The sequence below is a fragment of the Lepisma saccharinum genome, chromosome 29 (genome assembly GCF_977018435.1).
Source record: "Lepisma saccharinum chromosome 29, izLepSacc3.1, whole genome shotgun sequence".
Lineage (NCBI taxonomy): Eukaryota > Metazoa > Arthropoda > Insecta > Zygentoma > Lepismatidae > Lepisma > Lepisma saccharinum.
The window spans coordinates 49,097,948-49,242,126 of record NC_139257.1 but is presented as its reverse complement, the minus strand read 5'-3'; the positions used below and the strand labels follow the sequence as shown (position 1 = coordinate 49,242,126).

General features: G+C 38.7%; 3 protein-coding genes across 6 annotated transcripts in view; 1 reads left to right on the top strand and 2 right to left on the bottom strand.

Annotated features, from left to right (window-relative positions):
* The window catches only part of LOC145981374 (uncharacterized), a 54,492-nt gene extending 2,706 nt beyond the window's left edge, over nt 1-51,786 (bottom strand). Inside the window, exons 1-12 of one of the 2 annotated variants that reach the window (XM_083114612.1) lie at nt 51,579-51,786; nt 46,576-46,626; nt 46,402-46,490; nt 43,827-43,988; nt 39,203-39,334; nt 36,813-36,926; nt 29,827-30,086; nt 26,576-26,773; nt 13,894-14,112; nt 10,266-10,528; nt 6,264-6,625; nt 1-3,316 (exon numbers count right to left, since the gene is read on the bottom strand). The exon at nt 1-3,316 is cut by the window's left edge and continues 2,706 nt beyond it. In XM_083114612.1, the coding sequence (XP_082970738.1) occupies nt 23-3,316; nt 6,264-6,625; nt 10,266-10,528; nt 13,894-14,112; nt 26,576-26,773; nt 29,827-30,086; nt 36,813-36,926; nt 39,203-39,334; nt 43,827-43,988; nt 46,402-46,490; nt 46,576-46,626; nt 51,579-51,585 (5,151 nt within the window). In that variant the 5' untranslated portion in view covers nt 51,586-51,786 and the 3' untranslated portion in view covers nt 1-22. The remainder of the gene's footprint in view (nt 3,317-6,263; nt 6,626-10,265; nt 10,529-13,893; nt 14,113-26,575; nt 26,774-29,826; nt 30,087-36,812; nt 36,927-39,202; nt 39,335-43,826; nt 43,989-46,401; nt 46,491-46,575; nt 46,627-51,578) is intronic. The other variant, XM_083114613.1, reaches the window with a different exon arrangement.
* A 10,725-nt stretch (nt 51,787-62,511) lies between these two features.
* Cndp2 (Cytosolic non-specific dipeptidase 2) lies at nt 62,512-122,480 on the top strand. 3 transcript variants are annotated; one of them, XM_083115013.1, is made up of 11 exons: nt 62,512-62,663; nt 75,149-75,210; nt 77,562-77,736; nt 91,588-91,707; nt 94,880-95,035; nt 106,951-107,180; nt 110,837-111,035; nt 114,717-114,938; nt 118,491-118,640; nt 120,419-120,520; nt 122,219-122,480. In XM_083115013.1, exons 2-11 carry the CDS (start codon nt 75,176-75,178, stop codon nt 122,264-122,266), a joined length of 1,437 nt encoding a protein of 478 aa, XP_082971139.1. In that variant the 5' UTR covers nt 62,512-62,663; nt 75,149-75,175; the 3' UTR covers nt 122,267-122,480. The 3 variants fall into 3 exon arrangements, with proteins under 3 accessions (XP_082971139.1, XP_082971140.1, XP_082971141.1); XM_083115014.1 differs by having other exon boundaries at nt 62,524-62,663; nt 75,154-75,210; XM_083115015.1 differs by lacking the exon at nt 62,512-62,663 and adding an exon at nt 73,767-73,839.
* Nucleotides 122,481-126,664: 4,184 nt separating this feature from the next.
* Nucleotides 126,665-144,179, bottom strand: part of LOC145981540 (alpha-L-fucosidase-like) — a 24,656-nt gene continuing 7,141 nt past the window's right edge. Inside the window, exons 4-9 of the mRNA XM_083114850.1 lie at nt 143,286-143,446; nt 139,808-140,006; nt 136,151-136,291; nt 134,324-134,486; nt 128,181-128,313; nt 126,665-126,877 (exon numbers count right to left, since the gene is read on the bottom strand). Coding sequence (XP_082970976.1) covers nt 126,764-126,877; nt 128,181-128,313; nt 134,324-134,486; nt 136,151-136,291; nt 139,808-140,006; nt 143,286-143,446 — 911 coding nt within the window. The 3' untranslated portion in view covers nt 126,665-126,763. The remainder of the gene's footprint in view (nt 126,878-128,180; nt 128,314-134,323; nt 134,487-136,150; nt 136,292-139,807; nt 140,007-143,285; nt 143,447-144,179) is intronic.

Genomic DNA, 144,179 nt, shown 5'->3' with positions numbered 1-144,179 from the left:
CCATGTGTGACATTCTAGCTTATCACAGCCATGATGGTCTGTTAATACCCTCAAACGGTTGCCGAATTCCAAGGGCAGGGTGATAGCCTTGCGGATACCCTGGGGTACCCAGCAGGCTCTGGTGCAAAACTACAGGAGCTGCAGGATGTCTTGCTACAGGAGCTGAACGGAGTAGCATTTCCTCTTGGTGCCTCTGGAGGTACTGTTGGTACAACGGTGAACCAGGTTCAATGAGAGTCTGGTTAATAAATGCATGCGAACGAAGAGGATTCGGTGAGTTTCCACCACTTGAACCCTGCACCGGATGGGATCCAAACGGTGGAACAAAAGCTTGCCTGGTCATACCCTGGGCATGAGAGGTAGGTAGTGAAAGACCCGACAGTGAATGACACGACAAATTGTGAAACGTTGATGAACCGTGAGCCAGATTATCTAGTGCAGTTTTTCCATCCAGGCGCGATCCAGGATGAGCTAGATTTTGCGCGGAAGTCTGCACGAAAGATGTGTGAGCAGGCGCAGGGGTACGGGACTGACTTAAAAAATACGGAGAAGATGCAGTCGGGGGATGATTGTGTGGACTTACGGTACCACTTAGTGCATGCGCGATGGGGGGATTCAGGCACTGTTGCAACTGCGGAGATCCTTTCACTGCACTAAGTTCACGCACAACACTGGGAGATAATGTATCAGACACTGGGATGGAAACAGTGGATGTTGTTGCGCCGTAATATCCTGAGAGACCTCGCGGAATAGGACCTGCACTTGAAACAGACCGATACGGATGAGTTCCGGCCACATGCTCGTCAAGGAATCCACCTCCATATCCAGATTCCTTATCACCGTATAATGGACTTGGTAACCTTCTCTCGCCTACTAACGAGCCTACGAGGCTACCTGATCCGAAGTTAAAGGCACTGCCAGGCACACCACTGGGTTTTAACGAATCTGCATTTTTCAAACCAATATATTGTTGGAATGCAGTTGAACCTCCAGAGCTTAGCGAGTGTTCTTCGGAGCTCCTGGGGCACTTTGAAACTAACGAACCTCCGTCACTAATAGGTGGGGTAAAGCCTGTCCTTCTACTTGGATCCTCAATACGGGTACTTTTCAAAACAGATTTCCGTTTTGCTGTTCTTACTATTTTACCACTAACATCTTGCACTTTCTCTGGTAACGCATTTTGCGATAAGTCACTTGGTTCCATGTAACTCTGCACCACATTTAGTTTATTACCACCACAAACAGACCCTGAAACTTTTGTTGGTAAGCTTTCCACCCTTTGTGATGTGTGTTGCTGTTGCATACTCCTGGGAACAGAAAGATTGGACAAGTTTTCACTTTTTGCAATGGCAAATTCACCAGAGATCTCGGGATGAAACTTTCCATCGTCCTCTTGGGGATACGGGGCCGATCCCAAAGACTGCGAAACCTGAAATGGTGCAATTTTACCAACTGGCGCAACTCGTTGAGGCATATCTTCCGGGATACGATCTACAATATGCGAAAGGCTTCCAAGATTACCTCGTAAGCCTAGAGGTGGTACCGCTACCTGCATGGATGGCACTTTAGAAGCAGTTGGCATTTCAATGGGGGATTGTGAAGGACGTTTCGGGTGATTTTCTTCCTGTTCACTATAGAGTCTCTTCTTCACGGGGAAAGTAGACAACTTTTCCATATTAACACCTTCTCGCACGCCAATGTTCGTTTCCATTTGCTCAGTTCGATGACTAGAAAATACACTCGTTTTTGTAGAGCTGAGAAATGTGGAAGATGCTGTGGACACAGATGTGTATTCTTCTGAACCTTGCTGCGATGCCTGAGTTCTGGAGGCTGTTGCTTCCCTGTACTGATCAGTCAGGGGTTTGCTGGTGTCGTAATAACGAGCATCGGAGAACACCAAGGAAGAACTTGTACTTGTAGACATACTGTACGAGGGAGAATTCTGGTACGTGTAAGATGGGGACAAAGTTGAAACATGTGGTGAGGTAGTTGTCAGCGGCAAAGGCTCTACAGGAGGATATACTCGTAGGGGGTAGGGAGAAAAATGCGACAAGCGTCCAATTTCTTGTTCACGAGGGCTACTCTTCTCCGGGCTGCTTTTCTGTGATGTGTCCTGATAAAATCCAACACGGATTGTTCCATTAATAGGAAATGGAGATTTATGAGGTTCATCCAATTTGGAATCAACTTCACCTCGCGGAGAAGCAGTAGGGGACTGCAAAGGCCGATGCAATGGAGATGGATATGTTAACCTTTCCTCCAAGCCCACTCTCGGAGAGATGTCTACCTCCAAGTCTTGACTGAAAGATGATCGTTCCGATACGCTGCTGCCCGTGCTCATGTTCCTCTGCCGTGTGTAGCCCAGTTGATTGTCCTCCGAACCTTGAAAGCCACCCAATACTGAACCTCTGAAATCAGGAGATTGGTCCGCAGACGACATTGATCCGGGAGTATCTGCTTTCGCATCTGCCACTTTTGTTTCGACATCTTCCACACTCGCGCTAACGGTAGTTCCAGCTGGTTCTCTTTCGGAAATCGTCATATCGATAACAGACGAGCCTTCACTTTTAACTTCCATTTTCACCGAATCAGCCTCACTCTCCTGTCCCGGAACACTGAATTCTGGCCTCTTTTTCTGGGGCGTTGGCTTCGGAGTACCAAAGGCTTTGAACCACGCACTTAAGTTCGGGGTAGCCTTTTCCTGTTTCACTTCATTACATATACTTTCAACTTTCTCCTTAATCTTCTCCTTGATTGGCGAAGTTGGATGCTCAACTTTGATTTCAGTAGTCATACTATTGTCTGTCGCTTCACCACTGAAACTGTGTTTCTTGCCAAAACTAATGTCACTTTTCAACACTGTTCCCAGGCTTAGTTTTGGAGCTGCTTCGTCAGTTTTCACAACCAGAGCATTTCTGTTCTCCTTTACTTTTGCACCTAATTTCACTTCCTCGGATTTGTTAACTTTTAGAGAATTAGAAAGAAGATTCCCTTTGCTTTTGCCCGGATGCAATCTCTCAATTGTTCGTTGAACTTCTTTCTTTCGTTTAATGTCCTTGAACATGCCATCAAGTCCACTTTTAAGCTTCCGTTTATCATTTCTATGCTTAAGCTTCTTCTCTCGGTCCTTTTCATCTGATGACAATGACTTTCCTTCCTTCTCGTCAACATCCATTTTCAAACTACGACGGTACTCACTTTCAATGCGAGTACCAACTGCATCATACTCTTCTGCACTAATAAAATGTGATGGTGAATTACTCGCTGATGAGAATTCGGAAAAGCGTGGTGTGTCATCCAACCATTTATTTATGTCCTGAAAAGAAAAAAAGTCATAAGCCAAAAGTCACAATATTTTGCCACTGAAATACCAAGTGTTTCACTTGCTCTCGGCCCCTGATTTTCCCTTATACCTGTCCAACTAATGGACGCAATTCAGTGAAATTTGACATGGACGTACATGAGACGTATATGAGAAGCATGGTTACGTAAGGATACAGGTGTGGCAGCACTACTCCATATTGCAACTTGTGTGACGTCCGTGCCTGTGCAAACTGAAGGCCGATTACGAATACCTTTTGTAACATGAAAAGGCATGTTCAGGAATGCCTCGATGCTGATGGCACTCTGTATGAGGTCAGCATGCTTCTTGTACAGCAAGTCATATCAATATCAAATTTCACCGAATTACAGTAAACCCTCGTTAACACAAACTCGCTTAAGATGAACACTCGGTTAACATGAACAAAATGTTGGTCCCAGCAGAAATGTATTATATCTTATAGAAAGTTTTATCGGTTAACGCGAATTTCGCTTATCACGAATTACAAACTGTTTTTTAGTCCGTTGCGTCAATAGATCTCATTTAACACGAACTTTCAAGGTTTTCACAATTTTTTCCTGTTGTTTCTCTGTCGTTCCTCTGCTAGGTATGTAAGAAATCGCTCAACAATCTCTATCATAAATACGGAGAAAACTAGTACTCACTTTTATCTGCGAAGCTGTTTTTTCTTCTTTTTCGATTAATTTCAGTGGCCACTGCCACCATCCTCGTTGGAACTTGCTGCGCTGTTGCTTGGCGTGCGTCTTTTGTTCGTAGTTCTCTGGCTGCTGTTAGGTGCGCTGCTAGGTGCGCTGTGCATCTTGGTGCGTCGTCTGCTATTTCCGGGCGATAACTGCTGCAGTAGTGGAATCCAAGTATGGTGCGCTTGCCCGCTATCGATGTTTAGTTCGTGCGGGAAGTGCATTATGGCGTGCGTTTCCTTGATTTTGGTGTCTATGAGCGTGTGAGACACCAAAATCAAGGAAACGCACGCCATAATGCACTTCCCGCACGAACTAAACATCGATAGCGGGCAAGCGCACCATACTTGGATTCCACTACTGCAGCAGTTATCGCCCGGAAATAGCAGACGACGCACCAAGATGCACAGCGCACCTAGCAGCGCACCTAACAGCAGCCAGAGAACTACGAACAAAAGACGCACGCCAAGCAACAGCGCAGCAAGTTCCAACGAGGATGGTGGCAGTGGCCACTGAAATTAATCGAAAAAGAAGAAAAAACAGCTTCGCGGATAAAAGTGAGTACTAGTTTTCTCCGTATTTATATACTACCGCGTCTCTCTTTTCCCAATCATGAATCTCTATCATCTTGTCAACAATCAACTTATACAGTATTGTAACCAACAGATTCAGATCAACAATGTGTTCAAATGTGTCTTTCTATTCTTTAAAACATAGCCAGTACGAGTAACATCAAAATTCAAACTTGGGTGCAATTGCTCGACAATCGCGATCATAGCGTCAACAAATTCAGTTGTGTTTTTCTATGATTTAAATCATAGAAGACGGAAATCCCAAGTTGGAGTGTGCTTGAAGCACGCCACATCCTGGGAATCTGTGTCATCACAACACATACAGAACTGTTTTGCACCAGAAAATGATCTGTGAGTACTTTTTTTAAAAGTTAATTACTGTAGTAGTGTTTTCTATGATGACATACATAATACGTATTGTAGAAAGAACTGTATTGCAACAATAAAATTTGAGTCCCCAGTTAGCACAAATTTTTTTAACACGAACTCTTGATTTTTCGGTCCCTTGGGATTCGTGTTAACCCATCCGCTTACCTAGTCGTCGAATCGACGGCCTGACTGGACGTTTCCTTCCCGTACTTAGTCGTCGAATCGACGGGTTCCCGATTTTCATCACGTAGTTCCTTTTTCATTCAATAGATGGCAGAGGTTGTATGATCTTTCAAATCTATGACGTGTATGTTTGTGCTGCTAAGTTTTTCATACCATTTCAAGCGTGTTTTGTTCAGTAATTTCTCATGTAAACAAACCTTCAATTGTTACGTCTTGCAAACATGTTGCTGAAGAATGTTGTAGATGATTCTGCGATTGAAAAGTTGCTTTTCGATAGCGATGAAGAGGAAAATGTGGATTTTGGAAGTGGAGATGAACATGGGGGTTCATTTTATGTTATTGAAATTGAAGAATGTAGTGAAAGTGAGGTAGAGGTGGCTGTGGCAGGAAAAATATAAAAGGTTGAGGAATGGAAATGGAATGCAAAGATGTGTGTGATCAAATTTATTAGGTGAGTTTCTAATTATCTTTCAAGTAAACTGCATATGTGCATACTTATTACTATACTTCCACTTCAATATATAAAATTTTCACGTAAATTGCTTGGATAGTTTAAACAATATTTGACATCTTGTCTTGCTGTGCAACCTTCACGGGAGATAGCCAAATTTAAATGGTATTTCATGGCAAAAAAAATGGCATTTAAATGGTAAGCGGATGGGTTAACGAGGGTTTACAGTATGTTAATTTGAAAGTTATGAGGAAAATTGGGGGCAAGAGCGAGTGAAACACCCTGTATCATATAGTTCAAAGATTAGAAAAATCCCTATTTATTGGCCACATTCTGTACCACCAATATCAAAAGTAATAATGAAGGAAACCTGATCGCAGTGATATGATGCTGATGAAACACACGTGATATATTGTGTGTATCACCTTCGGACCCAAGTGGAGGCACACTGCAGGTGGTTCAGATCTCACTTTAAACAGTTAAGTCCTGTCTATCTGTGCACAAAGTGGTCTTAAACTCCGACAATATTTTACTGAAAAAGAAACAAGCTCTCTACTTGGGATTTGTTACTTGCTCAAATAGGACAGAAATATTCAGTTATAGATTTTGATTACATTACTAGCATCTCCCTCAAATTACTTTCACCAGGGTACCAAAAGACTTGCCTTGAGAGTCTGTTCAGTTGCCAAGGCCAAAGCTTCTATGGCGGCAGCATTCTTGATCACACCTGTTTTCTTCTTTTTCTTATTATTCCTCTTCCCTTCCTTCTTTGCATCTTTCTTGCCTCCCGGCTCAGGCTCTTTCTCTTTAAGTGAATCTTCCTCCTCTTGTTTCTCCGTATCGGACTCACTCTCGGTTGCCTGGCTCTGAGTAGCAATTGAACTTCCCCTACGGCCACGAGTGTGAACGTTCTCAGCTGTGGGAAATTCTATGGCGATCTCTTCGTCAGACGATGGGTCAGACTCCAAATAGCGATCTGCTGCACGTTGGAATGCTATCTGCAGGGTTTCAACCATCTCGGTGTATTCTGAAAGAAATGACACAAGAAAAATACTGAATACAATATCTGGTGCAAAATGCAACATGCTTAAAAATATTCTTCCCTATTTCTAGGGATGGGCTGATATGATATTTTGGCAGATACCAGTAAAGTACCAATACAAAGTTTACCGAAACCGATATTCTACCAATCTGACATAAAGTTTCAAATCGTCCTTGAAGAACCTGAATGGTTCAGAAAGCAGTGCAAAAGAACTTCCATATTTTAGGCATTTACTCGATACTCTATCGGTATCAGCTGATATAGGCATATCGGTGTATCAGTAAAATTACCGATTATTTTACCGATCCGATATATCGATTATTAACTGATAATTTAGTGCAAAATTCTGCCATTTTGTTGTAATTTTTATGGATAATATTTAACGGTCCGCTCTAAAGGGGTTGCCCAAGCCTGACTATTCTGTGAGGTTACTTATCTCTCCTAAATTGTCACTCCCATTTACCACATCCTAGATTCCAACAACCTAACTTTCTCGCGATCAGTTCCCTCTCATTTCATAGAATAACCGTATGGTCGCGCCGGCGACGATTGATTGGTCTCAATCCCTGCTAGTAAGAAATAGTACAACTGTGTCTCTAGTTTACATTGATTTAAGATGAAATAAGAGAAATTCAAAAATTAGTCAATCTGTTGAAAACCGCCCTGTATTAAGCAGATGCACAAAGCAGTTACTGAAAATCCCTTAATTAGTGTTCTCGCTCTTTGCCTGCATCATGCCTGATAAGTCTGAAAGATCAATTCGTGGTAAGACGTGAATATGTCAATTCACTATCACTCTTTAATAATTAGATTAAAAGTATTCACGTAATTTTGAAAATAAATATTTGATGGCTGTTAAGTTCTCAATGAATAAACTGAAAGTTCTACAAAAAATTTAATAATATTTACTACTAATTCAACTAGTACTTCCTCACTTTTTTAGATTAATACAAAGAGCGACCTCTAGTGGTTAAACGTGAAACCCTAGTTTCCAGATTAAGTTATCCCCGTAAGCAGCTGCCCTCTCACGTGAATTTCTCCGAGTTTCGTGTGCGTTCACACCATGGACGAGCAATCTCTATAGGTTAGGTCAGTTCTCCAACCATCAGAATATTACTGTAGCTGGCTCACGTTTCATCAACAAGAGAATTATGACTCCAAACCGTCATAAATATCCAGGCCCTACTTTCTAAAAAAGTAAATGTCTAAATATGCAATTCATCTTGCACTGCAGTCACCTTGAAACACACATTTATTAAGGAGGTCAGTGAACCTTTCAGGTTCTTCAAGGACCATTTGGAATTTTATATCGGGTCGGTATCGGTAAATTTTATATAGGTACTTTATCGATATAGGCCAAAATTTCATATCAACCCATCCCTAATATATTTATAGTTATATTAAATCGGTAAAATAATGGGTAATTTTATCGATATGTCTACATCGGCCGATACCAAAAAATCTGTCCATCCCTAATTATTTCTGTGTTTCTTTTCTACTTCTTGGGTGAATTGTAATGATGAATGATGGAATGGATAATGGAACAAAAGCAATGCTTGACCAGGTTTCGAACCTGGGACTTCTGGCTTTGTAGTAGGTTACTCTGATCACAATGCGATTGAGGCTTGGTGTTTTCATCTGCCGTATGCCGAAGTGAATTTCTGCTTTTCATCAACTGGCTTCCACAGCCTCAGCTTTTATAAGCATTCACACTTCTTGCGTATATAAAATACCCCTCACCAAAGTTACAGCATGCATAGAGAAGATATACAACTATAAAATATTTCAATCTGAGGAAAACTGAAAGAATAGCACAACTTTGTCAAAAACATATTTCAGATATTCAAAATTTTAAACTATATAAAAATTGTATTTTTTTTTATGGTATATTGATTTTGTGTGTTCTTTTATTCCCTTCCAAACAAGCTCTTGCCAACTTCTCCATCTTCAATGGGAAGATACTAACGAAAAACTAAATGTGGATGGAATAAAAAACGGAAAATTTTGTATTGATTGATTTGGTTTATTTTGCCACTTGTTGCTAACCGAGAAGACGAGGATGAATGGTAATAATATGGAATTGATGATGGGACTCGGGAAGAACGCCCAGGCCAGGATTCAAACCTGAGACTTCGCACCACTCCGCCATGGATATTGGCACCATGAGTTTTGAGGATTTGCGTGTATTTCTATTGTAGACTAGGACATCACAACCAGTATTATCCAGCAAAAGTGGTGTGGAGAGGTCAATGGCAATTTTTGAAGCTGATCTGTCACAGATCGATTCACATGCTATTCGAACAGGCATTCTCGGGTTACCAGCCAGGTTGAATCGGCATTAGCTTCCAATGTTTCGAGCGCAGGGATATCACACTTGATTCCCCACCCCCACCCTCTGGGGGGTGTGGTAGGGGGCACCTGTGAAATTTTAAATGGAAACCCCCATTTTGAATTCTAGAATCGGAACGAGGACTTCATTCTGAGCCCAACGAGCTACCAACCATCCTCCTAACTCAATTAGGAACAGATATATGGTGATTTTAAATTTTAAAATCAATTAAAAAAAAATCAACATGAAAATTTCATAAAACCCAAAAAAAGGGTCTACCACATACTCTATTGAAAGGTCTTGACGTGCAGATTCCAAATCTGCAATCACTTTCACTCTAGCTCAATTAGGGGCAGAGTGTCTCTTTGAATTTTTTTGGGTTTTATGAAATTTTCACGTTGATTTTTTTAAAATGATTTTAAAATTTAAAATCGCCATATCTCCGTTCCTAATTGAGCTAGGAGGATGGTCGACAGCTCGTTGGACTCTGAATGAAGTCCTCTTTCCGATTCTACAATTCCAAATGGAATGGGGGTTTCCATTTAAAATTTCACAGTTGCCGGCTGCCCCACCCCCAGGGGGCAGGGGTGGGGAATCAAGTGTGATATCATTGAATAGCTTTCTTTCACTTATTAAACACGTATTTTTTTTTGTTTTCCGATTCGATGTGTATTTCTTACGATATGTGACTGCTCCGGGAATTTTGGACCACCCAGTATATATATATGACAATGATGTGGCGGAACTTGGATGCTGTCTTCCTATTGGCTCGCTCTGGATCCTGGTGCTCTCACCTGTTCGAATCACGTTGTCAGGAAAGCTACAATTCTTATTTTCACATGCTATTGTCTTGCCTCCTTCCCCTCCCCAAATGTTTTTACCATTCTCCACATTTCGATAATGACAATAATGAGAAAGAAGCATATTTCTCTTTAATTGTTTGGACATACTCTTGTCTTTGATAATGTGTGATTTTAGAATCAGATCTTGAACTCCGCTCCAGATGCCGTACCCTTAGTGAATGAAGACAGAGGATCTTCGAAATAAATAGGATTTAACCATTACATTGTGCACCACGGAAAGAAGAAATTTCTTAATTTCACGTAATTTTAAACCGCGTTTACAGCACCCATCACGAATTCTAACATGGGATATGATGAATCAAGATCAATACAATTAGAGAAAAACAGAAATACAGTAGAACCCTGCTTTTACATTTTAACCCACACTATACATTCAATCTTAAAACAATCCAATAACGAAAAATGCCAAGCAACATCTAAGTAAAACACTTACCATTTTCTGAGCCATTGTATTTCTTGCAATTATCTACAATCAACTGGAAATCATTTTTGAAATCATTAAATGTAAGGTACTCTCCAACATCGAGTTTCTCCTCCATTTTCTGCAGATCCATTGGCTGTTTAATTATTTCGTAGTACCGTGGGGCATACTCCTCTTCCACCGGATCCATGAACGGCCAAGCATCTTCGTGGTTCTTTATGTACTCCAAGATCTTATACATCCCAGTCTGCAAATCTTCATCAGTCTGTCTAAATCTGGAGAGGAAAATCATGCCAAATTAAATATGCAGAAAGCCGTCAATTCTAAGCACATGCAGTTGCTTATACTGGACGTAACAAGGACGTATTTAGGGGATGGGGTCCAGACCCCCCCTCCCCCCCTGAAAGAATTTCCAAGTACTAAAATAAAATAATAAGGATGGGCCGATATGAAATTTTGGCCGATACAGATAAAGTACCGATACCGATAACCAATATTCTACCGATCCGATATAAAATTAGAAATGGTCCTTGAAGAACCTTAAAGGTTCACTGACCTCCTTATAAAAATGTGTTTCAAGGTGACTGCAGTGCAAAAGAAATTGCACATTTACTTTTTTAGAAAGTAAGACATGGAGATTATCCATAAATATTACAACAAAATGGCAGAATTTTGCACTAAATTATCAGATATTTATCAATATATCAGATTGGTAAAATAATCGGTAATTTTGCCGATATCGGCCGATACCGACAGAACAGCGATTAATCGGTCCCATCCCTATAAAGTAATGAAAATGTACTGTTTAGCATTTGTTGTATAGCAAAGAAACCTGCGCAAACATGTGACTCCTGTGCATCATACTTCTGCGTGAGGGGGAGAGTGGACCATGCTCCCTTGTGGCTCGAGCTGAACGGAAGAAGGGAAAGCTGCACGGGGACTTTTCGTCCAAGGTTTTTATCCTTGTGGTCGCTCTATACTATAATCGATGGCTATTTATTTCCTATGAACTTGGAAGACAAGGATTATTATAATGGGATCATACTGCTTTGAAGGACAGAACCAAAGACTATTTATGCACTCCACTACTTACGACAATATGCATAAAATATTAATCAGCAACTTTACTTTTCGTCAACTGGATCTCTTTTTTGTCATTCAATAAATATTCAATTCTTTATCTATATGACATTAATTTCCTTGCTTTTATAAAAAATTTTGCAATCTTAAGTGCATGCAAGCAAAATAATAAATATATATGTTATATTTATATTATCATACCATCTTTTTATGTATTCATATAACAATAAAAATGCAATATTAATAAATTTACATATTTTAATTTAAACATAATAATAATTATTATTATTGAGACACTGGGTTCGGACCCCCACCCCAAATGTATTTCTAGATATGTGCCTCATTGGTAACTAGATGTTTATAGAATGTTACCCCTTTTCTGTGTATTATTAAGATTTAATATTTAAGATTCAATTGGAACTACACTAGAACCGATAAATAGCAATGCAAACACTGTGCTCTTAGTGTTTAACACCTTCTATTATTTTCTTAACGTTTCAATACATTTCACATGCAACACTTGTACTAATGTAATAAATGCAAGTCACTTGAGCTTACTTTTTGTGTGCCCATGAGTGTCCTTTGAAGAGTTAGAAAACTAGTAACGCTCAGAGAGATTGTTATATATAGCAAAGTACAAGGACTGAGAGAAATCTGTTTTGTTTTCCATTGCAGCTTTCCTTTACTTCCTCAATAAATACAACTGTGAAAAAAATACCCCCAGAGCATTTAGAAATATGCATAGATTCGATGGCATTTGGATTAATAAAAGGTGTAACTTTTCACGTCTATGCAGTGAAATTCCTGGAGCCAATAATTCCAGGAATTCCCGGTGAGTAGCACCCTGTGATACTTGAAAATTGTAACTATTCAGTGTAGTTTAGAAAAATTTATAAACTTTAAAGTGTAAGTGTTCCATTGGAATTATATCATAGCAATCTACCGGAGCTTTGTTATAAAATATTCACAATTTCACATGAAATAAAAATTTAATTACAAAATCCAATTCCTTAGTAGTTTGTGGCCAGTAACCTTCTTAACCCGTTAAGGATGCACATGTGGGTAAAATTGCTCAGCCGATTTTGAAATATATTTTTTGATCACTCGCAATGAGTGTCTGAGGCCAACCCCCTCATCACCTTTCCACTGAACCCTTACGAGTCTCGGGATGTTGAATCAGCTGTTAGTTTGTTAGTTCCCATTGCAGGGGAATAGAAACACTGTCTGTGTAAACTGAACCCAATGCACTCTCATACGTTTCACTTTGGTATTTCTACATGTTTTTTTTTTTTTTGTACTTTTGATCAATTGTGATTCAATGCAACCGTTCAAAAATAATAAAATTAGATTAATCAATTTACTATTTACATGCTTTACAACAATTAAAATTCATACTTAATACTTCTGGGTATTTTTTACCCAGTGTGTTATGGCCGAGAGCACTTCACTTACAGTAATTTTTTTCCTCATCTTTTCTCAACTTTATCTTTGAGTAATGAAATAAAAATGTTGAAACTTAATCAATTTATTCTTAGTTTTATACTTTTAACCACTGTGTTCATCTTAAAAATACCAACGTTTCCGAGGCTGATTCTGCCTCTGTATTCAGGGAGTGTATAATTTACTAAATCAAAGTTCAGTCCCTGGACACATGATGTGTTTGGGAATGGTGGCTATATGGAGAGTGAGGAAAAATGGTTGCTTTGGAGGATTATTCTCAGTGACCAAGACTCCACCTCATCTGCTGGTCACAAAGACCTCTTGTACAGTCACGGACACTGCCGGCTTGTAACGATTCCATTGAAAGTCAATGTATTCATTACAAGCCAGCAGTGTCCCTGACTGTACATGAAGGTGCCAGAGAGAAGATTATCAGTGGCCCCACCTCGTCTGATGGTCACGTCAAGACCTGTTTTTATATGTAAGCTGCCAGGAGGGGGGATTATATTGCGGCGGCCCAGGCTCCACCTTGTCAAAGGATTGATACCGTTGGGAATCAATCCCCCAAAATGTAATGCTCCTTCAGTACCTCTTACGAGCAACTGTCAAGACCCTGAATGGTTATGGGCATACAGTTCTCCCCGTGCGTGTGCTACACTGATCCTCGTTTGTATGCCGCTGGCCAAAGCAGGGTTGGAGATGTATCTGTACATATGTATAATGCGAATATGAATGTCGTAATCTACAAATATTCAAACCTTTTTCTGTCATGGGTAGAGTAACTTCATCAGAAATTAAATACTTATGGAAACAGTAGGACAGACAATAATGATGCATTGAATGAACTATAAAGTGAAAGATCTGAAATAGTATCATCATTAAATAAGAACAGGCAAAATAAGGTATTTAAAGCAAGGCTTGAGGAAGGAGGAGAATGCAACAGTAAAGGCTGGAAAGAAGAGAAAACTAATCACATGCATGTATTTCAAGTTAATTATAAATGACAATGACGTGCAGTGGTGCAGACTAAAAATAAATGCGACTACGATACATCAGTTTGTAACTTAATTTGTAAGGAACCTGTATATTGGTCACAGGAAAAACTCAGCAATGTACTTACACCTGAGAACTCCGAACTTTTCTTCGTGATGGTTGAATGATAATGGGTCCTGTCGCAGAAGCAAGGGAATTATTCGTTTGCCTTCCCACAAATACATTCTGATTATTGTCAAAAGAATCAGCACTTGCTGTGCTTCCAGTCTCTGAGTTGTTGCGTGAGAAGTCACGCAGTAAGGCTCTGGTGGCACGTTCTTCTTTTGCTGCCTGACGGCTCAGAATCCTACAAAGAAGATCAAACAAGAACTTGAGATGTTCAAGGAGTCAAATAAAGAAAATGGAAGAATTTGTGCGGCAGGCCAAGAAAGTCGAGAATGGTTCGAAGTCATTAAAGTAAACATAATTTTCAAAAAAAAGTATTACCTAAAATCTTGCCACTAACAGAACAATATCCAAGTCTTCTGTGAACAAATGTTGATCGTGTAATGACCTGTGGTATTTACAATATGCATTGCAGAAATAGAAATATGGAAATCACCGAAAGCAATCAGGAGATCAGTTGCAACAGCTCCTTGGAGACCAAGGTTGGGAGGAGTATACTCAATTTTTTGTAAAATTTCCCATGGACCCCTTTACAAAAAAATACAATCACTGGGTTCCGCCACAAGTCAAATCTACTCAGCTCGCACTAAATTGCTAAATATGAGACATCTACAAGAAAGAGGGGAAGCATAACTTAAGCAACGTGTCACTACAGGAAATGACAAAGCAGACTACAGGGTAGTGAAGTAACAATTACATAAAACATATCATTTACACAATTCATACAAACAATGAAAAACGAATACGTAAAGCAATCTGTACTTGAATTTTATCAGAAAATATGTGTAGATTGAATGCTGCATTGCCCGTGAACTTGTAGTACAAAATTCGCATGATAAAAAAACTACTACAAAAGTCTTGACATACAGGATCCAATTCACAAGGAGATATTCTGGAATTCTCAACTGACCCATCAGGATTATATTTTTCAAGCTCTGGTGTATTGTAAAATTAATATCAAGTTAGACATACAAAAGGCTCATACATCCCTATTTTACAGAGTGGCAGAATCTTGCACTAAATTACGAACTACAGTGAAACCTCGATTTTACATTTTTCAGGGGATCAAACTGAAAAACTAAAAATGAAGGAAAATGTACAATTGTATAACATTTTGCTATGTTGGAACCATCAAGATTGAATGTATAATGCAGGAAAACATAAAATCTGGGAATGTAAAATTGGTGATCCACTGTATATACAGAAATATTGGGTTGTTAAAATTACTCATATTAGCAATAAAACAATACACTGATATGGCTACACAGGCTAATGTCTATGGGTGCCATGCAAACAACAAGAAGAGACTAAATGTTACTACCGTATTTACGCGTGTATAATGTGAATCCTGGTTTTTGATAGGGAAAAAGTGACAAACAATTATATCTCGTATATAATGCGCAGTACATTCCAGTTTCAAGAAATGGCTTTCTTAGTTGTAGGTCGCAAAGCTGTTGCTATGCCGATCAACAGTGAATGACATCATTCATATTCAATGAGTCACCCGTTGCTATGTGGACCAAGAGGAGAACATTACATTACAAAGTGAAAAATTGTGGCACATGGTCTTTAAACTTTTATAAGTGGTTTTGCTCATTTCCTCTTTAATTTTCTAAAAAAATGTCAAAATATATACTTTTTTCTACGACTAATGAAACATTTATCGGAAGTACATTCAGGACCCTCAACCTAGCAGCTAGCAGCACAAGATTTCTTTCATTAAGGCATTTACACACTCCATATGTGTCATGTTATTTGGCCAGTAATACATTTTAATTATTTTACTTTTCCTTATCTTTTTTCATACAATGTACCATAAAAATCAGAACATTCCTTCATTTTGTAATGAGATTATTTCAACTGCATTGCAAATAAGTGTCACCATCTTGAATCGAATACTGTTGCCATATACAGAAACTGCAGAATTCATGCTTTACAACAATATATAACATGATAGGGTTCCCTAAACATTAAAAAATTATTCCGTGCATAATGGGAGGAAAATTTTTGGAAAAAAGTGTACATTATACATGAGTAAATATGGTATATCCCATTAAAGTATGAGTAGGGAGACAAATTTATGATAAATAAAAACTGAGGAGAGCGGTAAATAAAATGTTAGATCAGCAGTATATACCAGCGGTGGAATGGAATGCAGCTTGACAGGGAGCGAAGTTTTCGAACTGAGATTATGTGCATGGAAAATCCCAATTTGCAGCGTCTTCCTGATGTGATCGTGTGATCGAAGATGAAACGTTCTTCAGCTGCAAGTGGTAGGAAACTTTAGGCAAACGTTTCATTACAAATCGACAGTTTGCGCGCACAACCTCGATTGCCGGTTTTTGCATGTTTTCTACTTAATTTGATGATATTTCATGGTTATTTCACGAAAAAGTGTTCATTTCGTGGAAAAGCACACATTTCGCATTACTTCGCGAATAAAACTCATGCACATTTCATCATTGGGGGTGTAGTTACGTGCAGAATGTTCAAAATTGCATCTTTTTTTCACATTTCGCGCATCGCGAAAATTCAATGTTCCTAAGTAGAGGTTGTATTAAAATTATATTATTGCAAGTTTGAAAAATAAGTCAAAACTTGAAAACCTAACTTCCGATCTTATCTCAGGGTCATCATCACTCAATAGTTATTCTATACAATTTGTCCATCATGATGTGATATGCAATGCACTTAGTGGTGACTAAAAGTAAGCTTAGCTTGGAAATCGGAAATGGGTAAAATCCGGAAATACATGTTATGTATTTTGATGGTCAGGAAAGGAAAAAAAAAAATAGGTTCTGAAAATGTTTTCAAAAAGGTGTAGATAAAATGCCTTTATTCATTGCTCTCTTTTTCTGCACCTTCTGAATATAATGCACGTGGCCCTCATAGAGAACTGTTCTTCTGCCGAATAGGTTTTTTTTGAAGTTTGCGTTTCCTCTCGAGGGTTTTGCTACATTATCTTGGGAACTATTGGAGCTGCAATGATTATAAAGTCTGTAAGAAAATAACTGCACCATAGCTAAAATGAGGGGAATATTGAAATATGTTAAAATTGCCAATGTAATAAGGTGCAGAGCAATGGTAATTGCACCTGGGATTGTTCCTTGGTGCATCTTCATTCTTTTTTGTTACGTTTGCACTGCTGTCTTTCACTCCACTCTCTGCCAACAGGACATGGAGAACCATGTTAATCAGCTTTCCTGGACCAACTCAACCACTTCCGTTCCATAATGTTCACCTGGACCCACTCCCCCAACCAGATCAACTTCCTGGATGAGGACGTGCACATCGAGGGAGGACATCTGAAAACCTCCATCCACATAAAACCCACCAATCACATGCAGTACTTACACTTCTCCAGCTCCCACCCGTTCCACACCAAAAAAGCCATTCCGTTCTCTCTCTGGCCCTCAGGGGACAGCACCCGAACACTTCACCCACCTCCCGCCAGAATTATAACCTCCGCCTACACGAGGCCCTGGTCAACCGTGGTCACACAAGAAATATCCTGAGCTGTCTCACACACCACTACCACCAAGAAACCTGCTGCCATCAACCAACCTGCACTCATCACCCAATATCATCCCCCACCTCAACAAAATCACACACACAATACACACTCTTCTTTCCATTCTGCACAGTGATCCTGAAACCAAAAACATCTTTCCCGACAAACCCAGAGTGGTTTTCAAACGCCCCATCCCCCCGCCTAACCTCCAAAACATCCTGGTCCGCAACACTCCCTCTCCACAAAACCAACATCCCCCTGCCCACAAATACAACCACCCTAGGTGCAAAACCTGACCCATTCTTATCACCTCTCACACTCTCCAGGTGCACACGGCCACTGGCAAATTTACCCTCCACCCCCAAAGGGATCTGCCACACCTCAAACTTCTACATCCTCACCTGCAACATCTGTGGTGATTTTCACCTGGGGGGAAACATTTACCGCCCTCAACCTCCGCATCAATAACAACCGTGCCTCCACCCACAACCTGGACTTCACTGTTGCCATCCATACAAACAACCACAATACCCCTTTCAACGAATGCTTCCGGGTAGCGATCATCCATCTCTTACCCCAACCAGCCAACACCTCTGTTCGCAAAAGATGGGAGAGGGCCTATATATCGGCCATGAGTGCAACCACTCCACCTGGCCTGAACAAGGCCACATGGTAACACTCCCCTCACCCACCCTCCCTCCCAACCCATCCCACACACTCAGTTTTTGACGAGCCTGGTGACGAAACAGTGTTTTTTTTTAGTTCTACGCACCGCTTCTTCTTCGATGGGGACCTGGCAACTCTGCAGGGCCCCAACTTCCGTTTCTGTCTCTTTCGTCTCGCACCGATGATGCTCCTAAGTTAGCGAAAATTTTGAATTTTTCCACTGTCCGGTGAGTGTTTCGTTTTCCTTCCTTGATTTACATATATAATTGTAAATTAAGCTTAATACATATCTTCTGTGTACAGAAGGAGAGTATTTAAAAGTTTTCTATGGATCAAGCCTAAACAGATGTAACTCAAAAACTTACCAGATGACGTACAAAAAGAAGTTTCATTAAATTTGATTGAGTGAAGTGACGTACATCTTCATAGGTGGATGCAACAAACAAAGAAGTCATCTGAAGTAAGTCCTGAAGCTTTCCTGGTGACGAATGATGAAATGATTCTCTCGGGTTATCGAGCAGGTGAGTTGGTGATAAGACGAGAGAATCTTTTCATCAAAGAAGTCATCTGAGAGTTTTTTTTGAGTTCTATCTGTTTTGCATATGAACAGGAAGTTTTAAACAGTTCACTGGAAATCATCTATCACGTAAACACGCAACAAATCCTCTCCTGTTCCTGTAAGAAGCACACATACATACACACACATAACAAAAGTATTATCTTGATGCAAGCATGGCATGGTATACATTAAAAGTATAAGAACCAAAACAAATTAAAATTGTTCTATTTCATGCCCAGCATTTGCATATTAACAAGAAAATGTAAATGATTAATGGATAAATATTCATCAATTGTTACTTCATCATAAGCAGGCTATTGCGAGGGTGGGGAGGTGCAGGGAACAAAATTACTGCAAAGTAAGTTACATTGTGACATCACAAGATGATATAATATGTTGGAAATTAAATCTGGATTACATCCAAGGGAAAAAATACAATACTTTTATAAGGGACAACTATCATTACTAAAAATGCATTTTTGAAACAATTTCACCTATTTGCACACACAGACAGTACAAATGAACAAGTTGGGTACAATACAGAAACCAGGGTGGCTACAAACAAGGAGAAATGAAATTCCCTGACTTTTCCAGGTTTTCCAGGACAAAATTTACATTTTTCCCTGACAATTACAAACTAAACTAAATCGATGTTTTTGCAAATGGAAATAATAAACTCATACAGATCCACGTATGGTTTTGCTAAGTACCAATATTATCTTCTATTAAATTGTCTTAATTTCTCTATTCTCTATGATTTGAATTCAACATGGAAAATAATGAATTTGGAAAATTATTACTATTCACAAGCTAAGGAAGGATTATGGAATTTTGTCATAAGCAGTAAGTTTAAAATAAAATACTTGATTATTTTTAAAGTTACGACTAAATGAGATAAGAGTGATTGATTAAGAAATACATTTTGTAATTTATCAGTCTCCTTATACATTCTCGGTATTATATGTTGATATTTCCACTGAGGCTTGGAACCCTCTGCTTGCAAAAACTATGAGTGCGGACTAGGGATGGCCAAACGGATCCGGATCCGAAAAATCCGGATCAAAAAGTTCCGGATCTGGATCCGGATCCGGGTCCGAAAGATTCGGATCTGGATCCGGATCCGAGAGTTTCGTATCTCAATCCCATTATAATATTACCACACCTTAAAAGGTATTATGATCTTCGATTACAAAGAAATTTTTCGTTAGTCCTACAAGAATTGTTTTCAAGTGTTGTTCCTAAAATACTTTTCTACGCATCGGCTAACACACTTGTGCACAAAAATAATCTTACTTGTTTAACATAAAATGTTAGAGGTGATTTTGTAAATGCCACTGAAACAAATATGTATTCATTCGAATGTATTGGAAATGAAAACACACATAAATGTGAGACATTCCATTCCAGGATGAAACATTTAACACATATAACAAGATAGAAATGTTATACAAAAATTATACAATTGTTCTACAGTTACAGTCCTACAAATTAAAATAAAACATTATAATATATGCAGTGTTAAATAATTACAAAGTGTAAGACTAACAAGGGAGGTTATCTAAGTATCCCCCTCCGATTTCCATGAAACTTGGCAGTATAGTGGGGCCCAAAGAAAGAATTACGTGTTTTTTTTTTGTTTCAACTAAAAAACAGTTTTAGGGGGCAAAACCCACTCAATTGTCGAGATGAGGACAAATTGAAGTGGGGATCTGGCCCCTGTGTTCCCCTCCGATTTCCATGAAACGTGGCAGGTGTATAGAGGGGCCCAAAGAAAGAATTACGTGTTTTTTTTGTTTCAGCTAAAAACTGTTTTAGGGGGCAAAATCCCCTCAAATGTCAAGATGAGGACAAATTGAAGTGAGGATCTGACCCCTGTGACCCCCTCCGATTTTTATGAAACTTGGCAGGTGTATAGAGGGGCCCAAAGGAAGAAATACGTGTTTTATTTGTTCGGCTAAAAAACGGTTTTAGGGGGCAAAACCCGCCTCAAATGTCACGATGAGGACAAATTCATGTGAGGATCATCTGACCCCTGTGTCCCCCTCCGATTCTCATGAAATTTGACAGGTGTATAGAGAGGCCGTATGCCCCCTGTTTCTTTCTATGCCATATTTACGTGGTTTCGGGGTCATATCCCCACTTCAATTTCTCCTCATCTTGACATTTGAGGGGGGCGGAATGAAAACACACATAAATGTGAGACATTCCATTCCAGGATGAAACCTTTAACACATATAACAAGATAGAAATGTTATACAAAAATTATACAATTGTTCTACAGTTACAGTTCTACAAATTATAATAAGAAAGTTCTGGATCTGGATTTCGGATCCGCTAGGATCCGGATCTGGCCATCCCTACTATACACCTGCCACGTTTCATGGAAATCGGAGGGGAAGACAGGGGTCAGATCTCCACTTCAATTTGTCCTCATCTTTGACATTTGAGAGGTGGTTGCCCCCTAGAACAATTTTTTTGCCGAAACAAAAAAACACGTATTTCTTCATTTGGGCCCTGCAAGTTTCATGGAAATCGGAGGGGGAGACTTAGACCTCCCTTGTAAGTGTATGTATGTATATTATATATACATATGTATATTAGCAGGTAACCATATGTTATAAGCACATTCTTACTTTCCAAAGAAGCGCATGTGGGATGGCAAAACGGATCCGGATCTGAAAATTCCGGATCCGAAAAAAAATTAGGATCCGGAACCAACCGGATCTGCCAGGATCCGGATCTGGCCATCCCTAGTGCGGACTCATTTTTCAATGCATAAAGCTACTTCTCTCTTGTCTGTAAAGCAAACAACTCTTGAATATAAGTGAAACAATTGAATTGTACAAAAGAGTCACATTTCCTTACATTATCAACGGGATTTCTGCTTCAGTATATCCAAGTGAAGTACTGTGAAACTGACAACATGCAGTTATACCATTAATCCTGATGAAAAGGGTATGTAAGTATTATAAATTTAACGCAAGGAATTTATAGAATTGCATTGTATAGGAACCTGATTTAGCAAACCAACACATTAAAACAGGAACACACTAATAATAAAAGCTTCTGAAAGTTCATATACGAGGGGCATCCTGAAAAAGCTAAAATGGTGCCTATACGCAGCACTAGTGGTCGGAGAGCGACACACACACATGCAGGCAGGAAGAACTGGCATGTAGCTGTAATCTGGTACAGTTGCAATGCAGCCGTTTTAGGACAGTTCTAGGTTAAAGATTGCAGCTCTCATAAAGTCTCCCCCCGACTGCGAGGTAGCCTACATTGCACGCTCAGAATTTGGCACAGAGCCACCAGCAATCGTGAGAGTTGTGCAGACCGGACGTCGTGAGTGATAGTATGGTCAGACGATGGTGAAGACAATTCACGGAAGGCCAATCGAATGTGCACAACCCCATACAGCTGAGTACACACAGGCCCTTTGCATCACTTCAGGTGAGAGATCTTAGACCACTCCCTGTACAGCCCTGGCCTTGAATGTACCGACTTTCATCTCTTTGTTTAACTGAAGAAGTTTCTGGCAGGGCATGGATTTGACAGCTACATTGTGGCAGAGATAGTTCCAGTCTTTGCTGTCAAGACACACATACATACCATAGGCATACAAAATTTAGGACCATGCTACGACACATGCCAGAACAACGGTGTTGATTATGCCGAGGACTCACTGTTACTAATGCAATAAATTACAACTGATATTCTTGTTTTATTTATGCCTAATCGGTAGGGACTTTGATGTTTTGATTTTTTTTTCTTCAAATTGGTGTATTTTTTATTTTTTACTAAACGGTGTTATTTTTCCCAAAATTCACATTTTCATTTTAGCGCATTTTCTGGAAAATATTTGAAATTATACCTTCATGGTGTTTTTAAACTACTGTTTCAAATTGTAAGTCACATGGCTTACGCCTTATCTTGAAAGTTATTTTGGGAAAGTTATTTCCATACCCCTTTATTAATTTTAAGGTAAGGATTTTAGATAATGGAATTTTGGTGTGGAGTTAGGGCCCCACACTTTCTTGATCACGGCTAAAGGTGGGGGTGATGTGATCAGCACCACACTCCTGGCTACCTTTATCCCTCAAAGTTTCCTCAAGGTACCAGCTTCCTATGATGCTGGGTGGGCGCAGGAGCAGTTTCAATAGGTGGAAAACATCCCGGTTCTCCCCCACAGGGGATCGACCCCGGGTCTTTCACATAGTAGTCAGATGCCCTAATTCAAAACATATCTCGTGCGACAAATACGAAGATTTGGCTCCCGTGTGACGGTAGATACGCACTCGATCTCCTGTTAGAACCCTGCCACTTTGCTCTGTGATGCAAATGGTTTTGATAGAAGTTGAAAAAATCGTGGGAAATAAATGATTTAATGTGGCTGTCGGAATTATTCCATGTACGTATAACTCTATAGTTTACTCTTGAGTAAAATGTTGGAAAACTTGCAGGTTCTACGTACACAAACATGGCCTACAAAAGACAAGGATGTTGGATTTCATGGAATTTTTCGTTGTTTTTGGACATTTCTTTAAAAAAAATCGCTAAAAATGCCAACAATTCGCATTATTTCGATATTTCGAACAGGCGAAAAATGTGTCCAGACATCACTGCACATTCCTAAACATAATTTCGCAGCAATTACCATTTTTCACGTTTTAGCGTTTGCGAAAAATCAGTAGGTGGAAAGTGAAAATTTAGCAGGGCTGGCAGAGAAAAGTCAATTCTTGAAGGAAGTGATTTGCTGTTATGATTGAATGATTCGAGTAAATATGATATTAAAATATTTACGTATTTATTATTAGTATTTCATTTCATAATAATGGACATTAACTTCACTCAGTGAGAGCAAATTATCTATTTTTCGTAAAAAAAAACAACAAAAAAAAACACATTTTGGCATATTATTCAACTTGTATGGCACCAAAGAACATGAAACATATTTCATTCTCTTGAGAAATGTCCATTCTTAGAAAAGAATACTAAAGTTCGCACCTTCTTCCCAAATAGCTGGAGGAGAGGGGGTAAACTCCAGTTTTTAGTTTTTTTATTGAAATTAGGTAGTCGCTCCCCCCCCCCCCCCAAACCCCATTTCCTCGGTTTGGCGTTCTGAATTGTACACGGTTACATGCTCTGATGTTTTAGCTGCAAACAAAACTTATCCGAAGTAGATTGCTCCCATAGTGCCCAAGTTATAACAATTTTCCTCCAAAAATGCAAATTACCTATTTTTCGTAAAAAAAACAGTTTCACATTTTGGCTTATTATTCAACTTGTATGGCACCCAAGAACATAGAACATGTTTCATTCTCTTGAGAAATGTCCATTCTTTGAAAAGAATGTAGCAAACTCCAGATTTTTGTTTTTTCCATTGAAATTCGGGGGTCGTACCCTCCCCCCCCCAAAACCCCCCTTCCTCGGTTCGGCGTTCTGAATTGTACACGGTTGCATGATATGATGTTTTATCTGCAAAACAAAACATATCCGAAGTAGATTGCTCCATTAGTGCCCGAGTTATAACAATTTTCCTCCAAAAATGCAAATTACCTATTTTTCGTAAAAAAAAAAAAAAAAAGAATATATCACATTTTGGCTTATTATTCAACTTGTATGGCATCCACGAACATAAAACATGTTTCATCCTCTTGAGAAATGTCCATTCTTTGAAAAGAATACTAAAGTTCGCACATTCTCCCCAAAATAGTGGGAGAAGAGGGAGCAAACTCTAGATTTTTGTTTTTTCCATTGAAATTCGGGGGACGTGCCCCCAAGCCCCCCTTCCTTGGTCCGATGTTCTAAATTGTACACCGTTGCATGCGCTGATGTTTTAGCTGCAAAACAAAAGTTATCCGAAGTAGATTGCTCCCATAGTTATAACAATTTTCCTCCAAACATGCAAATTACCTATTTTTCGAAAAAAAAATCACATTTTGGCTTATTATTCAACTTGTATGGCACCCACGAACATAAAACATGTTTCATTCTCTTGAGAATTTTCCATTCTTTGAAAAGAATACTAAAGTTCGCACATTCTCCCCAAAATAGTGGGAGAAGAGGGAGCAAACTCTAGATTTTTGTTTTTCCATTGAAATTCGGGGGACGTGCCCCCAAGCCCCCCTTCCTCGGTCCGGTGTTCTAAATTGTACACCGTTGCATGCGCTGAAGTGTTAGCTGCAAAACAAAAGTTATCCGAAGTAGATTGCTCCCATAGTGCCCGAGTTATAACAATTTTCGTCAAAAGAGTGTTCAAAGTCAATGAAGACGAAATTCCCTGAAATTTCCCTGACTTTTTTTGACACCTCAAATTCCCTCACTTTTCCCGGTTTTCCAGGTTTTCCAGGTCTGTCGCCACCCTGAGAAACATCACTTCAAATACAATATTAAAAATAATAAATAAATAAATAAAATGAATGTTACTTAACCTACAGAATTGTAGTACATAAAACAAAAAGTATTATGTTAGAAACTGGGTTTTTCAACATGCAAAAAAAAAAAAATGTTTAATGATGACTGCACACCCACTCCATGCTACACAGGTTTTGATTTATACCATGGCAACTAAAGAAAAAAAAACTTGTATAATAAATTCAATATTCCATTTCTAATTTAGTTATTTTACATACTATCCTACCCGTTAGCTTTATTGCAACAATGAAGATGAATGACGAAAGGGTGATGGATGGGGACCTCAACTCTTTTGCATTCACAAAAAAAAAAAAAAAAAATGTTCGATTTTTACAGGTGAGCATGGACGTAATTAGGGGGGATGGGACAGGAATTAACTTGATTTACATGAAGTATTGTACATTATTGTGATTGTAAATACGAGGGAGAGTCCGAAAATAAGTTTTCCCTGGCGACTGTGGACAGAGATGGGAAGGAAAAGCAAAAAAACGTAAATGAGAAAAGGAATAGCATACTTACTTCATTTTTCCACATAGGAACCCCGGACATTCAGACATTTGTCATACCGCTTGATAAGCTTCATGAAACCCTCTTGGAAAAAATGAGTGTCCTGTATACGGAGAAAGTGTTGCACGAAATGTGTCACCTCAGCATTGCTTCCAAAGTGCCTTCCTCCGAGAGCGTTCTTCAAATCCAGAAACAGATGGAAGTAACACGGCACGAGATCGGGACTGTACGGCAGATGGGTAAGGCACTCCCAACCAAGGGTTGCAAGATGGCATTGCGTAGCCCTCGCCGAGTGCGGTTTCGCATTGTCATGCAACAACAGCACGCTAGATGTGAGAAGGCCAGGGTGCCTACGCCGAATAGCCTGCTCCCGATACTCCATGTGCCCATTCATACCAGACAACCGCTCTCACTTCCTCCTTTGACCAAGAATTCAACATGCACCTTCTCTCCATATCTGATGGCCACGACTGAGAGGCACCTCCCCTCGTTTGCACACACTACGCTCACGCCATCTGTTGGATCGCGGTCGTACTTCACCTACTGATGTATTGGTGTCTGTTCTGTTCCAACACGGCCTGGTTTCGCCCACTGCTGTACAATTTCCCTGGCAAAACTGGGGGGGAAACTTATTTTCGGACTTTCCCTCGTATTTGACAAATCTTTTTGAGAACAATATCTCTTTTAATCCCTAAGTAAATATGTATTAATTAATTTTGGAATTCTGTCATTCAAGTTCTACAGCTAGAATAACAGGCTAAAAATACACATGGATTAAGAAAACAATTCTGCACCATGCAAATAAGAAAAAGTTTACTCCATCCAAGTGAAGAATCCACAAAATAAACTTTGCATTCATACATATCCGTGAATATGTAAAAATTTTCCTGCTTCAAATATCCCTTTCAGCTTTCACATAATACTGTTGATAAACAACACACAGAGATAGAGGGAAAAAAATAAACGAAACAAAACAAAATATCTTACCTTTCCTTTCTCTCTTGCTCCCTTCGTTTTCTTTCCTCTTCGTCTCTCTTTTGCGTTTGCTTATCTTGTTCGTCCTGCTTCTTATTTTCTTCCTCTAATTTTGCAACAATGGCTAATCTCTCTTCCTCTTCCTTTTGCTGTTTCAATTTTTCTATCCTACTGGATGTCCTTCTAGGTTGATATTCCATTAATCTTTTCCTGGAAGAAAATATACTGGTAAGTTCATAAATAAATCCTACCGCTGAATAAATAACTTCAACTAAGTATTAAGAAGTAGACTGAAATCAGAATTACTAATTCTTCTTACTTCTTCTTGCATTACTAAAAAAAAAAAAAAAAAAAAAAAAAAAAAAAAAAAAAAAAACACCTGATATTCCGAGTACAAAATATTTCCTTCTTGCAGGAAGCCTTTCAAAGGCATTCCACGAAAAGTTGTCGTACTCCATGTAAACAACAAAATGATGATTATGGAAATTATTAGTTATTATTATTTAGTTAAACTAAAATTAAATGTCTGATGAAAGGAGCGTGTATTCTCCTGAAACGTCACAACGAAAAACTGTGTTTTTATGCTTGTAATAACCGTACACTACAAGAGAAATAATGGAAATTATTGTTGTTTTTAATTGCATTAACGTTTAGATGTTTATGAATGCGTATTGGTGATGGGGCGTTACCGATATTCTACTGATCCGATATAAAATTCCAAATGGTCCTTGAAGAACCTGAATGGTTCACTGACCTCCTTAATAAATGTGTGTTTCAAGGTGACTGCAGTGCAAAATAAGTTGCATATTTAGACATTTACTTTTTAAGAAAGTAGGGCACAGAGATTATCCATAAAAATTATGACAAAATATCCAAATTTTGCACTAAATTATAAGATATTTATAGATATGTTGGATCGGTAAAATAATCGGTAATTTTACAATAAAGCGATCCACCGATATGCCCATATCGGCCGACTTCGTTTTTACGTGTTTCAGGGTACCAAGTTGAAAAAACTTAAAATGCGGAAAATGTAATATTGAGGAAAATTCTATGACATTCTGCCACGTTGGGACCATGAAGATTGAATGTATAATGTAGGAAAATGTAAAATCGAGGTTCCACTGTAATTTGCACATTTTACCAATAAACGTTACTAGCATCTGTAGCCTATATGTTTCACAAAGTAGTAAAAATTTAGTTCATTAAAAACGTCATGCATGTAACACACTTTTGTTAATGCTTTTCATGCATTCAGGCTATGCCATCATATTATTCAAGTTTTTCACATTTGTTAGCAGGCACCAGAATGTACTTCATGACACTATAGAATCACTTCATTATGAATATTTTAACACTATCTCATGTCTAGAAACTTAAATTTTGTGTGTAAAATGTCACACGCGTAACACTGGAATGCCCCTTCAGCTCTTCCTACGGGTTACGATCAAGCAAATATAATCAGTGATCGCTAAAATACCTTCCAACCACAAAAGCAAAATAGTCGCATAAAAACTATTATTCCAGCAATGAATATTATGTCACCAGGAATTTCAGCACACCTCCCCACTGCGTGAATGATAAAATATAAAAGAGGGGTGGAGGTAAGGATCCTGGTGACTGCGAAAATAGTTTCTCTGGTGTTTTATTGATTTCATTGGCCACTGGCCACTCTCGGGAACTTGTAATATTGCTTGGCAACACATCGTTCATCCACCAACACATGTTAAAAAAGGATTACAAGAAGAGGGTTAAATAATAAGGCAGGATCTTACTAAATACAGAAGTAAGGTTGACAATGAGATGAGGTCCTGCCTGTCAATCTGTCTTCGAACATGTTGTAATAAAATTATCTCCAGTGGTTATGTAAACACTCAAGAAAGTAAAATGTTGTTATGCTTTAAATGAACATTCTTTATTTCTGGGGTATAAAATAAAATATATTTTGGGATAAAGGGCCAGAGGCTCAGCATCTTAGAGGTGTGGGAGCATATATGCATCCTTTCTTGTCATACAGAAAACCAGTGGAAACTCGATTTTGTGAGAGCTGCAGTGGTCTAGTGACTAGGGCATCTGACTGCCACACAGGGGAGACCCACTTTTGATTCCCAGGGTGGATGATCTAAGGTTGGAATTTTTCCAGCTGTGTCCCCGCATAAAGCAGCTCTGGGGTTCACCCAGCCTTACCTTAGCTGGGGGCAACCCTAAGCAGTAAAGGAGGCTGGAGTGTGGTGCTGATTACATCACCTCCAAATTGGCTGCGACCGATAATGTGTGGGGGCTCTACCCCCCCATCTCCTAAAATGTGGCTTCCATGGGAAATTTAACCTTACTTTATTCGATTTTATGTTTTTCAGGGAACTAACCTGAAAAAAAATTACATTGTGGGAAAATTTTGTAGCCTTTCTCTCATTTGGCCGCGGTGGCTCAGTCGGTAACGCGTCTGACTACCATGCTGAAGGTCCCGGGTTCGATCCCTGGCCGGTTCAAATCCGGAAACTTTTCTAACGATGGAAGCGGCTCCGGCGCACACCCAGCGTCGAATGACATGGGTACCTGGGGGAAACCCTGGGGGGTAAAGGCAGTCAGGGGTGTGATGCTGATCACATCACCCCCACTCACGACCGGATGAAGAAAGTGTGGGGCGTTACCCTTCATGGCGTGGTGCTAAGCACAAGGGACCACTTTACCTTTTTTTTTCTCTCATTTGGAACCATGAAGCTTCAATGTATAATGTACAATGAGAAACATAAATTGAGGTTCCACTTTATTTATGCAGAAAAATTGGGATGAATTAGAATGTTGTGTCTACTTTCCTTTGAGAACATGAAATAATAAATGCATTTCTCTTCTTTTATGAATTTCTTGAGGTAAAGTGCACAAGATATACAATTTTATCACTATATAAAGGTGCACATGTACAACTCTGAATTGATGTTACCAAACAAATAGATATCTCAACATAATTTTCAAACTTAAAATTCATTTATAATTGGGAAAAGAGAGACGCGGTAGTATATAAATACGGAGAAACTAGTACTCACTTTTATCCACGAAGCTGTTTTTTCATCTTTTTCGATTAATTTCAGTGGCCACTGCCACCATCCTTGTTGGTGGTGGCAGTGGCCACTGAAATTAATCAAAAAAGAAGAAAAAACAGCTTCGTGGATAAAAGTGAGTACTAGTTTCTCCGTATTTAAAATTCCTGCTCATTTGAGAATGAGTTAAATGAAACGGTATTTGGGAAAGAAAACAGGCAATACCTTTGCAGCCTTTCCTTTTCAGCAAACAGCCGAGGAATCTCTGGAAGGAAGTCTTCTGATAACGTGTGGTACAAAGCTCTATCACCTTTAGATTTCGAATCTCTAAATCTTTTGGTCAAATTCTCCCAATCCTCTTCAGTAAAACACACAACTTGCCACTGGGGATCACCTTCAACTTCTTCCTCTTCAACATCTTTCGATTTGCTCTTCTTCTTCTTGTCCTTGGATTTCTTCTTCTTCTCCTTTTCTTTCTTCTTTTTCTGAAAATTAATAAGTAGATACACATGTTTATGGTGAATGCAAGATCAAGACTTTGGTACAAAATCTGGACACATTTCGGGATCACAAGTATTATACAGAGTTATCAAAAAGTCATGCAACCCGTCACGGTTGTTTTTTATTGTGTTGCAGTTGACTTGTGGTGCCAGTTGAGGGAGGAAGCAGTGTAGAGGTCCACAGCAGGATGGCGTACTCACTTGAGGAACGGATATTCATTCTGGAACAGTACATACAGAGTTTGAGTTACGGAACCACCGCGTCATGCTTCGCCGAGGCGTATCCTGAGAAGACACCTCCGAAGAAATCAACAATTAAACGTCTGCATGATAAGGTCAAGATTACAGGGAGTGTGGCTGATGCACCCCGAAGTGGTAGACCGAAAGTTCTCACAGAAGACAAAGTAACAGATATCAGTCACAAGTCACGCAATTCATTGACTGACGAGGAAAAGGACAGAACATGGTTTCAGCAGGACAGTGCAACAGCCCATACCTCTCGTGTGAGCATGGACTATATTGAATCTGTGTTACCTGCGTGCATCATTACGAAGCCACTATGGCCACCCAGGTCTCCCGATCTAACTCCCCTGGACTTTTTCCTCTGGGGATTTCTGAAATTTGCGGCCTACGTAACGCATCCACACACTTTGGATGAACTGAAGACGAATATTCAACGTACTGTGGACAACATTTCATGTGATACACTCCAGAGGGTCTTCAGGAACATGATCAAAAGGGTGCACATGTGTGAGGAACTGAATGGTGGTCATTTCCAACATCTTTTATAGTCCCTCCATGGGTTGCGTGACTTTCTGATCACTCTGTATAAAATGGTATTAAAATGGAGATTATAACTCTAAATTGAATTTCAAAACTATACTTCTTACACAAAATAAACTTTCCCTTCTAATAGCACACTTATGTAGTTGTCAGAGTATCAAGTTAGTCCTGTGTAAAGGAGCCCATTTTTGCTTCTCAAATAGTTACAACAGAATTACTCAATTTTCCGTGAATTGCGTAACTATGGATAATTCAGGCTTCACGGAGTTCCACTTCAGTAAATAAACTTTAAATTTATTGTTTAATGCTAACTTAGCTGTGCTATACAAAAAAATTACTTACCTGAAAGGGGAGGGGCTCTGAATTCCACATTTTTATCACCAAAATTAAAGAAACCATTTCGATATTGTAAGACTGCTTCATTTCTTGTTTACATAGGTGCAGTTATACAGGGTGTAATTTTAATGACACCCACGGATCATGGAAACGTGTAGAGGATATCAAAACAAACAACTATTCTCAGTAACATTTTTCTTGTTGGTGTGTCGTTTTGGTGTTACAGTCATTCAAAAAAGCCTGTTTTGCTGCCTGAATGATGGCAACCCAACACAACATTTGATTGCATCTGGGATGCCATTTCCTGCGGCGAAACAGTGCACGGCAGTGTTGCAAGGAACACACAAAATTTGTGAAAAATGCCAGATTACCAACCACATTATGACCTGTAAAACAAATATAGGAGCGCCAGAAGACCAGCAGTTAATCCAAGGGAAGGGGTAAGTGAACCAATGATACAAAAATGTAGAAAAACAAGGTATTCAAAATTAAGTGGTGAGATCGGATTTTGTCTCTCAGCCTACATTTCAAATATAATCATCAATAACAAATTTTATTGGACTTACAGTTTACATCTGGCTGTTTATGCCCAGCTACATCTCAAATATTTGCAAATTTCATTGCAAGGTTGATACCTCCAGGTTTGTATATCCATTTGTCCTGATACATGTTTTGTCTTTGCTGATAACGGAAGTATCCGAGGTTCACGTTACATTATGGCTAAAACACATACAACCACAGTAACAACTTAATCATGAATCAGAAGCGAATATACTGCCATATTCACAGTTGCAGATGATTACATGCATACCTGGTGTGTAGATAAACACAATTGTTGGAGAGCTTGTTTTACTACTACTTATATTCCTATATTTTCAACCATATTTGTTCCTTGCCTCATAGTGCTCTGAATATTACATCACAGTTACGTGTTACCTTTGGAATTTTGAGTTCTTTAATTTTTATTTTGTACTCTGTTCAGTGTCACAGACAACCAGCATCAGAAGGATGGAGTGGATGAACTAAACTGTAGATGCGAACTTGACGAGATTTGCAAATATTTGACATGCAGGCTGAGACAAAATCTGATATAACCACTTCCTTTTGAATAAGTGTTTCTATTACCATTTTTCTATTCATTGGTTCACTTCCTGTTCGGTTACAGAAAGCATTTTCTCGCTTTGTTTTATGGTACATAATGTGGCTGGTTGTAGGCGTTATTTTTTCACAGAATATGTGTGTTCCTGTTAACACTGACACACACTGCTTCACGGCAGGAAATGACACCTCAAATGAAATCAAATGTTGTGTTGGTTTGCCAGACAGCAAAATGGGCTTTTTTGAATGGCTGTAGCACCGAAACGACGCACCAACGAGAAAAATGTTCCTGAGAAAAGTTGTTTGTTTTGATGTTCTCTATACGGTTCTGTGCTCCACGGTGACCTTTAAAATGACACCCTGTATAATTATATAAATTACCATCATTAATAACAAAGAACAAATTATTGAATAAGTGCTACACACATATTTCATGATTCACCAAACCACAAAAATCTATTAACGTTACATCAATGCTATTTTTTGTTTGTTTATATACGTCAAGTAATTAGTAATTATAATTATTACAAAAAATACCATAATAAACAACCAATTGTACACTGTTACAGGCATGAGTGTCACATTAGAATACACATCTCAAGCACAAGAGAAGGGTGTAGGGGAGGACGAGGGAGGCTGATAGGCCCAACATATGAATTTTCCTCCCATGTACGTTACTTTGTAAACGAAAGTAATGCGGGACACGGAAGAATGTAATTTATTTTCATTTTTTATATAAAATTATTCAATTGGAAGAAAAATGTGGTGGGCCTGGCAGACCCCGCAACCCCTCTGGAAACTTATTTTGCTGCAGACCTCTGTAGCATAATTCACAAATCATAAAAGCAAACTGTAATTATGACATGCTCCCATCAATTTTTGTCCTGAAATAGTTTTTGTACAGGAAGTATTTCTTAATATAAACTAAACACAAAAAGATTAAAAATCAGCAACTTACGTGTGTGAGTATGAGATTTTTCGTACTACGTTTCGGAGGTTACACTACCTCCTTCTTCAGGTTGAAATGATGTTATTCAGACACCTAACATGGTGCCTCGTCGTGAAAGTGAAGGTTAAGGATTTAGGTTAAAATGTTGTATGAAGGACACTTTCTAAAAAAGAAAAGAATGTAAATTACACATCTAAAACCGCGCAATCCCATAAAAACAAAAGAACGTCCAAGGTTGAAGTCGGTGAACTGCCGACCAATGCCCGGGGTAGGCGAATGCACGGTGTCAGCCCATAGCTGGAGAAAGAAAACTTCTCCTCCTCAGTCCTTCCGAACTGGGGCTCGGGAGTCACCAATCCAAGGTGAAATCGACTTCCACCTCGGCGGCTTTCCTAACCTCAGGAGTAACACGGAAGCCCATCTCGTCCCTATTCACTGCGGCTTTGTCCCATTTTTTAAAGAAATTAACCCAGCCGTCTTCTAAATTCCCATCGTCCCTATTAAGTTTGTTCCAATTTTTCGCGCATATATAGGCAGCTTCATATACATTTCTGTCCAATTTATTGTTAACCTCCCTAATAACCTCCCTTTTAGCAATCTTATGTCGGTTAACCAATATGTGCTCAGATAATCCTGTTTTGGGTATGCCCTCCTTTACGTCCTTATCATGCTCTCCCCACCTAGTTTGCATATTCCTCCCGGTCTGTCCCACATATTCCTTTCCGCATTCACACACTATCCTATATACCCCCTTCCGCTCTTCAGGGTTATTGCGCCCATCCCCCCTCCCTTTCTTATAAGAGGTAAAATGTTTTTCAATACTCCGGGGTGCTCTTATCCCACATTTAATCCCGTAACCCCTCACGGACTTTTCAATTTTCTCGGAGACACCCTTAAAGTATGGGATCCCGACAAAACATGTGTTCTTTTCACCGTTTCCTACCTCAGTTTTTTCCCCCTCTTTGCCATTTTGCGATGCTTCCTGCCTAACAATCTTTTTTGCTTTCCTAGCTACTTTTTCCAGGTCGCGGATAGTATACCCATTCTTTACCCCTACTTTCCTTATCCATTCTTCTTCTTTCTCTTTCTCTTTTTCGTCGTTGCATAGTCTTTCGGCGCGAATGAAAAAGTTAAGAAAAACATTTAATTTAGTCCTATTCGAATGTTGGGACCTCTTATGGAGGTACAGCTCTCCAGCCAACGGTTTATGAAAGACCCCGGTTACGATCCGTTGTCCGGTTTTAGTAAGGCACAAGTCAAGAAAGTGGATCTTTCCGTTGGCCATATCTTCTCTAGTAAATCCAATTCTGGGGTCCTGCCTCCCCAATTGGTCGAAAATGCTGTCAAGTTTGATTTCATTCCCTATGATGAGGATGTCATCCACGTACCTCCCATAATATTTTACTCCCCCCCCCCCCTACATGTTCCATAGCGGCCTTTTCGACGTAGTGCATGAAGATGTTGGCCACAAGGCCCGAGATGGGATTGCCCATGGCCAACCCTTCTTTTTGTCGGAAGATTTTATCGTTAACATAGAAGTAATTGTACCCCGTAATGAGAAAAAACCATCGGACGTACTCCCAGGCGACCAAGATTTCGACGTTTTGGTCAATTAGCCATCTATACAAACAATCTCCAGCTTTGTCCCGGGGGACACTGGGGTACAGATTAATAACGTCGAAACTACAGATTACGTCCCGTTCATCTATGGTGAGTTTCTCAATAGTTTCTTTGACCATGAGAGAGTTTTTGACGCTATACGGGGTGTCCATATTCATTTTTCCCATCCTCTTAATCATCTCTTTAGCTAAACCATATCCCGGATGGGCATACATGGGGATAATGGGTCTGAGGGGTATCCCTTCCTTATGGGTCTTAGGTATCCCAAAGGCCGTAGGAATATTCCCTTCCTTAACCCCCTTTAGTAATTTCTTTTTTTCCGCGCTTCCCAAGGTAAAACTGGTTTCAATGCCTTTCCTGATTTCTCGTTTGATTTTACTAATGGGGTTAACTTTGATTTCCTCGTAGTCATTACTTCTAAAGCTATCTTCCAACTTACTATGGTATTCCTCTTTCCCGATAATAACCATCTTGTTTTCTTTGTCCGATCTAACCAAATACACGTCACTTTGTTTAACCCATTTTTTCACATTACGAAGACTCCCCCTAAGCTTACTTTCCGTTTTCCCCTTTGGAGCCCTATGATTGGTAATGGGTGGGCCTTGTTCCCTTATGCTTAGGTGCATTTGTTCATCTATAATGTTACGAATTTTTACCCTGACATTGGATTTATCTTCTTTTTCGTCTAATTTTCCAACTATTTTCTCCGCCGCAATGACGAATTCCTCTTTTTCGAAGTTTTCATCCCTAATGGCAAACTTATGCCCCATTTCTTCATGAACTCCGCACATCTCAAGATTTGCTGTGCCATTCATTTATGAAGTTTCTGCACTCCCATTGTCACACCCTTCCAAGGGGAATCAATCTTCTTCACTTCTCAGAAGAAGGGACGGACCGAGGGCTGCTCCTGCTATGAGTGCAAGCTTTAACAATGTTCCTGGAGTGAAAAGATCATTAACCGATCTTAACGTTGCAAGCATGCCTCCTGCTTGAACACACATGAAGTTGTAAGGCATCAAACCCACAAGTACTGTTACAAAGAACAGGGGAAGTGGGACACCCACCAAAGGAGATGCCAGATTGATGAACCAATTTGGTGTCATTGGAAAGAGCCTCAGGAACAGAAGAAAATATGGTAATCGATGAGAGTTCGCTTTCACCAATAATATTGAACCTGGAATGGCAAAAGTTTGTTTGTAGATATAGGCACTGGAAAACAACACTGTCACATAAAACCTGTTCACCTCATAATAGAGAAGCAGAGTGTCTGACAAACTTCTCAATTCATCCAAATTACTTGGGAACTTCAACTATATATGCGCGAAAAATTGGAACAAACTTAATAGGGACGATGGGAATTTAGAAGACGGCTGGGTTAATTTCTTTAAAAAATGGGACAAAGCCGCAGTGAATAGGGACGAGATGGGCTTCCGTGTTACTCCTGAGGTTAGGAAAGCCGCCGAGGTGGAAGTCGATTTCACCTTGGATTGGTGACTCCCGAGCCCCAGTTCGGAAGGACTGAGGAGGAGAAGTTTTCTTTCTCCAGCTATGGGCTGACACCGTGCATTCGCCTACCCCGGGCATTGGTCGGCAGTTCACCGACTTCAACCTTGGACGTTCTTTTGTTTTTATGGGATTGCGCGGTTTTAGATGTGTAATTTACATTCTTTTCTTTTTTAGAAAGTGTCCTTCATACAACATTTTAACCTAAATCCTTAACCTTCACTTTCACGACGAGGCACCATGTTAGGTGTCTGAATAACATCATTTCAACCTGAAGAAGGAGGTAGTGTAACCTCCGAAACGTAGTACGAAAAATCTCATACTCACACACGTAAGTTGCTGATTTTTAATCTTTTTGTTTTTAGTTTATATTTATTTGTGAGTAATTCGCACATTATCAGCATAGTATTTCTTAAACTTACCACAACTTTTGGATAATCCTCTCTATACAGCCTAGTACCATAGAAATACCAATATGTGGAATTATTTTCATCCTGTCCTAAAGGTTCCACTCTTAAACTGTCAGCTTCCAGGTTCTAAAATATAAAAGTGGAACAAAATTACCAGACAAACTACAAAATAGTAACAGCACAGATTAATTGGCATGCTATCAGCATTAGTCGATGTAGGCATATTGTTGTCACGATAAAATTATTGGCAATCTGACAAAGTGGAAACACAATTTAATATTCTCGGATTTTATATTTTCCCACATTATACATTCATGTTTAATGGTCCTGATAAAGTAAATGGTATAACATTTTACAGCATTTTAGGTTCTTTCAGCTTGGTCCCCTGTAAAACGTAAAATCAAGGTACCCTTGTACATACCAGCAAATCCTAAGTAGAACATTTACAATTACGCAGAGTTAAACTATGCCTATGCTTGCCACCAAAGCACAAAATTTCCATCCCTACTTCTTTCGTTGATTGATTTTGGTGTTTTTTAAGTCCACTTTATGCACAGTAAGGGTAATCGGGACTGGACCTACAGTTTAAAGTGGGATCTGAACCACTATGTGCCTCCACCGGGTATCGAATCTGGGACCCCCTTGATTACAAGGTGACGACGCTAACCTACCATTACTACTCTTTCATGTTTGTTTCCATATTGGTTCATATATCACAAGGAAATCGTGGCTTGACTGAAACCCACTCACACAAATTGCCTACTAAAATTAATGTTAATAGAGCAACTGTCTCCTTGGCATCCCTTGTAATGTCCTGAACAATACATTATATTGTATCTAAAGATATCTGTTTGGCGGTTACGCGGAGATAGGTAATTAACTCTGATAAACTTATTTTTCATTTTTCTGCGTAAATTTCTTTCGCGATCGATTCTAGCCAGGCACAATTTCCAGATGGCAGACCAACCCCCTCCTTCCATAGCCTCCCACCTAACCCATTTCAAACTATATTACACCGACCCCAATGCAAGAAGTGGCATCTACATGATCACCTGCACATGTGGAGGCAAGTACGTAGGTATGACAAAGCGCAGGCTCGATGATAGGCTCAAGGAGCATGATGCTGACCACCGAAATGGGAGGAGAAGAGCAGGCCTTTCCTACCACCTCATAGACGAAAACCATAAGATAGACTCAGCCAAAATAGTCATGGAAAGGTTTTCAAAGGAAACTTATGCCATAGTGACCATGCCTGCCGACCTCAACACTAACTCCGGGGCCCTCAAGAAAACCTGGCTTCCCATTATCAGGAATATGTGCACCCACCCAACCTGCTCCTCCCCCACGACAATCATAGGGTTCGCAAAAAAGACCACCTGCACATGTGAACAAGTGCTGCTCCACGAAAGCAGATGACGAGAGCAGGAACCGCCGCTTACAGCACCAAAACCCCGTTCTGCGTTAAAATAAGGAAGCACTACGCCCGCACAGGAATGGCAAAAAGTGAAAGGCCTACGTCAAATAGCGCCACCACGAGCACAAGCGGAAGAAGAAGGAACCACGTCACCTGCAGCAAGACAGTACACGCCTGACGAAACCAACAGACAGGTGGCGAAATCGATCGAGAAAGAAATTTATGTGGAAAAATGAAAAATAAGTTTATCAGAGTTTATACATTATAGTTGTATGTTATTTAGTAGGCATGTTGAGTTCATTTCTTTTTTTTATTTTGTCAACTGTTTAGACTGTCACAAGCAACTAGTACTATAAGGGTAAGCAAATTAATCTGACCATGTTCGAAAGGTACAAACAGCAGACTTGAAGTACGGTCTTCTCGGAAGTGAAGTCTCATAGTGCAGTTCAAAAGCACCAATTAAACAAGCAATCAAGACCACAGCACTGAACACGCATCATTGCAGGTTTCAGTACTTCACTCGTGGACTCGATGTTCATTTGTTTGCAATCATGGAGGTAGAAAGTTGTCAAGTTGTTGATTGAAGTTCTTCTAATGTGTGTAAATGTATGGATGAAAATATTTTAAAATGCAATTCACACTTCCACTCCATGACTTCAAGACGGAACTGCGAGACCATTCTCGGAGGATGTTTGCTTCAAGATGCTCTTGCACCTTTCGGACATGGCCTAAGTAAATATCAACCTGGTAATGAAATTTACAATAGTCTCTCAATAACTATAGCAACAGGATAATAAAATGCGATGCAGGTCTTTAAGTTTGTAAATTGTTGTGAGTACACGAAGAATAAACCTCTTATTAAAGTTAAACTGAAAGTTTAGTTCACCACAACTAAAGTAAATTTCTTGTACAGAGGGAGATGTACCTAACAGCTGTGCAAGAAAGACAATATCATGACTTGAAAAGAGTAAGCATACTGACAACTAACCTTCAACAGATCCTGCACATCGTCTGCATCTAAACGAAAATCGCACAATGCATGTAGTATTTCCACCTTTGTCCTCAGTGGTAAAAACTGAAAATCCATATCTGTGTTGAAGGGATTCTCTCTGCCATATTCCTGAAAGGGAATTCAAAAAATCACATTTAATATCAAACAGTTCATTGTTTATTATTACCAGAGCATTATGACATTTCACAAACTTCTCATAAAATGTATTTTGAAAGAAGAAACTAATAATAAGCAACCAATACACAGTGCGGTCCATAAGTTCCCGGACTAAGGCAATAACAAATTCAAAGTCAAAGGTGTATGAGTTTTGACTGTATATTTACTCAAAACAGGATCCATTTGATGCGATTCAATCTCTTCATGGCCTCAGAAAAGTCTTCTTTTGGAATTGTCTTGAGTTTGTCGGTCACAGCCTTCTGGAATTGCTCAATCAAGTCGAATCTTGAACCCCTCAGGTGCATTTACAGTTTTGGGAATAGGAAATTGGTCCTAAGGTGACAAATCTGGTGAATAAGGTGGATGGTGTAATGTGGAGACGTGCTTTTCAGCAAGGAACTGGCGATTTATTGCTGCCAAATGAGCCAGGATGTTGCCGTGCAGCAGGAACAAATCACGAGAGGTGAAGAGGTCCGGGTAAGATCCGCAAAACCACTGTTTTGGGGATGTTTAGTGTTGCTTTTATCATCTGAGACGTCACTTTCCGACCATCTTTCATCAATTTAGCAACAGCTGCAATGTTCTCATTGGTCCAAGTTGTTGTCGACCGACCACTGCGTTCTTCGTCCTTCACTTTTTCCCGACCCTCATGAAAACGTTTGTGCCACTCATTGCTGACTCACGGAACGCCTTCTGAATCAGTTCAAATGTCTTTGTTGCTGAAAAATCAGCTTTGCAGCAAAATTTAATTGCTACCTGCTGTTGTTCCTTCTCATCCATCTCCCGAGTCTGACACACACAGACAACACCAGGTTATATCAGACGTCCACACTCTTCAACAACAATGACTAGACTGATGCCTCTCGGCATAGCTGTTCGAAAGGGTTCAAACTACATAGTTCAAAAGTCGTCTGCTAGATGGGGTTAATGGGAAGGCTGCAAAAACAAATCATTCTGGGAACTTATGGACCACACAGTGTATGTTGGGCTGATACAGATCAAAGATGGCCAATTGTTAATTTGTGACAAAACATATAACCTCATAATGAAATATCTTTAATAAAATACACAGACACACACACCTGGTAAATTTGAGGATATAATTTGTAAAGTAGGTCTGTTTCATACAAAACTTTTCATCATGTTGACAAAATGACACACAAATATGTATTGTTTCAAATTGCTCCATTTATGCCAGGTTGTGGACAACCACATTTGTATCTTCTGTCTCCAGAAGTCATTCTCTTCATTGTTGGCACTCAAGGGGGAATCAACATTTGCAAATCCATTCTCAATTAAGTTATTTTTGATTTTATAATTTCTTTTTTATTTATTATGAACACTAGCCTTTACATATTTGTCCTTTTCCCTAATGCATCTTAAATCTTCCAAAAATTACCATGGGTGATAAGAAAGAATACGGTTTGCAATATCAAATAGTGAATAAATCCAGCACATGTAGATAAACTGTAAAGCAATTACTTTGAGTTTCACGTTCGTATTTTGATTCTTCAAAAGTTAATGATCAAGGCGTACAGTTTGTTCAGATAGCAATTAAGTACGGCAGCAATGTAAAACAAATCTACTGGACAGTAAACTTCTCTCCTAACTTTCAAATTAAACCATTAAACAATATTTTAACAAAAACACAATGGCTCTGGAAGATGGAGTTAACTGAGATTTTTGTTACTCTACTTCCTTGTGTTCTTAGAATTATATCACTCAGTGGCCAGGTGGATTAAATCAGGTGATTTTTTTAAAAAATGATTTAAATCACTTGAAAAGATTAATTTATAGAATGATGTACTTAAGGATTTTGTAGATATCTCAATCACTTTTGGTGAAAGTATATTAATCTCGTAATCATTTAATGGTGTTTATTAGGCTCTAAGAAAGGAAAAAGAGGAAACACAATATATGTACTGATGGGTGAAGCTCATATGAAAGGAAATGTAATTTGTAAACTGTAAACACATTTAACCTTTTGGTGCTCGATCGAGATGCTTTGTTAAGGCCGTAGTTTTGACGTTATAAACTTCCCTATTTTTGGCTAGAATTCAGATTTTCTTCGTATTGTTGTTAACACATGTATTTAAGAGAAATAATTGTTGCACGTTTCTTCTCTTCATGAAAATGGCGGGGAAAAAGAAGACTTCTTTTTTGCAAATTTTTTCAAGGGAAAAATTTTGCCGACTCTTTGTTGTTCTAAAGCAATGCGTTTCCCTCAACCCTGGAAACTGCATTCGAAGGAAGTTTGCTTATCGGTACCTGAGGTCCGATATACGCTGAACGTGCATAAATTTTATATCATCTGAAACTGTGATTCATTCCGCATACAACAGTATATCACTCATCTCTCTAGGGCAATCAGCCTCCGATCTACACTAATTTAATTGAAACTCTGCATTTTGCTCAAAATCAGCTCGGGCACCTGTGAAAATGGACTTGGGCTCCCCCCCCAAATATATTTAAAATATAAAGGATCTCTGCGATTCCAAACACAAGTCACAAATTTTATGGAATATACTAATCTATGAAAAATAGTTAATTTCAAACTCAAATTTATCTAATCAACTTACAATATCTTGCAATGATCTTCCATCTGTCTAATAGATTGTTCTACAAAGGATACTAACAAAGTAAACATATTGAATTATGTTTCATTTTCCATACAACTTTGTTTTCTTTCCTCGATACAAATAAAAGCTAAACTGGGAAAAACTTGTCTCAGTCCATTTATAAATAAGCATAAATTCAATCGTATTTGGATTAATAAAAGTTGCAGTTTTTCACATCTACAGAAAAATATTCATGCATAATTCACGCATAATTCCTGGAATTCAAGTAATGTACTAATCAAGTTAAAAAGTAAATAGTGTCATTATCATTAAACTGTAAACAAACATGGTAGCTGATATTTTGCAAACTATCATTAAGAAAATTGCCAAAATTCAGTTACAAACACTGTAAAAAATATTTTAAGTTACAATTATATAGTACATCCAGTGTGTTTCATTTTCGCTAGAAGAAAAGTTACTGAAATTATTATAGTTTCATTAACACACACAACAAACATTTCCATGGTAAAGTCATATATACAGTATCAGAAACAGAAAAATGTATAATTATTTTCCTGTAGTTTACAGTTATTACAAGCATAAGAAAACAGTTTTTCGTTGTGACGTTTCAGGAGAATACACGCTCCCTTCATCAGACATTTATTTTCATTTTGACAAAAGATACAGTTATAACAATGGTTAGCAATTTTTTAAACAAAAAGAATCTGTTATATAATGGATGTTGTCAATGTTACATTGTTGTAATATAGCAACTTAACTGTGAAAACAAGCAGTCTGTTTTATTTTTATTTCAGATAAATTTTTTTGATCACATTATTTTTTTATTTAAAATTATGAATCCCAAATATCATCAGGTAATTCAAAGTCATCATTGTTTTCACAAAGTCTCTCTGTCACATTAAATTTTAAAGATGGTGGCTTACTCCATTTGTGAAAAAGAAAACTCCATACTGGATCTATGTTACCATTTTCATTATTTAATTTATTCCAGTGTTCTTCTGCAATGAACGAAGCTTCCCAGACATTCAACTCTATGTTTCCCGTCAATCTTTTTAAAACCCTTCTCTTTTCAATCAAATGTATATTTAACTAACTAACTAACTCTCTAGCCTTCTTAAACCCGAAGGTTCATGGCTGCAGCAACACAGGCCTTCCATCTGTCCCTATCTTGAGCAAGATCTATATACTCTTTTCCATCCCTACCGATTTCCCTTAGGTCCATCTCAACGTTGTCCCTCCATCTTCGTCTTGGCCTTCCTACAGGTCTCTTACCATCAGGTTTCCCAACAAGAATCCTGTAAACTCCTCTTTCCTCTCCCATTCGTGCCACATGGCCTGCCCACCTAAGTCTTCTTGATTTAATTATTCTAATAATATCTGGACATGAATACAGGCTAGACTTAGGTGGTTAAATAACTCTGATGATACAAATGTCAACAATCAAATGTATATTTACATATTTTTTTTCATTTGCTTTAATCAAACTGTTCAAATATTTTACAGAATCGTTTACCATAAAAAGCCTTTCTATAAAAAACATATATTTATATGTATGGTGCCAAAAACCATACAAGCAATTTTAGGCATTTTTTAAAAAAAAATCAGATTTAAATCAAAAATGATTTTTTTTAAAAAAACAATTATGACTTTTATCCACCCTGCTCGGTGGTCTATGTATTTCAAATAATTCATACTGAACAAGGAATGCAGAGCATCGTACACAAAATTTACCACTCTAGATACAATAAATGTTCTGGAGCAGAAAAGTTTTCTACTAATGCACTGAACACATATCCTTATTTTAATATTATGAACCTCCAAAAGCAACAGTCAGGATTAAAAATGGATAGAACTGGATACCATACCTGGCATTTTTGCCTAAAAAGACGACGTAGGAACATTTGGTAATTGAAAGTAGAAATGTCGTGGTTTCCAAGACAGCCACATAAAAGTTTCACTATTAGATCCTGCACAAGAGAACTTCCTGAATCTTCAGCTCCATCTGTGAGAAGAGCTTCCTCCAAATCCTACAAGACAAAAACAGAATTCACATCGTAAGAGCACACTTATATTTCTAGTCAACGTATGAATAATGAAAAATACGGTGAGTTGTCAGAAATTATTTTTATACCACTTTAAACTTAATTACTTTTATATTTTAATTCACTGCTCAAATTGTTCTATCATGTACGATCTTATTGCTATTGTATTGTATTGTAATTTCTTTGCAATCTTGAATTTAATTTATATTTTAATCTGTACTTTTTTACAAATTGGGTTGTTTATCTCTAGGAGCACAGCTACAGATGTCTGTAGTGATAAACTACAGAAACCTTTAACACTTATACAGGGTGTTTCCAGCCTGATGATACAAACTTTCAGGTATGATGGAGAAGGGCACATGTAGCTATCAATTTGAGATTAGGAACCCTGGTCCAGAAACGTCTTCGTCGAAAGTTGTAAGCGAAAATCGGTGTATGAAGATGTGAAACTTTTATTACCTGCACAAGTTTCACAAGCTGCTACGTTCACAACAGTTGTTCAAAGTGATGTCCCCCGGCTTCCCTGCAGGCATGACATCGTCACACAAAGTTCTGGCGTACCTGTTGGAACAACCCCCGGGGTCGTTAGAACAGTGTCACATGAAGCGAGACTGCAGAGGATCTCCTCGCAAGAATTCTCGCTGCCTGGGTACGCCAAAACTTTGTGCGATGATGTCATGCCTGCAGCGAAGATGGGGGAAGCCACCTTGAACAACTGTTGTGAATGTAGCAGCTTGTGAAACTTGTGCAGGTAATAAAAGTATTACATCTTCATCCATCGATTTTCGCTTATAACTTTCGACTAAGTCGTTTCCGGACCATGATTTCTTATCTCAAATTGATACATGTGCTCTTCTTCATCATCCCTGAAAGTTTGTATCATCAGCCCGGAAACACCCTGTATTCCTGTCCGTGAAGTTTCAGCTCAAGTGTCTTGTGGAAGCTCTGTCCTCAATCTTTATGACACCAACAACTTCCCTCAGAAAATCAATGACATCCCACCATTCCATTCTTTCAGGTACCCTGTTCAGAAGAATTGACAACAATGGTGTCTTGAGTGGTGCATACATGTTGCTTCAAGTTCAGACGAGATTAGGAGAATAATGATGAAAGAGTTTCGTAATGTACAGAACTGTAATTTACCCTAATTAGTAATATCAGTGGATCAACCTCTATATGAGCAATGACATTATCAGAAAAAATGAGTTGTGAGACAGGGAAGGGGGGGGGAGTCACATCCACCAGTAACTACCATTAAAAATTGGAGATCTTGCTTGCTAGGGTGGTGGTAATGAGCAAATGGGTTGACTGGGAGATTCAGTCCCACCATGCATCTCATCATTGTGTCCGAGGTAGATGACTAACACTACGAAAAAAAAAAAAAAAAAAAAACAAGTTCAAACTGAATCATAGTTCTGATCACATAGCTCAACCACATATTTGCTATGCAAGTCTCTGGTAGTGAAAAACAATTTTACAATGTACAGTGGAACCTCGATTTAACATTTTTCAGGGAACCAAGCCGGAAAAACTTAAAATGCAGGAAAATTTTATAACATTCTGCTGTGTTGGCTCATCAAGATTGAATGTATAATGTGACAAAATATAATATACGGGGACGTAAAATTGGGGTTCCACTATATCTGCATTGGCCCTTGCAAGAGTACGAACACACACCACAGTATTAATAATGTTATTAATTTTTGGGTATCTTTAGCATCAATATTTATATTATTAGAAGCCACAATGGTACCAGTTTCGCATGGGCACAACACTTCACACTCATTTATTTTGTCATTTTTAACATTCATACTTATGTATTCAAGGTGGAATTATGCTTTTTTCACTAAAATAATTTCAATTTTTCACATTACGAGTAATTATTGTTCTTCCTTTTTTTTTGCTTGTGTAACACACAATATGGCAGGCACAGCTTGACTAGTGTTGTGGATCATCAGTGGGTATGCAGTGTTTCCAAACTTCATAAATGTAAAATGCCCCAAAAACCATTCATGCATAGCCCCACAAACCATTCACGGTTAAGGTTAGGTTAGGCAAACAGTTAAAATTTGGGGTCGTAGTAATATCAGGAATGTATATTTCATTTTTACATCTTCTTGCGAAACAACAGCGTGGTTGGAAACACGGTTACATCCGGTTCACGTACAGGAAGGAAATGAAAGCAACGGCAATTGTGCATCGGAGAGATATTTCTCTTGAAAAATACATGAATTCCTGGTGAAATTGATTCCAAGATGAAAGAAAATACCTGCACGAACTTTGAAAATGCTACAGAAACTCATTTCCGTAAGAAGTTTCTTCTGTAAAAATGAGGAAATATGTTTTGCCAATATGAAACTGTTACCGCCACGAGTCCTGTATAAAATGTACAACTTACCTCAATATCAAAATCTAGAAGGTTGAATGCCGCCCTAAACAAAGAGCAGAAATGAGCAACGCATGGAACTTCCCACCACGATTGTATATCTGGAAGAAAAATAAAAGCATATTACAACCTTACACAATTAAAAAATCTAGCTAACTTGTCTAAACAAAACTCACGGACACTTACCTGGAATTTGTTGCTCTAATCTTTGAGCCCACCTCGGCTCTTCTTCAGGAGCTGAGGAATAAAGAAAATGTGTAAATAATTTACAATATGCGATACTCTTATATCTCTTTATTTTGTGAAAAATATGCACTGTCTTTACATAACAACAATGTACACATGTTCAGATGAAATCTGGGAACAAATGATTTGTTACATAGTAAACATATGTGCTGTAAAAAAAATCAATCAATATAAAATAATCTCAGATCATCCACTTTTAGAGTGCTTCTGGATTTTCCGAAATATCCAGCCCTCGTCAAAATACCAAGTTTGGTTCAAAAACACTTTTTTCTTAGGTAAGTTAATCAGGAGTGGACACCCCTATACAATTAGGCAATTACTATGAGTTTTTCAACACCCTTCATATCTTGAATGTGGAGAGGCAACCAATGTGAATAGTTCTGGTGATTGAATTCTTCTCGATCTTCAATGCAGATGTTTCATTCAGGTCATTCCTAACTAAACAAATCAGGGTCTTCGAGAATAATATGTAAAATTTCAAGTAACATTATAGTATAGGGGTGACGGATTTCTTCAAATTTACAGGAGAAAGTAAGTACTTACGGAAATCATTTTCTGTAGCGTTATGGAAGTTCGTGAATGTAGTTTTGATCCATTTTAATGTGAATACATGTTGTTTTCTGCAAAAATCTCTGTCCGATACGCTGTTTCTGCTGCCGCCATTTGCTTTCTGCACGAGAGCACAATGTTCCGAGTGGTCGATGACGTAACCCCATAGTCAGTGTTTCAAACTCGCCGTGTTTTCACTAGAACATGACGTGTCTAGTATTTTCATTTTTCTATTTTTTTTTTTTAACTATGCTTGTCTGACCTAACCTTACGGAAAATGGTTTGTGGGGCTCACGTCAATGGTTTGTGAGGCTAACGTCAATGGTTTGCGAGGTATTAGCATAATTTCAAATCTGGGCACGAAAGTAGGTATTTTCCTGTGAACGAGGTTGCAACACTGCATAAATTGACAAAACACTCGCACAACATGCCCTGAACCAGTACGCTATCGCCCGCCATAATGTGTTACAGAATCTAAATAACAAGTAACAGTAAGTACTCGTAAATGGAAGAAATAGACATTATCTTAGTTAGAAATGCATAATTTCACTTTAGGAAATGTTCCACATTCCAAAATAGTAAGTTAGCAATGTAAAAAAGTGCGAAATATATGATTTATAGGTGTCACCCCCATACTATAATAGTACCAAATTTCATCCCAAACCAGGAAAAACACTCATAGTCCATCCGCCTTAGACGAGACCAGACGCATACACTGACTGGACAATGCCAGTGCAAAATAGGGGTTGAATATACAAGATAAGAGGTGACATAAAAATACTCTTCTGCTGAAACAGTGAACCATGGATAGTAAAGTCGCCTACAAAATAAGTTGATTTTGTTTTGTTTTGCTTTATTTTACCTCGCTTTTTATGCCACTTTTGGCTAAGTTGTGAAGATGGGGATGAGTGATAATATGATGGATAGAGACTGACAAGCATCCATGCGCAGGCCAGGATTCCAACCCGGGACCCCTGGCGTTGTAGCGCAATGTGCGAACCACAATCATTGATTTCACACTTTTTTACATTGCTAACGTACTATTCTGCATTGCGGAACATTTCTTTAGGTGTAATAATGAATTTCTAACGAAAAATTATGTCTATTTCTTACATTTATGAGTACTTACTGTTCTTCGTTATTTCGATTCGACAAAACACAAGCACGACGTGCGATGATCCATGATGAGTGCACGCCATATTGTCTGATACCCAAGCGGAACAAGGAATACAAATAATGACTCATAATATGAAAAGTTGACACCCCAAAGAATCTTCTGCAATGCAGAATAGGTAAGTATCAATGCTAAAATTAACGAAATAAATGAGCGAGAGGTGTTCGGGCGATATTGCATAATTACCAAGTTCAGTAATAAATACGTATGATGTTAATAAATTTAATAACATATTATGTCAAAAGTATGATAAAAAAAAAGGTAAAGTGCTCCCCTGTGCATAGCACCACGCCATGAAGGCGTATAGGGGGTGTGAGGGTAACGCCCCACACTTTCTTGATCGGGTCGTGAGTGGGGGTGATGTGATCAGCATCACGCCCCTGACCGCCTTTACCCCCCAGGGTTTCCCCCAGGTACCCATGTTATTCGACGCTGGGTAGGCGCCGGGGCCGCTTCCACCGTTAGAAAAGTTCCCGGATTTGAACCGGCCGGTCAAAAGTATGAGGTGGGTCTATTTCTTTGGATGCAAGTGTAGTTCCATATTTTTGAGAACTTTGCTTCCTTTGATGATGGTTGCAGTCTGTGTTTGTGTGCAGAATCCATTGATTTTTTAAAGCTTTTTGGTGTTTCAAGAACTTCATATTATTGAAGTTGGTAGGAATTTCTGATTGTCCTTCACATTAATACAATTACAATTTTTGAAGAGATTGTCAATAGCAAAATAACACTGCTAACTTTTGTTGATATATCCATAATTATCTCCATGACTTACTTTTAAAATACAATCCAAGGTCTGAAATTTATTTACAGTCAAGACTATATGGTCAGTAAAGTGGAAAACACAAGTATGACTCGTGCAACACACCTCCACAAACCAAACACTTTAAAAAAACTACTCCTATAATGTAAATCTTGTATTTAAAACAAATAGAAATGATTACACATCGATGGAGGATGCTCATACAATACACCCAAGCAATATCCTGCATTTCTTAACTGAAATCAGAAATTCCATGAATTGCCCTTGTACTTGAAAATTAGTTAAGCATATGAACAAAATTAGCTTGCTAGGTTGGTAACTCATTCATTAAATTATATGTCCACTCACTACATGCTGAGAAGTGTTGCCAGTACACTTGTAATTACTTTAATGGAAATTTTGAATAAATAGCTAATTAGTAAGGTATATGCCCACACTGCACAAAAATATAAATGAAGTGTAACATAATATAATGTATAAAACTGTTAAGCTTGAATTGTATTGTTACAATTTTTACTCACACACCATTTATTGCAGTTGTGAAAACATTTTCTCTTATGGAAACTTCTATGAAGACATTGCATTGTCCATAGAAACAGTGGCGTACGCAAGGGGGGGGTTACGGGGTTTAAACCCCCCCCTTGAGCTTGTGATATATTATGAAAAATGATGTGGAAAAAAAATGACCAATTTTTCAGAGTCAAAGATCTGGGACAATAATATTACTATTACTACTTCTTCTACTACTATTACTACTACTAATAATAATAATAATAATAATTTGAATTATTATTTCCATGCAGCATGGAGAAAAGCACAGCATTCCAAACACACGCGTCATTCAGAGTGATGCCTTGAAAATAAACACGAGTTTATGAGGTTAGTTTAGGGTAACTATGATTTAAAAGAGAAAAAAGTTGTTTTGTATCTCAGTTGCAACAATGTTCAATACACTGCCGTACGCAGGATTTTTTTCGAGAGGTACTGGAATAGTAAATGTGGATAGCAAAAGGCTTCGCTTTGGAGGGCAGGATGCATAATAAAATATTTCGTATTTTTGGAGCTTTTCAGTCTATTAAAATTGTATTCAATGCGAAAAATGGTAATCGGGATTCACTTTAAAAGAGGTTTCGCATTTACACATTTTGATTTTTTAAATTTCTTAACGGATTTTTATTTGAAAATTCTGATTTTCTCAAAATTTCCCTCTACATACGCCGGTGTTCAACGAACATGTATTTTTTTTTTTTGTGTGTGAACAATGAGAATTAACAAAATAAAGTTCTTGGTTCGTTGTAAGAGGCTAATGTATAGACAAAGGCCAAGGGACAAAGGCTAGGCGGACAAGAATACAGTCACCAGTCCGCCTTCCCATTGTATTGTTTACCGCAGCACGTTTGAATGTCTCTCTTTAAAATGTCTCACCTTGTTGACTAGACAATTATTCAAACGACAATAAGCTTAACTATTACAAAATGTTTTGTTGGTAAGAACAGCGAGACAATTCAGATGTGTATTATCAGGGACATTTATGCGGGAAAGAAGCCGGAAAAATTCCGGGAATCGAACCCGGATCGCCCGCGTGGTTGTCAGACGCTCTACCGACAAGACCACCACAGCTCCTTGGATGAGTTCCATACTTTGATTATTTCAATTTATTTTAATATATTTTCTTGTATTTATGGATCTTCTTCACCCTTGGAATGTCTCACCTCGTTGACCAGACAATTATTTCCTAACAAAGAAACAAAAAAATGCTCCCAGGATTTGATAAAAATCGAATGACTAGAAAGTAATTTCGTTCTATTGTTTTCATAAATACTATATTTATGTAGATCTCTACTACTTAATAGTAGTAACAGTGGTATTAGTAGTATTATTAGTATTAATTTAGCTAATTAATTAATTAATTGTGATTATTATTATTTAATTAAAGTATAATAAAACAATGGTAATGTGAATTTGGAAAAAAAGTTTTAGAAATAACACCCCCCTTGATGAAATCCTGCGTACGCTACTGCATAGAAATATTCATTATGTTGGTTGAGGGGTAGTTCTTTCTACTTTATAAAGAATAAAAATACACGCATTTGATTTTGTAATGTTACAATTTGCCTTAGAATTTACAGTCTGCATTGTTTTGCTGCTTTAAAATTCATGTTTTTTCTCTTTATGACATTTATACCCAGGAGACACAAATTGTTTACTTAAACATGCACAAGCAACTGGTGAATGTGAAGTAAAATCTTTCGTAATTGGCAATAGTAATTTGACATGTGTGTCATGTGTATTTGTTATTTATTTAAATTGGCTTTTTTATGTTTATATTTACTATAATATGGATTACATTAGGCTAATCCAAAATACTGTAACACGATAGCGTGTATAGTCTTACGTGCTAAACCAGAATATTTGACCCGAATGAATGTGTATTCATGCACAAACACAAACATGACTTACCATCCATTTGATTTTTTTATGTTTTACTTTTATCAAGACTTCTTTGTACACACACACAACAAAATTTCCTTTCTGTTTAGCTGATTTGAATCACCGGAAGTCCATAACATCCGGGATTTTCGAAAAACAAATGAAAGAAGAATCTTGAGCGGCGTGCCTCCCATTCCATTCTACCAGACCAAACAAGAGGCGATTTCTTTCTTTTGTATTTCGTCTGTATTACATACATTTAAGCACCATTCGATCCAGATAGTCATTTATAAGATCCATAAGCATTCCTAAGCTATACTTAATTTAAAAACAAACACAATTGCCCTGTTTTAATAGATTACAATAACTATCGCTCACAGAAACAATGATTTCAATGTCGTCTTTTCGTTTTCGGTTTTCGTAATGGGGCTGTTCATTGTCAAACTTTTCCGGTAGCGGCGCCACCCCAGGGGCCCGTCAAGTTTCTGAGGGATGCTCGCTGAGCAAGATTTTTGCTCGTTGAGCAGACAGATCATTTACTTGACGCGTTTGAATAATGTGTGATCAATGTGGCTGCGTCGAGTGGACAAGATTTTGGAGTTTGAAAAGCTGTTAATTATGGAAATAGAATAATTGATGTAACAATAATAATATTTTTTTTATTTATTCAGCGGGCGAGGTTCAGCCAAGGGCTGCTCTGCCACCTAACCCTTGTCAATATGATAATACATATGAGATGATATAAACCTATGGAGCAGTAAGCTAAACGTAAAAAAATAATAATAATAAAATAAAAGAAAAACTGAAGATAGAAAAAATACATAGGAATTAGTTGCATACAAAAAAAGTGTAACTAGAAATACAAAAGACAATGGTAATAATAATACAATAATATACAAGGCAGTGTCTGCTGCCACGTTCTTTTTCTGCTGGAACCTCAAAAAAGATGCGCGTGGCAGCAGACTTGGTCTTTGTCTTATCGTGATTTCATCATGCTATGTATGCAATTACGTCTGTAACATATACTGTGAAGTTGTATCGATTAATTTCTCAAACATTTTTTAAGATTACGTCCCTTAGCATTCTTCTAATATAAACCTAAATGCTCTCGTAGTTAGGTTAGATTCTGTTAGCATTAAATTAATATCGGGGTCATTCCATGTCAAATCATCCAGGCCATGTCACCCACCATCCCCGATTTTGATGAAATTCGGTATGCTTATAGAACTTTTGATGCTGATTACAAAAATGACAACTTTTTAAAAATTGGTCAAGGGGTTCAGAAGTTACGAGCTTTTTAAGATCTCCGTGTACGCCACATGCGGCTCCACTTTGAATCACACGCATTAGGTTATAATCGATCGTATCTTCCCTCGGGTTTGCCATAGAAACTTCTAGTTTGTTTTCTCTTGTTCAGAATGGTATAAGCTTTCATTTAAATAACGTTTCAGATGAATGCATCAGTAAACATGTATTTTTATATATAGTTTTATGTATCTTTTTAGAAAAATAAATGACTAACTTCAAGAGCGAATTTCATGCAATGCCCCCCCTTCAATTTTCCCCCAATTTTATATGTAGGTAGCTCAGAGTGTGTACTAATGCCTGATGAAAAATTGGGATGGGCGGTTCAGAGACAGGGTGATAAAAAAATCATTTGCATAAAATGACATTAAAAGTAACTCTTATTAAAAATGCTTATGTATTTAGCACATAGCCTGAAGCACAATATGTTTCAAGTTGCAATATTCAAAATTTATGTTCACTAAGCATAGGCGTAACCTGACGGGGGCAAAGGGAAGCTTTTGCCCTCTCCCAAATTTATAGATTAATTTAAAATTTGCAAGTAATAATTACAGCGGAACCCCGATTTTACATTTTCCTTCATTTCGCATTCAATCTTTATGGTCTGGTTAGAAATTTTCCAAGATTTTACATTTTCCCGCGTATTAAGTTTTTTCAGCTTGGTCTCCTGGATAACGTAAAATTGAGGTTCCACTGTATCTAAGTTAGTTTCAACAGTCTTCATTTTTTAAAATTTTATATATTAAATAATTTTATATATAATTATTATTAACATTCCCAAGTTTAGCAAATTTATCTTGGAGAACATTCTTTTTGTGCATTTTATCTCAATATGGAAGTTTTTTGGCTACTCTTCATGGGGATACGTAATATGAAGTAAGAATTAATACTACACATTTGTGCTGATTGAAGTTTTTTTCAAATGGAGCTTTTTCGCCACATACTACAGAAAATATCCTTCTGACGGGATTGTTGGAACAGTAAAAATACTTGTAAAGACTTCTATACTATAAAGCAACAAGTAATGCAATTATGTAGAAATAGTATTCAAGGCATAAATTTCTTAGTATCATCTAGGGTGAAATGACAACAACCCACAGTACAATGTGTCAGCGATTGCAAAGTACTACAACAGTATCAGGAAGTATGCACTATTTTGAACTTACAGGTTCCGTAAGTTACTTTTTACAAGTAACTGAGTTATATTCAATCATTAAAAAAGTTACTCAGTTATTGTTACTGTTACTTTGAAAGTAACTGAGTTTCTTTTACAGTTACTGTAACAGTAACGTACTGTTAATGATCATTGATTTGTGTAAACGTTACACAAAATCAATGATCATGAAGACTTACGGGTTTTACTTATGTTTCTAGTACATAATATGTATTCATATATTTACATTATTACTGCTAATAAATTATGGAAAACACAGTCAGCTTTGCTTGAACGATTATAATAAAAAATCATTTGTATGCTGACCACGGTATTTTGAATGTGGTGTCATTGATTACACTTGCACCTATTTCTTTCTCCTCCATTCCAAGTTCAACAATATCCAAAGATCCACTCCCTCGACAATGACTTTTCCTAGCTGGACAACAACATTCCAAACGAACGCAGCAGTCTACCAAAAACAATGGAGTTTTCACATACAATTAGAAATGAATTACAGTAAAGCGTGGATGTTCTAAATTTAGCATGCATCAAAGTATAGCTTCCTTGCCAGCAATTCCAAGTAAATCCTTTCACGTAGCATCCGGAGAAGGTACATATTTTATTTTTATAGTCTGGAACAGAATTGTCCAATTTAGCTATTTCCCTACTGCAAAAAGTAACTCTGTTACCGTTGTTAACGTTACAGGTACTTACCTACTTTTAAAAGTAGCTAGTTACAGTCAGAATTCCTAAATAAAAAGTAACTGTACTTGTAACTTTGTAACTATTTACTTCGAAACACTAGTTGTTTAAGAAAAACTAAATATGCTGACCAACGCAGTAATTAATTTTATTAAAAACAAACTAAAACGTAACGTTTCAACCTTCTAGCTAGGTCTTCATCAGACTCTGTATCAAGTACAAAAGTAACCAGATACACAAAAAGGGCATTATATATACACAAACATTACTCCCTCCAGACTATTAGAAAGTTGTTAGGAACTTTCTAGCAGGTGGCTTTCACTTTCCAACTGTACTCTCACCTAAAAGGCTAAACATAATTACTTTCATATAGAATGTGAAGAGATATTCATATAGAATATCTCACGCTTCTTTCTCCTTCATTTTTCTCCCTTCTCCTCTTCTCTTTCTCTCTTGTCCTTTCCACTCTTTCTAACACCTTCTTCCATTCTTTGTTTAACTTCAGTCCCCCATTCCAGTTCATTATGTCTTCTTCACCTTTCTTCTCTATTTCCTTAGCTTCCTTCCATTTTCTAACTAGCATTCTCTTCTCCCTTCCTATCTGCTTAGCCTCATCCCACTCTATGTCATGTCCTGTTTCTCTCGTGTGTTTAAATATTGCATTTCTTTCTCTCTTAAGTCGTACATCATCCCTATGTTGTTTCAACCTGTCTTTCAGCCTTTTTTTTTCGTTTCTCCTATGTACACACACTGACATTTTTTACAAGAGTACAAGTGAAATGTAGGGCCCCCATGGCCATAGTGGGGTTGATGGTAATTGTGCGACAAGATACTCCCCTGGCCGCCTTTACACCGCAGAGATTACTCCAGGTATTTTATCGATACCTATCGTGGATTGAACCCTGGTCTCTCGCATGATAGTCAGCAGTGGCGTAGCGTTTAAGTACGCCCGGCGTTCCAGATTTAAAATTTCAAAAATGCGTAAATGCTGTAAATATAAAGTAAAACGTAACTAATTTCATATATGTTTGACCTTCATAGCATTATAATAGCTATTTTTCGCGATCCCCTTGCAACGCTCCACTAACAACACTCGTTCTAGCATCTTTTTTTTTCAATGCCTTTTCTGGCCGGACGCCGAGCAGGTTCGGCGTAAAGGACTCTATATTCCTTGCTGCAGTTCTGGAGGAAAATCTTGGATCTCTACAGAACGCGCGTAAATGCTCTCTCGTACGCAGGGTTGGCAAAATTTGTGTTTTTTAAAAAAAGAACAAAACAAACTGTTTTTTGTTTAAAACACGTTTTTTTGTTTTAAACATAGTTTAAAACATGCTTTTTTGGTTTTAAACAGTTTTAAACATGAGTTAAAAAAACATGTTTTATTTAAAAGAAAGTCAACCTTTTCCCAGTAAATTATAGTTAAAGTCGTTAAAGAAAAGAATACTCATTTTTATGAGTACAGTGGCGGCAAGGACAGTTTATTTCTCTTTGGAGATAAGGTTTACCATACTGCAGGGTAGGGGTGTGCGGGACAGAATTTTTTGGGTCGGCAGGGGAAATTCTTTAAATCCCGACATTCGGGACGGGGAAAATTATCAATTTCCCGACAAAGTCAGGAAACTTTCGGGACGGGATATGTTCGAAATTTACCAAAGCTCTTGAAATCTCGAATTCAACACGTAATTTCCATCTTAAGTGCTTGTTTTTGCACTGCTGGTACAAAAAACTAACAATTTCCGATGAGTTCCAGTCATTTACAATGCAGAAAACGTCGAGAATTGACGAGTTTTTAAAATGACTATTAGGTATTGCCCGACCGCTTGGGATCTCGAAACGTCGGGAAGTCATTTCCCGAAGTCGGGATCGGGACGGGATTTTTTTTCCCGGTCCCGACTTTTCGGGATCCCACACACCTCTACTGCAGGGACAAAAGTTGGGAGTAATGTCCCCCTTTTCTTCCACTGCTGAAGTAGGTTAGGATTCATATTCATCTAAATTTCAATAAACTAAATATTATAGAATTACTATCCTCGTCCTGGAAAAATCAGGGTGAAATATTTCCTGCTGCCTGAACAGTTTATATAGCAGAAAACAACCTGCAGTGTCATAGTAGATTCTCCAGATCAATTTATCTTTCCAAGTAAAGGGTGTTTCATAATGTGCGCAGTTTTTAAAAATGCAATAACTCAGCCAAAGTTGCATGAAAGTTGACATTTTGTTTTTTATTATTTTACGCATTCACTACGATTTAATAATTTAAAAGTGAAAAGTGTCCGGCATATGCCCGTATGCGATTTAAAAGTGAAAAATGATGTCTGGCATACGTCCACCTCCGTTTTGTAATCAAGCAGTAACTCGATCTGTGAAGTTCACCATGACTCTTGCGCAGACGTCTCTGTCGATTGAACCAATTACCCGTTAGATTTCCCTCTTCAATTCGGGGATTGTTTGTGATTTTGGTCAGGAGGTGTGATTCGCCCCACTTTTTTTTTGAAGATGGGAACGAAAATGCAGTTACGGTAAACGGTCCTCGTTATCGGAACATGATCAGAAATTTTGTGTGGCCTGCTCTGGATGAACTGGATACCGTGAGTATGTGGTTTCAGCAGGACGGGGCTACCTGTCACACATCCAACGAGACAATAACCTTACTGGGTTATGTGAAGTCACAAGTGTACATGAACAATCCTCAAACAATCCCCGAATTGAAGAGGGAAATCCAACGGGTAATTGGTTCAATTGACAGAGACGTCTGCACAAGAGTCATGGTGAACTTCACGGATGGAGTTAGTGCTTGATTACAAGACGGAGGTGGACATATGCCAGACATTATTTTTCACTTTTAAATCGCATACGGGCATATGCCGGACACTTTTCACTTTTAAATTAATAAATCGTAGTGAATGCGTAAAATAATAAAAAACAAAATGTCAACTTTCATGCAATTTTGGCTGAGTTATTGAATTTTCAAAAAGAAAAAACTGCGCACTTTATGAAACACCCCTTACAAAATTATGTTACCAAAAGTAAGTATCTGCGCTTCATTCAGTTACACAAACCAATGAATTGTATCGCAAGAGAAAAAAAAAATACGTCATGATGAAAATCACGCATTGTCTATTCAGATATTAGTTTCCAGCTTCCACCAGTCTCAAACTTACAGGGTGCTACGAAACAAAGAACTGAGAAGTTTCGATTTCTACAGTAAAGCACGGGTTTTTCTTATCGCACAACAGTTTTGCTACTTTGTGCATGCTAGCCTGCCTAACATAACAACGTAGGCATTCCTAAAATTAAAAAGCTTTATCCTGTGACGTCAGAACATAAGGTTGCTCAAGTGATGTGCAATAAGTGAGACCCGTAATGCACTATTAATTTACACAGATTCAATGAAAAGACAGGGTTGCCAAACAAGAAAATTATCACAGACTATAAAATATCAAGTACCAAAATGTGTTTTAAACACTTCTAAAAATAACATGTTTAAAACACATTGTTTTAAACGTTTAAAACATTTGTAAAAAAACAAAGTCGTGTGTTTTAAACGTTTAAACGTACGGAGCAGAGGTCTATCGTGATTGGTTCATGTGACCCTTCCTGCCTTCTGAAGCAGACGACAGAGGTATGATTCCTACCTGGTTCTTCGCGCTCATGTTACTCATCAACGCAGTTTTTGTCAAATAAGTTGTTGAAGTCCTCGTGGTAGAGGTTCAGCCTGTGGCTGCTCTACCACTTAACCCGCAAAACTATTATTTTATTATTATTAAGATATTATTATTATATCGTTAGTATATAACTGCTTAATATTATGCCAATGGAAATGTTTAGCATTCATTTGAAAACTCTTAACATCGAATGGTCTCTGGACAAAATTATTTTAAAATGTTTATCAGCATTCTCAAGATGAAATAAACAGTGGTCTGAATTACTAATCGGCACTGTTACGTCAGTTGCACCTCCGTGTCAGTGTGTTTTTGACAGCGCGCCAAGACGACAGAGGCCCCTGATTCGAATCCCGTCGTGAGCACGGGTGTTCTTTGTCAGTGTCCCTTCTTCAATAACATCACTCATATTCGTATTGATTAACCAAAAATGGTAGAAAAGCGAAGTAAAATAAACCAAATCAATCAGTAGTTGGATCATCCACAACAATGACGTCTACTGTTGTGCAGAGGCGCTTGTGATTCAGGTAGGTTTTTAATGACTTGCGTCATGCAGAAAAGTATAAAACACCAGAGTTCAAAACATTTGTGGCATAGTGAGGCATCTAATTTTCTAGCTAAAACATGCATGGATGATGTTTTATTGAAAACCCAGCTGACTTCAGGCAAATAAACAATACATGTGGCGACTAATACCATAAGTAAATTATTAAGCAAGAAAGGCCCGACCCTCCCTTCGGACTTGGCATTCCCACCCGAAATGTCCATGCTACGCCACTGATAGTCAGGAACCCTAATGACTTTTTTTTTTTAAGGAATACCCTTATGCGGTAGTATCCCCCGTTATTCACATTTTCTCAATTTTCTCTGTTTTCTGTATTCTCATTGGGACAAAACACAAACATCCATGTCCAAACCGAACTACGTAGAATTGTGGACCTCTGAGCTCTGTGTTGTACTAACCACTCTGCAACGGAGGTCGACTGAGCTACTGCGACTCAAACATTTATGTTTAATTTCAATTTATATTTATTAACCTTGTTGTACTTGAGGAATATCCATTGGAGGGGGGGTTCTAGCAACTGTATAAACTTTGGAAAGAGAGAGAAAGAGATGGCTACGGTCTTCCTGATTCGTTCGTTTGTCACTTGAGTGTTGAAATTCACTGTTGTATCAATAACAATGACGAGAGATTTGTTACATTTGTCATTTCAATAAAATGAGATCTCACACACCACATCTTAAACGAATAGCACTTACCAAAGATATTACTTTTTTCAAAATGTTGAATAATCGTAAGTAAGCGATTCTAACTGGAAATATTTTTACTTCCATTTTTAAATCATCAGGAACTGAGATCAATGAAATCACGTGGAAACAATTACATTGTTTTCCATTCATATGCGCACTTGCTAGCTCTCGTCTTCAGTTTTGTTCATAGTACCAGTACCATAGAATAGTTAGGCGTAATCAAAACGCAGAGATTAATTAGCACCATTAGATAATGGTTTCATAATGCAGGATTAACCCTTAGTGAAAATAAATCCAAAATCATTTGCTTTAATAACAAACGCACAGACAGTTATCCCAATAATATTTTACAAATTTCTGACATCCCAGTCTCACAAATATTTAGGTGAACATTTTGATAGACGTTTTACATGGAATACACACATTTTATATCTATTAAACAAAGGTCAAAAGTTTTTAAACATAATTCGTAGCATGACAACAACAAAATGTGGTGGCTAACTAAAAATTTTACTTCTTTTTTATAAAAATTGCTTTCGCTCATTTTTCGACTATTCAGCTTTCAGCTACGGGGGAGCAAAATCCAGTCTACTCGACAAAATAGATATATTACAAACAAGAGCATTGAGAATTTGTCTAGGTCTTATGCAATCAAGCCCCAATGTAAGTGTTTATATGGAGAGTAAAGAAACTTCTTTGAGTCACAGGCGGATTCAATTAACAATAAAATTCCTCCTTCAATCATGGGAAAATCATTCTCATCCATTTAATAAATTGTTTGAAATACAAAGACAATGGGTTGAAGCCGATGTAATAAATCCTCATACCACCTCATATTTCTTTGTGTACTGTCATTACTTATTTCCAGAACTTCGATCTAATACTTTCACTCTCTTACATCCTTTGATTTATCAACTAGATATTCCATTATATACTCAATGTTCAATTCAGTTCAGAGATCTAGGTTTACATGCATTGTACAGAGAAAAATGGCCAATGCATGTAATGATTTACACCGATTGTTCTATGAATAACAATGATGTAGGATGTGCCTATTACATCCCAGAGAAAAACATTTATCAACAATTTAGATTACCTATAGATTCATCTATTTTTACTGCGGAAAGTTACGCTCTATACAAGGCCTTACAATGTGGAATAGCTGAAGATTTAAAAAAACAATCTTTCCCTTACAGATTCTCTGAGTGTTCTTCAAGCATTATCTACATCCTATCCCAAATTACGTCATCAATCATATCTTATTATTTTAATTATTCAACAAATTGAATTTGCTTGCAAAAGAAACATTACCATGCAATTCAGTTATGTTGAAGCACATAATATTAACGTAGGAAATGATAGAGTGGACTTATATGCTAAACAGGGCAGAGATTTACAACTCATAAGTTTCAATAGGTTAATGTATTCTGATTTATTACCACGAGTGAAAATCAAAATTATGGAACAATGGAACGAATGGTGCAAGGATCAATTTAAGTTTGTGGGCAACACATACAGATGGATTGCAGAATTTAAATCTAAGGTCCCTTGGTTCAATCATATTCTATGGTTCAATTCATACACACTCTCACGGCAAGTCATAGTTTTTATCCATAGATTAAGAACAGGACATGTACGTACACCATCATATTTAGCAAAAATAAATGTTAAAACTCAAGAAAATTGTAAATGTGGCAATAATAATGCTGATGCTCAACATATATTTCTAGAATGTCCAATTTTTTCAGATCAACAAATCACACTCTACAAAGGTTTACAACGTTTAAAAATTCCATTTCCAATATCACTCTCATCCATTCTAACAGATTTATGCCTTTCATTAATATGGATGCTGTATACATACTCTCGGAAATGTAGACTCGAAATATAAAGTGATTTTTATATATACATAAGTATATATATTTAAATTAAAAAAAGAAAACAGCAAAACAGGGTTGGCATGTTTAAAACATTTAGGTTTATAATTAGAAGAATGCTAAGGGATCTAATTCTAAAACATTTATGTGAAAGTAATCGCTACAACTTCACAGTATGTATTACAGGCGTAATTGCATACATAGAATGATGAAATCACGATACAAACCAATGAATCATATCACAAGAAAAAAATCACGTCATGATCAAAATCACGGATTGTGTATTCAGATACTTCCACCAGTCTCAATCTTGCAGGACGGTACGAAAGTGAATTATTCATAATAATCGTTTTATATTTGTGATTCTGATTAATTTGTGAGACTAACTATCAACTTTATAAGAAAACATTAAAATAAATACAAAACAATAACGATGTCCAAAGTCGACAAGGTGCGTTCCGAAAGTAACTGGGCTCGTGAACCTGGTGAAACCAGTTATTTTACAGACTTATGGGACGCTCTAGACGAAAGTGCAGGCGCGGCGTTTTGTTTATAGAAAGTCTCCGCATGGCGTCCAGCGGAAGGTATTTCCTTCTGACAGAAATAAACTCTAATGCGGATACTATTACTCATTTTAATCACATTGTAAGAACAGTTGTGGCACACTCATCTTGTGCATGTTGTTTCATAACGCTCTCTGTTAAAATTATAATACAATTCCAGAACTAGTGCAGTTTGAAGCCATCATGCACCCGCGTTGTCTGCAGGTAGCAGACGATTCTCACTGAACAAACTAACAAAGCAAACCAACCTCATGGCTCGTGCGTTTGGTGAATCTCGTTCTTGCACGAGACGCACGGAATGCGACTTTTGGGACAGCATAATGAACCATATGAATGAACCTCACGAAACGTACGGAAGCACTTATGGAACGGCCAGTTGCCATAACTCGTGCGACTTTCGGAACGGGCCCAGTTGAAAAGAAGAAGAAGAACCCCTTGCATTTGCACTTCGCTTCATTTATCTGTGGTAGTTTTCGTTTCGTTGACCTGCTGACGAAGTGGGCGGATATCTTTTCAATTTTCCTTATTCTTTTGTAGTGCCGGCAACTGGGAAGCAATTGAAATTTCTCATTTCCTGCGTGCTACAGTAATAAAATAAGGTGAAGTGATGGTCTATTAGTATATTTTTTAACTCATAACTATCTTATGAAAGTTTTCTAATAAACATTAAGTTTACTGTTACGAGAACATCAAACACGATATGAAGGAGTTCGATGACACATATGGATTTAAGAATGTGATTGTCAGCCACAAACGTTATTGAAATGAAAAAGAGAAGCAAATCGTAGGTAGCAAGGGTTAATATTGTGAATCAGTATTATGTGAACGTAAGAAGAAATTAAATACTCTTAAAATGATTATTAGGAACTCTTGCAGCCCGTTTGAGAAATAGAGTTGTATAGGGCAGCTAGATACATCCATAGACTTTACCAGTGCTTTTACTGTAAAGAATGGGTGTTGTCATACTTAACTCCTCGGAGTTGAAGTATCTGAAATACAGTCACGGGGTAACAGTTTCATGCATCGGAGACACATTTCTTCAATTTTACACAAGAAACTACTTACGGAAATGAGTTTCTCCAAGGTTTACAACCTTCGTCGATATATATTCTTCCTAAAACGTCATCGTACAATGCAGCAGAACAATAAATAATCACTTTTCATGTAATAATATTGCGCATTTTGTGAAAATCGACAACATCATGCCGTTGTTTCCAAGATGGGTAAAATTTACGTTTCCCCAAAACGTCTTTTTTCAATTTTACAGGAGAAATTACTTACCGAAATGCGTTTATTTATACTTTAGGAAGGTCTTGGAAGTTTGCTTTCAACTCGTTGAATTTTTTTTGCCGATAAATCATGTAATTTTCGACATTAATGTCGCTCCGATGCATGAAAGCTGTTCCCTTGATGTCCGTCTACTACGTGAACCAAATATTTGCGAGCGTCTCATGACGTAACAACCGGTCAGTGTTTCCAAACGCGCGGTTTTGTAACTGTGTAACAGTTCTAGAACGTAAATAAACGCGAGTTACTGTTCATCATTTCTGATTACGAACTTGCGACAACATAACGTACACAGGATCAGTGGCGTGCTCAATGTGAGGTTGATGGGGGTGATAACCCCCCCCCCCTTTCGCCCAGTATCTCTAAGGCTATTTATGAATGGTTCGTGGGCTATTTATGTATGGTTCGTGGGGCTATCCGTGAATGGTTCGTGGGGCTATCTGTGAATGGTTCATGGGGCTCTTTTTCACTATTGAAACCTTTGCGTGGCCCTACTAACCTATCCACGTGCCAATCGTTCGTGGGGCTATATTTTTAACTATTGAAACCTTTGCGTGGCCCTACTAACCTATCCACGCGGTAATGGTTCGTGGGGCTATATTTTTAACTATTGAAACCTTTGCGTGGCCCTACTAACCTATCCACGCGCCAATGGTTCGTGGGACTAGCGCCAATGGTTCGTGGGGCTATCTTTTTCACTATTGAAACCTTTGCGTGGCCCTACTAACCTATCCACGCGCCAATGGTTCGTGGGACTAGCGCCAATGGTTCGTGGGGCTATCTTTTTCACTATTGAAACCTTTGCGTGGCCCTACTAACCTATCCACGTGCCAGTGGTTTGTGGGGCTAGCGCCAATGGTTCGTGGGGCTATATTTTTAACTATTGAAACCTTTGCGTGGCCCTACTAACCTATCCACGCGCCAATGGTTCGTGGGGCTAGCGCCAATGGTTCGTGGGGCTATATTTTTAACTATTGAAACCTTTGCGTGGCCCTACTAACCTATCCACGTGCCAATCGTTCGTGGGGCTAGCGCCAATGGTTCGTGGGGCTAGCGCGAATGGTTCGTGCGGCTATCTTTTTCACTATTGAAACCTTTGCGTGGCCCTACTAACCTATCCACGCGCCAATGGTTCGTGGGGCTATATTTTTAACTATTGAAACCTTTGCGTGGCCCTACTAACCTATCCACGCGCCAATGGTTCGTGGGGCTATATTTTTAACTATTGAAACCTTTGCGTGGCCCTACTAACCTATCCACGCGCCAATGGTTCGTGGGGCTAGCGCCAATGGTTCGTGGGGCTATATTTTTAACTATTGAAACCTTTGCGTGGCCCTACTAACCTATCCACGCGCCAATGGTTCGTGGGGCTATATTTTTAACTATTGAAACCTTTGCGTGGCCCTACTAACCTATCCACGCGCCAATGGTTCGTGGGGCTATCTTTTTCACTATTGAAACCTTTGCGTGGCCCTACTAACCTATCCACGCGCCAATGGTTCGTGGGGCTATCTTTTTCACTATTGAAACCTTTGCGTGGCCCTACTAACCTATCCACGCGCCAATGGTTTCAGTTGCTTTGTTTTATTTCAATCACTTATCGCACAACACTCTTGCTACCTTGCGTTCTGACGTCAGCAGACTGAAGTTTATTTTTAGGCTAAAGGCCTATGTTGTTATCCATATCATTAAAATTTCAGTAACCACCAAACGTCTCTAATTCCCTTATTTTCGTATTTTCCACATTCATACTTACGTATTCTCCATACTAGTACCTAGATATTTTGCTATGAAGAAGGTCGCAACACAGCATAACCACTGATCATGGACTACGCTAGTCAAGATTTCTCCACCATATTGCGTGTAACGCAAGCAAAAGCGAAGAAAATAAAAATACTCCATATTTCGAAAATTGAGATTATTTGCCTGCAAAAAACGAAACGCGAAATAGAAGAATCCTTACGAATGCAGAATATGTAAGTATCAATGTGAAAAATACGAAAATAAGGGATTTAGAGACGTTTGGTGGTTACCGAAATGTTAATCCAAGATGTACTTGCAGATGGCTCTAGCGTCGGAAGTCACGCGATCTCGCTAGTGGAATCAGGGTTTCCAAATGCGCGATTTTTTTCGAGAAACGCGCATTTTTTTCTTCGAGAAATGCGCGGTTTTTTGTCGTGAAAGGAAAATGGTTTTTCGATGAATTTAGGGGTGAAATGGGTGCTAATGGAACCTAACCTAACCTCGTGTGAATGGTTCGTGGGGCTACCCGTGGATGGTTTTTGGGGCTAATGTCAATGGTTTGTGGGGCTACCCGTGGATGGTTTTTGGGACTAACGTCAATGGTTTGTGGGGCTACCCGTGGATGGTTTTTGGGGCTAACGTCAATGGTTTGTGGGGCTACCCGTGGATGGTTTTTGGGGCTAACGTCAATGGTTTGTGGGGCTATCCGATTTAAATGTGTCTCCGATGTATGAAACTGTTAATGAAAGGATAATTTAAAAAACCCAATAATTCGTGGGACATAGGAATTTTCATGCACAATAGAGTTGGAAACACTGATATTCGAAAACAAAAGAAGCGTTATTATTCGCAAAGCAAGCAATATCGCACCGTGAGGTGCTTTCCGTAGCATTCAGGAAAATGGCTTATTTTAGCAGAAAATGTGTTTGTTTTCGTGCAAAAAGCATAATGGCACCTTCGACTATGTTCCACAATATATAATTGGTAAGTACTAACCACGAGAAACACAAAATATCCGATTTAAATGTGTCTCCGATCTATGAAACTGTTAATCAGTCACGGTTTAAAAACACGGTATGACTTCAGATGACCGGACCCCTCTCCGATTTTCTTCATATTTGACATGCTTACTAATTGAGGCCTGCTAGTGACAAATCTGAAGTTAAAATTTGTCGGAAAGTTCTAGAAATTGCAAAATAATTGTGAACCATTGACGCGTGTTTAGGTTAGGCAAACATCGTTAAAATTTGGTGTCGTGGTAGTATAAGGAATATATATATATATATATATATATATGGTAACACTTTACTATACCTGAGACAGATTCCTTCAAATTTACAGGAGAAAGTACTTACGGAATTCATTTTCTGGAGTGTTGTTGATGTTCCGGAATGTAGTTTTGGTCCATTTTAATGCGAATCCATGTGGTTTTATACGAAAATCTCTCCCCAACGTGCTATTTCTGCTCCCGCCACTTGCTTTTTAGGAGAGCACAATACGCGATATTGCTGCTGCTACAAGCCGATGTTGTCCGTATATGCTAAATTGAACGAAAGGAGTGCTAATGGAACCTAACCTAACCTAGTAGGCATACCTTGTCCCCGTAAGTAAGTAAAAAAGTCAATTTAAAATTCCTAAAGTGTTTTTAATTTTTAAAAAAATATTTCCGACGTGCTATTGCGATCAACGGTAAGCTACCGCCATGTTGGGTGTGGAAATAAACAAGAACAGTAAGTACTTGTAAATGTAAGAAATATACATTATTTTCGTTACGAATTCCATTATTTCACCTAAATAAGTGTTCCGGAATGCAGAATAGTACGTTAGCAATGTAAAAAAGTGCGAAAGGAATCATTTCCAGGTGTCTCAGGTATAGTAAAGTAGTACCATATAGGAATATATATATATATATATATATATATATATATATATATATATATATATATATATATATATTTCCTTGTGAAACAAAAAAATTCGCGAAAATAGACTGTTTCCATTCCGAAAACTAACTCCTTATTTTGCAATTTCTAGACGTTTCCGACAACTTTTAACTTCAGATTCGTTATTAGGATGCCTCAGTTAGTGAGTATGCGAAATATGAAGAAGATCGGAGAGGGTCCGGTCATCTTAAGTCGTTCCAGGTATTACAATTGCATGCTGGTTGGAGTTTGATGGTAACTGTTCCAAATGTGAAATAAATTTTCACAAGTTTTATGGGAGCTTTAAGAATTGTGGTATAATTATGTAAATGATTGGGGAACAAAGTTTGAAGCTGCAAGAAATTAATTAGTGCAGTTTCAAGTTTCATTAAGTATTATTTTATGGTAGAAATTATGATTTCAAAGATAGCTTATGTGGCACTGGTGCGATCTCGCACAAACACTTTTCACTCGCTTCTTTCGTAATTTTTAACAATTGGACTTACGATTATGCATTGCGAATGGTTCTTGAAGGTGAGATTTTGTTCTTGTGAAGAAAATGACTTCAATTTATCACATTAACAGTACTACTTTGGTGTCACAAAAACCATTGACGGATAGCCCCATGAACCATTTCCGGCAAGGTAAGGTTAGGTTAGGCAAGCATAGTTTTCTTGGAATATACATGTATTTGTGATCAAATATTTTAAATGAGTGAAAAAAATACATCCACGGCCTTTCAACAATCTATAGAAACTCAATTCCGTAAGTACTTTCTCCTGTAAAAATGAAGAAATTTGTTTGTGCGAGATTGCACTGTTACCGCTTATGCAAGTATACACACTTCCCAGCAATTTTTTGTTCATAGTAATCTTAATACAGTGTTCCCAACGTGTAAGGTAAACTGGGGTATTAAGGAGCACGGGCCATTAAGGACCGTCTGCTAGAATTTCGTAAAAAGCTCAAAGAAATGCGAAGCGGCAGGCGCACCAGACGCGTGCATTGTCTGTCATCCTCTTATGTTTGTGTAAATAGTACTCTGCACACAAATGGTGTGCAAGCTGCATAGTTAAGACCGGGGATCGGAACCAGCCAAAAGGGAGACGCGTGAAAATGCCATAAAGGACTGCTGAGCGGCTGTATGAAGTTGTACAAAAACGTGTGGGAGAACAGAGTTGGTGAAGAAAGATAAGTGACCATGAAAACAAACTACAGGGAAACAAGTTAAAGTAAATGTATGAGTATTGTACAAGTGTGTCGTCATGAAAACCCGCAATGAAAGGAGATGAAAATCGCTACTATTTACTGAGGGGATAGTGATGAGCATAATAATTTGTTAAGAAATTTCATATTGCTTGTACGCAAAAAGCACAATTATTGCAGAGAAGGAGAATGTCTATGTCTAGAAAAAGTATGTGTTTTCAGAACCAATGAAATGATAAATAGTATTGGAAATAAATAGTGGTGGTCCTTAATGCCCCTTAAAACCCCTAATGCCATCAAGATTCAGTTCCATTGTGCAATGGTCGTAATTTCATATGACTTCTGTGTTTGTAGAAGTGAATGGAAAGATGTTATAAGTAGAGCCCAGAAGTTCAGGCATTTATTTTCGTTAAAATAGGCAGGCAAAATGGCATTTATAATGTGGTAAATAGGCACTAAAAATGAAAAAAAGAAAGGCAAAATAAACCGAAAAAAGGCACATTTAGAAGTCGCTTACTTTTATCTATAATTTCTGGCAAAATGTTAAAATCTAAATTGGGAAGAGCATTTCAATTTTCTCCGTCTTGATTGCGCATAACTACAAGGTGCTTTTTAAGTTCTCAACATTCATTGATAGTCGTCTGTCAGAGAGAATGTTTTTCATAATAGAAAATGATCTTTCTACTTCGACAGAAGTTATTGGAGCATACATATAACAAGCTAATGTAGCTGGACTCATTTTGGTAACAGCATTTTCACCTTTTAGAATATCACAAATTGTTTTCAATTGTTTCAGGTCCTCATTTGCACTCACTACCCGTTAGCACTTTTCCGCAACAGCTGACCCCTTTTCTCCTGGCACTTCCATCATCTGCTGCGTAGATTCCTCGAAGATTTTCATGGATGCTATAATTGTAATTGTCTCTGGCAATGCACCATAATGTGCAAAAGTAAACTTGAATAGCACAGGAGTTTTTTCAGTTCACGAATTGAAGCCGCTTCATTTTCTGGAAGAGCATCTATCACCTCACTGATTTTTTCAAGGTTGTTAGCATAATATATAGCTGCTGATATCCAGGTTCCCCATCTGGTCAAGACTGGTTGCTGAGGTAAACTAAGCTCAATCGCAACTTCCTGAAATTTTCGGGTTCGAGAGGGAGATTTCAGAAATATTTTCTTTGTGTTCGAAATCAACCTGTCCACTTCAGCAGTCAATCATGCACAAGAAATGTTAACCAAAAGGCAATATCCTGACTCAGCATGAAATACTTTTTTCTCACACTTTTCTCCTCCAGCAATGTTGAAACATGCGTGAGTTCAATATTACTTAAATAAGGCGAAAATTATTCACATAATAAACGGAAGAAAAATAAATGCCAACAACGTTTTTTGGGAGAAAAATAATTTATATACACATTTTTTTTTAAAAAAAAATGTCAAATTTCATTGAAAAAGGCAAAAAAAGGCATTATAATTAAAAATAGGCAGTGGGGTCCCAAATAGGCAAAATGAAAAGGCTTCCAAAACGTTTGAAACAACATAAGAAACTTATATCCTGAAAATTTTTATCAATATATGCAGTAGATAAAAAGAGGCATTTTGCCAAACTTCCGGGCTCTAGTTATAAGTATATGAGCACATAATATAACAGAAATGCATTTCCACTTCATATGTTTTGTACTGTTTTTGCCACTATGCCATGGACTCCTTCATTGAACGGTGTGGTCTGTGCCATATGCCCGAGGGCTCAAGGGAGCAATGGATACAGTGTGACTCATGTAGTACATGGTATCATATTGAATGTACTGCCTTGACAGGACAGGAGGATCTTAATTCTCTGATATACATATGTGATTTGTGTCTGTTACGTGCAGTATGGCATTTTTAGCATTATTTTCTGTGCTGGTCCTTATTCCCCTGACCGGTCCTTGATACCCCATTAGCTGGTCCTAATTGCCCCAGCAAAGGGGCAATTGGGACCGTACAACCTACCTTTCAATTTATTGTTGTTTTGCCTTTGCATTATATTCCTACTCGTTTGTGTTGTCATTAATGTAAACTAGAAAATATACATTCCAGAATGCATCCTGTTTGTGTTTTCTTGAGCAGCTCCTGATGAATTTCTTCAATGAAATAGCAATTTGGTGGTCCTTAATACCCAGGTTACCTTATTTATGGAGCTTTTCAAACTAAATGACGTTAATTTTTAATGTAATTTTCTAGCGTTATCGCTCATTGTAACTGATTCATAAGTTAATTACTCGCACAGAATGAGTCAATGGAAAAATGTACATAACATAGGTAGTTTATTAAATTTAGACATTTCTGGACAAACCACATTGAAATGAATTTAATAGAGCCACTCAAAAGAAAATAGTACATGGTGGAAAAATATTATAAGTGATTCTCTGCAGAATGAATTTCACTTAACAGCTGTTTGTTTTGAAGCAGCCTATTGTGAATCCTCACTAATAACTGACTTCATAGCTTTTAGACAGCTTGCTTGCTTTTCTTGTCAGCTCACAGTGAGTTCATTTCAGAGAACAACTGTTCAACACTTAAATTAGTAGCAGGAATACACATAACAACCCTATGTGTATTGGTGTGCGCAGGACATCAAGTCACCCTCATAATTTTCTTCTAATTAGAACGTTTCTTATTATGAACATGTACACTTGTAGCTTATCACAGTATATTAAACTTCTGTAGTACGGGTAAAAATATAAAAAGGCAAGGCCGGGTAAACTCGGCAATTCCTATTGTCGAACTACGTGACAAAACGTTGTCCCAAAGACTTTTGTCGGGATGCCTTATGAGAAACTGGACATTTCTGTATATTACGGGATATCTGGGAACCCTATCATAATAGCTCAAGGTTTGTACTTGGTTGTGGTTACATCCTAGGGTGTAATTTATCAGTGGCCATACAAAGGAAGAGACAGAGGGGAACCTAGACTTAGGCAGCTAGGTCCTTCAACTTTTTATGAGTGTTTAGTGGCTCCAATCCTTGTGTGGAGATAACCATCGGGTGGTCACACAAGTTCACATATACTAAATCAAGGGTCAGGTTATTAATTTTGCCAGGATTTTCTAAGCTAACTCACTTCATATGTGAACGAAGTAGCTGCAGTCATCTGTGAATGCTCCGAAGTGAACTTCTTTCTGCTGTGGAACCCATCACAGGTTGAAGTTATACACCTGAATGGAAAAGGGCACAATTCTGTATTCATTTGAGTTATACGAGGCGTATTTTTTAAGTAAGTACAGTTTTGAAATGTACAAGAAACAAGTAAACTTTTTGTAACAATTTTATTGTTACATGAAAGCCCACACTTTTATCTACTTTTCCACATAATTGCCACCAATATTAAGGTACTTATCATATCAAACAACAAGCTTTTGTATTCTGTCGTCATAGAAGTTTGCCGCCTGAGTTGACAGCCACTGCAACACGTCCGTTTTGAGGCTATCATCGTCTTCGTGGCGCTGACCTCCAAGATGCTTCTTCAGTTGCAGAAACATGCGGTAGTCACTGGGTGCTAGATCGGGGCTGTATGTTGCATGATCAAATTGTTCCCAGCCAAATGATGCGATGAGATCTTGAGTTCGACTGGCCGCATGTGGACGGGCATTGTCATGCACCAAGACGATCCCTTTACTCAGCATGCCGCGCCTTTTGTTTTGAATGGCACGGCGCAGCTTTTTTAAAGTCTCAGAATATGTTTCGGAATTTATTGTGTCACCACGAGGCAAAAAATCAACATGCAACACCCCCTTCCTGTCCCAAAACACGGTACACATGATTTTCCGGACTGAAATTGTCTGCTTAAACTTCACTTTCTTGGGCGATGTTGAATGCCGCCCATGGATTGTTGTTTTGTTTCGGGTGTAACGTAGGCCACCCATGTTTCATCGCCTGTACACTTCACAAATCTGACTGTGAATTTCAACTGCTTTCACTCCTTTAGCACTAAGAAAACTAATAACTGTGTGTATTTCACAGTCGTCGGGGCGGGATTCTCAATCGGTGGGAGGCATTTTAAATACGCAAAAGCAAATGTATGCACGATCGATTGTTGCCGCAATGGTGTATGTGGCTTGCCAACAGATGTAGGTACACAGTGCGCATGCACGGGACACGGACCGCAGCGCTGCAGCGGCCGAATTTCAAAACTGTACTTGCTTTATAAATACGCCTCGTACATTGTCAACTGCTCGTGTCACACAATAATAACCTAAACACTATCAAATTTCGTGCGACAATCATTGCCAAAATTCTAGGACAATTTGAAAAAATCAGAAAACAATCGGAACAGTTACTGAATTTCTATGTCTAGGCTAGTCAGGTTTGGTGCTTTTAACACTTCCATATGGTCCCAACGGATTTCTTCATTTTTACAGAAGAAACTACTTACGTGAATGAGTTTCTGTAGCATTTTGAAAGTTCGTGTAGGTATTTTCTTTCATCGTGGAATGTATTTGACCGAGAATTCATGTTTTTTTCAAGAAAAATATCTCTCCGACTCACAATTGCTGTTGTTCTTATTTGCTTCGTCAACTGGATGTTGTGATGACGTAACTCCCTGTCAGTGTTTCCAACCACGCCTTTGTTTTGCAAGAAGATGAAGAAAGGAAATATACATTCCTGATATTGCAAAATAAGACTAAAAAAGTGGCTCCGTCAACGGAGTAAACACCCTTGATTTATGAAGAAAACTATTTTTTGCAATGATTAGCGTTTCAAAACCTTAATTTTTACAATGCTTGCCTAACCTAACCTTACCGTTAATGGTTTGTGGGGCATACATTTTCCCCACCTTATGCAAAATGCCATTTTCTCAAATAGCGAACTTCACTTGTTCACATCAAACATGACTACCATAATAGTGTATCGACAATCATAGCGTTAATATGTTTACGTAATTTCGCATTTTCTGGAAGTGACTGCCAATTTTTAACTGCAGATTCTTGATTACGGGGCCGAAATTTGTGAGTATGCATAATATCAAAGCAATCGGAGATACTTCCGGTATTGTAAATTTATACCAAAAATAGATGAGCTAGCAAAATAAGAAAGTGCAGTTTAATGTATTTAAAAAATACTCCCCCCCCCCACCTGTAGGCTTGAAACTGAATATTGGAATATAGCTGTGTGAAATTGTAAATAGTTAACTAATGTTCTCTCCACATCAAAAATGTGTAAAATTTCAAGATTGTTGGCTGCTTTGTAGTGGCCCCTTTTTTTATTAGTGTAACAAATCTTGTGGTGCTTATATGCCACAGAAGTTGCCTTGCAAGATGCATGAATAAGTGTGTGAATAAGCTTTCAATAACAAGATTGTGAATTACTCGATAAATAATATAAGTGGTACTTGTTCATTTCTAAACTAGGTGTCTGTATAGCATTTTTATATATCTGTTTCCAAGGGAACTAGTTCAGATCATTTCGAAAACAGTTCTGTTTTCTGTTGGTTTACACCTTATCTTATCACTACTAGATAAGATAATATTTTGTTATTCCTTTACATGAGGGAGTTCAGAGAAAGCTGAAATTCAAAAAGATTTTCATTCCAGATGAGTGAGAATATATAGCAGTGTAATAGTTTTTTTCACTACAAAGGTAAGCCAATATTATTGGTCTCGATATGATGGAAGTAAAATGTAATAAGAATTATTATAATTAGATTTTGCAAACAAGTATAAAAGTTATCCGAAGATGGAAATAGAAAATATATTTTGTAGTATTAGATTGGTTCTTGAAGGCTCATGTTAGCTTTAGGCAATTGTAAGTGACCATTTTTGTTTTCTGAAACATTTATTTTGAGAGCAGAGCTGATAGTGAGGTACTTTAGTATTTTACGGACACTCTGGTTAGGTTATTAGGAGTATTAGCCCCAGATCCTGAAACTGGGCTAATACACCTAACCTAGTCAGGTAGTCCGTATAATACTAAGGTAACAGTTCCGTATATCGGAAACACATTGAATTCGGATATTTTGTGTTTCGCATGGTTCGTACTTACCAATTGTGTATTGCGGAACATAGTTCAAGGTGCCATTATGCTTTTTACACGAAAACAAACACAATTTTTCACATAGTAATTTTTTTGATTCCTTTCTTTGCTTCTGTAACACACATTATGGTGGCCACATCTTGACATGCAGTGTTTCCAACCTTGTTCACTGAAAAAATACCTACTATCGTGTTCGTCACCGGTAGAAATTGTACGTTATGCACGGGTAGCTGATGGATAGCTCCACGAACCATTATGCACGGTAGCTGACTGATAGCCGCACGAACTATTCACAGATAGTGCCATGAACCATTTCTGATAAGGTTAGGCAAGCATAGTGAAAAAAAGGGGTTGGAAACACTGACAGGAGCTTACATCATCAAACGTGTGCAGCATGCAGTTCACGTAGCGAAAGCAATTGCAATTGTGCATCGGTGAGATATTTCTCTTGAAAAATACATGATTTCCAGGTCAAATATATTCCACGATGAAAGAAAATACCTCGACGAATGTTGGAAAGCTTCCAGAAAATCATTTCCGTAAGTAGTTTCTCCTGTAAAAATGAAGAAATGTGTTTCCGATATACGGAACTGTTACCAATACTAAAGTTCCGATAGTGATATAGGGGCTAATATTTTTGTGTATTCCTATTATCCTGCAGGGTAAGAATATTTTAAACCAACATACTTATGGAACCTGATGCTTTGCAAGGAAAGGGATGGGGGAGGGGGGGGCAAGTGCTCCCTGCAGGATATGCCCTTGGCCCAGATGTATATGTATGAGTATTTTAAATCAAAATTTTGATACTTTGTGCCATGTAGCTGCATTAAAATATTTATAATCTGTCATAGCATTGGTTAAACACTATGTCAGCTCAGCCCTTATTGGTTAGGTATCAAATGGTTTTATTTTTCAGAATAGAAGTTACTGGTGGTCATCCAATATGAGTCTTCCATCTGCATTGCAGAAGATTTTTAAGTAAGTGAATTAAATGTTATAAGGTTTGGTTTGAGTTGGTGTATTAAGTGCACTTTATGCACAGTGAGGCTAATCGGGACTGGACCTACAGCTTAAAGTGGGATCCGAACCACTATGTGCCTCCACCGGGTATCGAACCTGGGACCCCTTGATTACAAGGTAACGACGTTACCACTGCACCATCGGGGAGGCGCTAAATGTTATAAGGGAATATAAAGATCTAGTAATATGGGTTGTGAATTTAATTCCTATTGCATCTCGTAATTTAAGGAGCAAAGTTTCGATACGGATTTCCCAATGATACCAATACAGATGCTTGAAAAGTTGTATCGAAAACTTGTCAATATAATCATTAATAATATGTAAGTTTTCCATTATATTATGCATTAAGTTACCAAAGTTTTGCTTTAAAATATGCAAGAATTACTCTGAATATTAAAATACTGGTACAAATTAAATGATAACTTTTGAGTTTCAATAATCTCTAGGATGTTTAGATTCAGCAAAAGTGTGATGTGAGATTTTTGTGGACTCCATTAAAAAGCCACACTTCGGAAACATACTGTCTGTTCCCTTCGAAAATATGCAAACTCGAAGCTTCTCAGAGATTTACAAATTTGACATTAGTGTTACTGCTTTGAGGCATGGATACAAGTATGCTGGTGGATAGTATTGGCCAGTCTGTGAATAATTTTCTGAACCAATACTGATGCATTAGCTCAATACTAGTTGTTAGTATTACTTTTTTGTATTTTTTGCTACTGGTTCTGCCACCCTTCGTAATTGGAACAATGGGAATGAATGATGATTAAAGAAAATGGATGAATAGGTACTTGCAAGGGAACACTTCTGAATTTGTATATTTGGCATTCAGGGCCTCCCCTGAAGCCCCCCAGTCTCCGTGTCCATGCACGACTATCGGCGTATCTAGTTTTTACTGAAAATCTGGGCTGCAGTTTCATGCCCAACTAACATAAAGTGCCTTCTTTGTTTATTTGTGTGTTTGTTACTTCTATTAAACTGTGATACTTGTGCAATAACTGACCATTTGTTGTAATAAGTTGAACATAAAGGAAAGAACGGATAAAACAACTATTCCTCGAAATTCCAAGGGAAGTGATTCGTTAGATGGTAGATGGACAGTTTGATTCAGATAACCATTGAGATGCATCAGCGTAACATTTGTAAGAGGGCCATGAAAAATTTTAAAGATTTTCAATCATCAGTGCAAATGAAACTCATTTTTCCAATTGCCTCCCCAGTGCTGCAGTGGTAATATCATTTTGCAATCAAGAGGTCTTGGGTTCGATACCTAGAGGAGGCAAATAGTTGCTCTACTCAGTTTAAACTGTAGGTCGAGTCCCGATTAGCTTTTCTGTGCATGAAGTGAACTTAAAACAATTTTATGGTTCCACAAGTAACATTCAAATTTTCATTGTATAGAACGCTACTTATTTTGTCCTGTGCCTTTAATTTATTAACTAAAATGTACATTTCATAATTGTATAGAATCTCAATTGCTTGCAAAAGGAGATTTAATGGTAATAATTGAGGGTTTAGGATTTTAGACCTTTAATTTAATTTAATTTATTTTGAGAACCCGGTCTCTGGCATCGTGCGCAAACATCGATGTAATTTTTCCCATGTGTGGATGACATTAATACATTTGTCATGTTTCTGAAACATTCAAGGTGTTAACTTTTCTTGAAACTTCTGATTTCAATGAACTCCATGCATGTTCCTTTGGATATAGCAATCAATATTGCCACCTTTCAAGTTGCTGTAAAGCAGTTTTCTCAAAATAGTATGTTGTTGTCGATTCACTTTTAGCTTATTAAGTACTAGCTGATTGCCTGACAATCCCAATCTTCTATTGACAGGAATATAATGAGTTCTAACTTTAGTGTAAAATGAACTTAAAGTTGAACGGCATTGGGAGTGTCACTATTCATCTTAGCAACCCTGAAAACTATGGATTCCACACTAATATCGATCGTTTTACATGTCACCCCATTCCCACTCGCACCTGTAAGAGTTGCCAGGGGTGTCTTGGAGTTGAATGGCATTGGGAGTGCCACTATTCATCTTAGCAACCCTGATCGGTTGTTTTACATTATTTTTACATGTCACCCCCTTCCCACCCCCACCCCTAGGGGTGCCAGGGGTGTCTTACCCCCACAGTATTTCTTTTGAGATTGCAAGTGATACGTGTACCAAGTTTGGTTGAAATTGCTCCAGGCGTTCAAGAGTTATGCCGGAACAAACACACACACATACATACATACATGTTTTATATATATATATATATATATATATATATATATATATATATAATATTACTGTTATTTCAGGCACATTGATGAAAAGAAGGCAACTTATATAGCTACTTTGAAGGAGGCGGTGGCCATCAAGTCTGTTTCAGCATGGCCAGATACAAGACAGGATGTGGTGAAAATGGTGCATTGGACCAATGCAAGGCTGAAGGCTCTTGGGGCTGAAACTGAATTGCATGATGTTGGAACTCAGGTAAATATTTACCAACACTTGGCACTTGTACAAATAATTATAAAATTTACATTCAGTAATTGTTTTTGAAATTGAATTTATACTGGACGTTTCAGAAATAATTGAAGGGTTATAAATATTTATTGCAAGTAAACTATTGAACTTACATTAATGAAACCAGTCAAGAACAAAGGAGGAATGTTGGAAATGTTATTATTTTGATTAAAGATTGACCAATATCATTAAAGCACTGATATAAATGCCAAAACTGGTTTCTACCATTCTGATCTAAAATTCAAAATTATCCTTGAAGAATCATCTATTGTTCACTGACCTTAATAAATGTGTGTTATAATAGACTCCAATGCAAAGAAAGCTCCATATTTAGACATTTACTTTTTAGAAAGTAGGAATGGATTATATGTTTATATCCATAAAATTTGTAACAAAATGGCAGAATATTGCTCTAAATTATAAGATACTTATTGGATCAGTAAAATTATTGGTAATGTTACCAATATTCCTATATTGGCAGATACTGAGAGTACCCCTTAATCTGACCTATCCCTAATTTTGATTAATGAATATTTAATGGACAGCTCTACTATGTTTCCTGCTTATCGCAATTAAACTTTTGTGATTCAAGTTCTGAATCTTAATGAATTTAAGTTCAGTGAAACAAGTTTAGGTGATTCCTGAATTCAGTTTTTTTTTTACTAAGTGGAGCCGAACCTTCAATAAGAATCCATTGTGTTGAAAGCTTGTAAGGGAAAAATGGTACTTGCAATGTATCCGTCAATATGTGTATCAGTTGTTGGTATCAGACACGCAAAACTCATGTAGCTGAAACATTATGAATTTTGCTGTGTTTTTCATAAAATGTATTGAAATTGACAGGAAACATTAAAAATCTTACAAAATACTAAAATTTGCATTATTTTGTGACAGTGATTAGCTTCGTCATTTTATCTATTGCAAGAAATTTTGGATGACAGTGTTTTTGGATGTTGCGCATTGTGTAAAAGTATAAAGTCCCTGATATTGGACAGGCGATTCACTATTTGCAGCTGGTCGCAATTATATTTGTTGCATAACATGGAAACAAGGAATCAACATAAGTTAAAATCTTTTTTGAGTTGATCACCTGAAAATCTATATAAAAAAAATGACTACTTTTGTTTCTGCAAAAATTTCATTGTAGACTTTTAATATTTGGCAAAATTTCTGAAGGTGCCTGGGCCCATGAATAGCTACGCCAATGCCTGAATTGTTACAGATCTAGATAAAACACATGTGTTTTGACTAACATGTTGGCAAACGATTATTTGGAAAAATATTTACTTACATTACGTGTTCAACAGAACACTTTCTTACCTGTTTTAGGGAACCAGGAGGGATATAAAACAGTTTACAGTGTATATACACTAGATTCTCACTAATCCGGCCATTCCTTGCTCATATGGGTGCCGGATTATTGAGAGGGTCGGAAATTATGTACTACTATGTAGTTTAAACACATAGGGACTATACAGGCTGTACTTTACAAGTTTCCTTTTAGAAGCCATAGTATGTACTGAACTTTACTGTAAGAAAGTCACAATTTCAAATACTGTATGTATGTATAGCATTGTTTAACATTTTTAACTAACAACATTCTTGAACATGATAATTCATTATTGTGTGCATCATATCTGCTTGAGTGACTACGGGCCGGACTACTGAGAGGGCGGACTATTGAGGGCCGGATGAGCGAGAGTCTAGTGTGTGTGTGTGTGTGTGTGTGTTTGTGTGTGTAAATCAAAGAAGGTAAACTGGTTCCGTCTCTTTCTCCTCACACCGCTGATGCTATGAAATTAGCGAAAATTTTGAATTTTTCTACTGTCCAGTGAGTGTTTCCTTTTACCTTCTTTGATTTTTACTTAGCCCTTGTGGCCCTCCTTGCTTTTATCCATATATATATATATATATATATATTGGATAAAAGCAAGGAGGGCCAAAAGGGCTAAGTAAAAATCAAATAAGGTAAAAGGAAACACTCACCGGACAGTAGGAAAATTCAAAATTTTCGCTAATTTATAGCATCATCGGTGTGAGAAGAAACAGAAGACGGAACCGGAAGTTGGGGTCCTGCAGAGTTGCCAGGTCCCCATTGAAGAAGAAGCGGTGCGTAGAACGAAAAAAAACACTGTTTCGTCACCAGGCTCGTCGTAAACTGTGAGTGTGTAGGATGAGTTGGGAGGGAGGGCGGGAGGGTGGGTGAGGGTTGGGCATTACTGGGTGGCCTTGTTCAGGCCAGGTGGAGTGGTTGCACTCATGGCCGATATATAGGCCCTCTCCCATCTTTTGCGAACAGAGGTGTTGGCTGGTTGGGGTAGGAGGTGGATGATCGCTACCCGGAAGCAGTCGTTGAAACTGATGTTGTGGTGGTTGGTGTGGACGGCGACAGTGAAGTCAAGGTTGTGGGTGGAGGAGCGGTGGTTATTGATGCGGAGGTTGAGGGCCGTTGATGTTTCCCCCAGGTAAAAATCACCACAGATGTTGCAGGTGAGGATGTAGATAAGGTTTGAGGCATGGCAGGTCCCTTTGGGATGGAGGGTAAATTTGCCAGTGGCCGTGTGCACCTGGAGGGTGTGAGAAGTGATAAGGATGGGACAGGTCTTGCACCTGGGTCGGTTGCATTTATGGGCAGGGGGGTGTTGGATGTGTGGTGAAGGAGTGTTGTGGACCAGGATGTTTTGGAGGTTAGGGGGGCGTTTGAAAACCACCCTGGGTTTGTCGGGAAATATGTTTTTGGTTTCGGGATCACTGTGGAGGATTGGGAGAAGAGAGTGCAGTGTGTGCCTGATTTTGTTGAGGTGGGGATGATATTGGGTGATGAGTGCAGGTGGGTTGGTGGCAGCAGGTTTCTTGGTGGTAGTGGTATGTGAGGCAGCTCGTGATATTTGCTTGGTGACCAGGATGGAGGGATATCCACGGTTAACCAGGGCCTGGTGTAGGCGGAGGTTATAATTCTGGCGGGAGGTGGGTGAAGTGTTCAGGCGCTGTCCCCTGAGGGCCAGAGAGAATGGAATTGCTTTTTTGGTGTGGAACGGGTGGGAGCTGGAGAAGTGTAGGTATTGCATGTGGTTGGTGGGTTTTATGTGGATGGAGGTAGTCAGGTGTCCTCCCTCGATGTGCACGTCCACATCCAGGAAGGTGATCTGGTTGGGGGAGTGTGTCCAGGTGAATTTTAGGGAACGGAAGTGGTTAAGTTGGTCCAGGAAGGCTGACAAGGATGGTTCTCCATGTGTCCAGAGCATGAAGATGTCGTCGATGAAGCGGAGCCAGAGGAGGGGTTGGGTAGCCAAAAACTCTTGCTCAAGTTGGCCCATGAAGAGGTTTGCATAGGATGGGGCCATTCTGGTACCCATGGCTGTACCTCGGATCTGTAGGAAATTTTGGTTTTCGAAGGTGAAGTTGTTACAAGTGAGGACAAGGTGGGCTAGGTGGGTCAGGAAGTTGGTGCTGGGGTTGTGAGGTTTGGGTCTGCTATTGAGATAGAATTCTATGGAGCGGAGGCCATGGGAGTGAGGTATGTTGGTGTAGAGGGAAGTGACATCAATGGTGGCAAGGATGGTATTTGGGGGCAATGGCGGGAGGGTGCTGATTTTCTGGAGGAAGTGGTTGGTGTCACGGAGGTAGGAGGGCAGAGCTTTCACAAGAGGCTGGAGATGGGAGTCAACAAAGGCTGAGATTCGTTCTGTAGGTGAGTTATAGCTGGACACAATGGGTCTGCCAGGGTTGCCAGGTTTGTGGATTTTGGGCAATAGATAGAAGGTGGGGGTGCGGGGATTGTCGGGTATTAACATGGCGGTGGTACGAGCTGTTAGGCCTTCAGGTGGGCCGCGGGTGTGGATGAAGTCCCGGATTTTGGTGAGGTGTTTGGCGGATAGGTCAACTGTGGTGGGTTTGTAGGTGGAGGGGTCAGCCAGCTGGCGGTTGGCTTCCGCCAGGTAGTCTTGAGAGTTCAAGACCACCGTGGTGGACCCCTTGTCAGCTGGGAGGATTTTGATGTTGTGGTTGTTGCGGAGGTCTCTGAGAGCTTTCTGTTGGGGGGGATTGAGGTTAGGTTGGTTGTGAAAGTTATTTAAGAATGAGCTGTCAGAGGTGGTGGAAATGACGGCAGTGATGTATCTTTCCAAGGGGTGGTTGGTGGGCAGGGGGGGGTGGATCTTGGGAGGAGGGGGGGCTAAATTGAAGGAGGCTCGGGTGGGTTTCACTGGTAGTAGTTTGGAGTGAGGGATTTTTGGCCCAGAAATGTCGCCATCGGAGGCTGCGAGCAAATGTGTGTATGTCAAAAAGTAGGCGGAATTGGTTGGGGGGAGTTGTGGGGGAGAAGGTGAGGCCTTTGGATAAAACAGCTATTTCATCAGTGCTCAGTTTATGGCTGGATAAATTGAGTACAGTCTGGTTGTTTTTGAGTGGGTTAGGGTCATTGGTGGTCATGGATCTGGTAGGGGTGGGTTTGTCCGTGGACTGGTTGTTTCCCAAGGTGCGATGTATGGGAGTGCAGTTTTGGTTTTCAGGGGGGGTCTGTGGTGGTGTGGGAGGGGTGGGCAATGGTAGAGGGGGGTCGGGTAATAGCGGGCATGTTGGTGTGGGACTGAAATTGGGCGGCAGTGGAAGGGGAAGGGTGCAGCCAGTCTGAAAAGCTTGACGGCAGAGATTGGAGAGTTTTTGGAGGTGTTTAGTGTTAAGATCACTGGCAATGGAATGGGCGGTGTGCCAGAAGGAGTCTATTTTGTGATGGTGGTTACCTGGGGTCAGCAACAGGATTTTGGTAAGGGATTGAATAGAAATGGACAGTTCTCGGGCGCGATTTAGCTGGGATCGGTACATGGCGTGGGTCAGTTCAATAGCGAAATTTCTCGCTAGTGGGAAAATCGTGGGTTTTATGCTTGGGGGCATGGCGGAAAACGGCAGTTTGGGTGTGAGGCTTTTGGGTGTTAGGCCTAATATCAAACATGAGTGCAGGAAGCGTGCATGGGACGTAGCTTTGGTGTAGGAAACAATAAGAGATCGCAGGCGGTTCAGTTGATAGGAGTTATACGTGAAAGGATTCATACCAAAAGTGGATAATAATGGATAAAAGCAAGGAGGGCCAAAAGGGCTAAGTAAAAATCAAATAAGGTAAAAGGAAACACTCACCGGACAGTAGGAAAATTCAAAATTTTCGCTAATTTATAGCATCATCGGTGTGAGAAGAAACAGAAGACGGAACCGGAAGTTGGGGTCCTGCAGAGTTGCCAGGTCCCCATTGAAGAAGAAGCGGTGCGTAGAACGAAAAAAAACACTGTTTCGTCACCAGGCTCGTCGTAAACTGTGAGTGGAAAACCAAAATTTCCTACAGATCCGAGGTACAGCCATGGGTACCAGAATGGCCCCATCCTATGCAAACCTCTTCATGGGCCAACTTGAGCAAGAGTTTTTGGCTACCCAACCCCTCCTCTGGCTCCGCTTCATCGACGACATCTTCATGCTCTGGACACATGGAGAACCATCCTTGTCAGCCTTCCTGGACCAACTTAACCACTTCCGTTCCCTAAAATTCACCTGGACACACTCCCCCAACCAGATCACCTTCCTGGATGTGGACGTGCACATCGAGGGAGGACACCTGACTACCTCCATCCACATAAAACCCACCAACCACATGCAATACCTACACTTCTCCAGCTCCCACCCGTTCCACACCAAAAAAGCAATTCCATTCTCTCTGGCCCTCAGGGGACAGCGCCTGAACACTTCACCCACCTCCCGCCAGAATTATAACCTCCGCCTACACCAGGCCCTGGTTAACCGTGGATATCCCTCCATCCTGGTCACCAAGCAAATATCACGAGCTGCCTCACATACCACTACCACCAAGAAACCTGCTGCCACCAACCCACCTGCACTCATCACCCAATATCATCCCCACCTCAACAAAATCAGGCACACACTGCACTCTCTTCTCCCAATCCTCCACAGTGATCCCGAAACCAAAAACATATTTCCCGACAAACCCAGGGTGGTTTTCAAACGCCCCCCTAACCTCCAAAACATCCTGGTCCACAACACTCCTTCACCACACATCCAACACCCCCCTGCCCATAAATGCAACCGACCCAGGTGCAAGACCTGTCCCATCCTTATCACTTCTCACACCCTCCAGGTGCACACGGCCACTGGCAAATTTACCCTCCATCCCAAAGGGACCTGCCATGCCTCAAACCTTATCTACATCCTCACCTGCAACATCTGTGGTGATTTTTACCTGGGGGAAACATCAACGGCCCTCAACCTCCGCATCAATAACCACCGCTCCTCCACCCACAACCTGGACTTCACTGTCGCCGTCCACACCAACCACCACAACATCAGTTTCAACGACTGCTTCCGGGTAGCGATCATCCACCTCCTACCCCAACCAGCCAACACCTCTGTTCGCAAAAGATGGGAGAGGGCCTATATATCGGCCATGAGTGCAACCACTCCACCTGGCCTGAACAAGGCCACCCAGTAATGCCCAACCCTCACCCACCCTCCCGCCCCCCCTCCCAACTCATCCTACACACTCACAGTTTACGACGAGCCTGGTGAGGAAACAGTGTTTTTTTTCGTTCTACGCACCGCTTCTTCTTCAATGGGGACCTGGCAACTCTGCAGGACCCCAACTTCCGGTTCCGTCTTCTGTTTCTTCTCACACCGATGATGCTATAAATTAGCGAAAATTTTGAATTTTCCTACTGTCCGGTGAGTGTTTCCTTTTACCTTATTTGATTTTTACTTAGCCCTTTTGGCCCTCCTTGCTTTTATCCATTATTATCCACTTTTGGTATGAATCCTTTCACGTATAACTCCTATCAACTGAACCGCCTGCGATCTCTTATTGTTTCCTACACCAAAGCTACGTCCCATGCACGCTTCCTGCACTCATGTTTGATATTAGGCCTAACACCCAAAAGCCTCACACCCAAACTGCCGTTTTCCGCCATGCCCCCAAGCATAAAACCCACGATTTTCCCACTAGCGAGAAATTTCGCTATTGAACTGACCCACGCCATGTACCGATCCCAGCTAAATCGCGCCCGAGAACTGTCCATTTCTATTCAATCCCTTACCAAAATCCTGTTGCTGACCCCAGGTAACCACCATCACAAAATAGACTCCTTCTGGCACACCGCCCATTCCATTGCCAGTGATCTTAACACTAAACACCTCCAAAAACTCTCCAATCTCTGCCGTCAAGCTTTTCAGACTGGCTGCACCCTTCCCCTTCCACTGCCGCCCAATTTCAGTCCCACACCAACATGCCCGCTATTACCCGACCCCCCTCTACCATTGCCCACCCCTCCCACACCACCACAGACCCCCCCTGAAAACCAAAACTGCACTCCCATACATCGCACCTTGGGAAACAACCAGTCCACGGACAAACCCACCCCTACCAGATCCATGACCACCAATGACCCTAACCCACTCAAAAACAACCAGACTGTACTCAATTTATCCAGCCATAAACTGAGCACTGATGAAATAGCTGTTTTATCCAAAGGCCTCACCTTCTCCCCCACAACTCCCCCCAACCAATTCCGCCTACTTTTTGACATACACACATTTGCTCGCAGCCTCCGATGGCGACATTTCTGGGCCAAAAATCCCTCACTCCAAACTACTACCAGTGAAACCCACCCGAGCCTCCTTCAATTTAGCCCCCCCTCCTCCCAAGATCCACCCCCCCCTGCCCACCAACCACCCCTTGGAAAGATACATCACTGCCGTCATTTCCACCACCTCTGACAGCTCATTCTTAAATAACTTTCACAACCAACCTAACCTCAATCCCCCCCAACAGAAAGCTCTCAGAGACCTCCGCAACAACCACAACATCAAAATCCTCCCAGCTGACAAGGGGTCCACCACGGTGGTCTTGAACTCTCAAGACTACCTGGCGGAAGCCAACCGCCAGCTGGCTGACCCCTCCACCTACAAACCCACCACAGTTGACCTATCCGCCAAACACCTCACCAAAATCCGGGACTTCATCCACACCCGCGGCCCACCTGAAGGCCTAACAGCTCGTACCACCGCCATGTTAATACCCGACAATCCCCGCACCCCCACCTTCTATCTATTGCCCAAAATCCACAAACCTGGCAACCCTGGCAGACCCATTGTGTCCAGCTATAACTCACCTACAGAACGAATCTCAGCCTTTGTTGACTCCCATCTCCAGCCTCTTGTGAAAGCTCTGCCCTCCTACCTCCGTGACACCAACCACTTCCTCCAGAAAATCAGCACCCTCCCGCCATTGCCCCCAAATACCATCCTTGCCACCATTGATGTCACTTCCCTCTACACCAACATACCTCACTCCCATGGCCTCCGCTCCATAGAATTCTATCTCAATAGCAGACCCAAACCTCACAACCCCAGCACCAACTTCCTGACCCACCTAGCCCACCTTGTCCTCACTTGTAACAACTTCACCTTCGAAAACCAAAATTTCCTACAGATCCGAGGTACAGCCATGGGTACCAGAATGGCCCCATCCTATGCAAACCTCTTCATGGGCCAACTTGAGCAAGAGTTTTTGGCTACCCAACCCCTCCTCTGGCTCCGCTTCATCGACGACATCTTCATGCTCTGGACACATGGAGAACCATCCTTGTCAGCCTTCCTGGACCAACTTAACCACTTCCGTTCCCTAAAATTCACCTGGACACACTCCCCCAACCAGATCACCTTCCTGGATGTGGACGTGCACATCGAGGGAGGACACCTGACTACCTCCATCCACATAAAACCCACCAACCACATGCAATACCTACACTTCTCCAGCTCCCACCCGTTCCACACCAAAAAAGCAATTCCATTCTCTCTGGCCCTCAGGGGACAGCGCCTGAACACTTCACCCACCTCCCGCCAGAATTATAACCTCCGCCTACACCAGGCCCTGGTTAACCGTGGATATCCCTCCATCCTGGTCACCAAGCAAATATCACGAGCTGCCTCACATACCACTACCACCAAGAAACCTGCTGCCACCAACCCACCTGCACTCATCACCCAATATCATCCCCACCTCAACAAAATCAGGCACACACTGCACTCTCTTCTCCCAATCCTCCACAGTGATCCCGAAACCAAAAACATATTTCCCGACAAACCCAGGGTGGTTTTCAAACGCCCCCCTAACCTCCAAAACATCCTGGTCCACAACACTCCTTCACCACACATCCAACACCCCCCTGCCCATAAATGCAACCGACCCAGGTGCAAGACCTGTCCCATCCTTATCACTTCTCACACCCTCCAGGTGCACACGGCCACTGGCAAATTTACCCTCCATCCCAAAGGGACCTGCCATGCCTCAAACCTTATCTACATCCTCACCTGCAACATCTGTGGTGATTTTTACCTGGGGGAAACATCAACGGCCCTCAACCTCCGCATCAATAACCACCGCTCCTCCACCCACAACCTTGACTTCACTGTCGCCATCCACACCAACCACCACAACATCAGTTTCAACGATTGCTTCCGGGTAGCGATCATCCACCTCCTACCCCAACCAGCCAACACCTCTGTTCGCAAAAGATGGGAGAGGGCCTATATATCGGCCATGAGTGCAACCACTCCACCTGGCCTGAACAAGGCCACCCAGTAATGCCCAACCCTCACCCACCCTCCCGCCCTCCCTCCCAACTCATCCTACACACTCACAGTTTACGACGAGCCTGGTGACGAAACAGTGTTTTTTTTTCGTTCTACGCACCGCTTCTTCTTCAATGGGGACCTGGCAACTCTGCAGGACCCCAACTTCCGGTTCCGTCTTCTGTTTCTTCTCACACCGATGATGCTATAAATTAGCGAAAATTTTGAATTTTCCTACTGTCCGGTGAGTGTTTCCTTTTACCTTATTTGATTTTTATATATATATATATATATATATATATATATATATATATATATATATATATACAAATAATGAAGGAGACAGTAAACACTTACCACACGAATAGAAATAATTCAATATTTCGCGATCTGAGTCGCATTTTCAAGAAGGTAGATAAAAGATCGACGACACTGTGAGTAGAGGCACAGAATACTGACCGTAGCGTCTCTACGGTCAGTGTTGCCAGAAACAGTTGAAAGGAAACACGAAATACTTTAGCCAGTGTTTACTGTAAGGTGGGTGGGTAGATTCGGGGAGGAGAGGAAAGAGTTACTGGTTGGCTAGGTTGAGTCCGGGGGGTATAGTGGCGTGCATGCCTGCTATATAGGCCCTTTCCCATCGCCTGCGGAAAGATGTGTCAGAGCGGGGGGGTAAAAGGTGGATGATGGCAACACGGAAGCAGTTATTGAAGGTGGTGTTATGGCTGTTGGTGTGGATGGCAACTGTGAAATCGGAGTTTTGGGTGGAGGAACGGTGATTATTTATCCTTAGATTCAAGGGGGTGGAGGTTTCGCCTAGGTAGAAGTTGCCGCAGATTTGACAGATGAGGGTGTAAATTAGATTGGATGAGTGGCAGGTGCCCTTAGGGTGAAGGGTGAACTCACCTGCCGCTGTAGGGATCAGGAGGGTGGGGGAGGTGATGAGTATGGGGCAGGTCTTGCATCTGGGTTTGTTGCACCTGTGGGCTGGGGGAAGGGGTGCAGAAGGGGTGGGGGTGTTTCGGACCAAGATGTTTTGGAGGTTGGGGGGGCGACGGAAGACGACCCTAGGTTTTTCCCGAAAGATGTCTCTGGACTCGGGATCACTGTGCAGGATGGGGAGGAGGGAGTGGAGGGTATGTCTGATTTTCGTAATGTGAGGGTGGTATTGGGTGAGCAGAGTTGGAGGGTTGGTTTTGGGTTGTTTGGTGCGGTTGTGGGAGTTAGCTCTAGTGATTTGTTTGTTGATGAGGGTGGAGGGGTAGCCACGGTTGGTTAGGGCTTGGTGCAGGCGTAGGTTGTAGTTTTGGCGGGATGAGGGGGATGAGTTGAGGCGCTGGCCTCTGAGGGCAAGGGAAAATGGGATGGCTTTTTTGGTGTGGTAGGGGTGTGAGCTGGAGTAGTGGAGAAACTGGAGGTGGTTGGTTGGTTTGATATGTATGGATGTTTCCAAGTGGTCTCCCGCAATGTGGATGTCCACATCGAGGAAGGTCACTTGGTCTTTGGAGTGGAACCAGGTGAATTTGAGGGTGGTGAACTCATTTAGTCGGTTTAGGAATGTTGTGAGGGAGGGTTCGCCATGTGTCCAGAGGAGAAAAATGTCATCAATGAATCTTAGCCAGAGGAGTGGTTTCAGTTGCTGGGAGTCAAGGAATTCCTGTTCCAGCCTGCCCATGAACAGGTTGGCATAAGAGGGGGCCATGCGGGTACCCATAGCTGTGCCACGTATCTGCAGGTAATGTTGGTCACCGAAGCAGAAGTTGTTGCAGGTAAGTACAAGGTTGGCTAGTTGTATCAGGAAGTGAGTGCTGGGCTTGTGGGGTTTGGGTCGGCTGTTAAGGAATGATTCCGTGGCACGGAGGCCATGGGCATGGGGAATATTTGTGTAAAGGGATGTGACATCAACTGTTGTGAGGATGGTGTTGGGTGGTAGGGATGGTTAGTTTTGGATGATGTTGAGGAAGTGGTTGGTGTCACGGAGGTAGGAGGGCAGGGCTTGGACGAGGGGTTGGAGGTGAGAGTCTAGAAAGGCTGATATGCGTTCAGTGGGTGAATTGTAGCTGGACACAATGGGTCTCCCGGGGTTGTTAGGTTTGTGAATTTTCGGGAGGAGGTAGAAAGTGGGGGTGCGGGGGTTGTCAGGTATGAGTGAGGAGATGGTGGAATTGGATAGGCCTTCAGGGGGTCCTCGGGAGAGGACAAAATCCAGAATTTTGTCTAGGTGTGTGGTAGATGAATCAACCGTGGTGGGCTTGTAGGTCGATGAATCAGAGAGTTGACAGGAGGCTTCCGCCACGTAGTCAGAGGAGTTCATGACTACTGTGGTGTGGGTCCACCACAGTAGTCATGAACTCCATCAACTACATACAACTAGCCAACCTTGTACTTACCTGCAACAACTTCTGCTTCGGTGACCAACATTACCTGCAGATACGTGGCACAGCTATGGGTACCTGCATGGCCCCCTCTTATGCCAACCTGTTCATGGGCAGGCTGGAACAGGAATTCCTTGACTCCCAGCAACTGAAACCACTCCTCTGGCTAAGATTCATTGATGACATTTTTCTCCTCTGGACACATGGCGAACCCTCCCTCACAACATTCCTAAACCGACTAAATGAGTTCACCACCCTCAAATTCACCTGGTTCCACTCCAAAGACCAAGTGACCTTCCTCGATGTGGACATCCACATTGCGGGAGACCACTTGGAAACATCCATACATATCAAACCAACCAACCACCTCCAGTATCTCCACTACTCCAGCTCACACCCCTACCACACCAAAAAAGCCATCCCATTTTCCCTTGCCCTCAGAGGCCAGCACCTCAACTCATCCCCCTCATCCCGCCAAAACTACAACCTACGCCTGCACCAAGCCCTAACCAACCGTGGCTACCCCTCCACCCTCATCAACAAACAAATCACTAGAGCTAACTCCCACAACCGCACCAAACAACCCAAAACCAACCCTCCAACTCTGCTCACCCAATACCACCCTCACATTACGAAAATCAGACATACCCTCCACTCCCTCCTCCCCATCCTGCACAGTGATCCCGAGTCCAGAGACATCTTTCGGGAAAAACCTAGGGTCGTCTTCCGTCGCCCCCCCAACCTCCAAAACATCTTGGTCCGAAACACCCCCACCCCTTCTGCACCCCTTCCCCCAGCCCACAGGTGCAACAAACCCAGATGCAAGACCTGCCCCATACTCATCACCTCCCCCACCCTCCTGATCCCTACAGCGGCAGGTGAGTTCACCCTTCACCCTAAGGGCACCTGCCACTCATCCAATCTAATTTACACCCTCATCTGTCAAATCTGCGGCAACTTCTACCTAGGCGAAACCTCCACCCCCTTGAATCTAAGGATAAATAATCACCGTTCCTCCACCCAAAACTCCGATTTCACAGTTGCCATCCACACCAACAGCCATAACACCACCTTCAATAACTGCTTCCGTGTTGCCATCATCCACCTTTTACCCCCCCGCTCTGACACATCTTTCCGCAGGCGATGGGAAAGGGCCTATATAGCAGGCATGCACGCCACTATACCCCCCGGACTCAACCTAGCCAACCAGTAACTCTTTCCTCTCATCCCCGAAACTACCCACCCACCTTACAGTAAACACTGGCTAAAGTATTTCGTGTTTCCTTTCAACTGTTTCTGGCAACACTGACCGTAGAGACGCTACGGTCAGTATTCTGTGCCTCTACTCACAGTGTCGTCGATCTTTTATCTACCTTCTTGAAAATGCGACTCAGATCGCGAAATATTGAATTATTTCTATTCGTGTGGTAAGTGTTTACTGTCTCCTTCATTATTTGTATATATATATATATATATATATATATATATATATATATATATATAAATAAATAAATAAATAATTAAATAAAACTCCAGTGTTGTGTGATTTTGTACCAGAATTTTCAAGACAAAGAGGGAGTGAAATATTGGTCTCATGCAGGTCAGCCATCTTTTTTGTATTAAAGAAAAATCAAGTTGTGTTCGATTTCAAAAAAGGTGGTCAAAATCTTATCTTTTATCAGGATGATGCACAAATAGTGGAACGTCAAAATTTTAACTAATTTTAATTGCATTGCATAAGGCAACAGAGTCTATTTTGCATTTTGATTATTCAGTTCTAAGAGATGCTATGATATTATCTAATGTTGTTTCTTTGCAGACGCTTCCAGATGGCAAGAAGATCCCCTTGCCTCCAGTGATTCTGGGATCATTAGGCAAGGACCCTTCGAAGAAAACAGTTTGTGTCTACGGACATTTAGATGTCCAGCCAGCTCTAAAGGTACGTACGTGAGGAAGTGATAAGTGACATTGGAGACTAATTGCAATTCAGTGATTTAGCCTCCCCGATGGAGCAGTGGTTGCGTAGTCACCTTGTAATCAAGGGGTCCCGAGTTGGATTCCCGGTGGGGTCGCATAGTGGTTCGGATCCCAGTTTAAATTGTAGGTCCAGTCCCGTGGACTTGTAACACCAACTCAATCAATAATACAGTTGATTAGAAATTTCATGAATTAGAGAATTATCCCTATCTTATTGCAATCAGGAATTAGGTGTGGATTTTGTGTGTAAAAAATATAAAATTAGCTGTACTGAAACTTCATTTTAAACAGCTACAACGAAACACTTGTTAATATTATAATTTAAAGGGTGGCGCAAAAGTCATCATCTTATTTGAACTGACCTTTATTTTAACATCTTGTTTCTTATATCAGTAGGGTTTTATCAGTTAAATAGAAGATACTCACGAAATTTATTGTGTGCGAAAATGAATAAGTATACCCACAAGAATGTGGAAAAATTATGACAGTTTTGTGTGACACTTTTCCGGGCAGAGTAATATCCCGTTTTGGTGATTTGCCATGGCCGGTCAGGTCCCCCAATTTGACCGCTCCAGATTTTTTCCTTTGGGGATATTTGAAGTCATTGGTTCATGTCAATAACCCAGAGACGTTGCGGCTACTAAAGAACAATATTCAACATGAAATTGAAAAAATTTCCCTGCAGATTTCCAGCACCATGGAAAATGCAATAAAAACAGTCCAAATTTGCATCAATTCAAATGGTGGTCATTTATTGGATGTTATCTTTAAAAATTGAGGACATAAAACTTGCAAGTATCAATAAAAGTTTAACATAAAAAAACCTACTTTGTTTAATTTAAAACCCAAGCTATACGCTAAGAAAATCAGGTGATAACTTACCTTGTAGTTTGTTCATTATTTAATATAAACAGCACATTCTCTCTCATCACAAGTGGTAACATCCACTTTGTTGATGAAGCACATTGGGCACATTCCGAAAGTTGCGTGAGTTTAACACATTAAACGAGTTATGGCAACTGGCTTTTGTGCATTTCATTATGCCGTTCCAAAAGTCTGTTTTCGTGTGATGCGTGAACTTCGTTGCTGCACGAAATGCACAGCCTGGGAGGCTGGTTTGTGCAGTGAGAATCATCTGCTGATTGGAAATGCATTGTAATTTTAACAGTATGAAGCACCATGCACAAGATGAGTGTTCCTCAACTATTCTTACAATGTGATTAAAATGAGTAACAGTGCCCGCGGTAGAGTTTATTTCTGCCAGAAGGACATGCCTTCTGCTGGATGCCATGCAGAAACTTTCTATAAACAAAAAGCTGCATTTCACCTGGTGTCCCATAAGTCTGTAAAATAACTGGTTCCACGAGCCCAGTTAACTTCGTTGAATTTGTTTGTTTCGTTAAGACTTTGGGAATGCACCAATTGAGTGATCTACTCCAGTTCATGCTATTGAAGGTTCTTGGACATGGGTTTTCCTTTATTATTTTTATCTACTCATCTTCTTCATTGCAGTTGTCCAAAAGTAGTGAAATAACAGAAATTCAAATACAAGTGATGACAGCTGCATCCTTGGTGATATCGTTTCTCATGCTCATAGCCAGGGCTCAAAAAATCCCGCCATGGCGACTAAAAATTTCAACCTGGCGACTAGGATCTTTTGCTGTAATATTGCCTTTTTTTAAGTTTGCATGTACGAAATTTTGAAAATTTTAAGTTCAAATTGCAGTACAGCGTAAGTTAGCAAATGCTTTTTTTTATCAACATTGTGAACATTCCATAGAATCAGTAACAATTTCTTACTTTTTTTCCCCCAACCCCACATTTCCTGCTTTCTCACATGATTTATACTGCAGGAGGCCTTACAAAGAGGGCTTCACGGGCTAACAGCAGACGTCGCTCCCACACTGTTGCCGATACTCGCATGTCATCTGCTCTTCAGCCGAACAAACAGGTGGAGGTCACTCACCCTTCCAGAAGGATGCATCAAGCTAATTATGGCAACCAGGCTCGCTCATTCGCGGACCTGGTTGGTTCTCGCAGACACATCCCCATATTGTTGTCTGCTGCAAGCCCGCGAAGCTATCTTTTTAAGGCCTCATGGATTATAGCGATGTACGGTGATGCTCAGCTTCTTATAGTATGCACAATTGCTAGTAGGTGGTTACCTGGTGCGTGATTTTAAGAGCTGGCACCTAGCTCTGAAGAATTTTTTTCTAGCACTGCTCATAGCCTTTTTTCTTCTTCTTTTATTTTTAATGTTCCTTCATAAGTTTCATCTAATCATTGTTAACCTTCAACTCACGATTAGCAATAACATGCAGCTACGTAATATAAAGTAACAAATATACAAACACAAGTCATGACATCTCACAAACTTCCCGTCTGAGCCATCAAACCAAATTAAGTTGAAAGGAGCCTGCTCACAGGGCAGAGTGGGTAGCACTCCGATGTCAAGGGTCCTGGGTTCAAGTTCCGGCCTGGGCATGGATGTTTGTGAGTGTCCATCCATGATTTCATCACTCACCCCTATCTTCGCAAATTAGCCAAAAGTGGCACAAAATGCAAAGTAAAATAAAGCAAATAAATCAATCAATTGAAGTTGAGAAACAAGAGATCAGTCCTATGAATTTTATATTGTGATTAGAGATAGAACATGTGCTGTTGTAAACTATTTCATAACATATCATTGGGATTTACATGTATGTAATTCTTTTGTTGCTTTCAAATGATTCAAGGACAAACAGATATTGTTACAGAAATAAATCGTATTTCAGATGAAAATACAGTGACTTGACAAATTTTCTTTGTTTCTAATTCATAATTTTAGTACTTTGGCCTTAAACATAAAAGTTAACAATACTGTTTGACATGGTTTCATTATGACATTAACTTCTGACTTCTATTCCATGCATAGGATATATATTCCCAGTTAACCATTTTTGTAATAGGAATAAATTTAAATTGAACTTACAAAACTGATAAATGCACTGTAATGAAAATTTATTCAAATATATACATTAGATCGTGGATTGTACTTTTTTGGGAGATTTTGCTTAGAAAGAAAGCTTAAAATTGTGGAATTTTATTTGATATGGTTGAAGTATTGTATGTTATGAGACATTGTCTTCTTGTAGGAAGATGGTTGGGACACAGAACCATTTGAATTGGTGGAGAAGGATGGGAAGTTGTATGGCAGAGGAGCAACAGATGACAAGGGCCCTGTGCTTGGATGGTTGAATGCTGTAGATGCTTACAAAGCAACAGGTGTTGACATCCCAGTCAATTTGAAAGTAAGTTTGACCTTATGATTTCATGTAGAGTAAGCTGGGGCTGTAGGTGGTGGTGTCCATTTGTTCTAACCAGATGTCATGGCCATGACTAGGGATGGACAATATATTTTTTTTCTGTATTGTGATATCGGCGATATATCATCTTCGCAATATACAGGGAGTCCATAAAGTCCCTAAGGAAACTAAAACTCTATAACTTGAAAACTATTAAGTTTATTAACAAATGAATTTTGTGTACTTACAGCAAGGTTCAAAGTTTTTTTCTGCTTGTTAAGGTTCATCGCCAAATCTCCAAATGTGCACCATTCACGTCCAAACACTGTTGCAGTCTTTTTGCAAAACCAAGAATTGCGTGCTGGCGGTGCTCGTCTGGGATTTTCAGAATCATATAACTTATTTTGTCCTTCAGGTCATCCAGATTAACTGGTTTCTGTGAATACACCTTGGGTCTTTACATGTTCCCACAGCCAATAATTGAAAGGTGTCAAGTCTGGTGATCTTGCAGACCAAGGTGTGGGTCCTCTTCGGGGAATCCATCTCTCCTGAAATTGTTCGTTAAGAAACTGCCAAACTAGTAGGGCCGGGCCTTCACCTTCTTGCGTACGATCTTCGGTAACGTTGACTTTGGTATTCCCAGTTCCAAGGATCTTCGTTTAAGTGATTTCATTGGACTCCGGCCAACGCTCTCCTGCACTGTCTGAATCACATCATCACTCGTTCCTGGCCTTCCACTGCGTGTCAAATCTACACACTTCCCGTTGCCTTGAACTTTTCATACCATGTCTTGATACTTGTGTCTGCTGGGAGTGGTTTCCCATACATTGTTTGGAACTTTCTCCACACTGAAACACAAGATTTGAACTCTGCAAACCACAGCACACACTGTGCCTTTTCCTGGATGGATGCCATCTTATGTCACGTGATCACGTGATTACCAGTGCAAGTGTCATTGAGCAGTGTGGCCAGAACAAAACTTTAAACTTCCCTTCTTCTTACCCCAAAAAAAAAAAAAAAATGTATTCTTAAACGTAACAGTTAAAAAGTTATAGAGTTTTAGTTTCCTGCAGGACTTTATGGACTCCCTGTGTATTGCCAAATAGCGTAATGATATATCACTGACACAATATATATCACTAAAATATAGTGATGATATATCGCTGACACAATATGTGTGTGTGTGTGTACATACATACATATATATATATATATATATATATATATATATATATATATATATATATATATATATATATATATATATATATATCTATCACCAATAGATCATCTAGTTGATATCACCTGGATGATATTTTTTCAGTATCTCAATATTTTGCCCAAAACTATCCATAACATGCCAATGATAGTCACTTTTAATGTTCTTGTTTGACAGTTTCGTAATAGGCCTGGTCAAAGCAAACTATTGTAGGTGGCAGCACCCCTGTTGTGTCCCCACGCTTTTGATGAGCAATTGTTCTCCCATTTAAATACATGGGAAATTTGATGCCGAACGTGCTGCTATTACATTAAATTGCAAGTTTAATATCATCTTAACCTCAGAAATTATATCGGAACATGATACATAAATAATCAGTGCTGTGAAACTAAGAATTTTAATAAGATGATCGTCAACAACAGAATAGATATCGGAACTCAAAAAGCCTTAACATTTGCACAGCATTTGTTTACGTCACTTGCAATTCTCACAATTTAAGTGCTTTATTCTTGTGAATCTGGTAAAGAATAATACATAATAAATTCCACGCGACTGTACTTTTATTTTTATAGTTGTTATTAATAACTGACTCCTTTTTTTTTACGTGATATCATACTTTTCCTCATGGCTAGTAAATATGGTTTTCTATTTTATACATATACATTTATCGAGAAGAATAGTTATTACAAAAAATATTTTACATTCTGTTTCATGTCTCGCAACCTCTAAGGATTTCTTATTTACAGGAATTATAATTTTAAAATTGTTGTAACGCAAAACAAAAAGGACAAAAATATGGTGGGAAAATGTTTGCTTAATACAATGAAAACATACGTTAATATTAAATTATCAGATGGGGGATATTGTCATATAGTGTATAATAATAAATATCATGTTCTCACTCACTTAATAATTTTTTTTCTTCATAATTTTGTGAGTCTCTTCGGTTCCCACTCCCGCTGTTGAATTACACATACTCGCAACCAGAAAAAAAACATGAAGCGTAGTGTAAGAACCTAAATTTCTATATAATCGGCCCGTGGAGCTAGGGAAGACCCAAATTATGTCAATTTTATGCTCTCTGTGCATAAACATTCTATTTTTAGCCCGTCTGAGCTACCCTGCCGTTGTGCTTTAACATATTAATTCTTAGATTCAGGAGAATGTAATTTTTGAAAAATTACGACTTGCTATATTATATTAAATGTTTGCTAAACACATTTTTGTTATCGATTTATATGAGAAATCTTACCTTCATTGAAAATAACGTTTGAATAGCCATCCTAACGTGCTCCAATGTAAAGCTTAGGGCAACCAGATGATGAACAAAATTCTTTAGGGACGCAACAGGGGTGGTGCCTCTAGCGGAAAAGTTTGGCAATGAGCAGCCCCATTCTCTTCCCAGCAACTCAACTGGGCATTCTATATTTAGAATTATTCATCTTCATTGTTAATTTTTTTCTCATTAAAAATTTATTCCCCTTCTTTATTGTTATACTAAACCCAGAATATTGATTATTTCATATGCTTACATTTTAAATTTGTATGTTGTTTTTATTATTTTGCTAATAATGACCTAACACACTGAAAAATTAGTGGAAAGTATAGCGTAATAATTTATGTTGAACTGTTTTAATTTGTCTTTGTACAATAAGTACTGTTTCGAAATTATTTTAATGTTCCAATGCATTACAATGAAAATTTAAAAGTCCAATAAAAAATTGTAAGGCAGACTGTATACAGCTCAACTTTACATGAGGTATCAACTGTTATTTACAAAATAATCTCAACGCTGCAACACTAATCAAGTGAGCTTCAAAACACAATTTTTGTTATTTTAAAGATGGCACCTCCTGTGCACACTTACACCAGTGAAAAGGAGTGGTCTCTTGCCCTCTGCCAGCCTAAAACGAACAGAAATTTGAAGGAATTGGGAGCATGAAAGTTGAAATATAAATTTTATTAAAACATCGCTCTGAAGCTCGCCAGTTGAATACTCATTCACCCCAACTTCCACAGGATGCAGAGCTGAGCAACAATAATTTTCCACTCGGCTCTGCACAGTCAGCAAGGCAACGGCCCTCACCAGCGGTGAGTGCACCTCTACTGTAAATGGTGGAGGTGCCGGGCACATGTAGTGTGATGTCGGGTATGGAATGGGATTGAGTCACGCTGGGATAGCTCAGTTAAATAAGTTAGGTTTATTTTCGGTCTCGCTGAACCACCTCTACCCTGAATGGTGCGGATGAAGAATGTTGGGAGCCGTAGTCGTTGAACGCTACTCACCCCCTTGCTTGATGTCCTGGCCCTCTGCTTCTGGCATCGACGACGGTTAGATGGAGACAGGTACCCTGGTGATGGCAGGAGATGCCGGAGAGATCACTGACCTAGATACTGATGGCGATAAGAGGTGGCTGGAGATTCGGCGGCTTAGGGTAAAAACACAGTGAAGCACATCGCTCATCACCAGAAACCCGCAGGGACAAGTTTCCGGTAATTCAAAACCATGGAGTCAAATGGGGAAAAACATGGTGGAGCCCCGCTCATCGCAAGATGTTCCCAGGATCAAACACTGTTTGATCTTGGGTCCCTTGTTTCAAGTGGAAGGTTCTGCGATTGGTCCACTCAAGGTCACTTCTCCCCTTCGTGGAAGACACCCTCCTCTTTTCCCACTCAACTGAAAGAATGGGGATCAGTTTGAGTGGGAGAGGCTTGTTCGAGGTGCCTGTCCGACATCTGGTTCATTCATTATATCCTGACATTTTTATGGCTTGACTGGGCTCCGTTCGATGAGCAAGGGTCCTTGTGCTGCACTGTGTTTTTACCCTTAGTCGTCGGAGCACTTATTTTCCGAACTCGGGCTGCTTTCGGCTTCTCGCTCTTCGTAGTCTGGACTGATACTTGTACTGCACGCTCGTAGCCACCTTGTGATGTCGCGATGTTTCGAAGTTTGCTCGTCGATTGAGTTGCTGATAATGTGGAGAGATAGAGAGAGTGATTTACAATCTTCAGGGGTTTTTATACATCGGAATTTCTTCGTGGCGTGGTGGACTTTGCACCTCTTAACGTGGAAATATGCAGTGGAGGTGCACTCACCACTGGCAAGGCCCGTTGCCTTGCTGACTGTGCAGAGCCGAGTAAAAAATTCTTGCTGCTCGGCTCTGCATCGGGTGAAAGTTGGGGTGAATGAGCGTTCAAGTGGCGAGCTTCGGAGCGATGTTTTAATAAAATTGATATTTCGACTTTCATGCTCCCAATTCCTTCATCAATATATGTAGATCAGCAAAAAGTCTGTGCTAAAATGCAGCAAACTTGTGCACCCTACATACAGAAATCTACTAGAAAAGAAACGGAAACATTGACTCTCTCTTGTATTTTGCAACTGTCCCCGGTGTGGAGCAGTTTGTTGCAATATTTTAAATAATAATAACTTTTCAAATGTTACTTAACAAAATTAGTATATTAAGCAATTTCTACCGTCACTATAGTTACGAATAACAAACAAAATAACATCAAAATTGAAAAGAGTAGCACAACAGAATTTTCTTCATTCTTTTCAGATTATGCTCACAACTAAATAACAAAATATAATTGTAAACTGTCTTTAAATTAAAGAACTGTTGCAATAGCCTCCTCCTCCGGTTGAAAACCTTGACATCATACTTTGATGTAGAAATACGTATATTTTTCAAACGTAACATCTTCAATGTATCATCTTCACTTCTTCTTCTACTACTTCTTTGGCAGCAATCTCATTCTTTTCACATCTTCTTTACAGCCATCTTCAGTAGATTTCTTCTTTACTGCAATCTCATTACCATTACTATTTCATAACCATCTTATGTCCATTTAAAAAGGTTTTATTCTTAACGAGTGCACTTCTTCCGTTTGAAACTATATGTGCAACGAAGCCCTTCAATAAAAATGCGAACCACATTACATTCAACTTACATTATATATATATTCCTTCTTATCATTCTTCCAGAGAGACACTTTGTATAATTCTCCCTTTGTTATTCGTGTCAACACTCTTCCTCAATACATTGACATACACCATACTGATGAGAATAGAAGACAAACATAAGTTCTTACATAAAAGATAATATGATGATCAACAGAACAGAGATAATACATTCATGCTGGTTTACACATGATAATAAAATACATAATGCAAACAACTGAACTCGTTTTTGCACAAAATTACAACAAATTCAACCCTTATGTACAATTAAAACATAAATCAGTATTTCTTAACAACTCCTTTCTTTTCTCCTCCGAACAATTAAAAGGTTTAATGTTTTCTAGGTTTTGTCTACCTTTTGTTCCCTTTCCATCTAGAGAAACTACAGTCGCACAATTGTTTCTTACTTCTATTACCAAGAATGGGCCAATAAACAAATCATATAATTTGTAGATAGTTTTGTTTAAAGCAGAGCTCTTAGCATGATTTTTAATCATGATTAAATCTCCTTTGACAATATTTTTAGTACCAGAGCTTGTTTGAACACCTTTAGAATTTCTTCGATGTTTAAGTTTTTCTTTTAGCTCCAAGTATTTTGCCTTCCAGGATAATTCTTCAATATTCTCAGGCCAATCGACAATATTAGTTATATTATCTTTAACTTGATCGTGTAAAAATAGTTCCGCAGGTGTAAAACCAATAGATTCAGAATATGAATTGTTCAACAATTTGACAACGTTTGTCAAACATTTAGCCCAAGATTTATGATTATCCTTGCAAAATAACCTCAGTAAACGCACAATCTCTTTATTGTAGCGTTCAATTGGATTAGCGTGTGGTGAATATGGCGAAGTAAAAATATGCTTGATGTTCTTGGAGGTAATAAAACTTCGCCACTCCTTAGATTTAAATTGTGAACCATTATCACTTAATATAATTAGACATGCAGGATAATGATGAAAATACGATTGGTTTAGTTTATTGATAATTTCCATAGATGAAGCTTTACGCAAAGGATAAACCATAATAAACTTACTTGCAAGATCCACTATACTTAGTATATATTGATAACCTTGAGAAGCTGGTAACGGACCAATCAAATCTAATGAAAGGAATTGATGTATTTTAGGAGTTAATATGTGAAGATCTTCTCGTGTGACACGTTGCACTCTCTGCTTTGACTTGGCACATTCAAGACAATTTCTCAGATATAATTTAATGCTGGCTTTCATGTTTTGCCAAAAGAAAAATTTTGAACACTTTCTGAAGGTTTTTGAATAACCAAAATGTCCACATAAATCATGATGATCATACAGTACCTTTTCCACAGCTTTTTTAGGTACAAATATTCTCCAGTGTTCAGACGCAATAGATTTATAGAATAAGATATCTTTATGCATTCTAAAATGTCCTCTGATTTCAAACTTAGAATCTCCCTTGTTAATCGCAATTCTTAACTTTTGACACTGCTCATCGTTCTGTTGAGATTGTACCCAATATTGTGGAGTATCTTGGGATAGGAGATCGATATTTGTATTGTTAACGTAGAGTTTCGATGTGAATAAATCTCCCTGTGCCCTTGCAGGATATCTGCTTAAGGCATCAGCCACAATATTGGTAGAACCTTGAATATGTTCAACAGTAAAATCGAAACTTTGAAGTTTTAATGCCCAGCGGTTTAGTCTTGGGTTTAAACTTCTAGCCGACTGCAGCCATGAAAATGACTGATGGTCACAATGAATAACAAATGTTCTTCCACTAAGATAAACACTAAACTTTTCTACTGAAAAGAGGATAGCAAGACATTCAATCTCATGAGTTGAATAAGTTAATTCTGTACCACGCAATACTCTACTAACATATTGTATTACTAATGTTTCATCTTCATCTGATAACTGCCATAAAACTCCTCCAATTCCAACTTTGCTTCCATCAGTGTTAAGATGGAAAATTTTACTAAAATCCGGTTGTGCTAATACATCAGGAGATGTAACTAGCTGTTTCAAATCATTAAAAGCTTGGTGATGATTCTCCTTCCAGTCCCACTTGTTATTTGATTTTAGTAAATCATACAAAGGAGCAGCTATCATTGCAAATTTGTGAACAAATTTTCTCCTCCAATTTACTATTCCTAAAAATTTCCTTAGAGCCTTCTTGTTTTGAGGAACTGGAAAATCCATGATTGCTTGGTTCCTTTCAGGATCAATATGAATGGTTTCTCCAGAAATCACATGGCCTAGGAAATGTATTTCAGTTTGGAAGAACTTGCATTTCGACAATTTAATAGACATATTAGCTGTCTTCAGAGTTGATAAAACATAACGTAAATGTTCTAAGTGGTTTTGAATTGATGGAGAGAAAATTAAAATATCATCAATATAAACAATCAGGAAAGAATTTGTATGATTGCCAAATATTTTATGCATTCTATCAACGAACACACTCACGGCACTTTTGATTCCAAAAGGCAAAAAATGGAACTTCATCAAAATACCTCTATAAGAAAATGCCGTAAATTTAAATGACCTTGACGTCAAAGGAATCTGAAAATAACCGCAACTAAGGTCAATAGATGTGAAGTATTTTGCTCCCTTCAATCTTTGTAGTAATTCCGAGATAGGCTCTACCTGTGTCATCGGAGAAATTACGTGTTGGTTTAATTTACGGAAGTCTACCACTGGTCTCCATAAACCTCCCGCCTTTGGGACTATGTGGAGTGGATTCCTATAGGGAGATGTGCTTTCTTGTATGACGCCCCACTGTTGCCATTTTTGTAACTCTCTTTCCATATCATCCCGTCTAGCATAAGGAACAGGGTAAGTGGGTGCTATTATTGGCACATCAGTATCCAATTGTATATCGTAAGCTTCCACATTTGCTCTTTTAGGTCTGTCAGAAAATAAAACTTGGTATTCGAGAAGAAGATGAAATAACTGATCCAAACAATCAGATGGAAGAGTATTGTTCATGTACGCTGCATGCCGAATATCTTCCTCCGAAGCGATGTCAGATGTTCCTTCAATTTGTGAAGTGGTTGAAATTGGTAATTTGCAAGAACGTACTATTCCCTTCATTGACGGAAAACTTTCTTCAGATTGCACTAAAAACGGAGCAATTATTTCCTGACCTAATGAATTCGAAAGCATGACGGTTGCGTTGCTGTAATTTATAATCGCCTTATATTGCCACAAAAATGGCGAACCCAAAATTAAATCAGCGTGTAATTGTTTGACAATATACAGTCCCATGTGGAAAAACTCATTTGCTATTTGAACTGTTACATATTTGAAACCCATTACCTTTATACGTTGATCTCCTGCAAAGCAAGCCAATTGTATTCCTTCTAATTGTTCCAATTTTGCTCCTGGTATAATTGAACTTAGAATTGTCCAGATTTTATAATCTAATAAATTACACTGACTTCCAGTATCAATTAAACAATTTAAAGACAGATCCGCAATTTTACCTTGTATTTCTGGATTCTCAATTTTTGGTATTGGAGTACCGTTTTCTGACATAATCCACTCTGGTTCAGAATCGTACCATTCTAATAAAAATGCTACAGATAAAACTTTATCTCTGGTAACGCCTAAAGATTTAATTTTATTATAATCCTTCAGACATTCCTTAACATGTACTAAATAAGGGTTATTAACTCTACCATCCAGCTCCTTTGCATTTATTTGTGGCAAGGTAAATCGGAGCATATCACCCTGCCTTAGTTGTTTAAGTAGTTAGAAGAATGTGCACTTGTGGTAGTAGTAGCAGTCGGAGTTAGGTGTTCCATATTACGCTGCAAGTTGGTGCTGCCTACTGTAACACTATTTTCCTGTGAACTATGAGATGCATTACCATACTCTATTGGTTGTTCATTGTAATTTCCAGTTCTACTATATCTTCTGTTATCAGATGTTGGGGTATTGCCAAGTCTGAAATTCGAATTATTTACGATATTATTATTACTTTCAGACCTTACAAACTGCCTTCTTGAGGGATTGCGTTCAAATTTTCTGGGAGATGGGCGATAATTTACATTGATTCCTGCATTTTCGGTCTGTGTTGTAGAATCATAAGAATTCCGCTCCACATTTACTTGCCTGACGAAGTATTTTGGTCTGTCGAAACTTCTCTTCTTATTAGCCTTGTCATCAGAATCTGTATTATCACCGGGCAAAGATAAACTTTTATTCTTTTCGCTCGAATACAAATCAATAGTCCTTAATTTCTGCGTCAGTTGCTTAAGATCTGTAATATTATGGCAGCCCACATTCTTTGAAATTGACTCAGGTAGCTGCTTCAAAATCATCCGTATTACTTCAATTTTGTTTGGAGTTTCCACAAGGTTACAATAAGCAGAGTACGTTTTTAAAGCGTATGCTTCCAATGACAAACCTGAAGCTGGGTTGTATTTTCTTGATCGTAACAATGTCAACTGACTTTCTAATAACTCATTAGATGCAAACTGATCAAGAAATTTATGTACAAAGTCCTCATAAGAAATGAAACTCTTCTTTTCACTGTTGAACCAGTAAGCGCCTACATTATAAAAACACTTACGAATTATACATAATTTATACTTGGGAGGAACACCAATTATGTTTAACATTGTAGTTAGTTGTTCGATAAATTCTCTAGCAGACTGTTTTGAAACATCTCCTCCAAAACGTGGCAATTGACTGAGTTCACTAACTCGTGAAAATCTATTAGAGCATGTATCAGACTGATTATAAGAATTCCATGTAGAATCATTATTCAGCCACATCGGGTTATAAGTACAGTTTGTTCTAGTACAAGGACTATGATTTACATTTAAGTCATCAGGAAACTGATCATGAATTAAGGAATGACATGTACTTTGACGTTGGCAACCACATACTGAAGTTTCAAGACCTGTGAAATTGTCTTTATTATCACAAGCAACATAAGTTCTAGAAGGTATGGAATTTCTGTTAGATGTAGAACAAATTTGCTTTGATGTGTCTGTAGCACATAAAGAACTAGGTGCATTATTTTCAGTATCACAAGTATGTACGTGCTTATTATCATACAGTAAAGAGTTGTTCAACGAAGAAAAACATGAATGGTTATTGAGTGAACATGTACAATTGATTTTGTCAACAGTAGGATTGCTATTACTAAATTCAGTATTATCTAAAACACAATGCCGCAATGCATATGTATTCTTGCCCTGTGAAGTGGAAGCTTTAGCAAATTTATTTCTACTTTTATTGTGAGCAGATTTGCCCTTGCACAATTTGGTTACATTTTCCTTTACAGAATTCACTTCAGCATCAGATGTATCATAGCCGGAAGAACATGTATGAAATGTTTCGCATTTATTGTGTTCACTAAAAACGACGTGCTTTATTTTAGAATTTAATCTTCTATCAGTTTGGCATGCTATGTGCCTATGTTCATTAACAAGTGCATCAACATTACTTAGTTCTTTATCTGGTTGTAGAACGTCTCTAACCATACTAGTACAAACAACATCGCTTTGCTCTAAGTTAATGCATTTCTCATTTAAATCCTTAAGCATAGAATCAAATTCTTGCAACTTTACCTGTGTATTTGATACGTGTTGTTTTAACTCATCATCATGATGGTCTAGTTTTGATTCAAGATCACTGACTTTCGAATTTAATAAAGTTACTTCATCATTTATACGTTCATTTAGTAACCTATTAGCTGATTGACAAGAATCAGAAACCTGCTGCAACTTATTTTCTACATGTTGGAGTCCTTCGTTCAGTTTTTCAGTACTTTGCTGCAACATAACCAATTTTGTGCCCCAAACTTCACAGTTTGTTTGTAAACTTTCGCGCAGCGTTTCAGCGTTCTGATCAAGTCTATCTTGTAACCTATTCTCCAAAGCTTCAGTGTTCTGAAGTAACCTATTCTCCAGCGTTTCGGTATTCTGGAGCAACTTCTCTTGCAACCTATTTTCCAGAGCTTCAGTGTTCTGAAGTAACCTATTCTCCAGCATTTCGGTATTCTGGAGCAACTTGTCTTGCAACCTATTCTCATGTTGGGCCAAACTCAAGTGAAAAGCAGATAAAATTTGGTCAATATTGGGATTTACTGTATCCAAGTATGATTTTAGAGTGAATGGATTGAATTCTGGCTTGCATGCCTTACAGTAATAGTCTTCTTTCATAGAGCTGAATATTACCCAGTGAATAACTGTAAGACCCCTACAATTTACGTGTTCCCATTTCTTGCATGACGTGCATTCTATCATGCGAGTGTCAGAAAATCTGTCCTTACAACAGAGTAAATCTTCCATTTGCTTACCAGAATTGTCCTTTTCGTTGCTTACTTCAGCAACATCACTGAGATCCGGTTGAAGGCACACACTACTTCGAAGCACGTAAGGCACTTCTCTTTTCTTCATTGTAGCATTATCAGTTCAGTTCGTATCAACTTACAATTTTCGGATCCTGGCTCTAGGTCGCCAATTTATTGCAACTGTCCCCGGTGTGGAGCAGTTTGTTGCAATATTTTAAATAATAATAACTTTTCAAATGTTACTTAACAAAATTAGTATATTAAGCAATTTCTACCGTCACTATAGTTACGAATAACAAACAAAATAACATCAAAATTGAAAAGAGTAGCACAACAGAATTTTCTTCATTCTTTTCAGATTATGCTCACAACTAAATAACAAAATATAATTGTAAAATGTCTTTAAATTAAAGAACTGTTGCAATTTTCATTTGCGGTTTTCTTCAATTTCAGTTTTGCTTTGAAGGAATGGAGGAGGTTGGTAGCGAAGGACTGGATGAGCTTCTGGCTGCTAAGAAGAACACATTCCTCAAAGATGTAGACTATGTTTGTATATCAGACAATTACTGGCTGGGGAAAGAGAAGCCATGCATTACATACGGGCTGCGTGGCGTTTGCGGCTTCTGTATTGAAGTGGAATGTGCTTGCAAGGATCTGCATAGTGGAATATTTGGTGGATCTGTGTAAGTTAAATATTTATTTTTGTCTAATGGCAAAATTGTAATTACAATAAAGCAGGGCTACTCCTTATCCTATAGGAGAGAGTTGTCTGTATTGCAGATACTAGTTAGTAGTGTAGGCTGATATATCGCGATATTGAAAAAAAATTGTGCAGGCGATATTTCATCATGATATTTTTGGCGATTGATTACCCAATATACGTTTAGTAATTTTCCTAATTTGAACTTTTGAAATGACATGTACATGCTTCAAGATTATTGTACAGAGTTGACAGTAAGTGTTTCATGGGGAGTTACAACCACAACATAACATATTGTGATGTGCGTGTTACTCACAGCTAAATAATGAAGAACTTTAAAAAAGATCTAAGATCAATTACTTACGTGTGCGAGTACGGTTTGTCGATCAAAACAACGTTTCATAGGTCAAGACTGCCTCTGGGTTTGATCCCTAGTTCAGGCACACTGCAAAGAGGTTCAGATCCTTTAACTGTAGGTCCAGTCCTGATTAACCTCACTAGTGTGCGTAACACAAACTTATCTAGATTTGACCATTGCTTCCATGCACATGCAATTTTATTCAGGCCAAATATTATTCATATTGTCTGGAAATCAGGGTGGCTGCAGAGAAGCTGAAATGAAATTCCCTGACTATTCCAGGACAAATTTTGCATTTTTTTCTTGAAAATTTTGAACTAAATCCATGTATTTGTGCATGGACAATAAACTCGTACAACTCAGGTATGGGCTGTATTAAGTATCTATATTAGCTTACAAGAAATTGACTTAATTTCTCTATGATTTATATTTCTGAAAAATAGTGAATTTGAAAAAATATTACTATTCACAAGCTAGGGAGGGACTTATACAGGGCTTTTCTCATTTGCAAACAGGCTTGAATAAAATATTTGATTATTTTTAAAGTTATGACTAAATTAGATTAGAGTAAATTAGTTGTTTTTAATGAAGACATTTTGTAATTTCTGATTCTTCTAAGCCTTTCTTGTTATTAAATGTTGATATTTCGCCTTCCGCTTGCAAGAACCATGACTGCAAACCTATTTTCGAAGCATTAACGCTTGTACCCTATGTTTTTTTTCTATATAAAGCAAACAAACAACTTAATCCATGCACACATGATTAAGATATTGGTAGGGTGAATTCACAGCTTGTTTGATGTGAACACGGCAACATGCAACACATGGTGTCATGGTATCTAAAACCCTAAAATATCTTAAACTTGCTTCTTGGGACTAAACGTTCTGAAAGTGAAGCAATGAAATTGTACAAAACAAAGTGTTATATTACCTTACATTATGAATGAGACTTCTGTTTCAGTACAAACATTCACAGTATGTCCAAATACCATAAAACTGACAACACGCTGTTACCTATATTGCTGGCAAAAAGTGTGTGTGTGTGTACGTGTATATATATTAGAAAAACTTAAAGCAAGCAATTTATAGAAGAGGAATCTACTCCACTGCACAGGTATCTGATTTTGCTAATCAGACACGATAAGATAGGAACATTCTGTTAATAACAGCGTCTGAAAATTTATATATGAGGCACGTCCAGAAAGCAAGTTCCGATATTGGAAAGCTGCACTGACGTTCACATGCAGGTAGGAAGAGGTGGTATATGTGTGTAATGTGGTGCAGTCACGTTGTTGTGAAGGGAGTCAATTTAAGAACAGTGTTATACCAGGGCCAAGCTATCTTCTGGCGGTATTCACAGTGCAGACGGTTATTTTGGCAAAATCCTGTTTCGCTACTGGCCACTGCAGGGAGGAGGGATTCTAAAGTTGCCGATCGTTGCTCAAAGACTGGGGGCAGTGGTAGGCCTCATTGGCTGTTTGACTGCAAGTTTCTTCATAGGTAGAAGTGACAAGAGCGGGTCACTGCCATAAAGACGGATCCCATGCCAGGAGTTAGCTTTGTTCATTGAATTCTGTGAGAAAGATGGCAGTTCTCATACACTGACTGCATGCTGTAATCAGATTTTTACACGCTCAGAAGCGGATGCCGTCAGAGTTCCACTGGAACTTCTGAGAGGTGTAAGGACTGGATACCATAAGTGACAGTATGGTCAGACGATTGAGCAGATAATTCATGGAATGCAGATCATCATGCACTACCCCACACACATCTGGGCTCTTTTGCATCACTTCAAGTGGGAACCCCGACCTCACGCGCTATGATTTTCATCTCTTCCTTCAGCTGAAGTGGTTTCTGGCAAGACAAGTTTTGACAGTAACGCTGCTGTACAGACGGTTCTGCTTTTTGGAGGCAGACACATGACATGGACATACAAAATCTAGTGGCACACTACAACGAATACCTGAAGAACAGTGATGAATATGTCGAAAAGTAAGTTATGGGTAACTGTAATTAATACAATAAAATGTAAATTATTACCGAATTTTGTGTTTATGAATAATTGAAATGTACTTCCTGGACCGTCCTCGTATAAAGCTTTAGCCTGTTTAATAACGGCATACGAAAAGTGAAAATTCAGTAGAGCTGGCAGAGCAACATTGATTAGTGACGAAAGTGATAAGTTTTTAGGATTGAGAGCCAAAAAGCAGATGCATAAGAGTGCCATCCATGCATTTTTATGCCGTAGTGAGACATTTTGTCGCAATTTGACATTTGTCGGATTTAAGTAAGTCTCGAAGCTCTTCTGTCAACGAATGATGTAAAGATTCTCTCAGGTTATTGACCAGGTGAGTTGTGGAAAAGATTCCAAGCTTTCGAGAGGTAACGTCACTCTCATCTTCAGGAACTTCTCAACAACTCACCTGGTTGATAACCCGAGAGAATCTTTTCATTAGACAGATTTATGGAACAAAAATCTCATTCATCAATGGAGCCTAAATATTTGGTGGATCAAATGTCGTTCCACGGCATATGACAAAAAAATCAGGTTGGATAAAAGCCCTCATTCGGTTCAATGTTCCTTCAGAATGTCCAGACAAGGCTGTACTATGGTGTCCGATATCGTGGGTGCAACCTTCTGGTCAACAGGTCTGACCCCTTATAGCTCCCATAGACAAGACAATAAATATGTCAATCCATTTTACATGCAACATTTAGAGGTACATCAAATGTGCCTGCCTCACTGGAAATTTCTCCTCCCCCCACCTCCTCAGCTTCCATCACTTGTTTCTGGCACCGTCGGTGTGTCCAATGCATAATAGAGACCTAAACGTTTACACCAAAGGCTGGCAAGATGATTTCCCATTTAAGTGCAGTGCTTATTACGATTTTTTCAAAATCAAATGACTGGCAGATTCTTTGCATCACGTAGCATCTATAGTTCAACAAAGGAACATTTGTCAGTAATGACAAAATTTCGTGACTTTTTTTGACCTCTCCAAATCCCTGACTTTTTCAGGTTTTCTAGGTCTGTCGCCACCCTGGAAATGCATGGGGCAACAATGCCCTTATTCTTAATTTCTTGGCAAAATCATGTAAAAAATTGAATTTAAGAATTTCAAATACATGGATCAATTTGTTATGCATCTTTACTTTCCAGATGTGCCTTGTACTTGTATGATTTTTTTTTGTGTGCGTGCTACATATTCATTTGGAGATTGTGCATTGCCTTACATTAATGCTGTTGCCCATTCTGCATTCTGATGGTTTCTGGTTTTACAGGAACGAAGCAATGACTGACCTTATATACCTTTTAAACACATTGGTGGATAAGGATGGAAAAATTCTTGTACCTGCTCTGATGGATGATGTGGCCCCCCTCACCCCAGACGAAGAGAAACTCTACACTCACATTGAGTTTGATGTGAAGGAATACAAGTCAGATATTGATGCTAATGAATTGTGCCATAATGAAGAAAAGGTAACATACTACTGGAAATAATGTTACATGTAATGTTCTTTAGATGTATGCATTGACATGTACAAGTGCTTGAAATGGTAATTTCTAACTAGGAGGATGCTTGGTCGAGTTTGAGGTTAGGAGGGAGGTTGGGATACTTATGCAAATTATCCAGCTTGGGAAATGCATTATCAGTAGAGGCATATATTTTTGGTACATAAAAAAGCAAAATTTCGGAACCAAAGCAATCTAGTTTGGGTTCAAAAGCGGTAAATAAATTAAAATTTCGGTGTTACAGCGGTGAAAAATTAGATCAAAAGCGGTATATAAAATAACATTTTGGTTTTAAAATTGTGAATATAATCCTAAATTTGATATAAAGATTCACATATTACACAAAATAAATATATCCCTTCTAATAGCACATTTATGTACCAGATTATGAACAGGGTGTCTACTAGTGAAGAATGTCAAGAAAAAGTCAAGAAATCAACAGGTAGGTCAAGATAGTCAATAAATTATGCTTGTCAAGAATTTTTGCATTTTTTACAGTATAGAGAATTTACATTGTTATATATAGGGTCCGTGACTTATGTCCTATAAAACTGTAAAATATGTATGTAATTATGTCATGAAAAATTACAAATATTTCAGAAAAATGCAGAAATATTCCCAGTAAAGCCAAAAATATGCACAACAGTACTCTCGAATTTCTCCCATACCCGATAGAGTAGAGTTGGGGCTGTAATGTACCGAATGTTATTTTTACTTTTGACTGATGATTTGTGAAAAGCAAAAAAGGCAAAGAAATGAGAACGAAACTTCTTTACTTCCCGTGCAACAATGAGAGAGAACATTTTGCCTCAATAATGTTTGCATGGCTATCAATTGTCGGCGGGATAAAAAAAAGTGGGGGTATTTTTGTTCTTCCTCCGTAATTTCCATATCCTGCCATCAACAATATGAACTATCCATTGTGCTAAAGCTACGATGAAAAAATTGTGAAATAACCGATTATGTGCAAGAGAATTACTAAATTATACAGAAATATGTCTTTTTACAACAAAATTAAAGAAATATGTTGTAAAAATGCAAAATTGGTGAAATATGTCAAAATATGCTTTGTCAAGTTTGTCTATTTCGGCTGATTTTCATCAGATATGTAAAGATCTCACCCCAATAATAGATCCGAAGCCAATTGAAAAAAAATGTTATAACATAAAGTCCCGGGCCCTAGTTATATACCTGTACTGGGATTTGTTAAATTGAATATTTGGAAATCTAAAATTGCATTGAGTTGTTGTTATGATTTGTGTACTTTGTTTCTTAATAATTTTATTCTTGCATGTAAGTTGTGTAAAAATGTTAAATTAAGTAATGTGGCCATTCCCCATCCAGAATGAAGTCTGAAGAATCAGTTTTTACATGCATTAACAATTAAAGCAAGTCTAAATCACTTGTTAAAGTACAGCTTCAGTTTTCATCTTAACTGATCCTGTAGTAGGGGTTTTTCATTAAATAAAAAAATCTATTTTCTTAATTTCCAACTATTCCTTAGTAAAGATAAAAGAAAGAAAAAGGAAAGAAAGGTCAAGAAAAAATTATGAAGAAGTCACGAATTTTCAATTTGTTATTTTGGTAGACACCCTGATTAAGCTTATTCCTGAATAAAGGGGCCCATTCTTGCTTTTCAAATATTTACAGCAGAATTAATCATTTTTCTGTGAATTGCAGAACTCTCAGGATAATTCAAACTTCAGAAAGTGTCACGTCAGTAAATAAACCCTATATGTTGTGTTTAAGAGTTTACGAGGCACATGTCAAAAAAAGGGCCGATAATTTTTTACTTGGAACTGGCAACACTGACGAAGCTGCGCGTGCACACAAGCATGCTTTAGTATTCTGTGCCTGCAACAGAGGTATATTTCTCAGCGTGGAGGTGCGTACGTGGGAGTAGCAGGAAGTTGAAATGGCTGCTGTAATAGAAAATCCTGCCAATTGCGAGGTGAGGTCGGTGATTAGATTTCTCAACGCAAAAGGACTGAGTGCAGCTGACATTCATTGGGGATTATGTGCCATTTACGGACCAACAGTAATGAGTGAAGGAAAGGTAAGACAATGGTGCTGTGCTTTTCGGGAAGGACGTTCAAATGTTCATGATGACGAGCGAAGCGGCAGGCCTTTTGTTTGGATGGACAATCTTGTGCAACGTGTTGATGAGAAAGTGCTATCCGATCGCAGTTTCACCATTACTGATATAGGCAAGGAGTTTCCTGAAATGTCTCCTAGAACATTGCACCGACTTGTAACGGACAATCTGGGTTATCACAAACTGTGTGCAAGGTGGGTGCCAAAAATGATGACAAACACTCACAAAGATGAAAGAATGAAATCAGATGTGATTTTATGGCCCGCTGGGAGAAGGATGGGGATGACTTGTTTTCTCTGACTGGAGACGAAACCTGGATATCGTACGTCACTGGCAAGTCGAAGCAGCAATCTATGCAATGGTGTCACTCTGGTTCACCGAAACCGAAGAAATTCATGCAAACACCATCCCATCGCAAAATCATGGCAACAGTGTTTTGGGACCAAAAAGGTGTAATCCTCGTGGAATTCCTGGAACCGGGATGAACCATCACAGCAGATGTGTATTGCCAAACACTATCTAATCTGCGATGTGGCATGCAAAACCAGCGAAGAGGAATTTTACGGTCTGGAATTCTGCTTATTCATGACAATTCCCGCCCTCGCACAGCTGACTGTACTGTTGCGACAATTCAAAAATTCCGATGGGAACATTTTAATCACCCACCATACAGTCCCGATCTTGCCCAAAGTGATTACTTTCTGTTCCTTTACCTGAAAAGTAGCTTGCTTCGCAACATTTTGGTGATAGTGAAGTTCACAAGACATCAGTTCTCGACTGGCTGAGATCCCAGGTGGCAGATTTGTACGCAGAGAGTCTACGTAAACTTGTTCCACGGTACCAAAAATGCTTGGAGCATCATGGTGGTATGTAGAAAAATAGCCAGGGTATGCACTTTTATAGCATCAAAATAAAAATTTTCTTGCTTGATTTTATTCTCTGTAATAACCAATCGGCCCTTTTTTTTGACATGTCCCTCGTATTTCACATTTTGCAGTTCATTTCGCATCATTTTGTAGGAAAACACCTTTCAGAAACCTGAAAAGTTATGAGGTCATGGGCACAGTCTTGGTCATGTGTTACTTGCCACGGGGCATTGTTAGGCGTATGTGCAGTCAGTTTTTTTGTGTTCGGTGGCCGTACTGCACTTGGGTATCATTGTAATCAGAAGGACCGCTTAAATGAAGACCTCATAATTCCCAGGGTGTAAGCTTTTATATTAGGCCGATCAACGTGTGGTTTCATGTTCCTGCACTCTGGTTTTTCACAAATTTTGATGTCATCTTTGGGCATAAATGCACTCATAGAGTATCATTTGAAGCACAAGAGGTGTACCTATTAAAATAAATCATTATTTACTTGAAATAAATGCCATGAGAGCCAGGCTAAAATACCAGTTACACCTTATTTCTGTATTTACCTCTTGACCATTACCTGGTTCATCTGCCAAAGAACAGATCAATTATAGGAATTTTAGAATGTCATTTAATGATTCTATAACAACGGTGACTGTCTCCCAACTGTACAGCAGTAATGAATATTCCATATGCCAGGTGAAAATATTGATGTCCAGATGGCGCTATCCAAGCCTTTCCATCCATGGTATTCAGGGAGCATTCAGTGACCCAGGGTTCAAGACTGTGATCCCTTGCAAAGTGACTGGGAAGTTCTCTGTCCGGATTGTGCCGAACCAGACACCGGAAGGAGTGGAGAGGACAGTGATCACTCATCTTCAGAAGAAGTGGTCGGAAAGAGGCAGCCAGAATAAGATGAAGGTGAGTGCTTTTACTTTATCATCTTAACCTTTAGATGTTCTGAAGTTTAATGTTTGCATTGCTACGTGGTATGACGATAAATGTGATGAAAATAGAAGAAAGTGAGACTAAATATCGAGAAGACAATTCAGTCTAATCTATCTCACTAATCAATCATATTGATAAATGCCCTCGGTTAAATATGAAGTCTTGATTAAAGTCCCAGCCCATTTTGCAGAAATAATGTATTCATGAATGTGATATTACAACATTAGTATACAGCATATCAGTGCTGTTCAACGTGATGTCCATCAATTTCAAAACACGTTTCCCAATGGGTCAGTGTTGCTCGAAACACTGTGCCCAACATCGCCCCGGTGATGAGTTCGCATGCGTGCCTTATGCGTTGTTTGAGGACTGCCACATTTGCAACCTTACTCTTGTAGACCTGTTCCTTGATAAAACCCCATGCAAAAAAATCCAATGGTGTAAGGTCGGGGGACCGCGATGGCCAAACACGTGTGGATCCTCTTCCTATCCATCTGTCTGGAAACATGTTGTTGAGGTATTCCCACACAGTCAAGGCGAAGTGCGGTGGTGCGCTGTCTTGTTGGAAGATCACGGAATCAAGAATCCCATCATCCTGTAGCTGTAACTGGAGGAACAGTTGCAACATTTCGAGATAGGTGTCTGCTGTGATGGTGTTTTCTGCAAACATGAATGGCCCATAGAGTTTTTGTTTCATAAAACCAAGCCATACGTTCTCCTTGGGTGTATTCCGTTCCCATTCGATAGTAGCATTCGGGTGTTCAGAAGCCCAGATACGACAGTTATGACGGTTCACAGTTCCACAGGTGTGGAATGTCACCACATCACTGAAAAGGATGTTCTCCATTAATCCATCCTGTGCTGCAGCCGCGCAGAGTTCGTAGCACATGTCTTTCCGTACAGCGTAATCCTCCGGTTCCAGTTTGTGGACAACCTGGACGTGGTACGCTTTCTTTTTTAAGCTGTAGTGCAACACTTTTCACACCGATGATTGAGGTATCACCAGTTCTCGACTGAGGCGATGAGTTGATGCAGTGGGACTACGCTCGATGGCTTCACGGATACGTGCTACTGTATCACCCGACATCGATGGTCATCGAGTACAGATCCGGTGTGCATAAATTTGTTCACCAGTTTTCTGATATTACCTCGTGTTGGAGCCTCTCGTCCACATTTTCTACGAAACGTCTCCCTGACCTCCTCGAATGTCTGACCATGCAAATGTGCCGTTACAATCACAATTCGTTCTTCTGTTGTTAGCATCTCCTCGGAGTATCATTCACCTGAAATATAAAAACCATGCATTAATTATTTCTGCAAAATGGGCTGGGACTTTATGTTCACCCGTATATACCTGTCAAAAATTCAAATCAATGTTATAGCTCAGTAGGAAGCTACGGATATATGTTGAATAGGAAGACCAGCTTACATATGCTGATGAATAGTGTTTATGTTCAAACAATAATAAATATTTTTATAATTATTATATTGATAAAAAACTAGAAATAACAAAAGTTACAAGAGCATCAAATTATGCATTTGTTTACAAGAACATTTATAACATATAAATGTTATTTATAAGAAGAAAATGTTTTTATAATTTAGCATGTGTTCATTCTACAACTGAGTATACTCAATATACCAATTTCTTCATCCAGGTTTTCTACAATCCTGATCTTCAGTTTTCAAAACTCAGCATCTGGCTAAATCACATCCAAATGTAGAACATATGTGTGTCACTTTATGTAACTTTCCTCAAAGCATTCATTTGAGGAATTGTAGCATTAATAAGCTTGCTTGTTAAGAAAGATGAAAGCAGATACCTATTAACTGCTTCAAATTCAACATGGCACATTTTATACATATGAGTGTCATTCCTCAACTTTCGAATCTTTATAAGATTATATCATAATCAAAGTTCATTCAAGTCATAAAAGGCTTCTATATCACTTAAGCATCCAAGTTATTATAAAATTGCAAAGTTTAATGCTTTAAAAGCAACAATTATTGTACAAATACATATCCCATATTCCATATCTGTACTTATCTTTGTTCCATCTTGAGATCTTTTTAAAGTCACAGACAACTAGTATCAGAGTAACTAGTTCAAGCCCGATGGCTCAGTCGGTAACGCATCTGACCACCATGCTAAAGGTCCCGGGTTCGATCCCCGGCCGGTTCAAATCCGGGAACTTTTCTAACGATGGAAGCGGTCTCAACGCCCACCCAGCGTCGAATAACATGGGTACCTGGGGGGTAAAGGCGGTCAGGGTCATGATGCTGATCACATCACCCTCACTCATGACCGGATCAAGAAAGTGTGGGGCGTTACCCCCACACCCCCTATACGCCTTCATGGCGTGGTGCTAAGCACAGGGGAACACTTTACCTTCACTTTACCGATTTTTTAGTATGTGTTATCTTCAATTGTTTTTGTTTTATATTTTTGTCCATAAGTGCTTAACAGCTTGAATGTTTGTGTTGTAAATGTACATATTTGCTCTGTTACAGCTATTTTACAATGTATATCACAATATACTTATCTAATGATTACAATTACCATTTTTTGAATGTTGATACAAAATACCAAGAATGACATCATATTATACATTGAACAAGTTAAAGAGTTGACCTTTGTATATAAACCTTGATGCCAATGCAAATGTACACAATTTCAATAAATTTAATTATAAATTTGAATGTAACTTATCTTGCTTGTCTGAAAGAACACATATGATTGAAGATATTTGTTTTTCATATTGTCAGTCAAAAATAACTGTTATGAATATGAATTCAGAATATTGCACAATTTGATAATTTTGTCATGATATACAAATTGGCTTTTTTAAACATCATATTTAATGAAATTAGTTTAAATAGTAATTTCAGACATTTAATTGCATTATTATATGAATAAATTTTGAGCAATCATATGACTAAACTTAGCCTAACCATTTTCAAATGTTGTTATGACAATGTATTATTTTTATTGTCATAGTGGGTACTATGTCATGGTTAATTTGAATACTATTACAGCCATGTGCATAATAAGAGGTACCCAAAGTACAGAATCAACAATTATTTCCAATAAATGTACAGCCAGTAATATTTTATGAGCGTTAATATTCTGTGTTTTGCACTCTTGTGGACCAAAAAATAAATCAACAAAGTTAGCAATATGTATTTTTACTGCATTGTTTGTATGTTGATAAGCAGAATAAATTTCTCAAAAATATACATAGGTCGAATAAATCAGGTGGAGAACTAACTGCTAAAGACTTCTACTACGTGGGAGAAAAACTCACACCATACCACAGAGAAAAAGTTGGTTAATCGGGACTGGACCTACAGTTTAAAGTGAGACCCAAACACTGTGCCTAAACTGGGGATCGAACCCGGGACCTCTGGATTACAAGGCAATGATGTTACCGCTACATCATCGGGAAGGTCGTAGAAAAAAAGATTTTAATGTTTTATGATATCATTTTACACATGCACATTGATGTATTTCGTTGGTTTTTACAGGTCTACATGAGTCATGGTGGTCCTCATTGGTTGTCTGATCCAAACCATCCTAATTATTTGGCTGGAAGAGTAGCAACCAAACATGTTTATGGGGTTGAGCCCGATCTAACGCGTGAAGGTGGTTCGATTCCTGTGACCCTCACCTTACAGGTAAGCAAAATAACTTAAAATCTAGATTATGTACCATTTGTTATACACATGACAAGATGGTTTTGTGGAGCAAAATAGATGTGTTAGTCTCACCAGGATGTGGTTTGTAACATTTGGTGTTGAGAGGTGCTCGTGCTGTTGTACAGTCATGGACACTTCTGAGTTGTATTGATCCATTTTACTTTCAATGGAATCATTGCAACCCAGTAGTGTCATAGACTGTACCACGAGAAGAACCCTCTGAATTTTTCAACCCTAAGCGAGCAAAAGGAATGGGGGTGATGTAATCAGCTGCTTGGCATGTAATCCTGCCCCTGTGCTGCCAAAATGTCTGGCATTCTTTAACACATCCTTGTCACCAGTATTCAGTGGCAAGTTTTGTGTCATCATGAAGTGGAAACTGGAAAAGGAGAGATGTAATATTCAACATTGTTCGATTTTTACTAGAAAGAAAGGGAGGGAAGTTATAAATATGTCAATGGGCATGAGTGAACTCTTGTTTTCAGTCACTAGGAGAGGAATAAATTACTGACTGTCCACTTTAGTTTCCAAGCTGACCACGGTCTTTCTCTTTTTGTTACGACTGTAATAGGAATAATTTAGAATTATTGTAGTAACAACTTATACATTTAATGAGTTAATGTTACACTCTTGAGCAAACTACCAAGGGTGACTTAGGTGAGGTAGTGTTACAAAAGAGGATTGGTTTGGGTAAATGTCTGTTATATTGGAGAGACATTTCTTCATTTTTACAGAAGAAACTACCTACGGAAATGAGTTTCTGTAGCACTTTGAAAGTTTGTGGAGGTATTTTCTCACCGTAGAATGCTGCACAACAAGAAATAAGCACTTTGGATATAATTAACTTGCATTTTGTGCAAAGCGACAACATTATGCCGTTGTTTCCATTATGTACCTGCAGATTGCGCGAGCATCGAAAGTCACGTGGTCTCGCCAGTGTTTCCAAACGTGCATTTTTTTACGAGAATATTTTTTAACTATGCTTACCTAACCTAACCTTGCCAGAAATGGTCTGTGGGGCTATTGTGAATGGTTTTGGGGGGCTATCCGTCAATGGTTCGTGGGGCTATCGTGAATGGTTGTTGGGGCTATCCGTCAATGGTTCGCGATGACATAATGAACACGAAAGTAGGTATTTTTCGGTTATGAAGGTTGAAACACTGCATACCCACTCCAAATCAACAAAACACAAGCACGACGCACGATGATCCACAGCTGTGCGCGCCATATTGTATGTTCCGCAACGGAAGAAAGGAACCAAAAGAATTACTCGTAATGTGAAAAATCAAAGTTATTTTCGTGTAAAAAGCATAACTGCACCTTCAACTATGTTCCGCAATACACAATTGGTAAGTACGAACCATCCGAAACACAAAATATCCGATTTTAATGTGTGTCTGATATAACAGACATTTACCTTGCTTTATTCTGCCAAGTTGAAAGCATGGCATTAACTTACGTGATGGACATTGGAGTATGCTCCCCAGAGCAAGTGGATGGAATAGATGTTGCTGTATGGCAGCTGGGCACATTGTATTGTGGTACAATCAGGTGCTTAAGTATTACCTAGCAAATTGTTGCTACACTTCTTTTATTGTTTGTTATATTCAATCAGCCCTTACTTTTGAAATGCACCTCGTGTGTTGGCACAAGGTGATGGTTATAAAACAGTTTACCTTTAAAATTGTAATGTTAAATGTTAATGCTAATTCTTGCTGTTTGCTTGGGAGATTCTTCATTTTTCTCTTCTCTCACAGGAGACAACAGGGAAGAATGTAATGTTATTACCACTTGGTGCCGCAGATGATGGAGCTCATTCCCAAAATGAGAAAATCGATATTAGAAATTATATTCAAGGGGTGAGTAGCATTGTTTTTTTTAAATTACTTTGTGAAATAAGAATATTCTGTCAAAACTGCAATTTATTTTTATTTTTTTATTAAGGGTATGTATCTTCTGTGGACTCTAGTGACATTTGCTGGAATGGAACCTATAGTCTGTCTGGACTTAGGAGTATTGTGGGTAGAGCCACATGTTTATGATACATATAAAAACTGGGTGCATTTCAGAACCAAAAGCAGTACATAAAATGCCATTTTGGTGTTAAAATGGTGATTAAATTCCCCAATTTGATTTGAAAATTATACTTATTACATAAAATGAACATTTCCTTTCTAATTGCACATTTATGTAGTTATCGTAGTAATTTTATTCCTGTGTAAAGGAGTCCATTTTTGCTTCTCAAATTTTTAGTGGAATTATCAGTTTTCCGTAATTTTGCATAACTCTCATGATAATTCAGACCAGAGATTGTTGTGGCGATAAGTGGATTTGCTGCCAAGCCGTTCTGCAATATTTAGATTGTATTCTTTAGACTGACACTATTATTGCATGACAGATGCACTTGTGTGTGTAGATGGCTGGAAGCATCCAGTTTGGGAAGATAAAAATGGGTTCGTGAAGGGAGATTTCAGACCCAAGTGACAAGCAACTTATTTTACTTGAGGATTCACCAATCAAATGTAAGCCTGTGCAGCCTGTCATGCTGCCACAGTGCGAAACGTTGCTGTTGATTGGCTCGTTCCCAAGCAACATGTGCTACTTCGGTCTCAAAGCTGCTTAAGACAGGTGTTCTCAACCTTTTTGGGCCTGCGCCCCCCCTTTGCATCCTCAAATTAGTCCACGCCCCCTCCCTCTAGGCGTAATTAATTATTGATGTACAAAACTGTGCTGTTAGGGTTAATAAATGTAACTCAAATAATATTTTACAATGCTTTTATTATTACAGATATTAAAAAATACTAATACTTGTAATACTTGTTTTGTTGATAGAACATTTTCATTAATAAAAGTGCTTAATAGGCCTACATTACAAAGCATTTTGCTCTCACTGCAGTTAAAATTTCAAGCTACGTCATTTGGTTGTATTTCTTAAGAACACAATTAATCAGTGACAGAGAGAACTATTTGCAGAAGTTTCTTTTCTGAGACCCTCAAGGGGTTTGTGTTTGCACAACTTTTTCGGGGGGTAATTCATGTATATTTTTTCATTGCTCACCATGCCTCCCCTAAAATTCTCCAACACTTTCCCAGGTTGAGAACCCTTGGCTTAAGAGATTGGTTGGGAAGTACAGTGGTATTCATAAGTATTACCAAGAAAATTGTCCATCACCATTGTTTTACACAATGAGTCAAGGATTGAAACAAAACCTAAAATAATCTGCTGAACTAACATACAAATCTCTTCATTAAAAACACTTAGAATGCAAAAGAAAAGTTAACCAAAATAATCATGAACAATTTGCTGAGCAATATTTGTGCATCCCACTGTACAATAGGCAGCTAAGGTACTAGTAGGCAATTTGTCCATAGCAACTTTCATTTTCTTTTCTCTGACATCCTGTTCTTTTTTAAGGAATGCATTTGTACTAATTCTGCAGTTATTATTGTAATTTTTTTAAAATTCTCAAACATACCATTTTTGTATTTTAATATGGACAATGAAGAATTGAATAAATATGACTAATTCCTCTCCTTTTTTTCTTTCTTTATTTTAGTCAAAACTGTTGGGAGCTTATTTGTATGAAGTGGCTCAACTGGGATAAATGTGGTGTGCTGGAAATTGACTAACATTCTTCCCAAATGTTAATGAAAAGGTCGGTTTTTGTTGAATGAAACCCAAATTTAAGTATTTTTGATATTGTATGGATTTATATTTACTCGACTGGAGCACACATATGTTATAATAAGAACAATCATTTGTTAATGATTTTATAATCAAATTGTTTATTTTAAGAAATATAAGACTTATTTCCCCAATTTGTTCTTGTGTTTTTGTTAAAAATGCACACTATGTACTTTTGACTTCCGCTATTTGATTCATTCATCAAGTTAGTTGGGAAGCAACCAAATTATTATTGCTATCAAAATAAATTTATGTAGTTAAGTAGAAGGTATAAGAAACTATTTATCTTAAAGACATCCACATACAGGACCAACACAAAAACATAATAGAAGTTCTCCCCCCAGCACATGTTGGGGGGGGGGGGGTGCCTTAAGTTTAGAGCAGGATGTCTGTTCTGCAACAGTTGTATGGTTCTCCTGTTTGTTTTTTTATTTATAAATATGGTTACTTAATGTTACGGTACTTTTTCTAATTAATTATAAAGTCTGTTCTCGTAACCAGTACATGTATGCCACTCCATTTAAGCAAAGTATATCTCAAAATAATCCCTGTAGAAAAAATGTTATGATATACAGTAAAACCTCATTAATCCGGACTGATGGGGGGGGGGTAAGTTGACCGGTTTAACGAAAGTCCGGATGAACTGAAATAACCTAAAAGAACAGTAGAAAATGCATTAAATCTCAGTTTATGGCAACAAAACACGTTGATTATGGTGTATTTAAAGGGCATAGGCCTAAATACACTATACAGTACAGTAAAATGTAAAGCAATATGACAATGCTGTGCTTCTAGCCACAATTAAAACCTTGCAGTCTGCTTTTTTTTCTTCTTTTGCCTGTCCGGATTAAGCAAAGTCCAGCTTATTGGGGTCCGGATTAACGATGTTTTACTGTATATACATACACACACAGAAAGGTTCATCTAATACCACCATGAATAAATAAAGATGATTCTTGATGATTATAGTAACTCAATGTCGTACAAAAAATACGTTATTTACTATTTAATTGGAATGAGACAAATTAATCTACACCCTATTCATTAAAATTACTGATATTTCTAAAAAAATGTTTTGTGCAAAATTGTTCCATTTTGTTACTATTTTTATGAATATAAAGGCACATTTCGTATTTCCTCATCATGTAAAATAAACATCTGAATACAGTTTCTTTTTCTAAGGCAAAACCTATTGCAACACTTCATTAATTACTTAGATGAATGAATGATTTACGGGAGAATTCACGCCAAAGTCAACATCTGTTGCTTGAGATTTCACCAATGATTGGCTTGTTCCCAAGCAGCATGTCTCTTCGGTGTCAATTCTCCCTTAATGGAAGAATTGTAATATTATTTCAGATAGGTATAACATTAACAAAAATCTTCTGTCCATCCCCATCCAATATTATAAAAAAGGAGGAATGTACTGTTTACAAGAAGTGACAATTCACAAACTTCTTACTTGCATCACCAGACTCTCGTTACTAAAGAATTTGCACATTCACTGACCTGAGACAGCTTGGGAAAGTGTACTTTGATAACACAAACCTCGCACAATTAGAATTTGACAGTATGGGCCTAACCTCGTAGTGCCCTATGAAGAATGCCATTGTTGACAAAGAGATTGAAGTTTGATTACCTCAAGTGGGCAAAAATGCAAAGCATGGACGGAAGATGATATCTGATAAATTGAAATTGAATTTCTGCAGCTCCATTGGGGTGCAGTATGTGTTGCATTCACTAGTCTCCCATAGTAAATGCATTTACAGATGTGCATACACACACACTATCCAATAGTGGTCTTTACTCTTCTGAACAAATCATGCTGTTCAGCAACATATATTTCATGCAAGTAAACTAACTAACTCTAGCCTTCTTAAACCCAAAGGTTCATGGCTGCAGCAACACAGGCCTTCCATCTATCTTGAGCAATATCTATATACTCTTTTCCATCCCTACCCATTTCCCTTAGGTCCATCTCAACGTTGACCCTCCATCTTCGTCTTGGCCTTCCTACAGGTCTCTTACCATCAGGTTTCCCAACAAGAATCCTGTAAACTCCTCTTTCCTCTCCCATTTGTGCCACATGGCCTGCCCACCTAAGTCTTCTTGATTTAATCATTCTAACAATATCTGGACATGAATACAAATTATGTAACCTTCTCCACTCACCTGTTTCCTCATCCCTTTTAGGTCCAAAGTTTTTCCTAAGGATCTTATTTTCAAATACTCTCAATTTATGTTCCTCTTTCAATGTAAGGGACCAAGTTTCGCATCCATATAATACTACAGGCAAAATTACTGTTCTGTATATTTTAACTTTTAGTTTCTTAGATACTAAACGAGAAGACAAAAGTTTATGAAGAGAGAGGTAACATGCATTTCCTGAATTAACCCTACTTTTTATTCCCCCTTTAATATAATTTTCATTTGTTAATATTACTCCTAAGTATTTGAATTTCATGCAAGTGGATGATGCAATCATTCTTGAAGTACAGGGTGTTGCTAAGGTACTTTACAACTTTGATGTCATACAACACAACTTGTAATTGACAAAGAAACATACCATGTTCCATTTGATTTATCGTGTCTTAGTCTACTTCAACATGCGCACCTCTGGTGGCACATGCAACATCTAATTGAAATTCCAACTTTGTCAACTGCAGCAATGGCAGCTCTTATTCATTCTGGCCTTCAAGTCATTGAGATTAACCTTTAAACCGCCGTTGTCACATATGTGTCATGCAAAATAAGGCTCTTGTCGCAGTTGTCACATATGTGTGTCAAGACGAATTAGGTAAAATTCCCACGCTATTTGCACGTTGATGCTTTTATATTGTGGTGGAAACACTAACAGGCTTTCTGGGAAAAGCTTTAGTCAAGGTTGGAGCACTTTTCCCCCCCTTTCAACATGCCCAGGTCACATGTCCGAGTCCTTGTTAACATTGTTTTTCGAGCTGTGCATGCAGACTTCAACATATCGGCTCATATTACATTTTGTGTGCCAGCTAGGAACATGAAACAACTTTCATTTCAATACGAAAGGTGTATTACTATAAAATAAAGCTAAAGTTTGCATCCTTTTCCCATAGGAGTGGGGAAAGATGGGGCGAAGTCCAGATTTTTAAAATTTTTTCATGGAAATTTGGGAGGCATTGCCCACCCCAGCCAGTCTTTTTTACTTTGACGTTCTGAATTGTACACAGTTGCATGCCCTGGTGTCTTAGCTTGAAAACAAAACTTACCCGAAGCAGATTCGTCCAATAGTCTAAGAGTTATAACGTTTTTCCGAAATAAAATTTTAAAATCGCATGGAAAAGCCTCGGCGAATCAGGGGTTATATTCGGCAAACGCCCGGCGGTGTAAATGTGTGCCAGCTAGGAACATGAAACAACTTTCATTTCATTACGAAAGGTCCATACTATAAAAAGAAAGCTAAAGTTTGCGTCCTTTTCCTATAGGAGTGGGGGAAATGGGGCGAAGTCCAGATTTTTATTATTTTTTCATGGAAATTTGGGGGGCATGGCTCACCCCAGCCCATCTTTTTTACTTACTTTGGCATTCTGAATTGTACACAGTTGAAAACAAAACTTACCCAAAGCAGATTGGTCCAATAGTCTAGAAGTTATAACATTTTTCCGAAATAAGTGTACAAATGTAAAATTCGCGCGGAAAAGCCTCTGCGAAGCTGGGGTTACTTCTGTAAACTTGCCCGGCGGTTTAAAGGAGTGCTGTACACTGTGTCTTTGACATGGCCCTGGGAAAAGGAGTCCAGGGGTGTAATGTCAGGGGATCTAGGAGGCCAGGCAATTGGACCATCTCTTCCAATCCAACGTGCTGGACATCTCTCACGTCTAAGACCCAGTGTTATCAATATTTGACAAAAAAAAAAACCTTAGGCGTTAGTGAATCGCCTACAACAAAGTAAATTCCTCTATGTCAATTACAAGTTGAGCTGTATGACTTCGAAATTGTAAAATACCTTTTGGGACACAGTGGATATTATATTGTTTGCATCAGCGCTTGAGAGCCTCCCCGATGGCGGCTCATAATGGTTCGGATCCCACTTTAAACTGTAGGTCCAGTCCCGATTAGCTTTACTGTGCATAAAGTGGACTTAAAAAACACAAAATCAATCAATCAATCAACATCAGCGCTTGAAATGGAAAATGTTAGCTAGGGGTGGGGGGAGGATGATTTGTGGATCCACAAAGCATCACCTTCCCTTTGAGCACTGCTTACATTCAGGATAGTTTTGAATGTTATCAATACATAGCTTCCCCCTTCTACAAAAATCAATCTGTTGTAAGGAAAAATACACTATTTAATTTCTATTCCCTACAAAAACTTTTATACATGCACATGCTACATTTGTTATTTCAGATCCAACTTGAGTTAAGACTCAAAGTTAAAACATTTATATGGAGTTTTCATTTGTAAGTCCAGTCATCTTCAGAACCCAAGCCCACTGAGAAGTAACCTCGGACATCTCTGGAAATATGACCTGAACTCCATCCTTAGTTGGTTTCCACTGCAAAGCAGGAAAATAGATAGTGTGCTTGTAATTGGAAATACTAAGGGAAATCAGTAAATTTAACAAAATGATATACAACACGTCTCTGCAAACTATCTTGCAGCACTAATACTTAGCATTGTAGTAATTTAAAAGTTTTAATTTCAAAATACTTGTCTCTCCTCGTAAATCCACTTAGCCACAATTTTCGATGCAAAATTAATGACAATTCTGTATTTTGCACAGTTCTCAGAATATTTGGATTGCAGGAAAAATAATAATCAGCATCAGTAAAATTACAATGGGTACTCTTTGATATTAATTTATCTTACCTTGTAAGAAACATTATTAAAATACGTCAAACACCAAGAGTAAAATAGTCACAGAGCCAAGTCATAAATCAGCAACTTCCACCCTCCCCTCCCCACCTACCATGGAGCATTTTCAGTAAAACTTAATCCAGCACCCAGCTGAAGTTTCTACCATTGATCAATTCAATTTATTCCAAGTGGCGCTCACACATTGTGGCGAAGTTTCTTCCTTTTTAACATTAACATTTTAACCTTTCAATATCATGTGATTTTACCTGAAGAAGACTTGTGTTGCATATGATTGCATTCCAATTATACGCATCAATTAATCAAGAGTTTTGCTTCAAAATATTGAAGAATTACATCAAAATTCCTCTGAAACAATAATAATTAGGGATGGGCCGATATGAAATTTTGGCCGATACTGATATTAAATTTACCGATACCGATAACCGATATTCTACCAATCCGATATAAAATTAGAAGTGATCCTTGAAGAACTTGAAAGGTTCATTCACCTTCTTTGCAAGAGAAGTTGCATATTTAGACATTTACTTTTTTAGAAATTAGAGCATGGAGATTATCCATAAAAATTACAACAAAATGGCAGAATTTTGCACTAATTTATCAGATATTTGTTGATATATCGGATCGGTAAAATAATCGGTAATTTTACCGATAAACCGATATGCCTATATCGGCCGATACCGATAGAGTACTGATTAATCGGTCCCATCCCTAATAATAATACAAAACAATATTTGTGCAAAGTAAATGTAAGTTTCAAACTATGCACAAATTCCAGAATAATTAGACACTATGAAATTGTCACATGGCATGTTTGAAAACTCCGCAAAAAAAAAAAAAACAACAAAAAACCCCGAAAATGTCTGAAAAAGTATTTAGTAAATAAAATCCAACTTATACATCTGCTCAGCTCTAGTTTTTTTTTTGTTATGGATGAAAAAAACCCACCAGTCTCATTATTTAGGTACTCTTTAAATCTTTACCTGGAGGTGTCCGTTGTAGCCAAGCATGGTTATAACGGTTTCAGAAGTTGTCCGTGGAGCAGCTAAGAGTTGAGTTCTGCCATGCGGCCAGTTGAGTACAATGGCATACACATTGTCTGCTTTCTTTGTGTACCTACAAGAAACGATAATAATAATACACATATTTTAGCTATATAAATTACAATATTACTTACGTTTTTTTGCGAGTATGGTAAGTTTTCTTCAATTACGACGTTTCGAGAGATAACTTCTCTCTTCTTCAGGTTTCGGTGTTTTATAAGCAATTCATAAAGTCATAGCTTCGTCAAAATATTAAGAGGATTCGCGAGGGAAGCTCGTTGCAGACAACTTGACTGAAATAGTGAACGGTTTTTAGAGTTTTAAAGGTTTTTACAGTTTTTAAAAAAAAATATACAGGAGGACAAATAAGTTTGTATAATAGTTCTTAACTTAGGTAAACGATGGCTTTAAAGCACGTAAATTGTCAGTGTGTAATCTATATTCCTATACTTTTTCCCCACTCACATTTCACCTAACCCTTGATCCTGTTGACTATGGAAGAAATATTTTGATGAAGCTATGACTTTATGAATTGTGTATAACACCGAAACATGAAGAAGAGAGAAGTTATCTCTCGAAACGTTGTAATTGAAGAAAACATACCATACTCGCAAAAAAGTAAGTAAAATTATAATTTATATTGTTAATCTTGAGAGTAATTCGCACATAGTAAATATGAACGTATATTTTAGCTAACTCTGAAGTCTTGTCTGTGCCTAACATACAGGCCATTTGGTTTAGCTTGAGCTCTGACCTTCAGCTGTGCAGAAGCCTGCCGGCAGTGCAACGATGCGAGAGTTCCACTGAGAGCAGAGTTGCTAACTGCCTTAACAATTACCTACATCCATAATCTGACTTCAGAGCTTATTGTTAGGGGTGTTTGCATTTAGTTTCCTTTTTTTGAAGTGACAGTTTGGGAAGGTGATAATTCAAGGAAAAGAATGACAGAGGATTCTTCTTGTCAGTGAAACCCCCATTGATTAAGACCCCTTGGCGAAAGAGGCATCCTCCTTCCCCCTCTTCCTCTCCAGGTGGTTAGGGGCAGATCCTGTTATTACTAGTGAGGTGATTGTTGACCTGTGTTAGTGTTTTTTTATTCAACGGAAGCTGGGGTGAAAACTGGAAAAAATGTTGGAGAATGCAAAGTGATTCACAGTCAGAGTAGAGAAATTATCTCAACGTGCATGTTTATGAAGAAAGAAGCTGACAGTGCTCTTGCGTTGAATGTTAAACAAGTGCCAAAGCATGTTTCCGCTGCTACTTTCGTGTCATTAAGTACTTCGAAATGCATCTAAAACGAAAATGATTGCAACAAAGTAACCAGGAAGAGATTAGTAATGACTAGCAAACTACACAGAGGAAAGAAATTTAAAGTGATGTGGACGAATTTGTCAAGTGTGTTATTCGTAGAACAATTGACGAATTTCATGATCATCATGAAGGACAGAGTTCTACTTTAGATTTGTAAGAAGAAGAAGAAGTAGTAGTAGTAAAAGCATTTAGCCTTTGAAGTTTCATGTCTAGTAGAATTGTAACTTCCGCGAATTGCAACACTGCTCCCATGAGTCATGTGATGTCTTCTGCAGACGACAAACCTTTCCCAGTTTGCGCCAGAGCTCAGGCTAAACTGAATATGCTGTACCACGCATAAAATATTTGCGATGTAGCTATACACCATGAAATAGCATCCACATCTGAGAATGTGTCATCTTCAAATTCAAATTCCCAATTCCATTGACAAAGATATTAGCTTGATTTCATGATGGATGTGGTAAATGCTGTTTAAGTATTACCTATGCGAAGTTTCGTATTTCCGCGTTTGCACAATTGGATGGTTATTTCCAATTAATTTCGAAGAGACTCTGTCTGGAGTGGAGATGGTCAGGGTGCGAAATCCCATGGGGGGACGGGGGAATTCCCGCAGCTAAGGATCTTGTCCTAAAATTTCCCCCACCAAACTTTTCTCGGGGGCATATTTTTTGTTCTAACAACAAAGATAAACAATTATTTTTTAAGTCTAATATACTTTAGTGGAATAATATCGAACACACACACAAAGAACGAACAACAAAGAGACTCCTCATTTCTTAAGGACACTGAACCCAGCAATCCCCAGAATACAGAAATTAATCCGACTTGTTATTTCTTCTCCATTTCTCGTTGCCTTTCGTCAGCTAACACAAAGTATATAAAGAAAACATGTAATAGTATTTAGATGTGGATTTTATATTGGAACCTATTATTTTCTTAATGTCTCCATTTTTGTCCCTCTCTCTAGTCACTCAAATTACTGTTCATAGGATTAGTAGTATATTAAAATCTTTAATTTGCAATCAAATTTTAAATGAAGGACACTCCATATAATATATTGTATAATTTAATAATTTACATATATTTATGAGGGGCAGTCAAATGAAAACCGAACACCCACCATAAAACACATTCCTCGCAACAGTTGGCAACACTGTTGTTACATATCGATACTGCCATCTGTAGGGTAGGAGAAATGCATAGTGAAAACGCGCAGGTTCACACAGTTGTTTCGTCATTACTCAGGAGGTGAGCGTAGTGAAAAGTGTGTTCGTCCAGCATTGGAAATGGAGGCAAGCAAAGAAGAGCAGAGAGGTGTGGTTCGTTTCTTGGTGGCTGAGGGTGCTGGAACATGCGAAATTCATCGTCGCATGTCTGCAGTGTATGGCGAACACTGCATGTCCCTGACAAGTGTGCACGAGTGGCAGAAGAGATTCCGCGAAGGATGCACATCACTGCAAGACGATCCGCACCCGGGACAGGCCCATCGAGCCTTTACGCCTGATGTGATTGCGAGGATCGATGGTCTGATCCGTGAAGACCGACGAATCACAGAGGAGGAAATTCATTTTCAGGTTGGCATTAGTCATGGCTCTGTGCATGCCATTATCAAAGATCACCTGCAGTTCAGACATTTGGGTGGGAAACGCTTGAATATCCTCCGTACAGCCCTGATCTTACCCCTTGTGACTTCCACACTTTTGGTGACCTGAAGAAATACATTCGTGGACGTCGGTTTCATTCGGACGAGGAAGTGCAACAGTGGGTGAAGTTGTGGATCCGTCAGTGACCTACCTCTTTCTACAAGACTGGAATTGATTGTCTCGTCTCCCAGTGGGATAAATGTCTTAACACTTGTGGCAATTACTTTTGAATAAAACAAACTCCATTGTCACTTTGTAGCGGGTGTTCGGTTTTCATTTGACTGCCCCTCATAGATAGACATACACACACACACAAAGTGGTGTGTGAGGGTGTTGTGGTGTATATGTGTGCTCCCCCCCAACAATCTGCAGTGATTTTGCACCCTGGACATGGTAGCATGTCACTTGTAACTAAGAAGGCCCCAGATGCGGTACCTTTAATGAATGAAGCCAGTGAGCCTTCGAAATTAATCTGAAATAACCATCCAATTGTGCAACGTGGAAATACGAAATTTAACGTAGCTAATTAGCTTGATAGTTTTGTTGGTTACAACATTGGCATGGAATTTGAACCATCCATGTTTTGACCCAATGATGCATGCCGTATAGCAAATGTGGATACATTCTCCATCCAGAAAAAGACTCCTTGAATTCCAGCACCTGCAAAGTATGAAATCAAACATTTAATCTCTGGATGAAAGGTTGCTTGGCAGGAGTGTTGTAACATGGAGTTTAATTTTAGCAAGGAGTGTGTTAAATACAAGTTGGCGCAAAAGGAACTCATCTTTTTGGAACAAGTGTAACATCATTGATTTCCAAGATACAAACGTTTTATTAACACCAAAACCATTGGTAAGAAATGCAGTTTGGATAGGTATACAGTGATGATTTAAGTATGGAAGATGATGTCGGAAAATGACGTCATTGTTGCTGTCCCCACCACGTAATCTCACGTTTCGGCAATGCCTCTTGGCTGCCACGCTCCCCAGATTTGTCTGTCTGTGACTTCTTTCTGTGGGGTTACCTCAAGTTGAAAGTGTACGTTCGGTAATTCCCCGTTTTCAAGGTGAACTTTCCAAAAATTCAAGGGTACAAGCAAATGTTTTCTCCATTTCAACCTTACGTATTGCCGCCTCTCACCACCCACACACACACAAATATATTAACGATATAAAAAGTCTGTGTTATTGCCATGTGTCCAAAATTCTAATTTAATCCAATTAAATGGTATAAACATTTAAAATATTTCATTTAAGGTGTCATTTCACACACTCAGACTCGAAATATATCTACAAGCACAAGTCACAAATGTTACAGGATATACAAATCCATGGAAAATTGTTAATTGCATAAGAATTTCAAACTCAAATTTACCTAATCAACCTCAAGATATCTTATCTTCCGTCTGTCAGATGTTCTGCAAGGGACACTAACAAATTAAAATTCTGCGTTATTCTCCACGCAGCCTTACTTTCCTTCCTCAATAAAATTAAAAACTAAACTGTGAAAAAATTGCCTCAGGGCATTTATAAATTTGTACAAATGCAATGGGATTTTAATTAACAAAAGTTTCAATTTTTCACGTCTATGGAGAAAAATTCAAGCAGAATTTACGCAGAATTCCCGGTGAGTACCCACCCTGGGAACATTGAGGAGAGGATCTGGATGTGCAGCAACAAGGATGTCATCTTTCCGACATCATCTTCCATACTTAAATCATCACTGTATACCTATCCAACTGCATTTCTTACCAATGGTTTTGGTGTTAATAAAATGTTTGTATCTTGAAAATCAACGACATTACACTTCTTCCAAAAACATGCGTTCCTTTTGTGCCACCTTGTATAAGCAAAATATGAAAAGAATCATGTATGAAGAAATGTTTAAAGCTGTACTGTGTTCCCATATTAACTAACTAACTCTCTAGCCTTCTTAAACCTGAAGGTTCATGGCTGCAGCAACACAGGCCTTCCATTTGGTCCTATCTTGAGCAAGATCTATATACTCTTTTTCCATCCCTACTGATTTCCTTTAGGTCTATCTAAATGTTGTCCCTCCATCTTCGTCTTGGCCTTCCTACAGGTCTCTTACCATCAGGTTTCCCAACAAGAATCCTGTAAACTCCTCTTTCGTCTCCCATTCGAGCTACATGACCTGCCCACCTAAGTCTTCTTGATTTAATCATTCTAACAATATCTGGACATGAATACAAATTATGTAGTTCTAAATTATGTAACCTTCTCCACTCACCTGTCTCCTCATCCCTTTTAGGTCCAAAGATTTTTCTAAGGATCTTATTTTCAAATACTCTCAATTTATGTTCCTCTTTCAATGTAAGGGACCAAGTTTCACACCCATACAATACTACAGGCAAAATTACTGTTTTGTATATTTTAACTTTTAGTTTCTTAGATATTAAACGAAAAGACAAAAGTTTATGAAGAGAGAAGTAACATGCACTTCCTGAATTAAGCCTACTTTTTATTTCCTCTTTAATATAATTTTCATTTGTTAATATTACTCCTAAGTATTTGAATTTGGAAACTGGTTCAAACGAGTTGTTATCAATAATTAGATTTTGATTATTACCTAACACTTGGTTTCGGCCTGTAAGCATATATTTAGTTTTCTCTTTGTTAACTTCCAAACCTATCTCTTTAGCAGTTTTGAAAAATATTGTAGCATTATTCTTAATTGTATTGTGTTCCCATATAAATAATGTAAATAACACATACTAGCTTTTTAAAAAACAAGATGTCATTGTACAACACACCTAAGTATACTTAGGTCTTACAAGGTAAAATACAATAAGTAGATATCACCACATATTTATGGCGAATAAAAGTTCAAGATATTGGTACAAAAACTAGGCACTTTTCGGGTCCAAAGGCAGTATATAAAATGGCATTCGATGTTAAAATGGTGAATAAAACCCCAAATATACATGCCCCTACCAATAATTTTCAGTATTCAGAAATAGCTTTACCATCCGTTTTGACATGCACAAGAGATGTACTAGGGAAAATTTTAGCCAAAAATGAAGAGTTTGTCAGGTGACAGAGCAATGGTATAGTATGCCAGAGACCAGTTTAAATTTTGTGTTGTACTTGTATTAGGCTGTATTCTTACCAGACTCCAGGATAATGAGTGTCATTCTGATGAGTCCATGGTTCCGTTCCGTAGATTGCCTCCCCGTTACCATTGAGCCAATATCCCATCTGCCTCAGTCGCTCCTCAAAGATGGGAGAAATTTTACCATCTTTTGTTGGTCCAACATTAAGAAGCAGATTACCTGCAAATATATAATTTGGTTATAAAGCTTCAGGATGTCATGACCAAGATAAAACAGAAAATTGACACAAGAAGTGAACAAATATATAAAAAATACACTATGTTGCCATTCGTCACCGGACACCATGTGCTTGGGATCGCCTGTACACGTCATACAACCTATAAAAGGCGTTGCCGGTTGAGAATACACTCATACCAGCTACAGCAGTCAATATGGACAGACGATGCGAACTGAATGAGGCGTAAAGAGGGATGATCATTGGAGCCCACAGGTTTGGGCATTCGACCCGTGAGATTTCCAACAAATTTCCGATACCCTGGTCGACAGTGAGTGATGTTATCGTGAAATCGAAGCGAGAGGGGGTCATGACATGCCGACCCAGACCCAGTAAACCGAAAATATTAACAGATCGTGACCGTCGATGCTTGAAACGTGTGGTGAAGTCAAACCGGAAGGCGTCGTTACAGATGGTGGCACAGGAGTTTCGACCGGCTTCTATCAGTGCTGCAAACGATCGGGAGATCATCACACTTGGTTTTCATGGTCGCGCAGCAGTTCACAAGCCGCATATCACAGCCTGCAATGTGACCCGTCGGTTACAGTGGTGCAAGGAACACCGCCATTGGACTCTCGAACAATGGGAATCCGTCCTATGGAGTGATGAATCTTGCTACCAGATGTGGCGGTTCAATTGACATGTGTGGATGTGGCATATGCCCAGTGAACGCTTTTTACAGGACTGTATCATACCCACAGTGAAATTAGGCGGAGGTGGCATCATGGTGTGGTCCTGCTTTTCGTGGTATGGTCTTGGTCCTCTTGTTTTAGTTTGGGGAAACATGAATGCCGATGCCTACCAAAAAGTTCGTACTATCACTGCACCAAAAATTATTAATTTCTGATATGTCAAGGTTCAGACCCCGATTGATTTGGCATGGAATGATCCACATATGAAAATTTTGGCAATGCATTAAAGAAGTGATATAGAATTGAATATTAAAAAAGTAAAGTGCTCCCCTGTGCTTTGCACCATGCAATGAAGGCGTATAGGGGGGGGGGTGGAGTTAGGACCCCACAGTTTCTTGATCACGGCCGAAGGTGGGGGTAATGTGATCAGCACCATGCCCCTGGCCACCTTTACCCCCCAGTTTCCTTCAGGTACCAACTTTATACAATGCTGGGTGGGCACCGGAGCCATTTGAACAGGTGGAAAAAATCCCGGTTCTCCCTGCTGGGGATCGTACCTGGGTCTCTTGCATGATAGTCAGACACCCTAATGACTGATCTACCGCAGCCTCTGATATAGAATTTGCTGATACTAATTTGACATAAAATTGTGCTAGTTTCATGAAGATGTTGAAGTGTTCATTAATGCCCTTCTTTAATGTGTGACGCCAGGATATTGTAATGAATTTTAATTTATATAATAAACTACTTAGATAGATATTTACTTTACAAAAGCAAGGCACATGAATTATATCTATATTCATAGAAATGATATCTAAATTGTAGAATTTTGCACTAAGTCATTGGAAATTTTACACTGATAGGTATACATCAACCGATTCTGATAGAGTAAATATTGATTTGTCCCACCCCTAACATACCCTAATATTAACAAAATCCTGTATAACTATATCGTGAAATGAACATATTGTACATACCACCACAACTCACTGTAGAGCTAAGACTGGCTATAAGTTCTTCTATGGTTAGATAGTCATGGAGTTTGGCTTCACGACGAAATCCCCATGAGACAGCATCAATAGTCATGCAGTTTTCCCATTTGTGATGCTGCAAAACACCTGCAAATTTTACAAAGGATGAGAAAGGTTTTTGACAAGAACAACAGTAAAAAGTATCATGATGAATTTTATTTAACGCACTACTGCTGCTATTCCTACCTGAGCTAATTTCAACTCGCACTGCTGAGCAGAAATGCTTGATTCAGTTGGTTTATCTTATTTTGCTTTTCTGCCACTTTTGGCTAATCACGAAGATGAGGATGAATAAGATGTGAATACTGAAGGGACAATCACAAACCCCCACGCATGGACAGCACACAACGCAAGTTCCACAGCGGACCATACTGAGCATTTTAGTCTGCAAAAATGCACTCCAGTTTGTAAAGGGTGTCTCAGAAATATTTTCGTTTTTGAATCTGTCCTCTGGGGCAATTCGCACATTACGGAGAAATGAGATAGATCGCAAACGCTTGGCAACATTGTTAACGTTTAGTTGCCATGGAGCGCTTTACGGGGCAGCAACGTGCTTTTTGTGTTCAAGCGTTTTATGAAAATAATGATTCTTATGTTGCTGTGGGTCGTTTGTACCGGCATCATTATAACCTGGCAGGAATGAGAGACGTCCCAAGCGCAAATTTAATTAAATATTGGGTGAGAAAGTTTGATAACACTGGAAGCACTATGACGAGTAAACTGCCGGGACGTCCAAGGTCATCAAGATGAAACAGAAACGTTGACCGTGTGCACCAGTCTGCTATTCCTCATGCAATGCTTCGACTAGTGATCGAAAACTTTAGTTCAAGAATAATTGAATGTGAAAACACGAACGTCACCATTTGTCCAATACTCTTTTCGACAAATAAAAATTTAATGTTTAAGCTTTCTTTTGGTAATAAATTTATCTTTATACAAAAAATTTAAGTATTTTTTTTAATAGTTTTAAAAACGAAAATATTTCTGAGACACCCCTTACTATATGGAAGTGAGTTTCACGCTAGAGGGTATTCTGAAAAGGACACTCCTTTATGCCCCATGAGCAATAATGTGGTTCCATATTTATAATAACGAGCTGAATTGAAATAATTATTCCAATGCCACGACTAAAATGTCTGCAACTAATGCCCAACAACAAGTAAAGAAGTAGTGTTTGAACTTATGAATTTGGATGTCTTATCATAAAGAAGTTCAAGAAATATTGTATGACACCAATAAACAAAATTACATCATTTCTGAATTGTTATAATTAGGGCTTGGAAGTTGAAGACCTATAAATTGCCAAAAAATACCTATAAAAATCAAAAAAGGACCTAAAAACGGAAGAAAGGACGTATAAATGTGATCCAAATTAATTAGTAACTTCAGTTTTAATTACATATTTAATGAATAAAAAAAATACAAAATTCTGTGGTATGGAACATACAGTGCGAAAAAACTATATGAATGAAATGCATCTTCTTTCAGACATATATTTTATTAGATTAACATAATTTGAAAAATCGTATTTGGCCTAACCACACTAGGGTTACAGAAATAGGACTTCGGATCCTATTTCAGTCGTCCAAAAAGGTTTTTCTCTCGTTTCAGGGATGCTTCAAATATATTTCTTTCTTTCTTCTTTTTTATTCCTTTACTACAGAAAGGATGTTTAAGAGGTGATGAACTGATGATGATTCGAATTGAGAATGGGCAGTAAAAACATAGTCGAAAGAAGGTGAAGTTGCAAAAAAAAGCAGTTAAGACCTAAAAAAAAAAGGCTAAAAAAAGACAAATAAAAACCCACCTTTTTCTGGCCTATACAATGACCCAAAATGAACATATTTGATGTTGGGCCTCGTTTTCGGACACTAGGGAAAAAAGGATTTTTTCTCAACTTCCCAGCCCTAGTTATAATCATATTGGCAACCATCCTGGCAAATGAACCATTTTAGACACTTGTCTTAAGAATAAAAAAAAATGTAATCCAATAATTTCATAATGCCCAAGGAATAAAATGTTTCTACATAGAAACCAGGCAATGTCAAAGTCTACTGTGTTTCAAAGGCAACAGATCCTGTTGCGGTAGCACTGGCAGACACAATTCCACGCAGGTAAAACAGCGATAGCAAAAAATCAGGAGAGGCCAGGCTGGCTCGGTAGCTCAGTGATTAGAGCAATGGCACGGTATGCCAGAGACCCAGGTTTGAGTCCTGGTCGAGCCTGCATTTTTTGCTGAAAATTTGTATGTAGTACATTTCCTGTGTGTGCCTAATCTTCAAAAAATGTCTCTAGTTTCAAAATATTAAGATGTAGCACATTATTTTCAACAGTGCATATTACAGCACAGATTGGGCAGTTGTCAGTTAAGTTCAATGTTACCAAAACATCAGAATTAAAAGTGGCACATCAAAATATTTCCTGCAAATGTGACATTATAATATCAGTAGCAAAATATACTAGTCAATGAAAAAAAAATGTATATCCCATGTTTGTAATTTCTGATCAAGTAGAATGACTGTGGATGTCTAGTACAATATTATAGAGATGTCCTTACCCTACCAATATATGGGAAAAGTGGAAATATATCATTGCTGAGGGCACTTGAATTGAAAGACACATGTATTTGGGTCCCACACTTTGAGAGCAATGCATAAATATGGTCTGTCATAAATATACACCATGAGAGTATTATTAACATTGTATTTCCACACAGTGATCTTGTCTTGAGCTATTTATCAACATAATGTACTTCAAAAAGATATTAATTTTCTCTCTTCTCAAGTTTTTATATTAACTTTCTCTAGTTGCCTTTATCAACTAAAGGATAAAAGATTAAAAATCAGTAACTTACGTCTGTGAGCATGAGATTTGTCGAACTACGTTTCGAAGGATATACTACCTTCTTCTTCAGGTTGAAGCAATGTTTTCAGACACCTGACATGGTGCCTCGTCGAGAAAATGTTGGTTGAGGATTTAGGAGGTATAGGAAAGAACACTTACTAAAAAGATGATGTAAAATATACATACTAAAACCGCGCAATACTCTATTAAAACAAAAGAACGTCCAAAGCTGCTGATGGCAAACTGCCGATCGGTACTCGGGGTAGGTGAATGTACGGTGTCAGCTCATGCTAGGAGAAGGAAAACATTTTTCCTATACCTTTTAACCTAAATCCTCAACCATCACTTTTTCGACGAGGCACCATGTCAGGTGTCTGAAAACATCGTTTTAACCTGAAGGAGGAGGTAGTATAACCTTCGAAACGTAGTTCGACAAATATCATGCTCACACGCGTAAGCTACTGATTTTTAATCTTTTAACCTTTAGTTGATATTCGATTGTGAGCAATTTGCACATTATCAGTATGTCTAGTTGCCTTTATTCTCAGTCACATTGCTAAGAAACTAAATTTTAATTGATTTAGCTATATGAAAAAGCTGACAACACACACAGGATATTGGAAATTTATGCAAAATTTGTGGCTCAACCACGAATGCAACTTGAGTTAGCCTTCCATGCCAATATTCTACCACCAAACAATGGAATGCTGAAGACCCAGATTGGGCTTCAATTATCTAACTTTTCAATTTTTAAATTACCTGGATTATAACGATCGCTGCAGGTGTAAAAGCCTCCGTGGTGGCATCCAGCTCCAGCTCCCCATCTGTCGTTTGTCACCACCGTATCCTTCACTGGACTGTCGTTGTACAACCATGCAAGGAACTCTTTGGCCTTCCAGTATTCTGGAGAGCCCGGGTCACCATCGGACCACACAACGTCTGGATGGTATGAGTTTACCTGCGAGATAATTTCATTTTATACTCTAATTATGAGGCCATTAAGTTATGAATGAACACTGATTTAAATACTGTCTCATAACAAACTATTTAAGGCTCAGCTGGATTTTTGATTGACGCGGGTGAATCCATTTTTGAAATTTCCTCTCTGTTCGGAAAACTGCCGTGGTATTTTAAATTCTGAAATATTACGAGGTTTATTTTTTAATTGGGGACAGTTTTGAAATAAAACGAAAACATGCAAAGGAAGAAATTTAATTACCTCTGTGGCTGTTCATATGTACATTCAGCTACTTCTCAACGTAGTTCCCATAGTTGTTGAGACACTTGTCGTAGCGGTAGATGAGATTTTTTAGACCCTCATCAAAGAAATCTGCCGCCAGGTCAGACAGCCAATCGGCCACGGTCTGTTTGGCTTCATCGGCGATGTTGAATCCATTCCCAGCGAGGAAAGTGTTCAAGTGGAGGAATAGGTGATAATCGCTAGTTTCTTGAGAGAGTTGCAATACACGGCTGCATTAACTGTTTGTCCATTCGGCAGAAACACTGTCAAACGGCGGTTGGCTCGTATCTCGCTCTCAACATCATGCACCAATTACTCTGTTATGATTGAGGGGCCTCCTGATCGTGGTTCGTTGTGAACATTCATGCAACTGACCTTAAACAGACATACCCACTTACGCACCTTGGCTTCAATAATGACATTCTCACCATACAGCTCACGTAACTGGCGATAAATGTCTGCTGCTTTCACATTTTTCGTGGTCAAAAACATGATCACATCTCACACTCGGTGGGATTTTCAATCACCTGCACCATTTCCATTGTCCACCACAACCACACCAAGCGTTTCACAATGTGCAAATGGCGTCTGTTTGTGCAAGGCATGTCGATAACTAGCACACATGTGAGCGCAAATCGACCCATAATTAAAAAAATAAACCTTGTACATCTGCTTAGAATCCCTTCTAGAGTATTATCATGGTTTGATTTTGCCGTTGTTTAGATATTCACAATAGTTTAGTAGGCTTTCATAGCCTTGAAGGTATTGTGAATATCTAGACATCAGTGATAGAAAACCACACCAAGATTTACATGAATGCCGTAGAACAGTAGTTCTCAACCGTCGTGAGTCCGCAGCCTGGTAAATTTCCTTTTTAAAAGTCGATGTCGCGATTCCAACAATTTTACTTGTAAATACTTTCCTAATTTTGAAAACTTAAATTATGTAACCTTGAATGTAGAAGATGCATTATCTCCATTGCTCTTTAATTTTGCCTTAGAATATGCTGTTAGGAAGGTAAAAGAAACTAAAGAAGGACTAAAATTAAATGGTGTGACTCAGTTGTTAGCATATGCAGATGATGTAGACTTACTGGGGGATGATGTGAATACAATTAAGAATAATGCTAAAATATTTTTCAAAACTGCTAAAGAGATAGGTTTGGAAGTTAACAAAGAGAAAACTAAATATATGCTTACAGGTTGAAACCAAGTGTTAGGTAATAATCAAAATCTAATTATTGATAACAACTCGTTTGAACCAGTTTCCAAATTCAAATAAGTAATATTAACAAATGAAAATTATGTTAAAGAGGAAATAAAAAGTAGGCTTAATTCAGGAAATGCATGTTACTTCTCTCTTCATAAACTTTTGTCTTCTCGTTTAATATCTAAGAAACTAAAAGTTAAAATATACAAAACAGTAATTTTGCCTGTAGTATTATATGGGTGTGAAACTTGGTCCCTTACATTGAAAGAGGAACATAAATTGAGAGTATTTGAAAATAAGATCCTTAGGAAAATATTTGGACCTAAAAGGGATGAGGAGACAGGTGAGTGGAGAAGGTTACATAATTTAGAACTACATAATTTGTATTCATGTCCAGATATTATTAGAATAATTAAATCAAGAAGAGGTGGGCAGGCCATGTGGCACGAATGGTAGAGGAAAGAGGAGTTTACAGGATTCTTGTTGGGAAACCTGATGGTAAGAGACCTGTAGGAAGGCCAAGACGAAGATGGAGGGATAACATTGAGATAGACCTAAAGGAAATCGGTAGGGATGGAAAAGAGTATATAGATATTGCTCAAGATAGGGACAGATGGAAGGCCTGTGTTGCTGCAGCCATGAACCTTCGGGTTTAAGAAGGCTAGAGAGTTAGTTAGTTAGTTGAATGTAGAAGAAATATATTCTGTCATCAGTTTATAAAAAATATTTTAGCACATGTAATAGATAGTAAAACAAATCTGGAAAAATTATGCGTGAAAGTGCCTCATTATAACACCAGAAGACATCATAATGTAATTGCAACTACAGCCTTAAAATCCAACACTTGGATGGACAAATTGGTATCATTAGGTGAATGTCCCAATCTATGGAAATTAAATTCGACAAAAATGTAAGCTATTTTAGGAACAATTATATTTTAACTTTTATATATCTTCTTCCTTTTTTTTTTTTTTTTTTTTTCAATTTCTGATGTGTGTATTGAATGTGTATTATTGCAACCCTCTTTTATGTATTTTAACTTTTCGCAAAATAGTTTTATGCATATATGTTGAACACACAGTGTTGTATAAAGGTTAATCTGTTAACAACACTTAAATAAATACATTTCAATTCAATTCAATTCAATATGCACATTTGAAATTAAATATTAATAAATAATGGTATAATAAAGACTAACGGTTGGATTATGACTAGGTTTGCTGATAAATATTTGTTCATGAAAATTGCTACGCAAACAAAAATTTGAAATTTCACAAGCTCCTCTTACAGCCCAGTGGAATTGATGCTACGGTATGGTACCAGGTGCCAGCCCAATGGTTCAGAAATACTGCTTTAGAAGGACTTCTAGGCAGATGTAATTCTTCAGATTATTGGAATGTGATAGCAGTTTTTCGAAAGGATAGGAATTTTCAAAACAGCTTCGCTCGCATTGATCAAGCTGAACCTAAAAATATAACACTTATCCTATATGTGGTGTTTAATTCCTGCTTCTTGTATTTATACGTAATTTACTCTTTTTATTACAGCTAGGAATTGATCTGAAACCCACAGTCCAGCTTCATGTTTACCAACTACCGCTTTCATGTTTGAAATATCCATTTATTATAAGCTGGATGATCACTAGAGCTGCTTTATGTATGCAGGGACATTAGAAAAATTCCCATGTAGCTTACATAAAGATGTTACTTTAACCAGTTTTTGTATGGTTCTTGATGGAACACAACACCTTCTGCTCACCCACCAGAGACTTGCTCATGATATACTTACAATTTCATAAAGCTCCGGTCCACTCTTCCCGTTAACAAAATATTGCGTGGAGAAGTTATTCGCCTGATCATATAAAAACAATGGGTTAAACCACTCGAACAGGGAATGGTACAAACCAAATTTCAAGTCTGTCTTGTTCCTTATCGCATTTGCGAGAGACCCTGTGAAGAGATATAAAATTAAAATATGTACCAGAGATCAATGAAAATTATGAAACAGCTTTCAGAGCAAATTAATGACCCTTGTGTGGCAAGAAATTTCATCCAGAGTATGGCAGCACATCTAGTAATATGTAACTACATCTGAAGAAGCTTGCTATAAGATTCTCCGAAACTGTTTCATAATATCCATTTAATAATTTTAATACTTATCTTGTCATCAACAAATATACATTTCTGTGAAAAATTGATTTCAATAAAAAATATATCCTTGTCAATGAGTAATCATTTATTACATACATTATTTTGAAATTTAATACACACAGCAAAATTTAATGTGATAAATTACAGGGATTCAGGGTGACTACTATTTCACTACAAAATTCAAGTAATTCAATCCAGGATAAACTTCCCACATTCTAAAGATTACAATGATTTTATGGGGTAAATAATTTCTTCTAATTTTTGAAGATATCACTTGCAAAATATTTTTCAGATCCCAATCAAGTCACTAGGAGTTCAGACTAATTATTAGAGCCAGTGGCGTACCAGGATTTTCGAAAGGAGGGGTTTAGGTATACATTTTTTAGTAGTCCAGTCCTCATTTTGCCATCTATTCCGGCATTTGATGTTCTTTTTTTTAGGAATACTGGGCCAAAGGGGGGGGGGGGGTTATAACCTCCACCAACCCCCTCCTCCCCTTGGGCATGCCACTGACTAGAGCCTGGGATTTAAG

Coding starts and splice junctions, on each gene's coding strand:
- Cndp2 (XM_083115013.1), top strand. CDS start 75,176: ATGAGTCTTCCATCTGCATTGCAGAAGATTTTTAA. Junction 91,708..94,879: donor ATGTCCAGCCAGCTCTAAAG/GTACGTACGTGA, acceptor GTCTTCTTGTAG/GAAGATGGTTGGGACACAGA. Junction 114,939..118,490: donor GCAGCCAGAATAAGATGAAG/GTGAGTGCTTTT, acceptor TGGTTTTTACAG/GTCTACATGAGTCATGGTGG.